Raw genomic sequence first — 144,179 nt, forward strand, 5'->3', positions numbered from 1 at the left:
AGCCTCTGTGTACACATTTGCCAAACTATGCAATACAGTCTGAACTACCGAAATGAGTGGCTTACCCAACACAGGATATGTTAGACGACTAGGAGGTTGACGCTGTCGATCTGATCGCCTGGGCCATATTTCAGCCTCAACTGAGTTATAGGGTGAGCTGACATTTGCAGGACCTGTGGATGACTCAGATTGAACGACCAGATGATCCTCAGCATCAGGTTCTGGAACTTCAGGTAAGTGTTCGTCAGGTACTTCTCCCTCCATGTGTACTTTCACAGGCTCAGCTACATGTGGTTCAGAAAGTTCCTCTGTCTCAATCTGTTCCATAGGTAGCTTGTCTTCATAGTGAGACAGTAATGAATCAGTTGTTAAACAGGATTCTTCATTTTCAGATGGACTAGCAGTCTCAAGGTCTGTGCTCTGAATTAGAGGCACAGAATGCTCTGGTGCGTCAGCATCACTTTGAGCCAAAGGTGAAATGGGCTGCAAAGTAATGGATTCCGGTGATGACTTGAATTTTCTCACCTTCACACTGAATCTGGTTGGGAATGGGATGGAAACTTCTGGCACATATGGCTCAGCATCCTCATCCTCCTCAATCGCATCAGGAACATCTGGATGGCAACCATCCTGGCTGCGAGTCTTTCGTTGTGAGGCAGGCATGGAGATGGAAGGGTCTTCTGTGGAGCAAACTGGCAGGAAACCACAAGGAAGCAACAGGTCTCTATGTAAAGTACGAGTTGGTCCCTCTTTGTGTTCAGGTTGTACAGTGTAAACTGGTACATTTTCAGCTCTGTCAACAACTTTGTACACCCCTTGTTCCCATCTATCTGCCAGCTTGTGCTTACCCCTCAGACGGATGTTGCGAACCAGTACTCGATCTCCTATCTCCAAACTGCATGGTGTAATTTTCTGATCAAAACGGATCTTGTTCTTTGCAGCTGACTTGAGGGCATTCTCAGAAGCTAGTTTGTAGCTTTCTTTCAGGCTGGATTGCAGATTCTTAACATACTCTGAATGAGAGATGGATGATTGTTCTCTGACGGGTAAACCAAAAGCCAAATCCACAGGAAGACGAGGACAACGACCAAACATGAGTTCATAAGGTGTGAACCCAGTTACCTCATTTCTTGTACAGTTATATGCATGTACTAAAGGTTTGACATATTCTCGCCATTTTGACTTTTGTTTCATTTCCAGGGTTCCAAGCATATTGAGCAGAGTGCGGTTGAAGCGCTCAACTGGATTCCCTCGTGGATGGTACGGGGTAGTTCGGCTTTTCTTCATGCCTACAACTTCACAGAGCTCTTTAATGAGCTTGGACTCGAAATCTGTACCCTGGTCTGAATGTATACGCTCTGGAATTCCATAATAAACCATAAATTCATTCCAGAGGTACTTTGCAACCGTCTTTGCCTTCTGGTTGGGGGTAGGAATGGCAACTGCAAATTTGGTAAAATGATCAGTGAGAACAAGAATGTCCTTAGTATTACTGCTGTCAGGTTCAATGGTTAAAAAGTCCATACATAGCAGTTCAAGTGGTCGGCTTGTTTGAATATTTATTAATGGAGCTGCTCTTTCTATTTGAGCTTTACGCCTTATGCAACGACCACAGGTTTTGACAAAAGTCTCCACCTCTAGTGTCATTTTGGGCCAAAAGAAGCGTTGGCGCACCAGATCAATTGTTCTTTCGATGCCCATATGCCCCATATCATGGTGCAAGCTCTTTAAAACAGTTTGTCGTAACTTGGGCGGTAGGATTAGCTGGTAGATAAGTTTATCTCCATCATGTCTTCTCCGATATAAGATTCCATCCACCAACTCTAACCTGTTCCACTCTCTCAGGAGCAAAGGAAGGTCAGGTAGTTCCTCTCGAACCGATGGAAGGACCTTCTCACCAGTCTCCAGCTGATGAATGACCTCATGAATAGCAGGGTCAGCATGTTGCTCTTCTTGGAGATCGACCTGAGATAGAGAGGGGATTAGAGGCAAGCCATGCAACTCTTCATTGCTGAACCCATCAGGGATGGAGTTAACAGAGACAGATAGAGACTCAACCAGTGCGACAGATCGACTTAGTTCAGTTTGGTTCTGTGTTCGGATTATACAACTCTGACAGATGGCATCCACAATTTCAGGGGAAATGTCATGCGTTTTTCCACCATTATCCAACTGACTAGTCAGATGCTGGATGAGCTCCCTCTCTCTGCAGTGTTGATCACTTGAAGTATCTTCATATGAACGTCGGGACAGAGCATCAGCATCAAAGTTCTGTTTTCCAGCACGGTACTGTAGTTTGAATGAGTAAGTAGACAGTGCTGCTAACCACCGGTGACCTGTAGCATCCAGCTTAGCTGAAGAAAGAACATAGGTGAGAGGGTTGCTATCTGTGACAACTGTAAAGTTAGCCCCGTAGAGATAATCATGGAACTTCTCAGTAACACTCCACTTCAGGGCCAAAAACTCCAGTTTGTGAGCAGGATATTTTGACTCACTAACAGACAGGCCTCGACTAGCATAAGCAATAACGCGCAGCTTGCCCTCCTGCTCTTGGTACAATACTGCTCCCAACCCATTTGTACTGGCATCAGTATGTAAAATGTATGGCAGTTGTGGATTTGCAAACCCAAGAACAGGTGCTGTAGTCAATTTGGAAATGACTGTTTCAAAGGCAATCTGCTGATGGCTAGTCCATTTATCTCCAAAGGATTGCTTTGGATCCGAGTACTTTCCTTCTGGATTCCTCAGCTTTGCAGGACTGCAGGCAGGAGGATAACCACGGGTTAACTCATTAAGTGGTTTGACAATAGCAGCATAGTCTTTGATAAATCTTCTGTAATATCCAGCAAAACCCAGAAAAGATCGCAACTCTTTAAGGTTGCGGGGGACTGGCCAGGATTTTAAAGAATCAATCTTTTCTGGATCAGTTTCAACTCCTTTTTCAGAAACAATGTGTCCCAAATAACGCACGGAAGACTGAAAGAACTTACATTTCTCTGGAGAGAGCTTTAGTCCAAACTGCTTCAGCCGGGAGAGCACACGCAGCAGCCGTTCCTCATGTTCTTCCAGGGTGGCAGAAAAGATGATGATGTCATCAAGGAAGACAAGGACTTCTTTAAGATGCAGATCTCCCATGCACCTCTCCATTAGCCGCTGAAATGTGCTAGGAGCATTTGTAATTCCTTGCGGCATCCTATTCCACTCCCAAAATCCAAGGGGAGTTACAAAAGCTGTTTTAGCCTTATCTTCTTCCGCCATCTCTATTTGATAATAGCCAGATTTTAAATCCAACACAGTAAACCATTTGGACCCTGTCAAAGCACAAAAAGATTCTTCCAAATTAGGAAGGGCATATGCATCTTTGATAGTTTGAAGATTCAGTTTCCTGTAATCTATGCATAGCCGGACGGAACCATTACGTTTCCGAACAACAACTATTGGAGAGGAAAATGGTGATTTAGACTCTCTTATGATGCCAGCTTCGAGCAGGTCTTTAAGATGTTCACGGACTGCCTCCAGATCTTGGGGATGGATTGGCCTTGCTCTGTGCTTAAAAGGCGTTTCATCACCAAGTTTAATGGCATGTTTAACTGCATCTGTACAGCCAAAATCCATATCATGATGAGAGAATACCTCAGGCATGCTGTTCATTTTGTTGATAATATGTTCCTTCCACTCAGGTGGAATGGGAGAGTCTCCAAAGTTAAACTCCAAAGTGGTTTGTTGTAAGGTTTGAGATGTGATTTGTTGTGACAAAACAGTAGGTGCTGACCCAATGTCTGCAATAATGGTTAATGGTGATATGGACACCTCTTGCTCCGATTCATTCTTCATGATCACTGGGACTTTATATGATGGATGTTGTGGCAGTGTAATCAGACAACTCTGAACACATAAACCCCCTGGTAAAGGTGAGCTAGGGTGTTCAACAATGGCCCATTTATCTGCAGATGGAGGGGTGTTTTTAACAGAACCCTCCAAGACAATGGTTTGTCCGGGTGAAATGAGGACTGGAGTGGTGCTTAACAGCCTGACAGTCCCTGCATTTCCTGATTGATTTTGCTGGTGCCTTAACTTTAGCAGTTTCAGGACCGCTCGATATCCTTGGGCCATGGGTTGAAAATGTACATGGTCACTGCTAAGATATTGTTCATACAGTATTTCCAGTGTGTTCATGCCAATAAGTACATTAGATGGCCTATCAGGACTAGTATCTGGGACTATAAGAGCGAGAGTTGGTACCTCTGCTTTTACTCCTATGAAGTCTTCAGGGAATGTGATGACCAGCTCCACGTACCCCAGATACGGAACAGACTGTCCAGCAGCACCTTCAACCTGTAACAAATTATCCAGGGGCATTACAGGTTGGTTGCTTAGATTATCATTATAGAAAGAAACCGGAATAGTTGTCACCTGTGAACCAGTGTCTAAAAGGCAGTTACACACATGACCAGAAATGTCAACAACAGCAGCACACTTTGATCCAATCAAACCTTTGGGTAGCTGAGTGGGTAATTTTTTAGCTTGGGATTGCAGTTTTGCACATTTAACAGTCTTTTTTTTAATAAAGGGACTGGTTTGGCTGGGACTGGTTCCGGTTTGTCCCACAACAGGAACCATGCCTAGTTTAACTTCTGACAGACATTCTGCTGTCGCTGAGCAAATTGTTTCCTTTTCCTGGCAACAAGAGCAGGATTTGGTTCATTATTACATTGTGGCTTAATATGACCATTTTCACCACACCTGAAACAATAACCAGGTTTAACATGAACTGGTGGGGACTGTTGAGATGTCACTGTGTTGCCCCCTCTTACACCTTGCTTACTGTATGTTACCTTAGGTTGGGATGTGGTCCTGGGCTTGGTGGTGGTGGCTGTTAGCTTAGCCAGCTGCCTCTGTACATCTGCCAGTTGTTCTGCCAGCTGCTGAGTCAATTTGGTTAAAGCAGCAACTGCACCACCATCATCTGTGTCAACACAAGCTAATTGTGCATGACTGACTACCTTTTGTTTAGTGGACCCCAGATGTTGTCTCATCCGGGAAGTTTTAGCTGCCTCCCTGTCCTCTTCAGTACGTAAAAGTAGTAACAGCTCAGAGAAACTAGGTGGAACCAATTTCTTCTGTTTTAATTGGAGTTCAGCAATTAAAGTATTGTCCCAACAACCCCTACAGAACTGACTTATGAGATGCCGGTTTACATCCTTGGCTAACACACCACCTCGTTTCAGGGCTAAGTTTAATGCTACCTGCAGCCGCTGGAGATATGAAGATGGCCTCTCCCCTGCATCTTGAAAAGTGTCCATGAATTTTGCAAAGAGTTCCTCTCCATCCTGAACCGTGCCATATGCTGAGTCCAATATGTTCAGATACACAGTAGGTGGAGTATCTGAACTTAAATGCTTCAGCATATCAGCGGCTGGGGGAAGTAAACTCTCCACAATCCTCCTTGACCGCTGAAGCTCAGAAACTGATGGGTCTTTTAACAGCAGATCCACTCCTGAATGCCAGGTCTCGTAATCCGCCTCATGTGCTGGTCTAGGCAGCCGTCCAGAAAACACTCTGAGCCTCTGTAGATGGTAAGCGCTTTCCTCAGCCTTCATAATGTGTTCCACCACGTAGCGCTGGACTTCAGGTGGTTGGAGGTCATCATCATGAAGAGAAGCTCTCCGTCGTGAGGTAGGTTGCTGTTCACTTCTCCGTCTGGAAACTGTAGGATTGGTGGCGGTTGACAATGTTGGCCCTTCCTTCACGGCTGGGTCCGCAGATGCTGCCATAGCCTCAGACTTTCCATCAGGATCCTCCATCTTGTCAGCTGAGTGAAGTTCAGCCACTGATTGTCCAATCTGAGTCATCGTGGACTTCAACACCTCTGCAAAATCCATGCCAGTCAGTTTAGCAACTTTCTGTAACTCAAATAAGTACGAATGGGTTTTGCTCTGTGCAACATGTTCTGCATACACTATAGCTAACTCGGAAATGAAGAATGTGTCTAACTTTTCAGATGATTTAAATGAATATGGTAGAATAGAACGTAATTCAGTTACTGCTGCACCACTACTAAATTCAACCACAAGCTGGCCCTCAAACTGAGAATCAGCTTCAGCAATGATTTCAGTTTTTGTTATCTTACCATATTGTTTCAAGAAGTCAAACACTTCCTCCTTACCATAATCATCTGAAATGCCCTCAATCAAAACACAATTGGGAATTTTTACATCAAGTTTTTGAAATTCATCCATATTGTTGATGACAGGAAGAAAAAAACAGAAAAATAAATAAATTTGTGTTTACAAAATGCCAACAACCTCCTGGCTAGCTCGCCAAGTTATGTAACCTGTGTTACATTCTAGGATTTGAAATAATCCAAATTATTTCTTAAAAAACTAACTAGGTTCGTCTGCTGGAGGTGGCGGCAAATTGTAAAACACAGAGACAAGTAGATGGTGAAAAAAATCAGCGAAGTGTATTTATATTTACAATATATACAAAGTGTTTCACAACTGTGAAGTCCGGTTCCTTAAAACAAGGAAGTCTCTTTCGGTGATGAAAGAGAAAACAAAATAGTCCTTTAGTTCCCGCTGTGGATGGTTGGTTGAATTTCCAACCAGTTTGGAGACGGTTCCTCAGAGATTGGGTGGATTTCTGGTTCCGCTATGGTTAGCTCGCCAGTCCGGTCAGTGTACATAAACCAGACAGTTCTTAATGTGTCCCAGATCCTCCAGTTTACTCCGAGCGGGGTGGGATCTGGAACACACCTGGCCAGTTCCTCATCGACAGACAGACAGAGATCGTTTCAACGTACAGATGAGTGACCATATGTCTGCACGTCAGAGTCCGACAGCGTCTCCTACCTAAGGTGCGATTCAGCACCAATATAAGCCGTAGCTGTCAATTTAGGATGCTGACGTGCAGCTGTCACATGACATTCAAACATCGCGAGACCAATAATGATCTCGCCTGCTTGGTATTGAATAAATTAAGGAACGGGGGCTTTTAATTAAATCTTTAAATAAAAATAAATAAAATTAGATCTAATCAAAATAGAAAAATAAAAAAAACCCAAATCCAACAGAAAAATTATCCTGGTTACACGTGTATTTACAATTTTACAAGATTTACTATTAGCTGTAATTACCACTTGTAGTCACCAGAGGGCATATTCCCGCCTCTCAAATGCGGTTGTAGCCATAGAAATGTTGCAGCGCTGTAGTTAGCTCGTTCAGTAGCAGCGAGTTAAATGGGTCCCTATTAGATGAATTACCACAGATGTTTATCCTGGGATCATTTCGATGTTTTATGTTTTCTTTTGCGTGTGAATTACAGGCAGCTCCTCAAGAGTTGAAGACAGCACCGCGGAGAATCAGAGCGGAGCTAGCGATGCTAACCGATTAGCATGATTTACTAGTGAATCTGATTTTATCTTATACCAAAGTTGTTTTGGAAAGTTTTTAAAGTTTACTACAGCAGTTTTTTCTTCTATTCTTAAACTTTATTAAGCCATAAATAATCTGTTTAAATATGTGACATACATTAAGAAATCTTTTGGAGGTAAACTTTTAAAATAGGCTGGGAAAGAGTGAGAAGCGTGACAAGTTTGGTCTCTTAACACGAAAAATGTGGAAGAAATAATTAAGACTCAACTGCAAATCTTTTCGCTGTAGTTACAGTCTTTGTCCACCAGATGGCAGTATGTTCCGCGCTCTGCATTAAAAATAATGTAAATCTCAATTAATACTTTGGTTACCTTTTGCGTCCACCAGATGGCAGCATGTACCCTGCTCTGCTTTAGTTACTTGTTATTTTACTCATTTATTAGTCAAAACATGGTAATAATTTCCGTGTTATGATTCTGCCCTCTACCATCTCAACTATAAAAATGTTTTAAATATTTATGATTTCTTAATTACCCCTGTAGTTACCCTTAAAGGGAACCAAAGGACAGAAATCGTTCTGGTCTGCCTTAAAAACAATTACAATCCTAGTTACCGCTGGAGTTACCTTCTATGTCCACCAGATGGCATAAATCGCCATGATCTGCTTTAAAAGCTATATTTCTTGCCATAGACTCTGTCTCTCTACTGCCCTCGTATGGTCACAAACGAATTACACACTGAAATCCTTCAGTCTAGTTTAACTAATGCTGAATTAGATTAATAATCAAATTGAGTATTAGTGAACAGAATGATTGATGCTCTGTGGAGCTGATTCTAATTCACACTTACAAAGTTTGCATTCACTTTAACAGCATTGATTTTAAAATAGACAAATAAAATCATTTAGGAAAAAGCTGAATCTACTACTAGCTGATCTAGTAAAGAAAAACCTTAATTTAAAATTTTTTGTCTTCACTAACATTTCAGAATGATAAATGTTTTGTAATCTCAACGATCACAACCTTTAGGATGGGAATTGAACTGCTAACCACTAGCTTTCAATGCAACTAAAATAATTTTAAAGATTCTTTCTGTATAAAAATCAAGTTATCTTCACAATATAATTGTCTTTGCACAATTCCTAAGGCTACAGAAAGAAAATCATAACTGATATCACAAATTTCAGCAACAGTTTTGCAACAAACAGTTGAGTTTGTAAACATATTTCATCTTTACAATCTTTTCCATGTTGACTTTTAGATGCGACCTAAACACACCTGCATCCAATGAACGACTCGCTGCCTCTACCAAACTTGATGACTTCCTGCTGAAAAGTCAAATCAACCAAAAACTGGAGACTCATGATATTTCAAAGGTAAAATTAACCAAATATTACATTTTTAAATCCCTGCAATGATGTACTGAAGACTTAAAACTTGCCAAACTTGAGGCTCGGGGGCCAAATCTGGCCCGCCAGTGCTTTTTATGTGGCCTAAACTCTTGAGAGACGCATAAAAAAAAACCTTTAAAAAAAGAAAAAGAAAAAAGAACAGTTGTGCTAAAATATTTTCAATCAAAACAAAATGGATTTGATCTTTATGGAACCAAATTACATCAATTTGAAAAGATATTCCATTTTATTCATTTGAAGAAGTTTAATTTGATTGTGCAGCTTTTTATTAATACTTTAATGCAGGGCAGGTTCAAAGCTTTTTGGGGCCCTGAGTAAATTCCAATTAGACCCCCCATATTAACATGTCAACACCAGATACTTCATCATTAATCACTAATCACTAATTAGCATAATTTGTAATTACTTACATGACACTGTGATATAAAGTTTACTACCTTACAGGAACAAACAACCAGATGCTCTAAATAATTATGTTATTTTGTGTTTCATATAAATTTAACTATTTAAAAGTAAAATCTGCAGACACTGAATTTACAGTAAACAAGTTAGCAAGTTTATGTAAACGACTTTGTTTTTAATATTTGGAACAGATGTGGGAAATGGTGAAAATGTGCAATCTTTAAGGTAGAAAATAATAAACAAATGAATAAGTGATGCTCTTGGGAGCCCCCTGGTGGTGTGGAGGCATATTTTAGCTATTTACAAATGGGGTTTTATCAAAGTTTTCTGGCCATTTGAGGACATTAATGATTTTAATCCGAACCAAAATCAAAATGAATTTGAAACTGCTGTTTTATGTTGATTTATGTTTGAACATCACATCCATTAAGATTTTAATCACAAATTTTGTGATAAACTGAACTGAAAATCTTTACGTTCCGTTTTTAAGTTCTGAAGAGATGAGTCAAGATTTAAAAATTGATAGAAAGGTTTTTCTCTTGGTAAATTCATAATCGGTATCCAAGCAGAGGTCCTGATGTTCTCCAGTCTGCAGTTTGGGTCGTTCCACTTTGTAAGCCCGCAGCATGACGGTTATGAATCTGCGACTCAAAAACTTGTTTGTTAAATTGTTGAGCTCACAGTTTTGTCCCTGACAGCAGATCAGCCGCAGCCAAAAACAACAAGCGAGTCGAGTTTTCTTTGAAGAGAGAAACCAGAGATGGGACTAACGGTAAGGCTTCCTGCAGAGCCGGGTTATTTCCCAGCAGCTTCGCCACCGTGTTTTCCACAAGACCAAAGCTTTGGCAGTAACTAATTTCCCACAAGATCATTAAGCGCTGTGAAAAGCATCAGCTTCAGAAAGAAATGTATTAATCCTGCTGACAGTCTCCAAACTTTCACAAAACTTTCAGGAAAACTAATAAGATTTATTCTGCCGGAAATCAAACACCACAGAATCAATGATTTATATTTTATTAGACTGGAAACTTTAATTCAGCCTCATGACGGTCCAGATCGTTTTTCAGTTCAGTTTCATCCTCAACTTCTGTTCATAAACAATCAAATAATGTCAGAATTATAACCTTTAAATGTCAACAAATTGTTCAGCATCTGAACTCTAAAAAGTTATTTTACTTTACACTCTTGTTGTCAAAGAAGCGGACTGTTCATTAGCTTTTCAGTTTTAGCTAGAATGTTTTCTATTTGGTTTAAGAATATTAGAGCTCTGGCTCCTTAAGCCGGAGGTCAAAGTTCATTGCATATTTCTGAGAAAACTTCTTCCTTTATTGATGTAACATTAGCTGTGCAGCACAGCTGACTGAAAGAGGAACATAGAAAAGCAACACTTCAGCAACAAAACAAACATTTAAATACAGTTTTTGATCCATTTATTGATTTTTTTAACATGCGGCCGTTTACAAAGATAACTGCTGCTGTTAACACTGAAGCTAATATTAGCAATTAGCATCATTAGCAACCTGTGATCTTCTGGTGTGAAAACAATGCAGGTTAATTGTAGTTCTACTGGTTGTTACCTTTAGATAGAAATAGATTCTTGTCTGAATTTCTGTATTTTGCTTAGAACGTTCTTCCATCCACCTGCTGCCTCTTAGTCATGCAAAGAGCCTTTTTCTTCTGATGTTGTTTTTGTGGCGCAGCATGAACTCTTCTTTCTCCATTTTCTTGAAGGTGATTTGAGAAAACGAGGAGTGGCACAAAACGCTGCGCCAAAGCCGTTCATAGGAAATGATTTGAGAGCTCAGAAAGGAGATGTTTTCAAGAGGTGACTGGGTTTAAGCCGTCATCACATCCTTTAAAGTGTGTGTGTGTTGTTGGAAAGTAGGGATGCTAATCAGTCCCAGATGGCGAGCAGAATCCCATTCTGCCTGTGTGTGTGTGTTGTAGGGGTAAAAACAGTCTGGGCTGGCTCACTCCGTCCCAGGATCTGGAGATGGCGGGTGAAACTCACTCCCAGTGAATGTGAGGAGGGCCGAGGCGTTGCGTGAGAACGATCCTGTTTGCACCAGTGTGTACTTCGCTGACAGACCCGGCTGCCAAACAGTTCTGCTCTCAGACTCAAAGTGAGTCATGCCTTCGAGGTCAAACGGGACTAATTGCCGTGATGTACCCGAATGTTGTTTTTCTTTCAGCTTTGACACAGTAGCTAAAAGTTTAATGTGACGAGTCTGTTGTTTTTAACCAGGATGGGAAGACATCAGCAAAGAGTTTAAGGAACAACTGCTGCTGCCGTCAATCTGACAAAAGTTAAAAACCCTGAGAAGACCAGAAAAACTCTAAAAAAGACTGAAAAAGCTGCTTCTTAAGGAGAAAACCTCTTTAAATTTCCATCTAACAGCACTTATAACTGTTTATTTGATACATGTATCAATATTACATTATTTACCTTCTTTTCCCATTGAATAAATTAACAATTATACATTTAAAACCTGAGGAGTTTGATTTATTTTCAATCAGCATTAACAAATAAACCCACCAAACACAAAAGGTAAGCAACAAAAATATAAACAATGAGAAATATATGAATCTGAAGTATAACGATCTTATAATTCGACAGATTCTTTTGAAGCAGTTAGTGAAAAGATCAGATTTTTTGTGTTACATTTTCTTTAAGATGATCGGTTTTTGATCTGCTTCTGCTGTCTGTTAGCATGGATAGCATGTTAACATGAGCAGCATGCAGGCTGGAACAGACACTTTTTAAAAATAAAACTTAATCAAGAAAATGGTTCTTGATTAAGTAAAATACATACAGTACATTGACATGCTTTCTTTTACAGAACTATACATGCTAATCGTTAGCCACTCCAATGCTAACTTTATTTTAACAAAAGCTAGCATCGGCTAGCTTTTGGAGTGGCTAGTCTATCATTAATCAGATCAGTAGCTGGATAGAGGCGCAGCTGGTTGTGTCATTTTCTTAATTTTGTCCCTATTTGCTCTCCATACAAGATTACAATGAAATGGCTGACAAAGAAGACAGTTAAGGTGTTACAGTGGTCTAGTCCAAGGGTTTGCAACCTGTAGTTCTGGAAACAAATGTAGCTTCCACAACGGCTCCTAATAAATTTAATAAAGAATTAAAGTTTTTACATATAAACATAATAAATGGATGGTTGAGGGTAAGTAAATATTTATGCAGATTTATTTCTCATAATTAGGTTGGAAATTATGTGAGGTTTTATTTCATTTTTTCTTTTACATAATTTTCCACAAATATCAATATCCCACAGAAAAAAAATTATCCATCATTTTGTTGAAACTTTATATTCATATTTAAACAAATAAAATTGTGGTTATTTGTTGTGAAACATTTGTGGGTCTAATTAGTGTTTTATTTCGCTTCACTGAATTAAAAACATGCTTCTTGTATTATAAGGGTTGCTTACCTCTGGTCTAGTCAAAGTCCAGGCCTCTACATTAAGGAAGCTTTGCTTTAAAGAGGAGTGGTCCAGAAGTTTCTCCAGTAATTAGAGAAACAGAAACCTATTCCTGGAAGTTGTCGGCGGTTCTCAGTGAACTCAGTTGATCATGATTCATTTATAAAATGATCTAATATTTTCCCAGCTCTCTGGCTTCAGTGACGCCATCTTGTTTTTGACTACAGTGTTTAATCCGATGAGTCAGAAGTTATGAAAACCAAGACGGATTCACACCAAAACTCCCAAAACAACGACATGTTGGAAGCAGAACTTCCCAAAAACTAAAGTCACTGCGGTTCATTTGGTTCCTCCTGATGGGTTCAAGATTCATAACTTTCTGGAAATGTTTCCAGAAAATATGACTGAAACAATAAATTATGATTAATTGATTACTGAAATAATCATCAACTCATCAAATAATCAATAACTGGAGTTTACAGACTCATAAAAAGGACATTTGCTGAAAAGAAAAAGCACATTCTGAGCAGTAATGAAGCCAAAACTGTTCAAAAAATATTTACGTTTTGCATTTAAGGTTAAATATGTTCTACAAAAAACTGAAGTAGTAGAATAGTTGTTTCAAATTATATTTAAAAAATCTTTTATTAATCATTACTAGAACAGAAATGCTGAGCTTTTCACATGTAAGCCTACACGATAAATTTTGCTGAACAATAAATTGTCTCAGAAATTATTGCAATAAATAATAATATTGTTTTAAAGATTAATAAACTTTAATTTTGAAAAGACAACTTAAGCCTGGAACTGGAATAAAACAACCAAAAATAATAAATAAAATATGTTTTAATGTTTCCATAAACAACATTTTCCTTAAAAAATATTAATCATCAAAATGGAAATGATCAAACTCATTTAATTTATCATTCAGTTAATTGATTAATTGCTTATTGAGACAAGATTACTCACATGTTGATGTTAGAAGTTTTTATTTAGCTGTGTTGTTGCACTGCAGGCAATAAAATGCTTATTTGCATTTTTAATATTTCTAATCTTGTATAAAATTGCTTAAATGAAAAATCTGCAGAATTTGCCCATTACATAACCAGTAAGACCAGTAGGAACCAGAACAGCCCTGCAGTTTCTCTCTTTCATCTGAGCATCTTTGGTCTGTTCTCTCTAAACTCTGACGCTCGTCTGGTTTTGTTTCGAAATGGAAACAATGAAAACGCTGCGGCTCTGATGCAGGCGGGGGTTTGATATCCCAGGAATGAAGTGGGAGGATAAACTATGTAATATTCCCCATAAATGATTTATTTTTCGGTTTCTGGGTTTGATTGGGAAAGAAGAAGCTGAGATGTTTTCACACCAGGAGGAGATAAGATGGTTTGGTTTATCTCTGTCTGACTCTGAGCTGTGAATTTTCTCATATTTCTGTTTCCGGAATATCGTTCTCCGCATCAGGAATTCCAGAAGTGCATCAGAAACCAGGATCACCAAACAAAGATGTTTTCCCACAGAGCACAAGAACAGCTCTGCGCTGGTTGATGGAAACTTTCACGCTGACACATTTACTTCCAGCTGGGAGGCTGGTTCAGTTTGGTAACATTTTGATCCAGCAGCATCGGAACATTTCAAGCATCTGAGCTTTTCTGACTTATTTTGTCCCAAGAATCTCCAAACTGCAGTTTCTCCATCTATTTTATGACATGATTTATTTGTTTTTTTTATGCTCATTTTCTGTGTGGCACCCACAAATAATGACCTAAGTCGTGTTTTGCTGAATAAAAACTTTTTCAAAGTGGTGAAGAAGGATTTGGAGCTCAAGAAAGTTCTGGGTTTGAATCTCTTGGGGATTTTCTGTCATATCCTGGGATTATTTTGGTTGTGTTTCTATTATGCTAAACCCAGATCTCATTATTTATTGTATCTAACGTTCCTGTCTTTGCTGTTCCTCTCCTTCTCTCCCTCAGCCTGCCTGCCTGGTCTCCTCTCTCAGCTGCTCCCATTTCTCCCAGTTTTAAACTTTCATTAACTGGCTGATGAATCCAATTTCTCCCTGCTTCCCTTTTTGTTTCTTCTCACTTTTTGTAAGTTTGTTTAATTTTCATTGTACCAGTCTATGTCAGCTACTGGATTTCTTAGCTTAAACACTCTAAAGCAGGGGTGTCAAACTCCAGTCCTGAAGGGCTGCTGTCCTGCAGTTTTTAGATGTGCCACAGGTACAAAACACCTGAATCAAATGGCTTAAATACCTTCTTCTTGTATAGGTAAGTTCTCCAGAGCCTTGCTAATGACCTAATTGTTCTATTCAGGTGTGGTGCAGCAGAGGCACATCTAAAAGTTGCAGGACACCGGCCCTCCAGGACTGGAGTTTGACACCTGTGCTCTAAAGGATACATTAATCTATAGAACATCCACAAATAATAGTTTCAGTTTGAAAAAGCTTTTCTAAAATCAATTCAGAAGGAAGAATAACTTACATTTTCCAGGCAATATCAATATGATCACACATGATAAATGATTAGATTTATTATCAATTCCTGTAGATCATATTATGTTGTTTTTTAGTAAAGTCAAATGCAACATAAAATATCTGCTCTTGACCAAAAACATAGGGTTTTGGAGTGACCTAGTCAAAGTCTGAACTTTGATCAAGCAATATTTACTCAGGTTTTCTTTGTCAGACATTAAAATTCATTTGATCTGAAGCGTTTAAATGTGACATAAAAACAAGAATTATTGACTCTTCCTTAGCGATGAGTTTTCACAGAGTTTTATAAGTATTTTTATGTTTTTGCGGAGATGTTTGCTAAACTGTAAAACTCCTGCATCACTCCGCCAGTCGTTTACAATCTGCAAAAGATTAAAATTCTCATAGATATTGTCATACCATCAGTATCAGCTGCTGCGGCTGGAATCTGCTCATCAAATCCAGATGTTTTTACATGTTTCACAATAAAACGCACAACATGTTGACACAGACGTCTGCTAGCAGGAGGAATATGGTTCCATTGCTAACATGTAAAAGTTTTAGTCATAAATTATAAGCTATAATCCTATATAAATGTTGTGGCTTTAGTAGGATTTGTGTCCTGTTGTTATTTTTGTCAGATTATGCAAACAGTTTTATTCAAACTATCCTCTTTGATCAGGTGCGTAGCTATGAAATAGTGGAAGTAAGTAACAAGAATTTGCTAAATTAAAATCATATCCAGCCTGATTCATTGGATTTTTAAAAAAAAACTTGTCTGTGAAACGACATTCTGATCTTGTATTTGGAACGAAAACTTTCCGTTTTGGTGCAAATTCATCCTGAACTGAAGAGGAAGTGGTTCTGAGCCGAACAGTGGAAACCTGAAAGCTTCCCTCTCCATTTCAGAACCATTTGACTATCTTCTGATTTGGATTTGCATCCAACAGACTTCAAAGGCTCATCCAAATTCACATGCAACTGTTTTTTGTCTGATAACTCGAAAAGTTGAACAGCGGTTGCTCAGACCAGTACCTGCACAGAACATTGCGTCATAAACTGAACTGTAGCTTCAAGGCTAATAACCATCTGCCACCCAGTTAAGGGAAGCCAGAGGGGCCAAAAAGATGCAACTTTACTTCTCTTTGATGCATTATATACAGAAATATCTAACACATATATAAAGCATCATACAAGAAAAAGTGAAGGGGAAAAAAATCACAAATTTTCATATTCAACATCCTGCTGCCCAAAGATCCTCGAATGTTTCGTTTTATTTTAAAGCATCGACTGAAGAAACTACCCCCAGCTGAAGTTCGTTTACATATTCTGTCTGCATATTTCTGAGATGTGTGATAACGGAAAGTATTAGCCATATTGAACTAATAAAGATTTTGTGTCTTTTTTTAACCACATTTCAAGTTAATAACCGTCTTTCGCTAGTTTAGTAGCAGAGTTAATGCTAATGCCTGAGAGTGCCGATAAATGGTAAACCTCAGGTTTGGTTCACACCAAATGCAGAATAAATGCTAAAGTCAAACTTGCTAGCAAGTTAACATGTTAATTTGTAGGAATACATTTTAAAGGGTTTATTAGTTTTTTGGTTTCCATCTTGACAAACCAGATAGAAAAAATAAGTTAGACTTTAACGAAGTAAATTCTAATAATTTGTAGGTTTAACCCATTTATGTGTTTTTTGTCTAGTGTTAAGTTCCTAAATAATTCAAGAATAATTCATCCCTAAAGTTTGGTTCTTAAAAAGATTCCTTTGCCAGATGTTGGGATATTACAGACTCACAGTCTTTACTTTTGAACAATGTACATTTTTTAATTCTTGAACAAATCTCTAGTAAGTAATCCGTTTAGTTGAACTCTTCTTGTTTTTAGCAGTTTCCAAAAATATCCTAAAACTGATATAAACAACCTGCAACATGCAATTAATTGAGTTTTATTGTAGAAAATACGGAAAATGGGTACTTATTTCCTGACATTTCCTAATTTAATTTAAATGACCTTTGTAATAACATTAAGGCCAAAGTAGGAACTACATTTCCTATTTGTGTAAGAACATAAATAATGCTCTCTTTGTTTGTCGCTCAGGAATAAAGTCCAGTCCGACTTGAAACTGAACATCCAAACTCGGCAACATCTGCTGTTAATTTACCAACAGCATTTCTGAACCAGTGGATCAACCAGAGCTTCATCCTGCTGGGTTTTCTGTTCACCGGGACAGGACCAGGACCGGCCCGCTGCTTCAACAGACCACAACCCATAATCACATCCCGATTCACCAACTTTATTCCTAGAAGTTAATTTGAGACGCTGCGAGTCTGGAAAGTTGCTCCACATTTCCATCGTTTGTTTTATAAACCGAACACAAAGCAGCAGAGATGAGTTGGCAGTTCAGAAAAAACAAACTTTGGTTTAAAAAAATGTTTTATATGCCACCAGCCTGAGGTTTACTGTTAATATGGAGCAGATCTTCAGCTTTTTGCAGGCTGCATAAAAACAGCCGACGATATGTGAAAGTAAATTCAGTAAATGTGAAGCGGACCCAGGAGGGTTAATCGACTCTCCCACTTTAAAGCAATGGATTTTATTCAAGGTCAATGTTCTGTTCTTGAATTGAGTTATTTGACTTAAATTCCTTTGCATTCAAGCAGCTGGACGTCTACAACCAGGATCGTCCACTGCTGGCTATAAGGAAGTAGAGTTATTGGAAAAATTAACCAAAACGTACAGAAGGAACTCAGGAGGAAGAGGAATTATGGGTGTGAACAGCAGATTTTTGGATTCATAGAAACAGGCTGACTTGGAAATGCTGGGGAGGTGATTACTGGCTCCTCAAAGTCTAATCCATAGGATGAATGAATACAAAATGACTGATAGAAGAAGAAAAACTACAGCTAAACACGAATCAACAGTAAGAAAACATAACTGAAGATCAAAAACAAAGGCACAAATAACCATCAAGAAGAAGACCTTCTGGCCAAACAAACTCTCTAAAGCTGTTCCAGCCACTCAAACCAGATTGGATGCAGCTGAATAATCAACAATGACATTTTTCCTGGAATAACTGGATTACCTTTTCTTGAATTTGATGAGGATTGGCAAAAAGCCACTGATATGAAGCCTCACCAGCTTTACGTTGGAGATAATTAACAAGTTGTACCCAGACCTACTGGAGCTTTTACTGCCATGTAAATGCCACCTCTGCATGTTGCAATAAAATGCTGCGGTGGTCTGCGGTGGCACAGTGGAAAGTTAACATTTTGTGTGCTGCCAGTGTTTGAAATAGTGCAGTTTAGTCATGTATCTGAGTGGCTAATGATGGGAAACAAAGGCTGCTGGCTTCTCAGACAGCTCCGCTCTCCGTACAGTTAATCCCGGCAACAAGAAACAGGCAGATTCCCTAATCCAGGGACAAGCTCGGATCAGAGAAAAACCTCAGTCTCTCTGTCAGCCAAAGACTTTACTTATTCATTTAAGAATTTTTATTTGCTCTAATTACAGGAAAAGACTGTTTAAAAGCTTGAGCTGTCCAGATCAATCAGTTTTGTCAGGATGTGTGACCAGGGTTTCTTTCAGCGCAGCAGCAAAACTGAAACTGGAACGGTGAAAGTTACTTCTTCTTCGTTTGAAGAAATTTACGTTATTACTAAACAGATCTTTGAATCTTAAAGTTTCAGTTCCTGCTTAAAGTTTCCGTGTCAGCAGACTTGAGCCACCAGTGACCAGTGAAGCTCCTTTAAAGACATCAGCAATTCTCTGTGAACATTAAAAGACAGGTCTAAATATACAAGAAATGATGAACATATTCAGAAAAGTATTAACTTATTCATAATAATTTGACTGGACAATGGTGTGGTTGGTAGCACTGTTCTCCCCAGGTAAGAGAGAACCCAAATGTACCAAGTTGATTCTGTCTTGGTACTCTGGCTTCCCCAACAGTCCAAAAACATGAGCAGTAGGTTCTTTGGTCTCTCTACGTTGTGTTTGGTTGTTTATCTAGTTATGAACTGGCGACCTGTCCAGGGTGTATCCTGCCTCTCGTCCAGTGACTACTGAGGATAGCCATTAATCCTGACCCTTACAAGGGCAAGCAGCTACAGACTATCGATTTAGTTCAAATGTTGAAAACTAGAAAAGAGCAGTGTGCTATCAATAGCTTCTGTGGTTTGTGTAGGATATGCATCAATAGGCTCTGTGGTCGGGTTTAGACCAGAAGCGGTTTGGTAAAAACCAGCCACTCGTTCTACACTTCGCCTCAATTAGAGGGTCTGGACCCTTGGCTATTGAGAGATGATTGCTTCCTGAAGTCATGTATTTTGAAGTTTTAAACTTTACTCAATCGTTAATATTTGTCTGTGATGAATTAAGAACAGAGGAAACCTGGTGCCTTACCCAGAGAGCAGAATCCAGGAAACCCTCCTGGAGCCTTGGATGTCCTGGTGTCCTTATTGGGGAGCTCCTGCTCCCCTAACTGTGGATCCTTTGACCTGATTGGGCCAGCCTGAAGAAGTTAGAGGAAATACCCTCTGGATAGACCCACAACCTGCAGGGAAGGAGCTGGAGGAGGTTTCAACAACCAGGTCCTGACATGACTCTTCCTCCAGTTCAAGTTCTTCCTGGTTCCTGTCATCACCTCTGTTTTCACCTGCTTCATCGCTTCTCCCACCTGTTCCTTCTCTTTCTTTTCCTCTTTACCCTTGTAGTGTTTCTTTGATCCCCTGGTTAATGACTATATGTTTGTACCTTGCTTAGTCATTAATGTTATAGGGCCATCAACTCCCAAAGCACAAATTATCTCAAGGCTGTTTCTGTGTCAGCGCCTTTCATTGCATCTCTTCGTATTCTGTAGCGAAGCAGACATCACACCACAACGGTCTGCCACGGACTGCCTTTGGTTTCTGGATCAACAGCTGGCAGCTGTGCTTGGTCAGTCTGAGTCCACTGACTGGACGTTATCGCAGCTCTCTTCTCTCATCTTATTGATTTTTGCACATATTTGCCGTCTTTGTTTGCACAAGCTTTTCTGTCAGGACTGTTTGCATCATGATATGTGATCATTCTTCTTTTACAGTCTTGAATGCCTGCAACATGACACCACCTGAGTCATCACTACAGGGTGTCTTGAACTAAAAACAAGCAAAAACTACTTCACACATGTCAGATATGAGGACCAGTAAATACCAAGGTTCTTGTTTTTCACCCTGAGAGTCCCGAGATGTGAGTCTGTCTGCCTTTCGGTTTTGTAAATTTAGTCTTTGGCGTGCCGAAGCAGGTTTTTCTCCACAAAAACAGTGATATATCACACCAACTTTGGCTGCGTTGAATAAAAGGAACGTCACAGGAATCCTTCACATTTATAGCTTTGTAGAAGCCAGCGCACCTCAGTGTGACAGAGCGTAGGAGGATACAGTGAGTGACTGCCAAATGACCCAAACATTAAATAAATATGAGCAGGCACCTCGTGATTGCAAACCTCGAGCCAGCGCAGGAAGAGTTCAGCCACAGGGGAAGAAGTTCAGTCGTCACCTGCTGATTGTCCCGAGAAAGAATGACTCATTTACAGTAGTTGAAGCCAACTAGTTCTTTTTAAGGCATAAAGTCAAACTGATTGTAGAAAACTCCACACACCTCAGACAGTAAAGACTTCAGTAGCTGCATTAGACTAATTAATCTTTAAGAAGATTGTAATGTAAAAGATGTAGGGTAAAAAAAACTTTTGTTTGGAAACTGAATGCTCCCAATGCTAACTTGTAACAACCAATCAAAGCCAGGAAGCGGGCCTTAGCGCTGTCAATCATGCTCACCTTGCTCTCTGGTACAATGTAGCATCTCCCTGTCAGCAGAGCCTGTCGTGAATGCTAAGTCAAGGTAGCATGGCTACCGATGATGGCAAGTAAGTTACTTATCCACCAATAACACATGTAGCAACATGTTCACAAGGTTGATTGACAGCTCTAAGACCTTCCTCCTGGCTCTGACTGGTTGTTTTTGACCAGAGTGGTGCATTTCTTCAGATTGCAATAGCAGCCCAGGGAGAAAGACTTTTTCTCAGATTATCTGTTTCATATTATATACTATCACAACATGGTGATAGTTTTAACAAATATGTAAAAAACTATATATATATATATATATATATATATATATATATATATATATATATATATATATATATATATATATATATATATATATATATATATATACACACACACACACACACACACACACACACACACACACACACACACACAGCTGGCTTAAGTGTGGCTTAAGTGTGATAACAACCAAAAGTAAGAACGATTTGTACTACATATGAGCTGTAACTATTTATTTACATATCAAATAAGGTTATTATTATTATTATTATTATTATTATGAAAGTATAGATTTTCGAAGTTGAACAGTTGTCCAAGTGTGGTGGTTACAAGACTCTTCTTAAGGTCGTCCACGGAGCTTGCTCCTGTGTAGTCCCTGTGCGGCTGTGGTCGGTCTACCTTAAATATTTCAGCTCTGATGTTGCAGTGACACACATTACGCCGCTGCTCGGCTCCGTCAAATCACAACGGGGGCGCCGCCGCCGCAGTCAGAGCTCGTCTCTATGAAACCCTCCGAGGGAACCCCTTAAACTGATCAAAGTTTGGACTTTTTTTCGGATGGTACCGGAGTGGAAACGCTCGAACAACCCAAGCATGACAAGTTGGGACGTTTTGCTACCTCTTGAAATGTCTTCTTAGCGAGAAAAGTCCGGAAAAGTCTCCGTCGTCCGTAACAAACAATCCGAGCTGCACCAGGGTATTCGTGGCCGTCGAGTTTTCCCCCTTCTTTTTCGCTGTTATTATCGGTTTCATTTTGATTTTTTTCGGGGAATGTACCTTTTCCGAACCAGTCTATACGTGTTAAAGTGTTTTTAAAGTCGGGATAGCTCTACTTTTTTCTTATTTGGACTTTGTTGCGTTGCCTCACCATGTTGCCGAGCACGGCGCAGTACGCGATGAAGAAACGGAAGAAGCCGGTGCAGAAAACGTAAGTTGACAAAAGAAAAACTTCGCTAAATTGTTTTTTATTAACAACTGATTACGCTCTAATAATAGTCATTTAAGAATATTTTCCCAGCTTTTATGCCTTTTTGGGCTGCCAAGGAAATGAATCTGATTGTTTTAATAACAACATTGCTCTAAAATCTGTGTTTATATGATTTTGGATTTTCAAAACAAGAAGGTGCAGCTGTGTAAACACATCCAGACCAGTCAGTACATTGCAGCCTGTTTTTACAGAGTTATACAGCTGTAATAAACCTGGCTGTACCCTGTGTGTCGTGACATTGGGAAATATTCCAACCATCATTTTGATCCATTTATCTCCGCATGGCTGGGTTCCGCATTTTAGGGGGAAACCTTCTTGGTTTTTTTTAGTTATGAAAGCAAACATGTTTGTGTTTTTCTCTGGATTTCCCCTCTGAGGACTCTCTGAAGGGTCCTTGAGGCGAACCTTGAATATTTCAGGTGAGTTTTGTCCGAATTAAGTAACTGGATCTCTTTAACAACCAGACGCCCACATTCACATACATCTCCTTCCTCTGCTGCAGTATTGTCAACAGATTTTCTCATTGGGTTAATGTGAACTCTGTCGACCCTGTATTAATTTCAGTAAACCCATAAACACTTAAAGTAATCTTCTGTTGAATATAAGGAGCCATTATTGAAAACCAGTTGGTGGTGACCCTCTGTTTAGTTGTTGCTCTAACCTCTGGATTTGGATTTGCCTCCCATGCTGCTTCAATAAGCCAATATGGCCGCTGCTTCTCCTTATGTAAACAGATTTGACTTGTTTTTCTGCCAAACACACCACAGCCAGGTAACATGCCAGTGTCTGATATAAACCACGTCGGAGGAATCTGTACGATGTTTCCTGCTGTGTTTGTGTTTGGCCTGTTTGGTTGAAGCAGAAATGTGCTGTTGCTGCAAAACAAGCCCACATTATCACCTCTCCACCACCATGCTTCCCAGTTGGTTTGAGGTGGTTGTGTTGATATATTATGGCCTAGCATCTTTACTTTGGTACAGTGGTCAAAACGTAACCAAAGGGAAACTGGTGCAGCTTTGGATACATTGATTATTCAGTGCTTTAGTTTCTGTGCTTCTGCTCTAAAGTGTCTTAAGACGTTCTAGGTTTGCACCAGAAGGAATCAATTTGTTGCAGCATCTCAGAGATTTCTGAAAAATCTCAAACTGTTTCTCTGTTTGATTATTCGTTCGGAGAGGATTTAATTTTGCTTTTTTCAGGACAGCTAATCCAAATCTTTTATTTCTGATCCGTCTTTTTGGTTTGAATAATTTGGTTTTGATCTACAAGGATTTAAGTATAGTAAAATTATAAAAACACAAATGTTAGTGTGTAATGAACTCGCAGATTACAGTGGACCCTCAGCGAATAAATTAGACCTCGTAATTGCCTGCTTTTATAGTTCAAACAGCAAATATACACAACTTTGCATTAATACGCATCTTGGCGCTATCCCAGAAGCTAACATCTATGGTCTTCCTTACCTCTTGTAGCCAATCATCACCAAGAATATGAATGATGCTCCTGGATTATATAGTATGCTAGTAGCATTGAGTCTCTTAGAATATTTCAGAAAAAATTTGCAAATTTTGTGAATACTGAACCGCGAAGGGACGTAGGTCCACTGTAGTCAAATGTGGATCTGAAAATAACAAAACTAAGTCAACAAAATATTATAATAGTAATATTTTTAACCAGACGATGAATTAAATCAACCAAACTTTAATCCTTAAAGTTGATTTGCCGCCTTAAAGATAAAAAAAACCAAACACTTTCTTACATGAATTTGAACCCAGGCTGTTGTGTTGTGTTTTAATAAAAGGGAAATTGTGTATTTTTATTGCTAAGTATTCATCACTTTAAAGTTTTTCCCTATTAGTAAACAAAATGCTGCAAAGCAACATATCGTCGTCGGTAACCATGGTCCTAATCGGTCTGTATGAACCAAAATGAGGGATCGTTGTGCAGAAATAAAACCACATCAGCCTCTCAGAGTGTAATAAAAGTCATTTTTAGCCGTCCTCCAGCCGCTCCAGGCTGCTTTAACCCTTTTCTGTTTCCTTCTCTCTCATCGAACAAGTTTATAGTTCAACTTCTCAACAAAAGCAGAGCAAACGCGAGCCGCTCCGAACAGTCTGAGCGCAGATCTGTGGCAGAACCCCATCCAGAACCGCGGTTTCAGTGTGTGTGTGGCGCTACCTGCATTAATCATAATCAGGACGTGCAGCGAGAGCGCTCTCACGCAATGTTTCCACGAGGGAGGAGGGAGAGCAGGAGGATGGCGTAATCTGAGACTCGCTCACTATTTTTTCTCCTCCTCCTCTGACTGCCACAACATACTTTTTTTCCTGCCTTTCCTTATGTCTTTGTGTGTTTTGTTGAGGAGGGGAGGGGGGTGTTTTTTTCCTCCCTCCCTCGACTCAAATTAACATAGTTTTGTGTCACGCAAACGTTACATAAGTCTGCCATGTTCGGGGTTTTAGGAAAAGTGGCTCCCAGGGAGTTTATCTTTCTTTATTTGTAGGGAAATGGAGCTGGTTGGGCGAGTTCTGTGCTCACTCGCTCTAACTTGAGGGGAGAGCAGAAAAGTTTCCATTTGTGGTGATTTCTGTGCGAGTAAATACACCAGCATCATGAAGCAGAAAGGTGAAGCCTGGACAGACACCTGGATGCAGGGGGAGGCTCCAGATGTGGCAGACGGTGTGAAAGTTCATCCCTAACGTGTTGGAGGCTGAGGTCACGGCTCTACAGGCTGCTCGGCTTCCTCCCACACACTCATCACAGCAGCTGAATACTTCTGAGGTTGCTCATTCACTTCCTCTCTGACAGCGGACTTTTCTGTCCTTTACAGAGATGAAACGCTTGGTTTGTCATTTAGATCCACTCCAATCGATCTGGAGGAGAAAGAAGCTGCTGAAGTGTTTCTGCCATGATTTTAAACACGATAAGGTTGCATTAACCGCATTTATTGGTTGTGGTCACGTGTGTGTGTGTGTGTCTGTGTGTGTGTGTGTGTGAAGGCTTTCCACAAATTTTTAACTCTTTTTCTTTGAGCCTATTGTTGAGGTCGGACACTGATGTTGGATGAGCAGAGACTCTGGGACTTTCTGAATGCTGTGTGTGTGCAGGTAAAACAGAGGTGTGTGTGTGTGTGATGTTGGATGAGAAGGTCAGGCTGAGTTTGGAACAGGAAGAGGTTGTCGCTAGAAGAGGTCAAAGTTCGATAATACAAGTTTATATCGCTAATATGGGTAATAAATGGACAGTTTATACAAAGCAACAAGAGCAGGACATTGAATGAATTTGTTCACTTTACTGAGTTGAAAAGTTTGATGTTTCTTGAAGTTGCTTCGGCTACAGATGGGTTTCCATCCAGGTGTTTTCTCTGCAACACTTTAACGAGTGTGCTCTTTATGTCAAAGGTGAGATCAGTGATTCTGCTCCAGACGAGATTTTATTGGCTTGGAAAGACTCCAAAAGAGACTCTGGGACTTTCTGAATGCTGTGTGCGTGCAGGTAAAACAGAGGTGTGTGTGTGTGTTTGTTTCGGTTTTAGGGGATCCAGTGAGGTGAGAGCCCAGTACCTGTGCAGGTGTTTACATTGTTAGCTTAGCACATGATCCAGAATGGTTCTGATTGTTATGCGGATGTGTCATGTGACGTCTGTTGGTTTTTATTGTCTGTGAACAAATGTGGCTTACCCAGATCAACCACAGAGCTCAGCCACATTAAAATCAGCCTCTTTACTAATACGTATCATTCTGCAAACACATAGGAGACTCTGCAAAGCAACACAATTAGTCATAAAAACAGGATTCAGGTTGGAGGAGGAAGCAGGTTGTTTGCTTTTATTGCAGCACTTCTCTCAGATGATAAGGTCTGAAAACCTCTTGGTTTACATTTCTAATAAACGTCCTGAGCTGTCCCACTTTTGGCCGCCGATTGGAGCGGGTTCTTGTGCAGCCTGGCGGTCAGATGCTGGTGTTTGGTTTGGGTTTGTGGTGAGGTCACGCTGCAGTGAGTGTAACGTGTTAAGTGAAGGGACAGCTGCAGCAGACGCAGCGTCTCCCTCTGTCTCTCATGACTGACATGTGATGGAAATCAGGCCTTGAGCATTCTGACCAAACACAAGCAGAAAGGACTCTTTGTGTTTAAGAGCTGATGCTATAAAAAAGGAAGGATGTGTGGAGGATTTGAACAGAGATTTTAAAGACGCTTTGACCTTTTCTGAGTTCACTTTGCTTTTAAAGGAGCAGCCAGTAAAGCAGAAACTATTTGGATGCTTTTAGACTGAAAAACCAATAAATTCCTCACATTGTCTCCATGTTTTTCTGTAAAAAGATGCATTATATCATCAACAGACTGTTGGTGCGCGACTAAAGCCAATATGTGTGATTGTTGCTGTTATTTGTGATACTCTGAGTGTTGGGTTGCAGGTATTTTATTGGCTCAGGTGTCGTGTTTCTGATATGAGCTCAAATGATCCTCCTGTTGTTTCTGGATCACAACTGCAGCAGAGAACACCGTGTTTAGTTTCTATTGTTCTGAAAAGGTGCTGCTGCCCCGTCACGGACAAAGTGCCTTTGTGAAAGCGCAGGAGAGAGTTTCTTCAAGTCTAAAACACACTCGCACACACACTCCCGTATAATGCAAAGCGTTTTCTTCAGCTCACACGCCCCTTCCAGGACAGATCTGCTCGATAAGACGAAGAGCAACAACACTGGCTGCTCATTGTTCTTACAGGGAACGCCGTCAGGAATGCAGCGATAGTCATCTCGCTTTGATTTCAGATATGTCGTGCACCACAGTTTTATTTGAAACAGATGTCTTATTAACAAGACAGGAAAGGACACTTTTTAGACATTTATTTTACACAAATACACATTTTAGTGCTGCGCATTAAACAGTGTGTGTGACACATTGTGATTTATCTATTCTGGAGGAGAAATGTTGAGTTAAAGACCTAACAAACCGGTAACTGTGTGGTAGATGACAGCTAGTGACAAAAACACTCCATTTCTGCTCAGGTTCTGACCAACATTGTCACTCAACATCCCTATTTCCTCAGAGTAGGTTTAAGAAAGCAACAGTGGATGGCAGCAGCTGAAAGTCTCACATTTTATCAGTCATAAATATTTTGTGCTTGTAAATCAGACGATGCCTTTGTGAATGGAGTTTTGTGACCTTGTAAATTAAATGGCGGAGGATTTTATCTTTTCATAGATAAGAATTTGTGTGTAATCAAGATTTGTATTTGTGAAATTTTTTTCTTGTAGATTTTTATAGATGCAAAGTAATAAATTACATATAAACATTTGATATGAAAGTTCTGTTTTGTAAAGAAAGCAACCTGTTTTCAGTTTGCAGCATCGGCCCGGCTTGGTTTGTGGTTTTTCATTGTTCATATATTATACTGCTTGTTTTATTTCATAAAGTTTTACCTCCCAAAGCGCTGCGTCACTCTAAAAGAAAACATTTTAAATTCTACTCTGCTTTAGAAAACAACTGAAGGCCCGTCTGGGACTGATTTATGTTAATGTTGTCAGGATTTGTGGGTTTTCTGGCACTAAAATCTGAAATATGTCTTTAACGTTCACACACATTGGTCTGGGCTCACTGGGCTCCTGGTTTTTCATGTTATTTTGAAAAATACTGGCTTGAGACATACCAGTATAACAATATCCAACTCACTGCCCTGCCCTGATTCTCACAGGTTGATAAAATCAATGAATAAGATCGATTTAAGTATCGACCAATACCGATGTCAATGCCGATATTTGTTGCATCTTTTATTTTGACAGAATCAGATGATCATGGATGATAAAATGCACTCTCACTGGGAGCCATCTTAAAACTAGTTGATGAGCTTAACCAACTGGAAGCAGAGAATTCCCATGTTTTGTCAGCCAGCGAATGCACCGTCGGTAGGTGGCCAGTTTGCTCTAGTAACAGCAGGTCTCTGGATCAAACGGTGAAGTCAGAAGAAGCTTACTCATGTGAAAACACGATTTATAAACGTTGGCAACCGGTTGAGAAACTCTGAGTAACAGTAAGACTCAGATCTCCTGTCTGAGATTTAAGACGTTTCAAAACGTCTCCATGGCGATCATTTCATCTGTTTTTTTAAAAATATTTAAAACAATGGTTGATTTTATTACTGCAGCGCTCTCTCTCATCACTTTTTCTCTTAATGTGAATATTTAATGTCAGAAAACCTTGTTCAGTTACACTGTAGTATTTACAACGTCCCACAAAACACAGTTTACTGTCAAAAGAAAGAATTGCAGTAATAAATATATTTACTCATTTATTTTCAGGTTCGGTTTTAGAGAGAAGCTTGTTTTAGCATAGTGACAAATATTACTCTGAAATTACTTGGATATTTCTGGTATTTCCCCCCAGTTTTTAAGATAATTTTTTTTAATGTATGTTTATTTCTTTGTTTTTAATTACATTTTTTTCTATTTTTAATTTATTTTTAACGCGTCCTGTTCCCAGGCAAAACCCAATAGATTTCCTCCCACAGGTGGAGCGTTGCAGTTTTATCTCTTCACTTGTTTTATTCATTATTATTCTTCAGAGCAGCTGGAAGCGGCTTAAATGAAAACCAGCAGGTCAGAGTTTTACTATAAGTAAAAAGTTGACTTTAATCAAGGTTTGTTTATCATCACTGATTGCTTTGTCAGATATTTGGCTCTTCTTATTTAGCTTTTTTCTTCTTCTTTTTGATGAGTTTTGTGGGGGTTTTTTGTCAACTAAAATAGCTGAATCTGTTTGTTTTGAATAGAATCTGAAGCATAAAAGCTAACAGGTTCGTGGACTTTGGGTTCCTCCCACTAGCATCTTGCTGAACTGGTTGCTCTGCTGCAGCCTCAGCTGACCTTTGACCCCCATCAGAGTATTCTCCTCTGAAGCTGATTTACCTATGTGTGAGGCCCACCTGCAGCTGTGAAGTCAAGGGTCGCATACGACCCAGCCGAAGCCTGAGGGAAATCTGTTTTATCGTTTTTTTTGTCTTTAAAGAAAAGCATATGTTTTATGGTTGCCATGGAGATTTAAAGAGGCAGTTCATAATGAGCAGATAATGCTCAGCTTTTGGATCTGCTCTCCGTCAGGAGGTGGTAAACAAGTCCTGGAAAACAGCTGACCTCATTCCCGCTCACCTGGTTCCCATGGTAACCGGGGCTGAAGCAGCCTCCTTGCGGAGAGCTGAGGCGGTGTGATTTTAAACTGATAAGGGCAGCAAGAGGGCCGGGCCTGTTGTTTTGTGGGAATATTGTGATAATGATTTTATTTATTTGTTGTTATTATTATAAACACTCCTACTTATTTGTTCATATTTATTGATGCTTTATTGAACAAAATCGGAGAAAGTAGTAAAACTAACAAATCTGACATTAATTAATTATGAGAATGAATCAAAATTCTCACCATGAATTGAAATTTATCACGATAAATGATGAACAATGCCCCCAGTTCTCCTCTGTATGGTTTTGCACACAGAGATGTTTGCATGTTTTCCATCCTGCAGCGAAGCGAGAATTGGAAGCAGCTGTGGCTCTCTGACGCACGCAGACGTCCGCTTCAGTTGCACCTTCAGCGCTCGCTCTGGTCTTCACGACCTTTCTCAGTCAAAGCTGACCTCCGGCTCCCAGCGGAGAGCCGCTCTGCTCTGATGTGGGAACCGGGCGGACTCTCACTGCTGTTGGTCTCTCTGTCCGCAGGCCCAAGCCGCCTCCGCCCGACGGCAGCAAGTCCAACCCGTCCAAACGCCACCGGGACCGCCTCAACGGAGAGCTGGACAAGCTCACCAGCCTGCTGCCGTTCCCGGAGGAGGTGCGGGCGCGGCTCGACAAGTTGTCGGTGCTGCGGCTCAGCGTCGGCTACCTCAAGGTCAAGAGCTTCTTTAATGGTGAGTGTCGGGTCAGCAGAATGCAGCCTGAGATACAGTGGATGATCTAGTCAAAGCCCAGATCTAAATGAGAATCTGTGTCATGACTTACATCAGATCTGGCAGACGGTTATGTTGGTGTTTATTTTAAAAACTGCCTGCAGTACACTGTAAAAACACAACATCTCATGTCACCAAATATTTCTGTCTGGTTTCTTCTGCAAACATCTTGGTGCACTTTGAAAAAGACAAAACTAACTTACAAGTAACTTTTCAGTTACATAAAAGCTTGTTTTTAGTAAATCATTCCTTAATATTGATGAAAAAGTACTTTGTATAAGTGAAATAACTTTTTCATCAATGTTAAGGAATTATCGACAAACTCATATTTCTTCCAAAAAAGTATCTTTTAAGTTCAATTGTACTAAAACATTTCCTCCAGAAACTGGACAGAAATACTTGGTTAGATTTTGTGTTTTTTGCTGTGTAGAAGAAACTGAGCCCAGATCTTTTCCAAGAAAGTTTGAGCTGGTTTCTTGAAAAAGAGGTAAAGCAGAGGAAGGGTTTGTTTTGTTAGAGAAGCAGAGGAAGAACGATACTTTCTAACTCCTTTTGAAAAGACAAATGTGTCCTCCGGGGCTCAGCTGATTATTTATTTGAAAGTAAAACCTCCTCTATTTCTGTCATCATCGCGTGTCGTCCAAAGATCATGGAGGGTTTGGCTGCTGAGCTTCCAGGAAACTTCCTGACTTTGTTCTACTGCTCACATCACATCCAGGCGAAGCCGGAGCGGAGCTGAATCTGGCCCCTCATTGTACATTTAAATCTGGCCTCCTCAACAGCGGCAGGTGTGAAGTGGAGGCAGCCTGCCGTCCACCTGCCGTCTGAAACGTGGATAAAACCAGCCGGTTGCAGATATTTGTGCTGCAGAGAAGCAGATGGTGATTGGAGGAGGGGAAGCATGACCACATCAACGGGAGTTTTTTTTTCTTCACTCTGAAGACTGGCACCCATCCTCTGCAAAACAGAACCTTTTGGGTCTTGGTTCTCTCCTCGCGACCTGTTGCCATTTTAAACGCACAGCAAACCCTGTTGCCTCGGGATTATCAATTATTGGCAGCGCAGGGTGTCTGGTTACCGTCAGGCCGACGCCGCGCTTCATGCAGTACTCTGGGCCGCTGCAGTCACGGCTCTGTCTGGATGTGAGTGGGGCTAGCTGGATATGTGGAGGTGTAATGACAATAATTTTCTGCCATAAATTATTATTCTGCAGGTTCATTCCCTCTCCTGTAATTTTGATGCCAAGCCATGTCCACATGGGAGCTTTTAAGACCCGCAAAGAGTCAAATAAAAGCCGACATTAAAGGCAGGAAACGATTCAAGGTGGACCAGATGAAAGGACAAGGTCAGATTTAACTGAAAACAATAAAACATCAGACTTTAAACAGCTGAAAGTCACTTCATAAAATTAAGTATATAAAGCTCTGATAGAGTTCAGGATTTCTTCCTGTAACTCACCTGATTCAGATTCTTCTGATTTGACTGGATGCGACTCCTCCACAGATTTAACATCATGTACGGTTTTATTATCCTTAAAGAGATGCTTGTCTAATCTTTTATCAGAAACAAACATTATAATTCAACTAGAAAATTCCTGCAGAAATTTGAAGGGGCATGCCAAAGTGTGCCCGTCGGCTTTGATGCAGGGTTATGATGCTAAAAATTTGCATTAATGCTAAAGAAAGTTGCAATGTAGTCAATTACCTGTGGAGAGGCAGAGGCATGTTGACTAAGCTATACTTGTACCATTCATTATGTTAAAATTAATGCATAAGCTAAAGTTTGCCAATATGCTAATGTTAGCCTAAATGCTGGCAGTAGCATGTGGAGCAACAGGACCATGTTGTTTTCATTTTACGTGCTCCATTCAGTATACTAAGCATGTCTAATTAATGAGAAATTAGCTAAAAGCTAATGCACTGCCTTGCTGTGCAAGGCAGTTCACTATCCTGAGGAAAAAAAACATTAAAAAGGCAAATATTATTCCACCGCCACAGGCGGTGCACAAACCTGAGAGGAATATGCAGACTTTTATTTTGAAACTTTAAGTAAGCTTCATTTTAACTACCACGCCAATTCAATGTGTAACTGTAGTTTGTTTAAACCAGTCACATAAAGCCCAAAAGAGCAATTACCTGATGTGAAAAATGTCAAGGCTTTTATTTTGAAATTTTCAGTAAGCTTCATTTTAAATAGTCGCACTAATCCAATGTGTAACAGTGGTTTGGTTAATTCAGCTATATAATTCCCCAGACAGCAAGTAGATCTGAATGCCAGCTCATCCCTAATTTGTAGTATCTGAGAGTTCCACCATGTTGTAGTTCTGACCTTCAGTCATTGTAGTTCCAAAGAGCAGCTCAACTATCGTGTGAATGAGACACAAAGAGAGAAACAGAATTCTAACTGTTTGAAGCAGTTAGTTTATCTGAACAAAGCAGTCCGAACATCTCCTTCCTGTTCAGGATCTGCAAGAGTGATCCGAAAACCGTTTGAAGCATATAGTCAAGGGCGGTGAAATGCTAATGTTAATGAACTGCCTTGCTGCGCAAGGTTGGAAGGCAAGGTTTGCAAAAGATTTGGAAAGTTACAGAAGAAAAACTACAAGTTCCACACAGTTGAATCAAAAACCAGATTCTAGAATATTAATTTTAGAAAGTCATTAATTTCTGTAAATGTGACCTGTAAGATCTAGAAAGTAACCTTTAGGTTTTGGAAAGTAACTTGTAAATTCTGAAAAAAGATCAGAATAATTAAAATGTTTCAGAAAAAGTAACTTGTAAGTTCTTCAAAGTGACATTTAACTTCTGGAAAAGTCACCTGCAGGATGGAGACGGTAACCTGTCAGATCCAGAATATAATCTGTAAATTCTGGAAAAGTTCCAGAACGTATAATGAGCATTGAAGACGTTCCCATGTCTTCCTGGCTGCCAGTCCCTCCCCTCCTGTTTCTTGATGCTTGTCAGGACCCCACTTAGCGGTGAGGGACCAGGACAGTAACTAAGCAGGAAGTGCTTTGATCCTCCGGAGGGTAAACTCAACCTTGGCGTCAGGGGAACGTTGCATATTTTCCACCCACTGTTTCAGCACTTAGAGCAGTAAATTGGCCGCCATGTTTAATGCCGCATGTCGACGGCGTGACCTTCACATGCGTCTCATTGGTGAGGCTGTCTGAAGGCGAAACCTGGGTTGTGTGAAGGCTCATGGGAAGGCCAGCGTCCGCTCCAGAAAGAGGAGCTCTCTGTCCGTCCTTCGTGTCCTCCATGTCTCCGACTTGTCCCCGAGCGTGGGGCGGAGCTGCAGGTTGGGGACGAGGGCTGCTGGGAAACACCAGAGGGTTTGATCTCACATCCAAAGCTCACAACGCAGCCATTGTTCCAGTTTCTGAGGCAGACCTCCTTCATGTTCAGACAGAGCTCTGTTTCATCCTCACTGTCTCCGTCTGTCTTCTCTCTTTGTGTCTTCTTTCTGGTGACCGCAAAGACTAATTTGAACAACTTCACTACTAGAAACAGCCTGATAGATGACCTACACACCAGGAGACCTGCTGTAGGACACACTGTTCATGTGTTATCTAAACACACACACACCACGCCCTGGGAAGGATTACTAAACAAGGACAACAGCAGGGGCCCCAAAGGGTCCAACTGTAACTGACCCTTGTACTCAAAGAGTACACAAAGAGTCGCAACACAGCAGCAAAAACCGAGAAAGCGATGAAAATCACTAAAGGACAATCAGAAATTAATCAAGAATGTTTCAAACGTTTGCAGAAAAGAGTCAGAAACGGATTTAAATGTGCCAGAAAGACATAAAAATATTTAAACAAAACAAGGAGGCGAACATCTAGAAAGAGACGAAAATATTCCAACACACTCACCAAACCTGTTCCAGAGATGTGCATAAACCGCTAAAGGATAGAAACATTTCACAACACCTACAGCACAATCAGAGAAAAGTCAAATACGACCCACATCTCAACAGAACAGAGGAGAAAGAGGGAACGGAAAGAGATGAAGTTAGAAAGACATCGATGACAAATGATCCAAAACAAACCAGAAAAACGGAGAATAAAACTCAACAGCAATAATGTAAAATATGGTTAATTAAAACTGGAAACAGCTAAAAAAAATACTAAAATACGCACACAATTTCTGAAAATCAAACAAAGCGACAAAAAGGAAATTTAGCTCATAACTAATCAAAGAAACTTGGTTTATAAATCTTCTGGCAGAAAATAAAATGACCAGAAACGGAAAAAGATGCCTAAACGTCTCAAATGATGCATAAAGCAAAGAGACAAGTATGTTCCACGAAAACAGGACGTCCCCATTAACTTATTTCACACAAGTTAATGTGAAATATTAAAAAAATATGCAAAGAAGCTTAAAGACAAAGAAGTCAACAAAAATGTTCTTCTATTAGCACTGTTTCTGTTGTCACTGATTACACTTTAAATCCAGCAAGCGATGCCAAACCTTTGTTGTGAAAAGTAAAGAAAGGAAAATGAAAGAAATTCTCGTCACTTAATACAGCAATGCTGGTTTTTAGAATATCGTCTATTTATTATGTTATTACAGAGATAAAAACAATTAATGTCTTCAGAAGTAAATCTTTTTAGTTTTAGTTAAAAAGACAAAATGTGGTCATTGAATTCTACAAACTTTTTTGGCCTTAATGGGAAAAAGTTTGGACTCCACTAAGTGAGTGAGTGAGGAGGATGTGGGATGGCAAAAAAAACAAAACCCAGAGCGGAAAACTGTCCACAGACTGACCAGAATACCAGAAATATGAATAATATAAACCAGAAGATGTAAAAACATCCTCAGCAGGACGGCCATTAAACTGATCAGATGGCTGAAGCAGAACAACTCAGATCAACACGTCCTGCAGATTCATGAGCAGGATGACGGGAGCGCGTGGAGACGAGCAGATCGGGTCGGATCGGGTCGGCTCTGAAGTGTTGGTTGCGGCGCTGAGGATGTTTATGGCTGCCTAGAGTTGTAATTTGTGGTCTTTTAATAGCTCAGCTGAACTTCCCTCCTTCACTGCGCATTAGGAAACCCACACTCTCAGTTCTGTGTGCACACATTTATTTTCTCTTTGTTGTGCGTTGATTTTCTCCCTCTGAACGTACACACGCCCTTCCTCGTTCTCTCTCATAAGGTTTCCAGATGGAGGCTGGCTCTTTGTTGTCATGATTTCCTTCTCACTGATAAAAACATTCAACTTTCTCAAAAGCTCCTGTGTGTGAACACAGTGTCCCTGCTGTGCTTCCACTTCTGCTTTTCCCTGCTCTTTGACTGACAGGCTATCATGAGGTGTCAACAGACGCAAACAGCCCGGTTTGGAGCAGCCGTTGCATAAACACCAACCATTTTCAGCGCAGCAGCTGCTTCGGCTCTCTGCCTGCTTTAGCACCATTCGGTCGGGACCCGTCTACGTCCTGGAGAGAAATGAGCCACACTGAAGTGATTCTGGTCTCAGGATTCATGCCGGTTATAGAAGTCCAGGAATATTAGGAGGTCAGCTGAGTGGCTTCCCTGCTGGTAAACTGCTGAGTTACTGGACGGCTGCCACGGCCGTCACATGTCTGCTTGTTTCTCATACAGTAATTAAAGCAGCTGCACGCTGTGAGGGGGATACAGTCTGGACTCTGGTGGATTTTTACAGCTCACAAGGGTTAGCAGGAAGAATCGAGGCCGGTTTGTTCACGATTAAAACAGGAATTAGGACGGGGGCGTAAATGGCAACGCATTTATTAGCCAGAAAACAAATTAAATCATCTCTGACAAACTGAAATGCGAAAATGTGAAGTAGCTGTCACAGTGAACAGGTCTGACTTGATTCAGGAATCGTTCAGAGCTTCGTTTCTTCATGTAGATGTTTGATCTTCTCTGTTGTGATCTGTGTTTCTACAGAAAACCAAACATCCTTCCTTCCAGGTTCCTGAACGCTCTTTGAAACCAAAACGCATTTCCAAATGCTGTCAACAGGTGTTAAGTTGGAGATACTAACCAACCAGACAGCGTTTATAAACTGACATTACCTGTATTTATAGATTTAGCTGTTGCAGCATCTTTGGGCCAGAATATCAAAAGTTCAATACAGTACTCTCTGGATTTGATTGGCATTATTAAAAACAGCCAATAGTCCAACTTTTTACTCATTTCTGCATTGATTATTGAGTATGGGACCAGCTGCTGTTGACGTATTGCTGATTTTTCAAACCTCAGCCTTCCTTTTGTGTAATATATAATTTTTTTATTTATTTTTTTCCATAATGCTAGATGGATCATTTAGTTATTCTCCAAATCATAACTTTCAGATTTGAGGTCTGATCTGCTTCCTTGTTTTAAAGCCAACCCTTTATAAAAATGCTGCCATGCTCTTACAAAACAAATTGAAATAAATGAGGAATGACTCCAGACTTTTACAGTCTCTCACCAAAATATCAACAAAAGCAATTCTTAGAGATTTCTATTCTCTCTATCAATTTGTTTTCTCAGTTTCGTCATTCATTTGTTTACTGCTGAAGGAACTTCAGCCAGTGTGGCCTATTGTTCAGCGCAGAGGAAGAGGATTAAGAAAAGAAAGACAGAACTGGTTTTTGCTGGAGTCTGTACACCAATATTTGTATTGGCAGAGGAGACAAAGTCCAATAAGAAGACCTTTAAACAACTGCAGCAAACTGGTTCTGTCAACAGAATAAAACAGGGGTAGGGAGGAGAGGTAGAGGTGCTTTATTCCTGTGGTAATGTGAGTGATGGAGGTGTGTGTGTGTGTGTGTGTGCAGAGAAGTGGGTGATGGCATCGGACCTGCAGATCCTCGGCTTGGAGGAGCGCAGCCAAAGCATGGCAGCCGGGCGTCTTGTAGAAACCTGCAGAGGCATGTGAGGAAGAGCAGCAGAAACACGCAGGCATGCAGCTGCAGCCAGCACTGATTTAAAATCTGCTTATTGGCTCTTTAGTCTCCAGATCATTTCATACAACACGGTTTTTTGTCATTTCCATTGAGAATCAACTGGAGGAGCTCATTGTATGAATCAGTCAAAACTTTTAGTAAAAAGTGAGATAAGGGTTTGTTTTTAGCTCCAGATATGCAGCCTGTTAAAGAAAGCAGCTTGTGGTGTCAGAAAACACAGCTCTGCTTGTTTATAAAGGGATTGTCTGACTCACAGGAAGTTGACTGTTGAGATAAGCATCCTCCTGATTAACCTTTTACACCAGTAAAACTGGTGCAAACATCTTTTACGCTGAGAGTTTGGTTAAAAAAAAAGGAAAATATTTTATTCAACCTCTGGTTTTAGTCGTCTCTTTCACAAGCAACACCTTAACGTCATCTTCCTAAGGAAGTGTGGTTATTTGACTCCAATAAGCATCTAGCAGCAGGGGGTCACTGTCGGCCATGTTGGTTTGATCTAGGTCATTTCTCTCATCAGAATCTAATTGACCTGAGTCAGTTGGATTGTCGTTGTCACATCCAGTTAAAGGATTCCCTAAATAAGCCCTTCAGATTGCATCAAGTCGTTCGCTGTAATCCCTGTTGATTCCATCGACCTGTTCACTTCACAGCAATCTCTCCTGAACGACCATGATGCAACAGTACATGGAGCTGCAGCAATCCCTCCATCTGTGGTGAAACGGGCAGTTGATTCCATAGATTTGTTGCAGCCATCTCTCCTCCTGAGCATTGCATGATGCAGCAGTGGATGGTTGATTGCAAGGAGTCGTGATCTTTGCAGCAATCTCCCTTTTAGATTTAAATTACACATGAGTATGTAAAAGTACACTGATGCACAACATGGAAAAGAATTGCTTTGTTTCCAGAATCAGAGAGATATTAAAAAATATGTCAAATTTTGCATAAATTGCTGAAAAGACAGAATAAACTTTGAGTTTTCCATGACTGTCAACACAGTTGATAAAAACCCTTTTCTGCTTAATTTATCAGATGCTTTAACTATTTGCTACTTTCTCTTAAAAAAACAAAGAAACTAAAGTTTCCTTTGTTATGGTCGATGTACAATTGGGTTTTTCTCTGACAATATTTGAAAGTAATCTACTGACTGCACGGTAAAAGCCCACAAGTCTGTCTCAGAATGTCTCAAGCGCTAACTCTGACTGTGATACTCTCTGCTTCCTGAGAAATTTCACAACCTGCTCATCATGTAATTGCTCCAGCAGTTCCTGGAGCTGCGCAGGAAGTGACATGACGTGGCCAGAAAGCTGAACATTCAGCTCCGAACGCCTCGTGCGTTTTTACTTCTGTTCAGGTGAAAGTTTCCCTGTACAAACGGTTTAATTCAGAGCAAACACAGATCAATAGTCACTCTGACTCCACCTCTTGTTTTACGAGCCGCGTTTGTGTCTCGCTGCCAGACAAGAAACAGCTCTGTCTCCTCTCTGTCTCTGTGTCCAATAACTGACAGCTGAGCTTTAAGTAGCTAATTACTATGAGACACAGTGGCAAGGCTGCAGCCGGCCTTATCTGACTTTTTGTCTCCACCGATGCAAATAAATGATTTGCATTTTCATTTTGCTGCACTGTTCTCACCAACTTTGTGGAGAAACGTTCTGAATCCTCTGGACGCTCCACTCTGACGCTCAGGATCAGATTTGTTGTTAGATTCAGTTTGGAGGTGTTTGTTTGAAACCGACAGTTTTTCGGTTGTCACTGAAAGTCAAAACCGCAGAGCAGCTTTCACCCAGAGCTTGGTTAAGCGGAAGCCCTGCGCTGGTGGAGAACGGCAGCAGACACAGATTTCCCCGCAACGCGGTGCGTGTGGACTGGGACGGATCCGGAGCGCCGGCGGCGGCTCGCCTCATCACAGGGAAACCTGTAAAACATGTCGATTCATCTCAGGAAGTGAGGGTGGGAGGAAGCGCCTGGGGCGAAGCTGGTACTGTCAGCTGGAGCCAAACCCGGGCTTGGACTGAACCAGAACCGAACCAAAGACTTTATCTGCAGCTGGCTGTCCTTCGTCCTCTCCTCTGTGTTTTTCTCCTCTTATCAGCTGCCGGCGTTGTGCAAGTTAACCCTCAACAAGAACTGGTCCTAAATTCAGATCCACAGATTAAAACTTGATCTTTCATCGCTGCAGTTCTCCCTCTGACTGACACTAAACGTGTTCACTTTGTTGTGTTTAAAGCACTCCAATTCAATAAAATCCACATTTTAATTTATTTTTTATTAGAATCATAAACATCACAAACACTTCAGACATCCCAGGACTTGATGTTCTTCCCTTCGTCACATTTACACCTTCAGAAATGTTTTTATTTATGTTCCAGCATAAACAGCAAAATAGGAAACAATTTAGTTGTTTTTTTTTTTAATAGAAAATGTGGATGCTCTCTGCTGGCTTTCAGGCAGGCTGCAGGGTGGCTCAGACCAAGCTTTAACTTTAACTAGGCCATTCTAGAAGCTTTAGTAATTTCAGAACCAGTTATGATGTGTGTTTGGGATCTTTGTCCTAAACTCTCCACGGTTTTCACATTTCAACTGTCCAGCTGCTGATTTGAGGTGAATGTCCACAGCATGCTGCTGCCACTACCATGCTTTATAGTAGTGACTTCTCACACTGGCTCCTCCAAACTGTTTAATCTTTGTTTTTGTCTCGCCATCAAGCATTTTGGGTTGATAATAGTCATATTTAACATATTGTTATTTTTCTGACGAGTAAAATTTTTACATCTTTACTAGGTTCTGTCAAACAGATACTGACCATTAATAAGAGAAATTTCCAGCCGAATTATATTTAAATCATGGTCACTAAACATCTCAGCAGAAATGAACCCGATCGTATTCAGAGACTAATTTGTGATCAGATGTTTCTAAGGTTTTACTTTGATCCAGAATTAAAAGCTGCATCTCATCCTGCTAATCTGAGGTTTGCTTTCACCTCCTTGGTAAAATCTCAAGTTTATTTAAATGTTAACATTTCTAAATATTGACTTGAATCTTTCACTATCTGTGAAAAGGTTTTGAGATGAAAAGCTGTTGCTCAGAAATGTCCAGTCAGGATGCAGAAGACCAAGCTGCTTCCTGACTCCACTTCCCCTTCCATCCACCCAGATGTGTCAAAGAGAGCCTTTCTTTTCATTAGATAATCTGGAGACGGATGTGTTTTATGTAACTGAGTCCGGCCAAAGGTAACTCTGAGACATTTTCCAGTAATGGACGACAGATTAGATTACAGTAGGTCTTTTTCGCAGCTAAACTGGCTGAAATGAGGGAAAAACTTCAGTCACGGTTTTCATGCTTATGAAAAATAGAAGCGTAGACTGAAGCGCAAGCTTCTGAGTTTCAGTGCATGTTTTCTCCTGTCGCCTCTTTTCTTGATTGAAAGCCGACCTGCGCAGGTCAACCATGCACCTGCTGCAGAGTCCCACTCCCAGCATACACAGCGGCAAATGGGACAGACTGACTGGGATCTCCCAGCAGCTGCTGAGGTTCTGGGAAAGCAGCTCTGCTGTTGTAATGACAGGGAATCCAGTTTGGTCGGATTTTTATGGTGGAAAATTACTGGCAGCGCGACTGCCGCGCCTCTCTCTTCATGAATGAGAGTTTATATAGGCAGCTGGGCTAGTGTGTGTGGATCGCTAAAGACACGAGAAGCTGCCAGAAAACACACAGCGCTTTCACACACTCAGCTTATCTCCAGTCGCTGATTCACACCAGAGTCTTCAGGGTGATTAACAGCCTTTGGAGCTTCCTGCTGAAGCATCGCTCAGTCTGAGGTTCAAAGGCTGCTACATTAACGTCAGGCTAACCCTGTGAGCCTGAGCAAGAGATCCTTCTGCTGGTTTGGACTCAGTTTTACTCAGGAGTGTGTTTGTTCAGCGAAAAGGCCTGAATAGGAAAACCTCTGAGAAGCATGTTGAGTTTTAGAGGCTTTCAACAGGATGTCAGTAAGAACTGTAACTACCAATTGTTTGTTAGCAATTATTCAGATTTTTCATTTAACCACATAAGATTATTTTATACAGTGTTAGGGACACTTACAAAACTTCAAATAAGCGAATAAATTCTTTATTTTAAATTTAAAAATACACTTTTTTTACATTCTTTTAGTGAACAATTGATCATTAGTAGCAAAGGATACATCTGCAGCTAAAACAAATCTAAAATAAAAACATAGATCGAGCCTTTCTGAGGCTTGAGGTTTTGATATTTATTGTAATAAATATTAATACCATGTAGATCTGATCTGCTGATTATTTGCAGGATTAATTGACTAATGACTGGATAGCAAAAGGTGGAGCTGAAATCTGCAGAAGTCAAAACTGACACTTGAGTTCTGGGTAGAACATATTTACAGATAAAATATTGTTTTTTTATCTTAAAGGCAAAATATAAATATTTTTTTACCAGTTTTTTTTTAAATTACTGCTCAGGGAGTGGTGTTCTTTCAGAAAACACCCTTTTTGAGTCTCTATACGTTTCAGCCTCTGTGTCGTACAGGTTTTGTTTTGACATTTGTGTGGCAGTGAGTCTGTGGAGGAGCAGAAGTTTTGACCGACTGAACCAGAAACTTGCGTCTCTGCGTTCTGCGGCCCCAGCGCCTCCTTGTTTACATACCGCGCTCCTGCAGATGAAAGAGTAGCCGGCGCCTCCTTCCATCTGGTTCAGACATGTCGGCAAACCGGCCGTCCTCGCCGCCGGCTCCAAACACCAAAACAAAGCCTGTGCTTGGGTAACCACTGCGTTTTAACCTTTTAATGTCTACCGTCCACCGTGCAGGCTCCAGAGCTGTGGATGTAAACGTAGCTGCAGTGGTTCCCCATCCCCCTGCGGCTGCTCACACACTAATGTGTTTCCTATTGAGGCTGCATGGAGCGGCAGCTGCAGCAATCAGCAGCCATGTGTGCCGCAGTCCTCCAAAATATTTTTAGTCTCACAGCGTTTATTTTTAGGGCCAACAAATTGGGATCTGCAAATAACACTTGTTGGAGCGGAAGGTGGGACATTCCTGATCAGGAGTCCCGTTTAGAGGGATGGAATAAAACGGGATCCTTTTAAGGCTGGTTTTGGTTTTAAAGCTGGATTTAGCTCTAATTTAATCACGTCTGTTAATCCAAACACAGGAATGATGCTTTTAAGAACCAAATAAAGTGTGAAAAACAATCTCAAAATGCTATTTTTTCTTGCAATATCCAGACTTTGCTTCTGGGAAACATTTCTTTCTTAATATTTTAAATCATGTTATGTTCTGTGGTCCTTAAATCTGATAAAAACATACTTTCCACTGCGGCCGTCTGCCGTCACCGCTCCAATCTGCTGATGGAAAACCAGCATTTTCCATCAGTAGGCTAATGGTCACGCTCGCTACTGTGGCAACAGCTTGGCGCTCCAGTTGCTCTTTTAGACCAGTTTATGTCGACTAACTTTTCATTTTAAAGCAAAACAAGTCTATTTAGGAGAAGAAAATGGCTTCCTTCTGTACTGATCACATTAAAATGCAAAGATTAGGTACAATGAAATAAATGTGATTGTTTTGGGTCTGGTTGTGTCTACCATTAGCTAACAAGTTAAAAGGTTTTTTTAATTAGAAAATCCATCATATTTCTGTAAAGCGTGAATATTTCGGTTCTTTTCTAGTTTTGAAGCCAGTAGTTGGACTCCGCCTGCCGACCATCCGTGGTCAGTGGGTTTTGTGTTTAAACGCTTGTGCAGGTCAGAGAGCGTCTGCATGTATTTTATTTATATCAGATTTAACCTGAATCCAGGCCAAAGGGTTGAAGTCGTCCTAACCAGCGAGGAGAAAGCAGAAATGAGGCCAGGACGGCGTTGAGGCAGAACGAGGCTTCCTGACTCTATCAGGTTACTGGAGTTCATGTAAACTCACTCCCTGACGACCTGAACAACCTGATTTCTGCTGTGTGAAATGTGAGCCGCGCTCGTCTCTAATGATGCTTTTTGTTTTCTTTCTCTTTCATGGCTGATGATCCTCTTCCTCCTCCTGCAGGTAAGACATCTCACTGTTTAACCCTCGGCTGGCTCTTAGTGTTTGTCGTCGTTGTAGTAAGACTGCAGTCATGCACGTGTGCAGATTGTCCCCACCCTTCCTGTTTCTGTAGCAACATGAGGGGAGCTGCTTCATCTCCTGCTCTGCTCTGAATTTGTCTGCTAATTTCACCAGAAAACAGAATTAGTCCAAGCAGTGAACCCTGTGGTTCTCCAACCTGTTATATCGAGAAACTGAAATATTGGATCCTTATGATTTGACCAAACCTGGAGCTGCTTTGCGTATCTCTGTAAACAAATATTATACAAATAAAGAAGAAAAGATCAATTAGTAAAATAATAAACCAAACTTGATATAGTATCATTTAAATCAGGCTAAATTTAGTTAAGGAGCAGAAAACGTATAATGATTTTTCTGCTGTTTTTGCATCTAATTTCTGAACATCTGAAATGTACATATGCACATTATCACTTTAATTATTAATGATATTTCAGTAATATAAAAAATACATATTCTAATATTTAAAAATATATATAATTTTAAATACAAAAACATGTTTTAATATTTTGTTCATGTAATTTTCACATTACATGAGAAACATATTTATATATTTAATAACTGCATATATTTCAATGTTTTGACAATAAAGTTTTTAAATATATATATTAAAATATTTTACTATATTTTTAATTTTATGTATTTTAACAATTTAACTTTATTTAATAAGCATATTTATAAAATATGTTTGAATATTGGAATATTTCAATATTATTTTTAATATAATTTCTTTCATTTTAATGTTTTAATACTTGTTCTTAAATATATTTTAATATTAATAATATTTTATATAATTTTAATAACATGCATCTTTAAAATATAAATGAAAATTTTCTATTTATATTTTTATATTATTTTTAATAATTCTATATTTATTTATTAATGTAATAATAACCCAACCTTTAGCCCTTGTTCTTGCTGCAGGATGATGATAAATCATATGAGTGTTACAGAAGCAGCAGACCTGCTGCAGACGTTTGTTGTCGTGTTTATCAGTCACTGAGTTCCTGATGAATCATCTGGGTATTTTAATGGCAGGCGGCCATTTGCATAGAACTCTCACATTTCCCCGTTCAGGAGGTTTAACTTCCTTTAAGCTGTGAACTGTCAGCGAACGTCCGCCGTCCCTCTCTGGTAGGAAGCAGGCAGCGTTAGTGGAAATGATGAACCATCGGCTGCCTTCATGGAGATTGTGTTTCACCACAGTGGCAGCTTCGGCACCACCACTTCCGCCTCGTGGCGCCCACAGCTGGTGAGAAGCAACAGGCTCGTTTCAGGATTTTAAAGCTGCAGGCTGCTGCTGGTGGTGAACCGACGATGATGAACAGTTCGACTCAAACCATCTTCACACTGGTGGGAGCTAAATTAATCACATTTTCTTCATATTTGTGAAGCGGTGTTCAAACGATGAGTGTGCAACCTGCGGCCACGTCTCAATCACACCGTTGGGGATGTCAGTTTCTACGCCCACCGAGCTGAGGGAGGAAGCTTCTGAGGTCGACTGGGATTTCCTCTGATTCAATAGATTTGAGAGCGACACCGCAGCGCTGAGCAGAACAGAGCAGAATGGCCCGGCGGTACTGGGAAATGTCACTTCCACCTGAACTTATCCCACATGCAAAGCAGTATCTGAGAGCCAAGAGTCAGGGCGTCAGGAATCCATCCAGGGCTGATTTCTGCTGTGAGCCAACACCTGGAGGCAGCGTCTCTCCTCCGCTACTGTCACTTTAATCTCACTCACATCGGTTTGGTTAAATAAAGCCTCAAATCACAGCAAACCTCATCTCAAACCACTTTACTGGAGGAAAAAAGCCACACCTCTAGGTGTATTCTGTATTTGCTTGCGGCTTTAAAATCACTTCTGCGGGGTAAAAAGCCTGATTTTTACTAGACTTGTAGAATCAAGCAGTCAACACTGTAGGGCCTGTCTGACAGCATGAAGTAGGCTGCAAGAGAACAGATAAGAAACAAAGTGGAGGCGCCATTACTCTTCATCCAGTCATGTAATCACAATCATACCGTCACAAAAATGTTCATAGTGCCATCATTTATTATCTAATTTCTATAAAATGTGGCTTACATTAAAGCTTTGATATGTAAAATTTATATTCTTTATAAATATAAATCTATAAATAGTTTGGTTTTTGTCAAGATGTAAAAGAGGACAGGACAAATTTCCATTTTGTATTAGACAATTTAATTTTAATTAATTGGAGCTGTAGGAGTCATAGTGCAGAGATTACATTAGCATCAACACCAATGGATGGATCAAGCATATTCTAAGCTCCGGAGGCCTCGGTTAAGGTCCGAGGTGATGATTCAACAGCTAAAAAGAGACTGGGCAAAAATGGCCTCCCTAGAAGAGTTCCAAGAGCAGAACCATTTCTGACCCAGAAGAACACACAGGTCCGTCCCACATTTACCCAAAAACATTTTGATGATCCCCGAGACTTCTGGGAAACTGTCTATGGACTGAGTTTTGTTACATTTGGCATGAAACTAACATTTCAGAAACAGTTGATCACACAGAGTCATGCCGCTGCATGTTTATCCTGGTAGACTGAGAGGGACCGATTCCTCGTTATTCAACAGAACCCAGTCCACTCCGTTCAGGAGCCGCATCTGCTAGCATCACTAGAACCGACATTACTCCTCTACTAGTACTGAACAACATGGTTTTTTATTAGATAGATCTCTGAAGTGATAGTTGTCTCTATGTGTAGCTTGAGTTGCTGTTAGCTAACCATCCCAAGGCCTGATGTTTCCATGGAAACCGCTGTGAGCGAGTTGGACAGTGATCACTGATAATGATCAGTCCACATTAATGAAAAGCAGTTTATCAGAGGCCTGCTCTGCTGTAAGCGTGTTAGAGAGGGACACTGACGCAGACGAGCAGAGAGTCTGCAGCTCCAACATGATCAGACACAGCCGATCAAACTGATAGAGTCTCCATGGAAACTAGAAACAGATCAGCTCCTCCTGCGTTTCGCACTGGGGTTGGCTTTCATGTCTGCTGTAGTCGTTTAACACACAGGAACATGTTCAACACATTGATTTGAATGTGATCTGGTGGATTTATAGATCTGTAGATTACTGGCTGCTACTATTGTTTTACTGACTTGCTTAATTCTGATCTAGTGAATAGTTTAACTTTTGGTTAACTTCCCAGAAGGTTGACTGGTTTTAACTGGCTGAGCAGCAAATGGACTCAGGAATGTGCTGACTAGGTGTTTGGTTTTTGTTTTCCTGACAGGAAGTCATTAACTGGTTGTGTTGCAAATAAACATTCTTCTTCTTCACTTACTGTGTTTAGTATTTCAGCTCACTAGTCTTCCTAGTTATTCCAGTAAAGAGGATAGGCTGTGATTGGGTTCACTCATCTCTTGGATTACTGGCAGCTTTGTTGTTGTATTCATGGAAAATGTGTGTTTGTAGAGTGTATGATAAATAAAATGCAGTTTGGAAAGCTGAAAACCTCGCTCTCTGTTCAGTTGAAGTGAACTCTGGTGCGGTTTGAATGTAGATGTGAATGCCAAGTGGACCAGAGACTGCTTCAAATACAGGAAGTGGACTACCTTGCATGGCATTCTGGGTAAATACAAGCAAAACAAATGAAAGAATCATGAACTAGCAGCAGAAATGTCTCGTAAATAACCGATGCAACTTTATTTGTGTTTACATTTCACGAAAAAGGAAGTTGCATTCATTGTCTTCTTTTGTGTCGTTTACTCCAGTGGTTCTCGGTGCAGCGCCCCCACAGGTGAGGAGGGGAACAGGTTGCTGAAAGGGTTTGGTTGGTTTGACTCAGAGCAGAGAGAAAGAGAACCACAGCAGCTGAAAATGTAACAAATTTAATTTTGGTCCCAATCGAACCGAGTCTAGTCTTTAAAGTAGACTAACTTTCTGCACAAATTACACACACTTCATACATCTGCCAGTAAAAAGTATTTAAATGTAGTTTTACTGAAAACTGCCCAAACCACTCAAGTGTCAGACTGACTGCAGAGTTTTCAGATCAGTCAGACCGGCTGAAAGTGAGACCCACAGCAGACCTTGAAGCTGGACATACGGCAGCCCTCACAGCTACCTCCAGCTCCTGCTCATTAGTTATAAAACTCTCTTCAGAGTGCGTGCGTGTGCGCGTGTGTGTGTCTGAGGGGCTGTGTTTCCTGTCCTCAATGAGTCCATGGCACGACAGCGATAAGAGCGCCGGAGCTACATTATGTTTCCAACTCCATTACAGATTAGTCCAGATTGCACCCCTCCTCCTCTCCAAAGCCTCCTCATCCTCCCATCCTTTATTCCTCCTTTCTCTCCTCCTCCAATCAGCATTATAATATTCAGCAGCTCCAAACTGGAGAACATGTAATCATGCAAACCAGTGGAGAGCCAGACATCAGACTTTTTGGCAGCTGCTCACATTTGCTCTAGCTGTGCGTGTGTGTGTGTGCTCCCAAAATAATGATGCTGAATGTTTTCTCTCTCTCTCTCTCCCTCTCTCTCTCGTCATCCTCTCCTCCGACGGTCTCCTTCCTCTCCATTTTCAGCTCAGGATGTCGGGGTTGAAAGTTCGCACGCGAAGCTGTGTGTGTGTGTGTGTGTGTGTGTGTGTGTGTGTGTGTGTGTGTGTGTGTGTGTGTGTGTGTGTGTGTGTGTGTGTGTGTGTGTGTGTGTGTGTGTGTGTGTGTGTGTGTGTGTGTGTGTGTGTGTGTGTGTGTGTGTGTGTGTGTGTGTAGATGTTGAAAGTGAGCAGTAACTACGGTAAATTATCCGAATTTCCTACAGTTGTGTTGAAGTGAACAAAGAGCCTTCCTGAACATCAGACATAGCTCTTTCTTTTTCTCTTTCTTTTTTCCCCTCTTTCTTCTTTACATTGTTGCTTTTATTATTTTATTATAACTTTTTCTCGTCATTGCATTTTTGTTCCTGTCTCCCTTCCTTCTTTAGTTTCTTCATTCCTTGCAATCTTTCTTCATCCCTCTTCTCCCTCCTTACTCTTCTTTCTTTCAGTCCCTCCATCTTTCCTTCTTCACTTACTTTTATTTACCCTCCCTTCCTTTGTTTCTTGCTTCCTTCCTTCTTTCTTTCCTTTGACTCTTCCATCTTGGTTTCTGAGATCCGATGCTTCACACCAGTCAGAGATAATAAAACAAAATCATAAATCATATTTTCTCAAATTCTTCAGTTGTTTGTTTGACTTGAAAGACAACAGGATATTTCTAGTCAAGACTATTAAAAGTTGTTCCTCTAAGATTTTAAACTCAATGACAGAGATAGAATAAAGGTTAGCATCAGCAAAGCTTCTGATTTCATTCAAAAGCTGAGCTGCCAAACTGGAGCCTGGCCCCTGAGGGCGGGACACACCTGCAGCGTGAAGCTAATCTTTTGACAGCAGCCAGGAATTTTAATTCCTTGTTGGAGAGACACTGAGTGATGAAATCCACTCTGTGAAGGAGTCCAGACCTGGAGCTGCCCGCTGACAGACGGGTACGATCTGTACGGCTGACCCGACAGTCACATTGACGAGTGTATACATTCAAACTTACTGCTGCAGGTCTGGTGTCAGGGGTCAGGTGTGGGTGGGACTGTGTTGTCAGAAAACAAAGCGAGCCGGATTATTCCAGTAAACAGCGTCCGAGATCCACCTGCCACCTGTTTGTAGATTAACCCTCCACTGAGTGTGTTTGGTAAGATATTAATAATCAATATTATACAGAAGAACGTATTCACAAATTATTAGTAGTATTATTTATCCTAAAAGGAAATTAAATGTTGTCACAAGTGTCTTTAGTTTGCTACATGAAACTGTAGAGTTTCATGAAACTCTACATGAAACTGTAGAGTTTCATGTAGCAAACAAAAGAGAACCTGTCATCATACAACTGGATGTCATCTGCATAGAGTTGATCAGAAATAGACTGAATAAATCTAGCTAATTAAAATTGGGCCCAGAACTGAGCCCTGTGGAGCCCCTCAGGTCAGCAGAGAACCTGTCTGTCCTGATTCAAAATCTCCTATCAGATCTGAGTCCAGTCCAATGCCCAAAAATACTGAGCTGCAGACGGCTGCTTTCAGCTGCAGTACAGGATTTCTCCCTCTGCCTCTGACCCTGTTGTTGTTCTCCAGAGCATATATTTAGTCGCCTGAAGTCGGGACCAACGCAGAACAAACGCTACCCTGTCATTTAGTGTCGGGCCTCCAGGTTTGTAGCCATATAATTCAGCGAGTGGTTAAGATTTTCAGGCAGAAGAGTCAGGTTAAAACTTTAAGTTCTGCTGTTTGTAATTGTTTTTTCTCTTCCTGAGAGGGAAAATGAAAAACCTGCAGCATCAGCAGCTGATCTCTGTTGGTGCCTGTTCTTCTGGGTTCTTTCTAGTAATAAGTACCATGTTTATGTGGGGTATTTATCGTCACAGGTGGGTGTGGAGCTTTACCTCGGATCAGCAGCTAAACGGGAAATCCATGCATGTGGAGAAATGTAAGAAGTATCTGACCATTTAATGGCTTCTGGTGGTGCAGATCACAGTAGCTGTCACTGATCAAAGGGACGAGAGCAAAACAGGAAGTCACACAGCAGATTTACAACCAGAGACCAACTCACAATCTGAAACCTGCCGGCGTTCATGTCCAGACCTGCGCGCCCCGCTCATGTGAGAGCGAAAGGCATGGAGCGAGCGCCGGTGATCCTGATCTCCTGTCATACCCCCAGCCCCCACAGCCTCCGTCATCCTGCAGCCCAAAGAGAGGCAGAACAATGGCTCTTTTCAGCGCTCCGGTTTCAAAGTCAAAGAGAAACCACAAAGTGCAGGAGATCCCGAGCTGGAAGACGGAGGGATGGAGAAGAGGGAGAGGCGAGGAGGCCTGTAGTCAGGGTCAACAAGTGCAAGAAGCGAGATGAAGAGCTAAAGCTGGAAAGTCTGAGAACCTGAAGAGGTTTCTCTGAAACTGAAAGAAAAGATGAAGACGCTTTGTCCAGAAATGTGTCCTAGTTTCTGAAAAACAGAAAGTTTTGTTTGCTGAAAACATTCAAAAAGCATAAACTCTTGTTTAGGTTTTCCTTCTAGACCAGGAGTCTGCAGCCTGCGGCTCTTTGGACCTTGCTAAATTGCTCTTAATAACTCTGGTTAAAATGAAAAAGAACCAGTTATTTTAACTTTTCAAAGTTTTCTGCAATATTTGCATTGGATTTCCACAAAGAATAACACTAAAAGTACCAAAAATATGCATTTAGGTCTTTTTTCTCTGGTATTAGTGGAATGCTTGTTTGGGGAAAAAAACATCCTCTTTAATTTTCATCTTCATTTTAAATCCTAAAAATAGAAATGAAATGCTGGAGACATTTCCTAAAGCAAGCTTTTGTCTGAGGAGTTGTCTTTGTGACATTAGCGGCTGTAAGTGAGTTTTTATTGAGCCGTCCTGAGAGCAAAATGGCTGTTTAGTCTTAAAAGGTTGCAGACCTCTGGTCTGCAGTTTTCTCCAATGTTCCTGAATTCTCTTTAGTTCTGTCATAACCGTGTGGAGCCAACAAAACTGGAGGATCAGTTCTTGTTTTTGTCAGAGTTTAGGACCAGACGGGTCTTTTTGATCAGCCAAATGAGTCTGGAGAGGAGCCGTACGCAGCGCTGCGGGGCCTCCTCTTCATCACAGAGCCGTAGAGGAGGAGGAGGAGGATTTGGTTTCTCATGTTTGATGACGGCGCTGGAGGTCAGCTGGTTCTGGTTAAATGGCGGCTCTGGAGCGTGAAGTCAGTTCTCCTTCTACTCCATCAGAAGGAGAACTGGACTTTCCAAAAAGCACCTATCCTATGTTGTTTCATTGTCCTCACTTTTTACTTCTACCTCCACTCTTCTCCTCCATCAGTCTTTTCATTCCTGGTATTTTATCCTCACCTGGTCTCCTTTTTGTTTGACCGAGTTTCTGATAATTACTCGCACCTTTTTTCTCTCCTCTGGATCAGTCTCTATTCTTCTCGTCGGGCCTAAAATAGCTCAGTGTTGTTGTAATAACACAGAACCACTAAACCAAATGGCCTCCAGCTATGACTGTGTTGAGGCGCAGCGCTCTGAGCATGCCCAGACCAAAACCACTGTGAGGCAACAGCGAAACCCAAGACATGGAGAAAACAACACGTCGTCGCTCTCGCGCACCACATCCAGCTGCTCCTCGTTTGTTTGCATCTTCTCATTATTTTTCAGACTTCTTCTTTCACTGAATGTGCTCGGTCGTGTTGGGTTTCTGTTTGAAATGCGTCTCTCTTTGATTTCTGGAAGTTTTTGGTGTGTCATCAGGCGTTCCTTTGCTCTGAGCTCATTTTTGTGACATTGCAGCGAATAACTCATGCGGTTTTGTCTCCTGTGCATCACCACTAATCAGCCAAACTCTGAAAAGTGTGTTTGGATAACGATTTCTATTTAAAACAAAATACTGAGTTTATTTTATTTAAGGGTGGAGGACACGTGAGCGGTGTTAAAGTTCTCTCAGCAGTGACCTAGATTTGCGTATCACTGTTAAATTAATGAAATGAAATCCAGTAGTAAACAATAGAGCAGAGGTCCGAGTACACAGCCTTGAGGTATCCCAGGTAAACCAGGGCTATAGAAAAGTGAGTACTACAAGTATTTTCCAATGCTTTTATTGTGGAGTGACTTTCTTAAGGTGGTGGTTTCTTGATAGTCATTTTTCTTTTTCTCTATTCTGCAGTTGAAACATGAAAGGTGTCGAAACGAACCATTTTAAAAATGAACAAACCAGGTACTGTTCAGATAATAATCTAAAAGAGCGATTACTTAGTAATTGTGATAGTGATTACTTAGTACTAGAGCAACAACCTGTTAATATTCTAATTCAGAAAACCCTTGTTCTTTTTTTATACATTTCGTTGCAGTTTTCTAATATTGAAATTAGTCTAGTTTTTTCTGTCTGTCTTCTATGAATTCAGTCCTTTAAAAGTGCCAGATAATCATGTTTCTGTCATTACATTTCGTTCATTTTATCATTAAATATATAATTGTTTTTCATCAGAAATTTCAATGGTTGGTATGACCTAATTAGCAGTGATTGAAGCCAAGAAGCGTCTGTTTCTAGACGTTTGTAGGCATGCTGGTGAAAATCATCCATAAAGTAAGTTTTCAGCTCTATAAAATCAGTTCTGAGTAAATAAACACATAATTCAGGCCTGAACACATCCAGTCATGTAACAGCGCCGCAGCAGTGGGAAGACGGCCTGAGGACCGTTGAGGGGAAACGGCATCAAATCGGTTGTTGCTCTTGAGTCTTGGCATAAATGGAGTTTAATGGCGTGCGGAGCGCGTCCTGGGAGCAGTAAAGCATTTGAAAGGAAACTCCCTCTGAGCCGAGTCAGAGAGGAGGAGCACGAGATTAAAGAGAAGTGTGTTTTTATGTGATCTTGTATGTTGTCACTCCAGAGGAAGCCGGCGTGTTGCCAATCAGTCATGATTAGGTTTGGGAGACCTCTCTAGCTCTGGGTGTGAGCTGGTTTTGGAGGGTGGTCGCTCGACGCTCATCATGTGTGAAAAGACGGAGCTAAGCTCTGGGAATGTGCAGCTCCATTAAGCAGAGTAAATGAAACATGCAGCAGCGTAAATCATCACAAGGAGCGTCACTTTTTCTGTCGTCCTAACAGGCCCACTTGTCTCTAATGAGTTTCTGTCTCGGTTCCTGCGGCTGCCTTGGTATTCAGCTCTGGCTGTGTCAGGCTTTAGAAAGTGTCCCTCTTCATATTTTGCTTTTCTTAATCAGAGAGTTGTGTAAGCGCACATGAATGTGGATTCCTTGGTATAAAATGTTAAAGTTGGCTTCTGCAACAGGAAACTCCTGTTACAAGATTTAAAGGGGGATTCTGGGACGCTTCCCTCCTTTGTACTGTGGTTGGTTTTAGAGCAGCCCATCTGGTTGGTTGTTCCTGCCTTTGTAGCTGGACACTACCACATTTTCTGGGATTACTGGATCTCTTTACAAGGGAAAGGTTTGGGAACTGATTCCAGTTTTCTCTCTTCATACAATAGATTCTCCATCTAAACTCAGCTGAGCTAGACGCCTGGAAGAAGAAGAAAATACAAACTTCTCACATCTTTTGTCTTTCTGCTTTCTCTGTCTCTTTGGAGGCAAAACTTTGATTTGGCCCAAGCCATTTCAATTTTTTTTAATTTTTAGGATTTTAGAATATTTAAGTGTTTAAAGTTTATAAAGTTATCATTAATACCCACTGATATGTAGGACTGTGTGCGTTTACTGCAAAAACACCAAATCGTGCCAAATGTTTCTGTCCAGTTTCTATACAAATATCTTATTACACTTGAAATAAGACGAAACTAATTTAAGTAACTTTTCAGACAGATATATGAACTCGTTTTAAGGCAATAATTTCTTAATATTAACTTTAAAAAATAATTTATCCACTGGCAGATTATTTCACTTTGTCTGTTTTCAATAAAATAATCTGCCAGTCGAACTAGTATTTTTATAATCAATATTAAGTTATTATTGACTTGAAAGAAGCACATTTTCTGCTTTTTTTTATCCCTTTTTAGAGTCAGAAACCTGTTTGATGTTGGATACAATAAGAGAAACCAAACTGCTGAGTCGTGTTAAAACCACAGACTCAGAGAATGCTGACTCACCGGTTGCCATGGGGATTCCCCCCATTTTCTACAAGCCACAGCTCCAGTGTTTTATCAGAGGACCAGGAAGCAACAGGCCTGAATTAAAACCTCAAACAGAGTTGCTTTGTATAAATGACTAGTCTGATTTTAAATGTTCCCAAACAGAAGAAGCAGAACCTCTAATATAACTTCAGAGGTAGATGTTTCTGTTTTACTTCATGCTCCACTGTTGAAAGAAAAAGTCAGAGCTGCTGTTTTCCCTTCACTGAGGCCAAAATAAGAAGTTTAAATTAAAATGTTTCTGCTTATTTCAGAGTGGAAACCAACCTGTTGTATAAAGTTTAACGTTCTGAGTTATTTAAGCTTTAAACCATGAGGTTACAGAAATAAGTGACCGACTTATGGAGTTAAATTAGCCTATTTGCTCATTTTTTCTGGAAAACTGAACTTCAAATTATTTGTGGAAAATTTGTCTATTTGTTTATTTTCCATGTAATGCAACTCCAAATTTGTCTATTCACAGATATTTTTTAGGGCACGTCTAAAATATTCAAAAGAAAAATCAGTTTTGGAAGCGACTCAACACGCTGTTATTGTCTGGTGGTTTGCAAAACAGCCAATCCAAGAGTGGCTTTCATTTTCTTTTTTGCTGATTGGCTGAACCCCCCAGGGCTTCTGTACGTATTAATGCATATTAAGTTGCATTTGGTGTTAATAGGCAGCTGTAAGGCTTGAAGTCGTGGTAGATTGATTTGGTACCTAACCCCGGTTAATCCCAGCGGTCCTTATGTGTGGTGTTTTATTCCCAGTTGAATCCTATTTTGATGGATTCATTATGGAAGCTGAAGAACAGGAAGAGGAACGGCTCCAGATGTAATAATGTAAATAAATGTGCTTCCATTGTTTAAGTTTGGCAAAATCATCAACTCAAAGAGTTTATTTGCCGTATATGTCAGTGTCTCTTCTTTTGGATCTGTCTGTTAAAAGCGTCTGTGTCTGGATTTTTAAAAAGCCACATTTTTGTGCTTTGAGTCACAAAGGCCTCGGTGTGAAGCGTTTCCTCCTCCAGAGTTTGAGCTTGTCAGACCTAATCACTGTGAGGATGTGCTGGTTTTCTGGCTGATCTCTGTTGCTTTTTAAAGGACTTATAATCTCCGGGTTTCCATCCGCTTCCTCCAAATTACATATTTAATTCCTTCAGGATTGTTTTCATCGGCGACAATCTGCCTCCCGATCGATGGGGTGTCTCTGTGAGCCTCGCAGGCCTCCGTCCACCACTTCACACGCAGCCGTTCTTCCCTCAAAAAGTCCCCTTCCCTGCTGAGTTCAGATCAGCGAGTCCAACGGGTAATTTTGTGGCTCCGCCTGTTCTCCTCGTTTGGCCCCTGGAGGAGCAGCGTTGGATTTCAGAGCTCTCACTCTGCAGCTGCAGCTTTTCCTTCTCTTCAGTTTCAGACTCCAGCTCTCCGTCTGCTTCCCTCCTCCATCATCCACATGAGCTGCTTTCCGTCTCCCAGCCCACCTGTTTCCTCTCTGAGGGATATTTTAAGCCATTATTTTCTCCACTGTTATTGAGTCGCTTTGTCTGAGTGATAAGAGGAGGAAAAGGAAGAGATGCAGGAAGCATCAAGCCGCTCCGCCCTGATAGAAACATGCAGACAGATAAAAGCTCTTCCCTCTGCTCCATCACCTGAAGTGAGTTCAGCATTAAAGATGTTTGTTTTGTTCTCCTGCAGCCGTCATGAAAGCCGGCCCAAACGGCTCCGGCTGGAGCAGCGAGCGGGAGCTGCTGTTTGGAGGAAAAGTCCAGAGCGCCGCGCCGCCGTTGCTCTCCGCCGCTTTCTCCACGGTGACCACCTCCATCGACGGAGTCAGCTTCTCGGAGGGAGACCTGCTGCTGCAGGTTTGGCTTTGCTTCAGAGCTGCAGCTCAAACGGGATTGGTTCAGAAAGCAACCATGCCTCCTCTGTGTCTGCAGGCACTGAACGGCTTCGTGTTGGTGGTGACGGCTGAGGGTTACGTCTTCTACACGTCGCCCACCATCCAGGAATTCCTGGGCTTCCACCAGGTACAACTCAGCAGCTACCGCAAATATGCACCAACCACGTGTGTGTCACCCTGGTGTGTCCCTCAGGTTCTGCTAAATCATGAACTTTTTCAGTGTTTTCAAATAACAGGAACAAAAATCAATCAAAACTGTTCATAATATTCACAAAACTTACAATAAAACCTCAAAAAGGAGCAGATTTGACTGGCAGATGCTCCAGACCTCAGCTCTCTCCTCAGCTGCACAGAACTTAAATTAGACAATAAAGTCTTTGTGTGTTGATTTGGCTTCATGGTTCATGTATTTGCAGATTTTTATTTAATTTTTGCTGCTATTTTAACTTAACCAACAGTCTCCTCCCACAGGAACGATTTGTGGAGAAAGTATGTTCAGCATTTCTCAGTTAACAGATAACTCCAAAATATTTGCAATTTTCCAATTTGCTGATTTTCTGTGAAATTTAACTACAAATTATTTAGGGAATATAATTTGTGAAAGAATTTGCACATTTTGCAAATTTTTTGTGGAAATTTCACAAATTTGCTCTTTTTTTTAAACCTAACTCCAAATTATTCTAGGAAAATTGACTAATTTTCAGATTTTTTTGCATAACCCCAAATTATTTACAACAAATTTGCCCATTTGCAGATTATTTTTATAATACATAACTCAAAATGTTCAGTAAAAATTCACAATTTTTTTCTGTGAAACTCCAAATTACTGTTGGAAAATAGTAGGAGGCCGAGCACAGACCCTGGAGGAATGCTGTTCCTCACAGCAACATCTCAGGTCATCAGGAAGACATCGGTCAGTCGGCCCTGATCACCACACATCCTCCACCGTGCTCATCAGCTCACAGGAGAAGCTTTCTCACATGTTCACCGTTAATTTCACCCACCTGGAGAAGCTCAGTGTTTGGCTCAGTTAAAGTCCAAGTGGAGCGTAGCAAAGTCCACATATTATTAATTATTATTTCCCTCAGGTAAATAAATGCTCAGATTAAAGTTTATACAACTTTTAGGCTGTTTTGTTCCCATCAGGACTCTAAAAACAAGTGTTTTCTCAACTTTTAGTTGTGTGGCAGATGAAGCCTCAGCTGGACGACACGTTGACTGACACACACACACACACACACACACACACACACACACACACACACACACACACACACACACACACACACACTTGCACTAAATCACATGAGAGTGCGTGAGAACTGAACCTCTTTGTCGGCTCTGAACTCTTGACTCGTAAACACATCCGTTTGTACCGGGGGTTATACATGTCTGCAATCTGAGGCTGGGGGTGGGGGACAAAAACTGTTCCCGGGGGGAAAACGTGTGGGTCACACACAACACGGTGTGTGTTTCCAGCTGATCCAGGAAGTCTGCAGCAGCTGCTGGAGCGAGCCAGCTGCTTTAGTGATTAGTTTCAGCTCTTCTGGAGCTGATCTGAGATCTGCTGAGGAGGAGATGAAAGCAGGAACTAACCTCTGTGTTATAGATGTTTAGCACACAGGCACCAGGGGGCGCCTGACTCACAGAAACATTTGACTGATTTGTGTCGTTGTTGTTCAGTCCGACGTCGTCCATCAGAGCGTGTTTGAGCTGATCCACGCGGACGACCGTGCGCTCTTCAGACGCCAGCTTCACTTCTCCTTCAACCCCGACGTAGACGGCTCCGAGAGTCCCAGTAAGTCTGACACAGGAATACGCACCTGAACGCCACACACACACACACACACACCATTCATCCTCACTCTGCGGTTCAGTGTTTCCTTTTACATCCACAGGACTTAATTAATGACTTTGCACTGATTATTCATCTTTATTTTTGGTTTGTTGTTTTCTTTGCTGGTTTTCAGTTGTTCTATTGTCTGTTCTTCAGCTTCGGATCTGTTTTGTTTAGTTTAAATGTTTTTCTTTTTTTTCTGTTTTCTCTCTGCTCTTCCAACCAGCCTTGTTTTGTTTGTTTTTCTACGTTTGCTTTGCTTGTAATTTGCTTGTTTTACATAAATTTCACTCTCATTCATGGTTATGATTCAGAGTTTTCTCTCTGTGGGTTGGAGATGCATTTCAGAACCAGTTTGTTTTCTTTTCTGCATCTCTTTCTTTCCTTTTTTTATGGAAGCAGGTTTTGTTTGACTTTTTTTTTTATATTTTGGTTACTTCAGTTTTGTTTACTTTGGTTTTGCTTCTTTTTATTTCTCGTTTTAAATGATTTTTGCTTCTTTAGCTGTAGTCCTTCTTGTTGTTGCTCACTTTGCTGTTTGGCTTCTCTTCTTTCTTTTTGTTGTTTTATGGGTTTTATTGTTCTTGCAGAAAAACGTCAGTTTTTTTTTAAAGAACTAAATCTAGTTTGAAGCTTTCTGACTGTGTTGTCTGCTCCCTCGCCCGTCCAGGTGGGCAGAACAGCGCTGACATTAGCTCCAACGTGGTGGCCTACGACCTCCAGAACATCCCTCCTGAGAACTCGTCCTTCCTGGAGAGAAACTTCTGCTGTCGTTTCCGCTGCCTGCTGGACAACTCGTCTGGTTTCCTAGTAAGATGTTGCTCCTGTTCTTCCTGAAGCCGCCATGCAGATCGTCGCTCTGAGCTGGCGTTTCTTCCTCCTCAGGCTCTAAACTTCCGCGGCCGGCTGAAGTTACTCCACGGGCAGAACCGAGCATCGGAGAACGGGTCGCTGGTTCCTCCTCAGCTGGCTCTGTTCGCCATCGCCACGCCGCTGCAGCAGCCGTCCATCCTGGAGATCCGCACTAAGACACTCATCTTCCAGACCAAACATAAGCTGGACTTCACGCCCATCGGCATCGACGGCAGGTGAGTTAAACCGCCGACCAGCCGTCAGGACGACGAGCCGCTGCTGCAGGAAGCTGACGTGTGTTTGTGTCTGCAGAGGGAAGATTGTTCTGGGCTACAACGAGGTGGAGATCAGCATGAAGGGTTCAGGCTACAGCTTCATCCACGCCGCCGACATGATGTACTGCGCCGACAAGCATCTACGAAGTAAATGGAACTACAAACTACTAAATGTTCCAGAATAATTCAGATAAATTTATTCATATTGATACATTATCATACACTTTTGTTGTTTTAATAAACATTGATAAATCTTGATCGAATTTTATGAATATGGAAACATTTTGATAATATTTGATAAAATTTTTTTATAAATATTGACTATTTGGATTTAAAAATGGTGATTATTTATCATTTTCATAAATATTCATACATGTCAATAAATAAGGCTGAATGTTTGTCCACTTTATTGATAACTGGTACATGTCAGTTGATGTATCCTGATGAATTTGATCCGTTGTAAATAAATGCTGGTGATGTAAATTGTGTTTCTTGTCTGCAGTGATTAGAACTGGAGAAACCGGCTTCACCTTCTTCAGACTGCTGGCCAAAGATCGGCGCTGGGTCTGGGTCCAGGCCAACGCCCGGTTGGTCTATAAGGACGGGCGGCCAGAGTTCATCGTGGCGCGGCAGCGAGCGTTGACGTGAGTCCTTCTGGTCCGGACCGGAGACTCTGACTTTTCCTTGGCTCTGCTCCTGACCTAGCTGCTTTTGCCGCTCTGCAGGAACGAGGAGGGGCAGGAGCAGCTGCGCCTGCGCCAGCTGCAGCTGCCCTTCAACTTCGCCACCGGCGAGGGGCAGCTGTATGACCTGCCGCTGAGCCTGGACGTCCCAGGCCTCTGCTCTGCGCCCAAGCTCCGGAAGACGGAGGGAGAACCAAGCAACTCCAACTCCCTGCTGGGCTGCCTGCTGAGCCAGGACCGTGCGGCCTACTGCAAGCACGAGAGCCCCAACGGCATGAGCTCGCTGAGTGACGTGGCGTTCCAGGACACCCACGCCACCGTGAGCATCCCCCGAGAGCTGGAGGCGGAGCCGGCGCCTGGCATGCCTCTGCTTCGCATGGACCCCACCATCCAGGACATGGTGGAGACGCTGGAGTCGCTGTTCGGCGAAGCAGACCTGATCGAGGCGGTGGATGTCGGGCCGGAGGAGCTGCAGAGCTGGGAGAACTCGCTGATGAACTTCACCTCCAGCAACCAGGTGTTCAAGGACGACCTGAACGATATTCTGAGCAGCGACATCCTGAACTACGTGGCAGAGCAGCTGCAGAGCGAGGGCGGCCTGGCCTTCCCCGACCTGCTGGACAAGATCCAGAACCACAACCCAGAGCTGGCCGGGCAGCAGGACTTCAGCTGGCCCGTCCAGAACCAGATCCAGAACCATATCCAGCCACCTCTCTCTGGGTCGGCCAAGCTCAGCCACCTGGACTTCCCTCCCATGGCTTCTGCTGAGCTCAACGGCCTGCAGGTTCCGGTTCCGTCTTCCCTTCAACTGGGCAGCTCCACAAACATGACCTTTAACCCTTCGTGTCGTCAGCACAGAGTTTTTAAAAGCAGTTCTACAGACCTAATGGACCCGGACCAGAACGTGGGCGGAATCGTCAACCCGGTGTTTATCTTTAAAGGCTCCCAGTGGGGCGAGTCCAACCCAGCCCAGAACTTTGTAGAACCATACACCCCGAATATTTCAAGTGGCGCCGGCGTCCAGCAGCCGCTGTCTGGGTTCCAGCCCAACCTCACCATCCAGAACGCCTTAAGAACCCCCGAGCCCGGCCCGTTGCCCGACCAGCTGGACTGCATGTTCAGAACCACCACCACCGCCGCCGCGCCACTTCCCAACGGCGTCCATCACGGCCAGGCCAGAACCGACCAGGAGTCCTTCCACATGCAGGCCAAGGCCGCCTGCTATTACAAGGCGATGCCTGCAGGCGGCGCTGTGGTGGCGGCGCTGCCATCGCATAAAGAGGCAGCGCTGACCTACCAGGTTAAGTCCAACGGCCGGACGATGCAGCAACACTTTCTACACTTCAGTGAAAACACACAGGTTGACTCCTTCTCCTTCATACTTTGACTAGGACAGCAAGCACGAAAATATGAGAATTGATGAATAAAAAAAAATACTGGCTGTTTATATAGCAGCACTGATCTGAAGTATGGAAGCTCAAAAGGGACAAAATTAAGTAATTCATGAAGTCATTCATTAAATTATTTTATACAGAAATTTCATTAAATGGTTAAAATTCAAACCTCTAACAGCTGATGCTGAAAATTAATTTATTATTTATTTATTTAATGGTTCCACCATGAATTTATCTGATCAAAGTCGGGGGCGGGGCTTATAGTGGCGCTTTCCCATTAGGCCTTTGGAGAGACTTTACAGTTATTAGGACACAACGATTTATGATTAATTATTAATTTAATGATCAGTTCAACTCTAAGAAATTTCCTTTTAAGATTTTTAGTTTTGAAAATAATGTTTGAGTTTTTTAAAAATGAGAAGAGAAACTAAAACATGTAAAACTTCAGCAGTTAGGATTGTGAATTAAAATAACAGTTCTTAAAAACAGCTCTTAAAAACATTCCTATTTCTAATATTCTTATTTATGACACCAGTAACATAAAGTAGTGTTTTTTAATCAATAAATTGCATTCAGTATCTGCATTTAATCATATTTTCAAATTAATTAAAATGTATTGATGCTCATTCATGTAGAATAATAGTAAATAGTAAAGACATAAGACAAATTGGACAGTTTGATGTTTTTTTAAAAATCATTTATATGAATTTATCATAACAATAAATGGAAATGTATCTACTATGAAACTTACAAAACCAGTTTCTAGACAGAAACTTATTTTGCTCCCCCTGGTGGTCAACATCTGCTAAGATTTTTACATTAAATCTGGACTAAATCTTTCAGCTTTATTACCCAAATAATTCTGTCAAATTTGGAAAATACAAAGTTTACCACAGGTTTCCTGAACCGACGGCTTAGTTTTGTAAACTTCAGATCGTTCCAGGTCTCTGAGTTGATATATTTTTTTCTCCTCAGATGGACAACCGTCCCATCGTTGGGAACGGAGGATTCCCCTTCACCTCGCTGCCCAACGGGAAAACCTTCCTGACAGAGAACAAATAGGACCGCCGGGACGCCTGGACTCCAACTCGGACTGAAAGTCAGACTTATCCGTGGAAAACCGTAAAGACTGGAGCGACTAACGAGGGTTAGACTGAAGAACAGGCGAAGGACAAGTTCAGCTTTGGTTCAGGTTTGGTGTTGTTGGCTCAAGAAGACAATCAGGACGATTTATCACAGCTGGAGAAATATTTCCTCTTTTATTAAACTATTTGGATGATCAGCATCTATTTTTTGTAATACTTCCTCATATAGGTATCAAGAGTCTTCAAATTAACCCATAAAAAAGGAAGAGAAATATTTTGAGTAATTTTTCCTTCACATTTAACGGTGAGAAGCAACAAAACGTCGTGTGGAGCGTTCATAAAGCATTAAAAACATTCATTGCACACAGCGCTAAAATTTTGAAAGTGAATTTAAGTAAAACGGGACAGAATGCAAGCTGTTTGGTTCACCACAAGGGGGCAGCAGTTAAAAACCTGAGTGACTCCAAATCTAAATCGACGCCTAGAGGCCACATGTGGTACTGCACTCCACAGCTCCCCACCCATTTGTTTCCCATTTTATCTCCGTTTAAAAAAAAAGAAAACAACGAGAACACTGAACCAGCCGCGTGTTTTTCCCGCTGTCGTGTTCAGCGCACAAATGTTCCGCTCCGACCCGAACGTCGAGCCGGGTCGACGAGTCACTGTTTGGTTGTTGGTTGCTCTTTTAATCCGTCTCCATTGAGTTCATTTCAACTGCCCCACAGCGGGGAAGATTTGCTTTGCAAGCAGACAGGGTATAATATAAAAACCATGAACATAAACGCACAACTGAGTGACGTCATCATCCTACTACGAGCCTGGAAGTCGAGTCCATTCGGTGAAAACTGCTGCTTGTTTGTATATTTTAAAACTTTGTCTCTGAGCCAGATGTTTCTCTTCTCTTCCTTTCGTTTTAGTTTATTTTATTTTTTTCTTCTGATGTTTTGCTCTTTTCTTGTCAGGGGGGTAAAATACAGACGGTGCCTTAAACTGATGGAGCTTTAAAAAGAAAAAAAGATTTTTAAAAAAAGGGAAAATATTTAAAAATTGACCAAATTTACTTTATTAGTTTAAAGCCAAACTTTGAGATTTGTTTCACTTTAAGGTGTTTGATTTGCCAAAGCACAGAAACATTTAGGATTAGATTCCTGGAGCCACTTTATAAAACTAAATGGGCACAAATTAAAACTTAAGCACTTCATTTTTAAATGGTCACTCTCGCTGCGCTCTGTTTGCACTAGATTTAAAGATAAAAGTTTATTTTAGCTTACATGCTCCTCTGTGTCTCCACATCCTTCAACCCGTCCAGCAGCAAAACACAGAAGTAAGACAGTGTAAGGCAGCTAATGTATATATAAAATAAGGAAAATAAATGGAAAATCTCCTTCATAGATGCCTTTTAATTGACCTGGTTTTAACAGTTCAGCCTAAACTGAGCCAACTTTAGTAGCGCTTCTTCCAGAATAAGAAAAAACAAATCGCTTTCACCAGATTTTAGAGGAAACAGACTTGAATTGAACCAAACTTTTGAAACCAAAGCCATCTTAGAAGCTTTACTCCTGAGGATACCAAAGGGAATGTAACATGATTAACATTTTCCGGAACGTTCAGGTCAACGTCCAGGCTTAAATGAAACAGTTTTTTAAACATTTTTAACCTCAAACGCGCGCTCAGGTCTCACCGCGAGGTTTATCCACTCTGCTCCAGGTTTCCTGTTGGTTTAAATGTTTTGCACAAGTCAGACATGGAACTCTGGGAAATGTAGTTGTCCAGCATTCAGAGCTTCTGGAAATGAATGAAACTCCCTGAGCGTTTCCTCATGGAGCTGAACGTTTGTTCAGATTCAGTTAGAAATCCAAACTCAGCATGAAGCGCTTCATCCTCAGTCAGTGCCTTTGTTTCACAAAGTATTCTATGTATAAAGATATAAATATATATTGTTACTCGCTCTTACACTATAAAAAGTCTTTCATATTTGACCTATATGCTTCGGACCTAAGGAAGCCTCCATTATGCAGTATCCATCTGTTTGTACATACATTCATATGTGTAATCTTTCATATATCCTGTATCGTAATAATGTATTGCCTTTATTTGACCCACGCCTCTGTTATTTTGTACATTTTCTGCACAGCTCATGCGTAACCTTCTGCTCCCGTGTATTTTTGTCTACTCTGCTTCGTTGTGTCTCAATATTTGACCTTTAAATCTGTATCTGAGTGTTTGAGTCAGACTGTAAATCTCCACCATATTAAAGGTGATCTGATCACTGCAGATCGTCTCAGGGTTTTATTTCATTACAAAACGACCCGAACCGGAACTGGATCAGATCTGGATCTCTTGAAACTGGAGCAGAAATGAGCTGCAGTCCAGATCCGGCTGTACGGAGCTCCGCTCAGCGCATTTAGGACTGATCAGGAGGGATCACACAACTACTGTTAATCTTATTTAAAATTTGGTTTGAATGTGCAAATGTGGTTACACAGGTACCAATCCAGTGTACATCTTGTACACTGGATTGGTCAAAAGTCAACACAACTCCAAAGTGATTTAAACTTTTGTTTTGCAGGTTTACATACTTTATTGATTATTTTTAATCAAACTAGTTACTGGAATATTATTCCTTATCCAGCTCAACGTTTGCTCTGATTTCTCCAGCTTCGTTATCTAAAAATTATTATTATTTTTTTTTTATCTAAAATGTACATAAACCAGTTGAGTGTGATGGTCCTCTGTGTCCACCAGGTGGCAGTGTAACCACTTTAAGGCAGTTGTGGCATCAGTGTTGCTCCCAGTTCAGCCTTTAATGGTTTCCAGTTATTTCCAGCTGCACCAGTCATGAAGCTGCCTCCACGGTGCATCACTGCAGGAACATTTGTGTTATTTTGGTATCTGGTAATTTAGAAAGTTATTTTTTATTTTGTGAACTACAGAAGAAGAATAGTTTTCATAAATAAAGGTAGTACAATGACAGCTTGAGGCCTCGAGGTGTCAAATAAAAATAGCACCACAGTTGTTAAACACAGTTTTAGTGTCCTGTGTTTATGTCGGATCTGTACTTACCAAAAAAGTTTATACCTTATAACAGCATAGTTTTCATTAAAATCTACGTCTGTAACCAATTACTATTTTAGTGGTTGATTATTCTGACGATAAAAAGTTGCCACTTCTGCATTTTTTCTATAATATTAGAAGTAAATTAAACAATTTAACTTTTTTAAACAAAATATTCATTTTATTGTCTAAAACCCATAAGGCAGCGCTCCCGAATGCTTTCGGAACCAAAGTTTGCTTCTTAAAGGTTCTGTAAAGCCGATCAACCTGAACAGAACTTAAACAAAACGTTTCATGGAGATTTTCAAAAATGTTATGCAGTTTACCTCCAGGGAACTGTTTGAGAACGTTTTCCGCAAGGATTCGGAAGGCTCCTGTGGTTGCAAATGACTTTAATCAAATAAAACTTTGTGTAAACTTTTATTTTAAAGTTATCTAACTTCCAGTCTAAAACCAGAAATCTGCTGACTGAATGAAACTTAAATATTTCTGTCATTTTTCAAAGTTTAATTCAACATAATTATTACTCTGACGTCACGCGCGCGCTCCCGAGGTCTTATCAGATCACTGGAAGCCTCTCCGGCCGCAGAGCAGCAGAGATCCTGGAGGAGGAGGGAGAGGAGGAAGAATCGCAGATGGAGGCAGGAGTCTGAACTCCACCGGGATGAGTTCACCCTGTTCCGGGATGCTTTAAGGCGCCGTCTGGATCTGACGCACACCAACAAAACTGCGCCAGAAACCTTCCTGACTGCGCGCAAACAGAGAGAACCACCTGCGCTCCGGTGGGACTCCCGGTTTTGTGCAGTAATCGCCGCCGCAGTCGGACTTTTGGCGCTGTTTCTGACGGTACTGGTGCGGAATGAGTGAAACCAGCGCAGTGGAAACTGAGAAACGTCGCTGCAGCGCCGGCGGATTGTTTGGGACGGATCCCGCTTCACCGACTCTGAACTGATCCTGAATGAACGCAAACATGTACGCTGGAAGGAAGCGCAGAAAACCGGCGCAAAGAGGGTGAGTTCTAAAAGTGCGCACATGAAGGAAGGCTGTCGCTAAATGTGGACATGTAAAACATATTAGTTACACTTTAAGTCGTCCCCGTTTAGCAGCGGCAGACAGTTTGTAAACATGGGATTATCGCTCTGTAATGGATTTATGGAGCCGCACAGCGCCCCCTGTGGGCTGCAGTGGAAGCGCCACTCCGGTCAGACAGTTAATTATCTCGTCATTAATTATCAGATTATCCAGGAGCGGATCTAGAGATATTAGAGCCCCGGGGCGCAGGAGGCCCCACAGCGTTACTGTGACTCTTTCTGTTGTACGTTCTGATTATTTTGTGATCGCTGCTACAGAAATTAAGATTTTTTAACTGGATGCGTGTATTTATTACCTCTTTTTGTATATATTTGTGTTATTATGGTTTTGTAAATATTTTTCCTCCTTAGATATGACAATTGTGAGATTTCTTCAATCATCTATGTGATTATTTTCTAGACTCTTTTGCCTTCTCTGACCATTTTGTGTTTTTTTTCTAACTAAATATATCTGTTCTTTATTTAAACCTGTTTGTCATTTTGTGAATGCTCTGTCATTATATAATATGTTTTTGTCTCTTCTTGATATTTTGCTGTTTTTTGTTGTTTGGATTCATTTTTGTCTAATCCTTTTGTCCATTTGCTGATTAGTTTTTGCTTCTTGTGGATCATTTTTCTTTTGTAATATTTTTGATTTTTGTTCCTCATTTTGCAGCATAATGACCTCTGACCATAATATCAGAGGTCTTTTCTATTTTTAAATCACAGATCATTTCATAGCTTTCCCTCTTTTTTTTTTACTGACGCATCCATGCCCCTTTACTCTGAAATCCCAAAATAAACTCCAGTCCAGCAACATTCATCAGAAGTCACCACATATTTTGACCTTCATGCAAAATGGTTGGTGTGCAGGATTTCGTTTTTTCCTGATGCTGGTATTTCCTGACCTCCAGAGTTAAACCCGTTCCCACTGAGGGAACCAAAACCAACCCATCCAAGCGGCACCGCGACCGGCTGAACTCAGAACTGGACCGACTGGCCAGCCTTCTGCCCTTCCCAGAGGAGGTAATCTCCAGCCTGGACAAGCTGTCCATCCTGAGGCTCAGCGTCAGCTACCTGCGCACCAAGAGCTTCTTCTCAGGTGAGGAACATGCAGAGACACACTTGAGCGAAGCTGGTCGAGACGAGACAGAGGCTCGGGTTTCAGAAACGGACCGCCTTGGTTCTGGTCAGTGATAATGAATCGAGTCTCCAGCTGCTTACTTCTGTTTTTAGCTACTTTAGCTTAGATTTGGCTCCACTGTGAGTCTTAAAGTGTTGATATTAAAAATTCATCCAACATGAGCTAAAAGAACAGTCGGTTCTACGCACACACACACACACATACATGCATACATTGGAGGCTGATTTTTGATAAGTTTATTGCAATAAACGATAATGTTGTTTTGAAACCTTTTTCAAATAATATAATTTTTATGTTGTCAAAGATCAATAAACTCTAATCAATTCTAATAAACATTTAACAATGAAACTAGGAGGCACTTTAAATATCCAAAATAAGCAACAAAAACAACAAATAAAATTAAGTGAATTCCTCTTTTCTTTTTATTAAAGAAAAGAAAAAAACAATAAATCATTAAAAGGGAAATTATTGAGCTTGTTTAAATTTATCATGTGATTAACTGATTTATTAATTATTGCGACACACACCTGCAGGATAAAACTAGTTTTAATTTTTTTATATCTATACGTTGATTAACTTTCTAAGCCTGAAAATTAATATAAATTTTTTAAGAAAATGTTTTATTGTCTCAAACCAAACATGTTCTGTGGCCGACAATTCTTCATTGACCACAGAATTAGACAGCAGCTGCGTTTCCATTACAAATGTGTGCAAAACATTGTCAATGTTCAGCTAAAATGAAACCCCCCCACAATTTTGCAATAAGAAATGCAACTAAAATCACATGAATAAGTTTGTTCTCGTAATAAATCATTAAAACACGCTGCACCATGATATTGCAGCTACTTCCTGTTTTCTTCTTGCACCAGTGGCAACTTAAGGTTGTTGATCATGTGACTTGTGACACAAAAAAGTCTTTTCAGTGTAGTTTTACTAAATAAACCAAAACCAAAAGTTCCTCATTTAAGCAGCAAAATGAGTGTTTCAATAAGCAAATTTATGTTTGAAATGTCAAATTGTAAACTCTGCTGTAAACTTTGTAAGAGGCTTTAGGTCAATCTAAAAAGGTTAAACCTTTTAGATTAATCACATGAGTTAAAGTCTTAGCGTTGACAGACCTAGTTAAATGTTTTCAGGTAGAAAATTCTTCCAAAAACCACCAGATCTTCCAGCGTTCTCAACCAGAACGGCTCTTCATGTGGGGAACATTTTAATAGAGGGTTTATATTGAACACACATCCAGCCCTCCATGTCAGAATTAGGTCAGAGCCTCCATCTCCATCTAAGTGGCTGAACTCTGCTTGACCTCCTTCCATCCAGACAGCAGAGAAAACCACCAGGACTTTGCCTCTTCTCGCCCGTGGCCAGGAGCCGACCCCGTCCTGAAGGCTGAGCCGGGCAGTAATGTAGGTCTGGGGAGACGGACCCATTACTGCGGGCGCTGAGGAGATGAAAGAACAGAAACACGGGGGGATAATCCACTCAGGGGAGGCTTATGGGCCTTTAAAGGGAGGGGGGCACGGCGTGAACAAAGTACAGTCCGCTCTCCGCCGGCATCCTGCAGGAAAACTGCAGTGTAGAGACAAGAACCTGGGAAGATCAGAGGAGTTTTCTCAAGAGGTCACAGTCAGAAAGTTAGAGAATCTGTTATGTAAAATTCATATTTTGTACATTTTTGTACTTCATTTTGGGTTTCTGCTGCTTCTAAAATCAGTCTGAGCTCTTAAAAACAGCCACCCAGCTGTTTTTAGGCAATCAGTTCATGTTTTTTGGTGACTGGAAAATGAGCTGTTTCAAAACCCTCCTGATTGTTGAGTCACATTCCTTGGAAACTGTGACGTTACCTAGCAACCCCATCCAAACCCAGCCTGTTACCTAGCAACCCCAACATCTTTATTTATCTGGTTTTAGTGCTGTATGCTCTGTACAATTGCTGCTGGATAAGACAAGTGTTTTGTTGCCGACTAACCATCCAGGAACCACCTGCTGCATTCTCATTAGTTGTCCAGGAGACTCTACTAATGCTTTTCAAAGATGTACGGTTGTATAATTGTGCTTTTGTTGCCAGTCATTTTTACTTGTGAGTGTGAACGTTGAATTGGGGGTGATGAGAAGAACCTTTGGATGAATCGACACTAACACTGTTTTCACACCTGATAATCTGGTAGACTGTTAGATTTGGGACCAAAACTACAACACATGTTCCATTTCCAGCTGCTGTGGTTCTGTTTCTCTCTGTACATTAAACCAACCAAACCCTCTGAACAACCTGTTCACCTCCTAACCAGAAACGTACTTATGAGTTTTAACTAAATGTTGTTTGTCCTGTATGTGTGAGTCCTGTATGAGCAACATCACATTAAATGTCAAAAATCAGGGAGACAGAAACAGCGAGCCGTTTTAGTTGCTCTTTTCTGAATAATTCATTCCGGTCTGCAGCGCCATTAGAGTGTAGCGTAGCATGGGGGTTATTCAGGTTATGGTGTGTGTCATCGTCCCCTCAAAACAGCTGCTGATGAACTGTCGCTCAGATTAGGTTCAGCTGCAGAAAGCAGATCTCTGTTCTGTCCATCCGTGACGTTCTGTCTTCACCAGGCTGGTGTGTTTCTGCTCGCCGCCGTCTGTTGTGACGTTTTTAACGGATGTTTTCATGCTCGTCGCTCTCCGTTGTGCCAACACACGTCCCCTCCCATTCGCCATCGCCCGCCTCAGGCGGTTTTTCTTCCCCCGTTTCCGTTCCTGACGTCAGGCGACTAAAAAGCCGTTCTGCCTCCTCCAGCTCTGAATTATTGACAGTCCAGATGAAATGCTGCTATCGTAGCAAGACTGAGCCGCATCCATGGTGATGTTTTCTGTTGGAAATAAAAAGATCAGCTTCAAAGGTTTTAACCTCTGTGGTGAATCTGGATCAGGTTCAGGAGAAGGCTTGACCCCTGACCTCTGGATTCTCAAAGACTTCCCCTTCTATTAATGTCTGAACCTGCTGCTTCAGAAGGCATACTGAGTGTATTAAAGGTCAAAGGGGACAAATTAGCCACTTCAGTTGTTTTAAAACATGCCATCTTCTCTGAATATTCAGCTTTACCTTTCACTTCCAATTAGGCATTAAAAACAATAAAAAGTTAAAGATTTTACTGTCTTATGATTAGATATTGGAGTCAAGAAACCTTAATAGAACAAAACCTGAACATTTGTATGTAACACTTTGCTTAATTCAAAACCAAATATGATTTTTGTTTATTTGTTTGTTTCTATTTCTGAACCAATGACGCAAAAACCTGTGAAAAAGTCGCTGAACAGAACTTCCTTCTTCACCAAATGTAATAAAAATCAAAATTTAGAACAAAAAAAATGAGAAAATTACCAGCAGATGATATTTTTATTCTTTAAAGTTGTCAATTTTTATTACTTGCTGTATTGATCACATATTTTATATACATAAGTTGACAGTGAATTAAGAAATACTGCCATATGCAGGTAGGAGTTAGAATCACAATAATTAAACGTTTTTGACCATTTTTGCAGAAAATTATCAATAAACTGGAGAAATTTCCACAATTTCAGAACAGCAAAACACCGGATGAACTGGATAGTGACATATACCTCTGGGAAACAAAATCCTGTAGCTTTCAACACGGTAACTTGGTGGTGGCAGCATCATACTGCGGGCCAGTCTATCAGGAAGCATATAAGATGCTAAAGTATTTAGGGTCATGGAGGAATATGGCTGCTCAGGTGAAACAAGAAGGATCTGATGGAAGGGAACCAGAAGATGTTGGTTTACTTTGATTATTGTGTGAAACATGAGGCTGTGGATGGAAGCAGCTGAAAGTCTTATTTTTCTACAAGCTCCTTGAAGAACTCATGGTATAATTTTAGTTATTTACTTGGTGAGTTTTAATTATAGATTCCTAAAACCCCAAAGGATCCTTTGGTGCAGTGTCTCTAACTCGTTCCTGTCTCCTCCCACAGAGGCGTTGAAGCACCAACCTCCCAATGGCATCAGCAAGAACAGCGATGGAGACGGCGGCGGCATGACGCCGGGAGCCGCAGAGGGCGGCATATCAGAGGGCGAGCTTCTGCTTCAGGTGGGTTCCTCTGTTACCCTCAGGGTCTCAACAGCATGTTGGTGAAGCTTTGCTGCTTGTTTTGGGTCTGATGGAGGAGCAGCGGCTCTGCACAGAAGGGCAGGAACACAAATTTTTGTTTGTATTTTGTTTTTTTATAATGCCCTCCTGAGTGAAACCAGTGGCGGCCATCTTGCTTTACAGCTGCATCTATTTATTTGGACTTTGAATTCAGCTCAACTCTGTCGCAAAATGTGAGGGCCAGGATAAGATTTTATGTTTTACAAAAAGTCTTAATGTTACAAGAAATCTTCCCAAGAAGAAAAAGCGGAAAAATCGGGAAAATGGAAATATTTTTTTGGTTTGTTTTTATTGTTTTGCTGTCACATTGGATCAGAACTGGAGAAGTTTTATTTTTTCCATTGCTACAAATTGTACAAATTTTCACTTGAATTTGACTAAAGCCAGAAGCCAGGTGTGAATTTTATTATAAAAGAATATAAATCAGATTTCTGACCCTCTTCGCTCCAACCTGTGAATTATTCAGCAGCCTGAGTCTGATGCTCAAACCAAGAGTTGGAAAAAAAGATGGAAATGAGAAGCGGGGGGAATGTGTCGGATCGGATGAGGAGCTGGTTCTGCTGATGGTTGTAAACATGATCTTCATCAGTGAGACGGATGTGGATTCAGTGTCATCACCTCCTCACTGAACCCTGAGGCTCCTTGAAGATGGCGATGGAGGTGTTAGTCATCCATCGGTGACCTCCTCCTCCTGCTCCTGACCTGACCTCCGCTCCGATGCTTCCTCCTCCCTGTCAGCCTGGGGTTGAAGTCTCATCTCCTCTGTTGCAGTTTCCTTTGTCTTTTATCCTGTTTTATCCGCTGCTGGCCCATTTCTTCTCTCTTATCTGAAGGCTTTTTTTTATCCAACTGGAGTCTGATTTGAGTCAAAAAAGCTCAGGGTGAAACAGAGGTTGCAAACAGATTACGCTTATGCCTTTTCCATCCAATGAAAACAAAACATTGGAGTAAGCTGATCTAAAGATGGGATTATTCCACATCCAGAGTACCAGATTCATGTTTCCCTTCATGTGTTTCACCTAATTTGGACTCTGACACCGCGCTGAACAGAATCACGGCATGATGAAGGAGCAGATGCTGTTCTCTCTGCAGGCTCTGAACGGCTTCGTGTTGGTGGTCACGTCTGAAGGAAACATCTTCTTCTGCTCTCACACCATCCAGGATTACCTCGGCTTCCATCAGGTATTCACCCATCACACCTAGACTCTGGTAGTCAAACCGCTAATATTGTTTTTTTTTTTTTTTTTGTCTGAAAAGTCGCCGAATATAGCAACAAAGTTTCTAAAATGGCAACAGTTGGACGACTGTTGTTGATCACAGTTGTGCAGATGTGACCTGACAGTGATTGATTATCTGACCTCTGTAGAAGAAGATAACATTGGTTTCACATCTGAGTATCAGTTGATCACTGATCTCCCAAAATGAAGGAAATCTGGGCCAATTTATCAGCTGGGTGATATAATGATGCACTCTTTATTCAAGAACAAATGGACAGAATCTCAAAATACTCCAAATACTCCTAAAAACTGCCTGTTTTAGTAGTTTAATATGCATTTACAGTAGTTCAACCGCAGAACTATTTTTATCTCCACTCTTGGGGGTTCAGCCAATCAGCATCAAGGAAAACGAATGGCACTCTGGGATTGGCTGATTCTCAAATTGGTCAGCCAATAATGTGTGAAGAAGCATTGTGTGTTGGTGTTTCATCATCACAAGCTGTTTTCTTGGGAATATTTTAGATATGTGATATGGAAAATGTACAAAAATAAACATTTTCCAAAAATAATTTAGAGCTAAGTCTGAATACTGAAACGCTGATCTGTGGGTGTGGCAGTGATTTATTTCCATATGTTTCACAAGGCAGTGTCATATTATCTTAGCCATGATGCTCAATGGCTGGACACCTTGTTGTTTTTTCATCCAAAAACTTGTTCTATTATAAAGAACAAGTTTTTTATAATAGAAAAACTTGTTCTTGGACTTGCACTCGTAAAGTTAAGAACTGTTAAGGATGGAATTGGTTGCATCATGCTGCGGGGGTATTTTGCTGCAAGAGGGACTGGTGCACTTATCTCAGTAGGTGGCAGCATGAAGATCATTATGTATAAATATTAAAGCAAAATCTCAAGATTTTAGCCAAGAAAATTGGGTTCTGGGACGTTGAGGGTCTTCTAATGTTCCTCAGCCTGACATTATATTAGTTGCAACATGGTTTACAGTCTGAGGTGTTTTTTTAGTGGCCTTTCTGGTTTAGCAGATCTGTCAAGTGGAACTGGCCAAAATCCAGGCGGACTAAGATGAACAGGAAGAAAGCCCAAAACATTTGACCTAAGTAGACATTAAAGGTAATTCTCCCAAATACTAAGAAGTTCATAAATTCCTGATTTGATAAAAGTCTCTTCAGTCTGATGCTATGGTTCTGTGTCTTTTTATACAGTGTGTGTAAATCTTTGGTTTTAAATCCACAGTAGTGAATGTATGTCCCTGAGTGGGCAGAGGAGCAGACCAAACGCACATATGGGCCATAAGGTGTAATCCAGTTAGCGTCACAACAAAGCGCTGCTTCCTTCAGCCTAATCTTATTTCAGACAACATGCTTACAAATTTAACCTGGATCCGCCGGCCCGTCTCACACCATCACAACCAGCGCCAGCATCTAACCCTGGACTGGAAGCTGTGGTTTATGTTCACACTCTGGATAGGAGCGTACAGTCGGGTCGTACGTTTAGCATCAGGTGTGATCATCACCTTTCACCTCTGGTTTTTCACCCGCCCGCCTGAGACCCGTCTCCCCCTGTTGACCAAACTACCCCAACCTGATGCAGGACGAACCCAGACTAATGAGAGTGAGCACTGTTCTGACTGGAGCTTAAAGTTAGTTATTGGATCATGTGCTGAAGGCTTGTCAGACACTTTATCTGCTTTAACAGTGTAGATTAATATAATGGGATCATCTTAGGTAAAGAATGCATCCATTCTTTACCTCAGACTTGGAGAAATTATACTAAACCATTTAGTCTTTCTTCAGATGGAAGAATAACAAGAACTCAGTTCATCTCATTGGGTTCTTTGTGCTGATCTGAGTGAACCGGACACCAATCCAGGGTCCAGATATGGCCAACAGGAATGTTTAAGAAGCATTTCACACAACACTTCTGTCTGTCAGAATTCCTTCTGTTGACCTGGCCGTGACTCCTCCCCACCGGGAGGGTTGGTCCGCTCACGTCCAAAGCTGGGTCATGCTGGTTCTGGACGGTCCCAGCAGGTTTCTGGTTTCGGTTCAGCCATCTGAACTAAATAATAAGCGACACTTGATTTCTTTTGGCTTCACTTCAAGGCTGTCGGACTCCAACGCTCTCCTGTCTTGAAATGTCTGGTGGAGCATATAGGAGTTAGAATGTGGAGTTCATCTCAACACCTTGTGTTTCTGGAAGACCAGCAGAGGGATTATTAAAGGGCAACAGAAGAAAATGTTTAGGGTTGAAGAAGTAAGATTCTTAATGAAAACATCTGCGAAGAGTCAAACAGAAAACCAATCCTCTGTCTCTAGACAGAGGTTTGGTAGAGATCTGAACTGGTCTGGTATAGATACTTGTTGTTCTTTTTCCCTAGCAGCTGATTTAAAGTACAGTTAAAGGATGTGGACAAAGTTGTTGCTGATTGTACATTTAAAAGCCTCGCTATGAAACCACCAACTATTATGAGCCCAAATTAGACACTAACCGATCAGAACTCAATTGAAAGATGTTGAAGAACCTTCAGTAGGCTACCTTTAATTTAAGGGTTTCAGTGAATATATGTAGATATTTGAACCTCCTCAGAACTATTTTAGTGTAAATCTGGAGATCTGTTGTCCTGAAGGCTGTGTTGTTTTCCCGTCAGACTGATGTGATGCACCAGAGTGTGTTTGAGCTGATCCACACTGAAGACCAGCAGGAGTTCAAGAGGAACTTGCACTGGGCCCTGAACCCCCCGGTCAGCCTGGAGCCCCCCACTGATCCAGCAGGTCTGTTTCCCCACTCACAGGGGCGGATCTAGAAAGATATTTATGGGGTGGCAAGAGGGTGGCAGGGATTTTTTCAGGGGTGGCAGCATATGCCAGTATGTGTATATATACACATACTATACATATATATATATATAGAACATCTCACTCTCACGTTTAGCTTACACAGACCTAATATTGGACTTAATTTACTTGATTTACTTGTTGCAAAATGTTTTAACTTGCATTCATGTACCACTGAGGATTAAATATAATTTCTTAATATAGTATAGTTAATTATTTTTATGTCTTTCATACTCCTACTAATTGACATGTATTACTGGATTGGACAGCGCCTATTAGTCGCTATGTGATTCATTGAGTTATGTCCTGAAAACCATTTTATCCCAATGCAGGACGAGCAGAAATCTGTCACAAAAATATTCGTAGCGCCATCATTCGTTATCAGATATATCTATTAAATACAACTTAAAAGAAAGAGGAGAAAAGTGATATTTGATAAATTGTCTGTGATACAAATCTATAAACAATTTTGTTTCTGTTAGTTCTGTCAAGATGCAAGAAGGATCAAATTTATCTTACACTGGTCAGTCGTTTTATTTTAAATATGCTGCAGGAGTCGTAGTTTGATGATTAGTTCAGTTTTTGTTGCTTGTTTAACTTTTAGGAATTGCAGCGGCTGCAGACAGAGCGCCACAATAAAGGTACAATAAAGCTGATAAACATGTGAAGAACCAAACACCACTTCTATTCTCCTTTTTCTCGCTCTGTGTGTCGGCTTTACACGACCCATTTCAATGGCAACTGACAGACAACAGCTCAACAAGCAGATAGAGCAGAGATTACCGATCAGGGGAATCAACACCAAAAAACAAACATTTCCCACACAAAAAAGAAGCAAAAACACCAAAACAGAACATCCAGTCTGTTGCATTATGCTGTCAGACTTAATGTCTATATTGTGATTATTAATAAGATTTCGCCTGAGCACAGCGGCGGTTGATTAGCTGATTTAATAAACAGCTGCTCTACTGATTACTTGGTGGCGGGTTGTTTAGTGCTAACGGAACCAAAACACACCGAACTGCGCAGCACATGCTAAGGTTATCAAAGTCAATAGAAGGTTAGCAACAGTTAGGCTAGCATAACTGACCCACTGCTCACTTGTTCAATGTTTTCTTTAACCTTCCTATGGTGTTAGGGTCCCTACGGACCCGTTTTGAGTTTTAGCATGCATAAAAGTACTTCATACATTTGTTTTTTGTGTTGAAACTTTTTGACTTTGTCAGGGACTTCCATTTAAACAAAGTAAAATAATTATTTTTTTTTTACTAAATTATAAAGTGCTCTGGTGAAAAAAATGACTTTTGTGGTGTTCGGGTCATTTGTGACCCGGTTAAAATTTTCGATTATAAAACAATAAAAAAATGCCAAAAATTAAATCATAAACACACAATCAACCAACAGCCTCTTCCTCCAACCACTTGAAGTTCATTTAGGGGCTTTTCTCTTAGCCTTTTTGCAAGAACAAACAAAGGGAGACATTTCCAGGCTTGTCAAGCCATTTGAGTGTAGACTTGCAGAGTACACATCTCTAATTCACAGGATGCAACAATGAGGAGAAGATTCACTGTAAATGAAGCTTTGGATCACATATTTGCTGCAAATGAGGCAGAGGACACATAGGATTTTAGCGATGGAGATAAGCAGGCCTCTGAGAACGAAGACCAATTCCAGTTGGAGTACCAATTGGAAGAAACAGACACAACTGATCAGTCTGAAGAGGAGGTCACTGGTGCTGAAGCTGCTCCTGCTGAATCCTTCCAATCCAAACGTGGCAACATCCGTTGGAGCACAGTTCCTCCTGATGTGCATGGAAGGACAGCTGCTGCAAACATCATCAAAATGACCCCTGGGGTCACGAGGTTTGCTGTGACAAGAGTAAGTGACATCAAGACGTGCTTTGATCTTTTTTTTGCCATTGTCACTAAAAAAAGTCATAATTGCTATGACAAACCTTGAGGGGAAAAAAGTCCATGGCAACACTTGGAAAGACATTGATGAGACGTACCTGGATGCCTACATTGGTGTTCTCCTCCTTGCTGGAGTTTACAGATCCAGTAATGAGGCAACTGAGAGTCTCTGGGATGCATCAACGGGCAGAAATATTTTCCGGGCAACAATGTCTCTTCGGACCTTTCAGATGATCTCAAGAGTCCTCAGATTTGACAATTGAGACACCAGAGCAAAATCTGACAAGCTTGATAATATTAAAATTAAAATCTTTTTTTTGTTGAACATTTAAGAAATGTGTTTTAATATCTCTCAGTTACACTCAGGTAACAGAACAACTGATTATTTTGTTGCCTTCTTCTCTTAAGGTTCATTTGACCACTTTTTAGACATTGAAAACGAGGGGTATTTTGTTAAAAAAAAGGCCCAGGGGGCCACAAAAAAATATTAAAACCAATCTTTTCATGGATAAGGTAGCCCAACCAGCTAAACAAGAGTTAAGAAAAACATTGGATGATAAAAGATTGTTTTTAGGGCATTTTATGGCTGATTTAATACACGGGTCCAAAATGACCCGCTAACACTACAGATGGCAGGAGAAAGCTAACACCAGAGGACGGTTAAGTTAAAACGTTTTCCTCACCTGTTATATCTGAAGCCCTTGTTATCCAATTCATAGGGTTGAATTAACCGCTAAATATTGCGTCCATTTTTCAGATTCTTTGCGTGACTATCGTATTTTCTGACCACCCATAATGTTGAATCAATGGACAGCAATGGCCATGTGTTGCGCATGATAAGTCACATAATGTCCAGTCCATCAATGCTGCTGCCTCGCGCTCTGTCTTTCTCTCGCACTTCCCACTACTCAGTAGTAGGTGTCAGGTTACGTTGTGTTGCATTCAATGTTGTCGGAAAAAAGAGATTTGTGCGCTTAATGTCCGATTCATAGTCGCCAGCTGGGGTGGCAACAGAGGTGGCAAGGCTCTCATTTGCCACCCCATGCCACCCCAATAGATCCACCCCTGCTCACTCACCATCATTCCCACAAATATTCTGCTTTCTGTGCAAATGGGCTGAACTAAAACCTAAAGAGGAGTCAGACGTGAGGTCAGGAAGCAGCAAGGAGAGGTGACCTTTGAGAAGTCACATCAGCAGCAGCAGCAGCATGCTCTCAGATGCTCTTACTGTACACTAGAGTTTAAAAGCTGTCATTCTGCATTAGCTTCACACAACAGCAGCAGATGTAGGTCAGCCTGTCCTCCCATAAACTGCCACTTCTTCAACACTTTTTAACCAAACTGTATCTGCTCAGGTGAAGAGCTGACGTCTTCCTGCCCGGTGAGCTACAACCCTGACCAGCTTCCACCGGAAAACTCCTCCTTCCTGGAGCGAGCATTCGTCTGCCGCTTCCGCTGCCTGCTGGATAACTCCTCTGGCTTCCTGGTAAGTCGGAAAGAAGATGTTAAACATCCAGAGCTGAATGGGTGGGAATAGAAATGGAAGCCATTGTTTGTTCCAATAATCCACCTTAAGGAAACCTTGGAGAGTTCTGGGGAAAAGGCTTTATCCTCTCACCTGCTCTGGGAGGAAGGAAAACAGAGAAACCTGCTCTGTTAGAGCCACAGCTGCTCCAGGGGATCAGAAGGTAGAAGCCAGTTGCTCTTGACCTTCTGGTACCGAGAGTGAAGACGTGGTGGTCCTGCCCCCAAAGAAGGACTTTAGCTTCTCTGTAATCCCTCCTGCTATTCGGAGCTGGATTCCTGAACCAACAGCTGCAGCTTCTTATACCCACCATGGTCAATTAGTTTGAGGTCATTCAACGGTTCCTACACACTCTGGAGGAGTGTAGAAACTCAGGAATCAAGTCTGCAGAAGGATGGAAACATAGATTTGAATTCATAGATTGATTTATTATAGTGACTGTGGATCAGTGGGCTTCTGAAGCTCTAGCAGTAATAAGATGTGGATGTGGATGGTGAAGTTGAGCTAATCTTACCAATGAATGTGGTTTATTCATGATTTAGCGAGCAGGACAACGGCTCCACCTGTTTGCTACCCTTTTCCAGTCTTCTAGTTGCTCTGCTGACTTCTGCTCGACTTAATTTACACAGATTGCTTCTTAAACGTGGTGTAATAATGAATATTTACAATTTGCTTTGAGATTTTAGACTTAACACTGTGTATAACTGGAGCGAAACCATTTCCGCTAGTATGTTTTCACTCTACATAAAGTGGTTTAAGTAAATATGACTGATTGTGCTCGACGGGCTGAGATAAAACAGCTCTTACTCATCTGATGTGAAGGAGTTCTGCTCTGCTCTCATTTGGATTTATGGATTATTGATGATGATGATGATGATGATGATGGTGATGGTGATGATGAGATAGTGATATGATGAAATGACTTCCTTGCAGCCGCTGAGCATCCAGGGCAGACTGAAGTTCCTCCACGGTCAGAGTCGGCAGAGTGGAAGCAGCCCTCCTCAGCTCGCCCTGTTTGCCGTGGCAACGCCGCTGCAGCCTCCCGCCATCCTGGAGATCCGGACCAAGAACATGATCTTCAGAACCAAACACAAACTCGACTTTACGCCGATGGCCTGCGACGCAAAGTACGTCCTGCTGTAACCTGAAGGTCTGCCCTCTGGTTGTTCTGAGTATAACGGTGTGTTCTGGTTTCTTGGTCGTTTAGAGGGAAAATCGTTCTAGGTTACACCGAGGCTGAGCTGAGAGTGCGAGGATCCGGCTACCAGTTCATCCACGCCGCTGACATGCTGTACTGCGCTGAAAACCACATTAGAAGTAAGTCCCAGCTGCTGCCGCTTGATGAAAGGTTGCTGGTGCAAATGACTGGAACTCACTTCACTGAAGTCCCGGATGACCTGGTTAGTCAATGCATGGCAGTGGCACTGTTATACATGCAATCAGGCCGAGAAAACCTGCACACATGTTCCAAAACATTCATCCCAGAGATCCCACTACTGGGAATGTTGCCAGTCATGTAGTTTCCTCTTCAGATGTGCCGCGGCTCAATGATTCTTGGGATGAAAGAAGTTTGTTTCTGCTGGTTTTTATACCAGACAAATATTTTTACTGCCTACAGACAACATCACAGCATGGTGGGAGTCATGCAGCAGAAGGAAATCTTTAGTATTTATCCCTGTAATCTCCCAGAACATGAGTCAAAACAAGGTCACAGATCTAATCACCGTTAACAAATAATCCCCATTTTTCAGCTTTACTTCAAACCAGGCTGATGCTCTCTCAGCATCCACATTTGAAGCCATGAGATTCTACTTGTCAGTGGATGTTAAATGTTGGATTATTAGAGGAAGTGAACTATAATGTTAGCGCCAAGCAGACCGGAGACCACTTCAAAAGCAGGAGGCGGACTAAACGCAGGGCATTCTGGGTAAATACAACCAAAATAAATGGGCTTGAAGTCTTTTGCCGAAGATAAACACTAAAATTTGACGCTACTCCATTTTAGTTCACATTTTGTGAAGTTGTGTTCAGTGTCTTCTTCAGAGGATTTTTTTGTCATTTCTTTTAGTGGTTCTTGGTGCAGCGCCCCCACAGGCGAGAGGGTGAACTGATCTGTTTGACACTGCAGAATGAAAGTGAACTGCAGCAGCTGAAAATGTAACAAATGCTGTAACTTTGACCCCCAGTTGAACAGAGTCTACTGAACTACCAGGTGTGAAAACACCCTCAGACTCTCTGATGGTTCAGAAGGAATTTTGTCGCTTCGGTTCATTCAGTTGATGACCCAGTTTAGACCAAAATACAAGAATACCTTCATGGCTGCTGTGGCTCAGTGTTTGACAATTATGACCATTATGACCAAATATTGGCTTCATCTACTCAGATGGGCCATTGAATATCTGAGGTGGTTAGAGTTTTATTTAAAGAACTGAGTGCCAGTAAGGCATCCACTGACTCACCAGTGAAGGTTGAGCTGGTTCTCCACCTTCTGGGGACCCCTTTGACCTCTTTGACCTCTCTGACCCCTTTGACCCAGCTGTCATTGTGGCTGTGGAAAAGTCTCTGCTCTGCTCATTACCCTGGCAGCTGCTGGTGGTTGAGACTGTAATGCATGCAGCGCTTAGTGTTTGAACTGATGAGGCTCCCTGCTGTGTCTTTACTTGTGGTTGAATAAACGCACACATCCGAACGCAGCTGCACCATCACAACTGGCTGAACAACCGAATCGCAGATTAAAGAATCACTGTTCATAACTTTTACTTAAAGTTAAAAGTTCGATAGCTCATATACATCATGAGCTTCTACACGTTCTCTGATGTGCTTTCAGTGATAAAGACGGGTGAGAGTGGGCTGACCGTCTTCAGGCTGCTCACCAAAGACAACCGATGGAAGTGGGTCCAGGCCAATGCCCGACTCGTCTACAAGAACGGGAAGCCGGACTACATCATCGCCACCCAGAGGCCTTTGGCGTTAGTGCTTCTTTGAGATTTTGTTGCTTCTATTGTGAGTTTTCCTTCACTGATATGTTTGTTTCTTCAACCACAGGGAGGAGGAAGGAGGAGAACACTTGAGGAAGCGATCTATGCACCTTCCCTTCACCTTTGCCACCGGAGAGGCTCTCCTGTACCAGACCAGCCACCCGCTGCACGGCTTCCCTGACTCCTCCCACGGCAAAGCCAGAGGCAGCAAGTCCAATAAGGGCAAAGTGGACAAGAGTTCCTCGGATGAACTGAAGCCCAACTCACTGCTGGGGGCGCTGATGAGTCAGGATGAGTCTGTGTATGTCTGCCAGCCGGATGCAGAGTCTCGGACATTGTACCATGGCAGCAGGCCTGCTGAGTCTGATAGTTTGTTGAGCACCACCAACTGGAATATTGTCTCCAGCCGGGAGATGGGGACATGCAACGGAGATAGTTTGGACCCCCTTCTGTCAACGTTGGACTCTCTGTCACTAGACGGAGGGGAAACTTGCTCAAACAGTGAGCTCTTCAGTGCTCTGGAGAGTCTGGGCCTAAATGCTGATGACCTGGAGCTGCTCCTGCTGGATGAGCGGATGATGCAGGTAGAGCTGGATCCCAACCACGTTCCTACTCTGACCGACCTTCTCACCAATAACGAGATCCTCACTTACGTCCATGACACTCTGCAGAGTGAGATGGAGAACGAAGTCCCGTCTTCAGACCCTGACTCCGCCCCCCAGCAGCCATGTTTGATACCTGAAGTCCCTTTGGACCCGCCCACCTTCAGGCAGCCCATCGTCCAGCTGTCGCAGCAGATGCAGCAGCACATCCAGGCTGCCTCACATCCTGCGGTGGTCGAGAATCCAGCTGGTTTATCTGACAGTCTCTGGGTGGACCACCATCTCCAGACCACACTTAGTGGTCCACAGCTGGACGCTGAGCATCTAAACCCACATCTGGAGTCACCATGGCAACTGCAGATAAACCCTGAGAACACAGCCTCATCGAGCTTCCTGAATGGATCTTACCAGAACCAGAACATGACTTTCCCCTTGAGCCTGGACGTTAGCCTCCCAGATTACACCTTAGATTCATGCACCACCCTGCTGAACGGCGAGGCAACGCTGGACGTTCATCAGCATCAGGGTGGGATGACCACAGCGGCCACACCTGCACATCTAGGTCAGCAGAAACAGAACCCAGCTTCCTGTTTGTCCCACGGAACGGCGCATGTGGAGCAGCAGCGGCGCAGCCTGAACTGCAGCGTGTTCGGCCCCGCAGCAGACAGGAAGGTGAGAGGATGCTAACATGATGTTTCACTTCCTGTTAGCCGTCAGAGTCCAACACCATCCATCCATCCATCCATCCATCCATCCATCCATCCATCCATCCATCCATCCATCCATCCATCCATCCATCCATCCATCCATCCATCCATCCATCCATCCATCCATCCATCCATCCATCCATCCATCCATCCATCCATCCATCCTGTTTTTAATAGCTTGACATTTTCTTTATACTGTGTAATAATCTGTGCTGTGTTCGTTGCCTCTTGGTCTGAACTCCCATGAAAAAGAGGTTTTTAATCTCAATGTATTTTTATTCTGGTAAACCAAAGGTTCAATTTGTCCATCCATTTATCTGTCCATCCTTCGTATTCCATGGTTCTTGCCCCATGAAGCTGTGGTTCTTCTTCTTTGCTCTGAAATGTAACTGAACATCAACACACCAAGAGCTGCTGGATCTGCATCCCTGCAGCTCTGCGCTGCTCCCTTTCCTTGTCAGGAAAATGGATTATTTGATTTCCGAGTTGGCTCTGGAGGCCCGGGGCCGATGCGGAGCTCAGAGTAAACCGCCATGATGCAAGTGGACATGTCGTGTAAATAAGATGAGAAGATAGGGCGGGCCAGCACTGAGTCAGTTTAAATTCAGGAGCCTCACATTTTAGAGGAAGCTCCAGTTTGCTTTGTACTGACTGTTCAGTGGAAGCACAGTATGTGCACTTGGTGAATAATCTTGACTTCTGCTGGATTTATCCAAATCTGACTGCGCTGATTGGATGCAGTGCTGCCCTGCAGGATTCTCGTCTCATTGGGCTGAAATGTGTGTGGGCAGCACCATGCATACACAGGACGGCTGGCAGGAAACACTGAAGGTTTCAGTCTTGATTAAATGTAATATAAAGTTCCTACACATTTATTTCTACCTTCCTTTGGTTCTGGTTCTGGTGGACACTAAGTGAACGAGTCTGTAAAGACCCGAGGCGTTTACATGGGTCAAACCAAACTAAGAACTCTGAAATGGCTTTAATCCTGCATATGATTTCTGGATTTGAATTAGTTGCTCTTTGCATGGTGAAGTTTGAACAAATAAGATTCCAATGACTCTGATTTAAACATAGATTATATTTTAGTTTAGTGAGGACTATAAAGATTCATACATTGTAAACACAAATCACAAATCAAATCAACTACAAAAAGGACAGCAGCTGGACTTCCAGAGTGTTCTTATATAAGTTTATAATATTAAGGATATAAAACAGTAAAAGCTCCAAACCCTGTGGTTTATCTTACAGCAGGCAGTCACACTTAGCTCAGCTGCAAATCCACAAACAGGAAGAGGAAAACATGAAGCTGGTGTGATATAAAGTCATTCATGATGTTCCAGTTTTGTGAGCCGTCCTGGATCAGCTGGGCCTCCCTGTTACCATTCACTGTGTCGTGTCTTTCCAAGCATGACAGCAGCGTTTGAACAGAAAAAACAAACTGCCAGATCGGGATAAAGATGGAATGAGTTATGAGTGAGGACAGGAGAGAAAAGTGAGTACAATAATGAATAGAATAAGGCCGGGAAGAGCCGCGGCCGGCCCCCAGAGACGGCCGAGCCCAGCAGGCATCCCTCCATCCCCGCCCTATTCAGCCTCCTCTGTTATTCTTCGGGGTCAGTGGCTGTCGCTGAAAGAAAAATACTGGCATGGGGGCCAGTCAGGCATGAGCGCTGCTGACCTACAATTTATCTGTCATCATTACCTAATGCTGCAAACACAGGACGGGGTGGGGGGAAGCAGCCGTGCAGAGAGACACGACTCGCAGCGCTGAGACTGTCTGTACAAACTGTCTGTACACAGAGATACGTTATCTCTTATTTAACTAGACCAGAGTGTCTCATATTGTCTAGTTGGGCTCTTGGTCTGTACCATCTCATTGCTACTGGCCTCCATGTTATGATCTCCTTATAGTTGAAGATGGCATCTGTTCATCCATCCATTATCTGATGAGCAGAGGAGAGTTGGGATAAATGAAGCAGTGAATCTAGAGTTTTGCCCTGTTCTTCATTAGAGTAGACTGGAGCAGGGCCCCCTCTGCTACAAACAAAACCTGTCTGTGTCTCCATCCCAAATCCTGAACTCTTCATCTTGAAGAAGAGAGAAGCTGGGGATCATGGCATCAAGCCAGCAGAAGGTGGGATCCAGGATTTATCACACTCAGGTTAGAGATGCCAACAAAACATCGTCTGCAAAAAGCAAATATGAGACCCTGAGGTTCCTAAACCAAACCATGGTACCCTTAGCATCGGTAGGCATCTGCTTCCACCTAGCGCTTTGAAACTTTGAAAACATTTAGCTTCCCCTAAATTACTTTTTATGGATAAATTCTAAATCGCTAATTTACTTGGCTGTTTTTAAAACTTTCAGTTGAATAAACTTCAACATTTTTGTTAAAGTTTTGATTGTGAACTGTTAAGAATTCTTCAAGTAGTTTAACTAAAATGTAGGAACGTTTAGTGATTTCTTTAGATTCTGTCTGTGAACACCTCCAGTTTGACCAGAACATTGGATGGTTCTGGTGTCGTCTAACCTGCAATGATTGAGCTATAATTGTCCAACAATGTCCAGAGGCTTGAGAATCTCTTAGCATCCTGCAGATCAGCTGTGATCTAATATATATTTTAGTTTCATGTAACCGATTGTGTGAATCATCATCTCAGACCATCCAGTTTTGTTTTTAACTCTTTGTTCAATCTCAGATGATAAACAGAAGGAAGCGGACCGTTTAAGAAAACGATAAGGAATTAAATTAAACCATCTGAAGCAATGTGTGGTTTGTTTCCAGGTGGAGAACGGCTGCCTACTCAACGTCGCCAACGTAGGCTACGTCCGGACATGTCTAATTCCTGGAAGAAACGGAGTGGAGGCTGTGACAGGCCCTGACGAAGTCTCCAACTTACAGGACCCCCAGAAGTCTGGATTCTTCCTCTGACTGGACAAAGCAGGGCAGAGGTGGGACAGATCTCAGCGTTTTAGGGAATGATCAGGAACTTTGGACCAGATCATTTTCACAACCATTGTTCTGATGTCTCATCTCAACATAAAACTGCTGGAGTAAGGAGAAAAGTCCAGGAAAAGACCTCTTTCACTGAAACTGTCCTGCTCATTGAAGCAAGGCTGGATTGTCCAACCTGGACTTCCTGAGTGAGGGGACATCCTGATTCAGATGTCCTCCACTCAGAGGAACTGCTGGGAAGGTCTGAGGTTTTCTCTCCTCATTACTGCTGCTTCTATTCCACCTTTTAAGATTAATATCCTCTTATGCAAACAGATGTTAGTTTAATAAGAGCGCGGTCTGAGATAATCTGCAAAGCTCAGAGTCAAAGAGCATTTAAATCGTCTAAACAAGAAGCTTTAGTCAAGAGTTTAATGTCGTCACGTGGTGAAAACACGGACAGGAGATAAACGGCAGGAGTCTAGTTTTCTATCAGAAGAAAACTAGACCCCTGTTGGAGATTTTAAAACAATCTGCAGTATCTTAAATAAAAGTATATCTAGTAATTTGAAGAACATTAGGTGTGGTGTTGGGTGGTTAAATTAAGAAGAGATTTAAGCAGAAGGCTAATGAGATCACTTAGATATTCTATAGAGACGCAGTCAGAGAGGACTGGATTGGTTGGAGAAAATCGAAAAGCATTTTTTTGTTTGGTTTCCAAACTGGAGGTGCGAGCAGAGCTCCAGTTAATGCCTTGTCCTGGAAACAAACACCTGCTGAGTGGAAGAAAACCCAACTGCACTCACAGCCTCGGCAGACATGAGGACCTAACTGTAAATACGTTTTTGCTTTGTTTGTTTTCATGAGTATTGAATTTTCAACAGATAGCACTTAAAACACTGACCGTGTCTACGGGTTCTGTTCAGTCAGGGTTAGAAAGTAATTACACCCGCATTTAACTTTAGGGTATGTTGATTTGATTCATTGAGGTTTGAGGGTTGAAGGTACTACCACAGTACTGGTTGAGGTGTAGACTTTAACTAGGCCATTTTAACACCTTGATTCTTTTTCAGCTGTTCTGTTGTAGATTAGCACCAGTCTTTGTGTTCACTGTTACGTTGATGACCCAGTTTGGTCGGCATTGGACAGATGTCCTCACATTTGAATTCGGAAAAGCATATCCTGAAAACTAAAACAGGGTGTACTTTTTTAAAAAATTGACTTTGTTTAAAACCAAGATGTTTCTGTGTTACATTCTGGTGCTACTTTATCAGCGGTTAAAGCTGGAGGCTCGAACCAAACCCTGAACCAAGACAACGCCATCAGAACTCCTCTTCTCGTACATAAAGAGTCTCTGTTGGTTATCGTTTCCAATCCAAGTGAATCTGAAGGTACCAAACAGCCACAAGGAGGCGGTTCACACCTGGGGTTAAACTAGGTCACCACTTGACTCCCAAGTTGCTTCTTGTCATCAGATCTTAATGTCCGGTCAAACACGCAGATCTACTCCAACATTTACTGGTCTGAAAGATGCACAAACCATCTGCACCTTTTATGCTGAAAGTTTCTGGGATGTGCCTTGGTTTTCTGGCACAGAATCTACTTTTAGGCATTTTCAACTTGGTTAAGATCAGAATTTTAGCTAGACATTTCCAGAAGGATAACATTGGCATTAAACCAGTCTGGACCAGTCTGAGTCGGTCTGGACATGTTTGGGATCATAAACCAGTAGGAACACCAAACCTTGTACTGTCCAGGTCTTGATTTGAAGAGTACTGAAAGAATTCAGTGGTTCATAAGTTTGAGTCTAAATGGCTCTCGTATGCAATCCAACTTCCTCTGAACAAACCTCTTATTGTGACCAAACAGTTGAATCTTTTTCCTTGTCTGAGCGTAGACCTTTGTCTCGATGGCTTCTTGCTTCTCCATGTGGGCAGCAGGAACGCTGTCTTGGTTGGCACCCTTTCAGTCCATATCTGTAGTGTGTTTCTGCAAAGATCTACCACTCTACAACACATTTGGTTCATATTCCTCTAAAACCCAAGAGCTGACGCCCTTTTTCCATTACACAACTCTGAAAAATTGTGTAGCAGCAAGATTACCAATACCCTATTTTCCTCTGCGCCCCTTGTTTGCCATTGTGCTTTTTGCTTTTGTCTTCAGTTGGACTGGACCTCAGGTGACATCATACCTAACAAGCCAGGTATTACCCAGTGCCCAACTGAAACCAGGTTTGGCATTCAGGAACCTCAAACATGCAACACTGGTTCCAAATCACTTTCGGGAGCCAGAAAGGACTCCGAATATCGCTGGTGGATAAAACCTTGGTGTTCCTGCGGTTTCTAGTTCTTGGCAGCCCTGGTTGTTCCTGGGCATCCTGACCAATTCCCTTTGCTGCCACCACCGTACGCTCCTTTCATTGGACAGGGACAGTTTGTTACTGGTTTCAGATCTTTGCACCGGAACAACTTGTAATTATTTGGGTTCAAACTACCATTCAGACCCTAAAACTGACAGCAGCACCAGGTGTGAAGAACCTAACGCTCCAGAAGAGCTGCTGCCATGTTTTCTTCCTCCCACTGTGACAGACCAGACACGCTGCCGTGACCTGGCCGTCTTCTTTCTGACTCAGAAGCTGTTTCTGTACCGAGACGGGTCGGCGTTTAGCATTTAGCTCCAAGTTAGAAACCAAAACTCAGTTAGAAACTGAACAGGGAGTAGATCCGGTGTTGAATGTTCTCAGAGTTTTTATCTAACAGGAAGTAGGTGCTTCAGGGCAACCAGCAGACGACAATCAATACGACAACAAAAGGCATTTACTGATCTGCCTCGTTTGGTTTTATTGTTTTTATACTTTAGTCATTTTTCTTATAAAGCGGATTATTTAAGAGCACTTATGAGATCAAATGCTGTATGAAGACAAATTATAAAGCAAAGCATTGTTTTCAAAGAAGCTAATACGGTATGGTTGTGTATGTGTGTGTTAAGTGTTTGGAGAGGTGTTTAAAATCACTGTGCTTACAAACTCTCCCCAGCACTGAAGGGACTAAAAAAGCATTTTATTCTGTAGAAATATTGTTATAGTGTTCTGGTTTTATGTTTTGGGGAGTTTGTCACTTTAGCTGAAACAAAAATGGTGCCATAAGAGTGAGCCGAAGCTTGCTTAGTTCAGTGTTTCACAATAAAAAGGGCACAAGAGCAGCATTTTCTGTGTTAAAATGTGTTTTCTGATGTTGTTCAAACCCACTTTATCCGGCTGTTAATGAAACCAAACTTTCCTCACACCGTTTTGTCCATGTTAGCCCATTTATTTTGCAACTTTTCTTCACTAAAGCTCGTAGCTGTTTGTCAGACTTTTGTGAAAAAGAAAAAAATGCAGTTTTTCTCTGAGATGAGTGTCGAAATGTGCTCTGAGATGCTGGAAATAAAGAATTATGTGCAATCACACTCATTAGTGTCCTTTTTGCAAACAACTGCTGCTTTTTTAAGGATGTGCTGTTTCCTCACCTGTCCACCAGGTGTCAGTGTAGCTCCCAACCCCAGCTGAAACTCGCCCCTGGAAAAAAAAGTGTTTCAGTGCAACAAACAAAGCAAAGGAAACAAAGCATGGTGAGAAATTAAGAAAATAATAAATCTTTCTTCATATTTTCCTTCCAGTCAAAACTTTCCTGTAATCCGTTGAAGTATTTGTTTGGATTTTTGTTGCTTTTCACAAATTTTTAGTCCACTGCCTGACTGTTATCTCAGATAAGCCATGCAACAGTGAAATGAGAATCCTTAAGGCACAAAGAGGCTCCTAAATTTAAGGAGTGAGTCAGCGTTGTGTCTGCACAGAAACAATGACGAAGAAAAGACTTCAGACGGTTCCAGAAAAACAGTTTGTTTTGACCTGATTAACCCCAGAATAAATCACAAAATAGCTTTCCTTAAGATCACCCATCTGTCCGCCCATCTTACAATCAGGTTCTGTGCTTCAAACTCTGGCCTTTAAGCCAACAGTGCTGGCCATTGATATAACGTAATGGCCAGCAACTTTTTGTTTTTGTTTACGTCTGGTATGTTTAAAAAAATCCCTCAGAGTCTGAAAACTGAAGTGAAGCGCAGCAGCAACAACAGCCTGAGGAGGCTTTTAGCTGCTGTTGCTTCAGCAAACACAATGTCTGCCCTTCTTTCCTTCGGCTTTTTGCACCGCGGATGTGTGAATGCACACACAGCCGAAAGCAAACAAACACACACCGATTCCCAAGGCAGTCCACCAGAGACCAACATGGCCGCCGGGAGACACTCAGAGCCGTAAATATTTCTACCAAAATGGGTTCAGTTCCTTTGGAGTACAGAAACCATACAAACCAAGAGGTTAAAGGTTAACAACGCACTGCACAGCAACGGCTTTAGGAGAATAATTTTGACATTTTCACAGATTTAAACCTTTCAATGAACTTCCCTTAAATTCTTGTTTTAATTACAACAAAAGAAGACATAAAAATCAAAGTGTAAACTATTATTTGTGATAAAGATCTGAGTTAGTCAGAGATAAAGCTTGGTCTGGGAGTGGAAAGCAGTCTGCTGCGTCCCTGAATGTTTCATGAGAGTTTGTCTTCTCCTGCAGTTCTGTGCAGGTTAACTTTACCCGCTTGTGACGTGATCAATCATCCAAGGAAGATGTTGTGTGTCCCAGTTTAGTTCCAGCCTCCTCCCAGGGAGAGGAAGAGAGAGATCCCAGACAGGAACAGGCGATGAAACGCAGAGGTGTCGATGCTGGAGCAGAAACAGAGATGATCGCTTCAACTCGTCCTGTTGGTGCTGAAGCTGCTGAATCTGTAACCAAATAAACCTCATCGGAGTGTTTAACACCTCGGTCTGCTTTCAGAGTCGCTGCTGCTGCAAAGAAAAGATCTGAAATATTTAACAAGCTTCTTTAACCACTCGGGCCTTCTGCCTGATGGAAATATGGCCGCTGCTGCTCCTGTGGAGGCGCTGACCTGCTTTCGGGACGACGCTCAGTTAAAACCTGCTGTTCTTTTTCTTTCAGCATCAAATAATGTAATGGGGAAAGTTTCTCTCTTCCAGTGAGTTTCCTCCTGAAATGCTGGCCCTGCAGCTCTGATCGATGGGACACGGATTGATCTCCGTTTCTTTCTCTTGGTGTTGTGCGGCTCTGCAGCAGGACTCGCTCCTCTCCCTGTGTGCAGCCAGCCTGCTCCCGTCGGGCTGTCAGAGCGCGTTAGCTCCACCTCAACAACCACCAAGGTAAAACACCCGGCTGCACAGCATGAGGGGTCGATGAATAATGAACAGCGGCTTCATTTGGGCTCCTGTCGGCCTCCGCCACGGAGCAAACGTGGAGTTTAAGGAGAAACGACACAAGGAGTCGAGGTTAGCGGTAAAATGTCCACGTCTGTGCAGAAATACCCCGACACGTAATGTGTTTGTTTAAAAGCCTGCAGCCTGAGGGGCTCTGACACAGAAACGTCCAGACGAGAGAAACAAAGCCTGGAACACGACTGAGGGTGAGGAAGAAACATCCAGGCTGCTTCAGAAGATCCCAGACCTGATTCTATATCTGTGAAAAATGATGATGAAGGAGTTTATTAACACTCTGTTAAACAGGCGATGTTTATGAACGCTCTTTACAGCACTGATAACTGTTAAACAAAACTCTGTTACCATTTGTAAACATCAGGAAAATAAAAGGTCAAAGGTCATTTAGCCAAAAACAGCTTATAGATTCAGCTGAGAAGAGCAATTATAAAAACAAACTTTCTAAAACTTACTTTGATTCCAGTTTCTCTTTGTTCTTTTCCCAAAACATGCAAGTTTTGTTTCTTCAAATGTATTTTTACAACTTTCATGTTACTTTTCTATATTTCCCAGAACTATAGTTATATTTCTGAAGCAACAACTTTTAGTTCTGGGACTTTCAGGTAACTTTGCTGGAAGTTACTATCTAGTTTTCTTGATCTTAAAGTTTATTTTTGCTGAACTTACTTGTTTTTTTTAACTTACAACACTTTCTTTGCAGATTAAATTTGACTTACAGGAATACTAAAATGAGATGACAATTAACTCCCAGACTGTTTCAAAATGGAATCATAAATAATTTAAAGGTTTCATTCCCAGAATTCACAGTTTTCTTTGTGAAATTACAGATTACCTCTCTTAGATTTAAAGGTTTCTTTCTTTCTTAAACTTTCTGGTTATTTTCTCCTACATTCTGGAGCTCACAGGTTACCTTTGAGGAACTTGTATGTTCCTGTTATATTTCACTATTTTCTTGAACTTATAAGTTAATTTTGTTGAATTCAACTACAATCATTCCTCCTGAATCTTATCGATTCAGATGGATCCCAGCAGTTATCTGTGCTGTCTGCCATTTTATGGATAAACTGAAAACTTTAAGCTTCAGAGACATGTCTAATATGTAATTTAGCATCTTTATTTTGCTAATATTCTGACTTTATTCTCATAAATCTCACATCGTTTGGTGGATCTGATCTGCTCCATTCGACTCCTTAACTCCATCTGAGATCCATCAGCTCTGCTTTCAGTGTTTCCACAAAAACTGCTGCAGCTGGACTCAACATGCAGCGTCTGAAAGGTCGCAGAGGACCTGTGTGTGTGCGTGTGTGTGAGTGAGTGTGTGCAGCTGCGACGCTCTGCCTTCGCCTCTGCTGACCTTTACTGAGTGTCGCTGCTGGACCTGCCGCCTCAGCGTGGAGCTTGGGTCGCGTCACGGATCGCATGTTTGACTGACGGCCTGCTCTCTCACACACGCACACACACACGCACACACTCATGCCTCTGTGTTGATGATCTGTCAGCTGTGGATCAGACCCGGTTGCAGTTTGTGCAGCTGGGCCAACAGGTGCTGAAACAAGCGGCTGTAATGCGGCTCTGTGTTTGTTGTGCCGACTCAACATGACGAGGCTGAATTATTCACAGGTTCTCCTGGAAGCTGCAGAAGCTCCGCCCGACATAAAAGCTCTGGCGTCTCAGGGGCTGATCTCATGCTTGGCTGCAGAAAATACAGAGTGTGTGTTCAAGAGTGAGTACGCGTGTGTGCGTGTGTGTGTGTGTGTGTGTGTGTGTGTGTGTGTGTGTGTGTGTGTGTGTGTGTGTGTGTGTGTGTGTGTGTGTGTGTGTGTGCGTGCGTGTGTGTGTGTGTGTCGTCTGCAGTGGAGAGCAGAAACACAACCTTGACCTAGATAACAAACCTGAGGAGAAAAGAAGAGGGAGAAGAGCGAGGAGGAAGCTGGTCTGGAGGTCACGACCTCCTGCTGCTGGTCTGATGGATCCACACTGACACACAGACCACCGGAGACTTGGTGTGTGTTTCTAACACACACACACTTCATCAGCCAGTTTTCTTATCAACTCAAACTCACACAGGAGCCTCTCGCAGGGCTTCGGGATTAAACCAGTAATCTTTTGCTCATCTGTCATTTTCTTCCAGTCCTTCCAGTCTGGGTCCAGACTTCCTGCTGGTTGATGATGGTCGGATCTGAAGTGAGTTAAAATGGGAGGAAACCAGAAGATCCCAGTGGAGCTGGTGATGATGAAGATGATGGAGTGATGATGGTTATTCTGATAAGTGGGTTCACACCCACTGAGGGGTCTCTGCTAACGTGTGAGCTACTGGGAACCAGTTCACGATGGTTCCTCTGTATGGATAATGAGGTTTTATTTAGTCCAAAGCTTTTATTTTCTTGGACCAAACTTTTAGTTTTTATTGTCATTTTAATTGCTTTATTTTCTGGGACTGAATTTATTTATTTTAAAAGGTTATTTTATTTTATTTTATTGGTTCTCTTATGTTGATTTTAATTTATTCAGGAAACTCTTATTTTCCAGGTTTTTATTTACGTACTTTTATTTTCTTCAATCAAATTAAAATTATTCAAACACCTTTTAATATTCTTGTTTGAAATGTATTCCTTTCTGTTTTCTCAGGTGTTTTTGGAGTGTTGGTCATGTTGTTTCTGATTCTAGTTTTCTGACATGCGTGTCTTTATTTGATTCAGGCAAACAGTGAGCGGACCAGCTACATCCTTAGGAATTTACAGTAATAATAAACCAGATGTGTGTGTGAAGTGTGTGTTTTCTGTCGGGTTTCAGTCCTGACTGAGGCCTCTGACGGCGGCATGGGCAATCTGTCCCCCCGCTCCACCTCGGCTGCCAGGACGGATCCACGGTCGGGTGTGAACGGCCATCACTGCTGCCGCCTCCCACTTTCACACGAACTGTATGAGTTTTCACACACTGCTGGTCAGTAGCGGGTCCGTCAGCAGATTGCAGCTGATTTGGGAGGACAGATGTTGGATTGGCAGCTGCTGGACTCTTTGAGGTAAATGAGGTTTGACTCATCAGATAAACTTATCTAGAAACAAATCTGTGTTGTTCTGGATGCTGAAACATCCTTAAACATTTGGAAAAGATTTGCTTATTTTGGCTTGGTTTGAAGAAGTGTCCTCTTGTTTTCTAGCGGCCTCTGTCGCCCCCTTCTGGTCACTAAGGCAAACTGCAGTTTGAATTCAACACCTTTGAACATGGCGACCTGATCCTGGTTGTTTTCATTTCACAAATTTTAATTGAATATCTGTTTATTCTCTTGTTTTCTTCATATTTACCATCAAAGAAAACTGGAAAGATCTGAAAATGATGGGGAAAAAATAGAATGCAAGGAAAATCTTGTTTGCATGTTGCTCTCATCCACAATGCATTATAATAATTTTGGCTAAATATTAAAAAGAACAAGCTATTGTTTCTAAACTTAAATATAATAAAAATATGAAATATATTTTTTAACAGTTTTAAAGTTTATCTCTACAATATTACCATTGAAAAACTGTTTCTGTCACTAGATCATAATCAGTTTTTTTCTGTTCTACATAAAAAGATCCATCTTGTTTTTGCTAAATTGTGTGTTTATCTTTATTTTCAAACCTAAAAATATAGATAAAATAGTGGATATTTTAAAAATGACAATAAACTTTCCATTCTGTATATTTATCTAAAATTATAAGTTGCATTTAATCAGAAAATAGTGTCACATTTGTGGCTTTAAAGTTTTATTTGGCTGACCTGAGAGTAAAAATAAAAGAGTAAAAATATTTTTTGATTCTTTGACCAACAGATCTGCAACATTTTCAGTCTCTTAACTACCAATCATCCATCCAGTGTCATGGTTTCGCTCCATTAATGGGACTATTGGGAGAAAATTGTCACTTTCAACACCTTGGCAGCAGAATATCAGGATGAAAAAGTTGTGTCTTTAAGAATCTGGGCGATAAATCCAGTTAAGATCTGAAACATGAGTGATGATCTGCTGTTTTAAACCCTAATAAACCCGATCAGTCAGTGAACATGGCAGGATTTTCCAGTTTTCTGATAATCTCAGCAGAAGTGGAAAGTAATCCTGCAGTGCAGGGATTAGTGTCTTCATGGAGTCTGAAGCAGCTTTCATGTGCTTCAGTAACTCCATCTTACCTTAATCCTGCTGCTGTCTCATGATCTGACAGCTGCTGACACACCAGCCTGTAAACATCTGGACACATCTGGACTGTAAACACAGATTTGGACCAGCAGTGACGGCATGGGGAATGGAAACACTCTGCAGAAGTTTATGGATCATCAGCCAGACGCAGCGGTGAAACCGAACCCTGCAGACACCCAACACCTGAGAGAGGAAACTCCACAGTGGGTCTGCTGTCTGAGTGAGCGACCTGGAGGGCTTCAGGCTGGAGTTCTGCTCTACATCAACCAGAACCGGTTGCCTAGCAACGGAGGTAAGACAAAATCCCAAAGGTGATGGCTGGGACCGCACAGTTTTTAATCTGTATTCTGACAAACTATATGTTAAAAAAGTTTGTCAGGGTCATCAAATGCAGAGACAGCTTTATTATTATTATTATTATTATTATTATTATTATTATTATTATTATTATTATTATTATTATTATTATTATTATTATGATGATGATGATGATGATGATGATTATAAATCTATTAAAATGTAATTTTATTAATTAATTCTGTCACAAACTGACCATTGAGGACATCAGATCTTGATGTGACCCACATGAACTTGAGTTTTACTGGAACCAGTCAGTCCAGTCACTTCACACTCCAGGGTTACCTGTGGAGTACCACCAGGCTCTGTGCTTGGTCCAATTCCATTGAATTAACACACACATATGTATAGTAAAGACTGATTACAGGCCAGGACTCCAATTTTTGGGGGTACCATTAGATTTAAAAATAACAATAATAATTTTATATTTATTTACAAATATTCTACTCTATATAAGAATCATAAGTCCATATCAGGTGAGTTGAAAAAACTGAATTAAATTTAAGGAATTTGCAGTTACATTCAGCTCAAACACCAGAAAAACACCTTTAAACTTTACGAAATATATTTAATATTCTATTTAGGGCCTAAACTGATAGACTGATCCATTATGGATTATTGGTGATGGACGTCCTCATCCACCTCTAGAGGTTTCACACCATTTGAAAAACCTTCAAATTTTACACTTATCTTCTCACTAAAATGCGTCCCTGTATGTTTTTCAGACTTATTGCAGTGACCTCTGACCTCTGCCACTGCTTCTAATGTTGTGGGATTAAGGAGCTTCAGGCCAAATCTCCCAGTATCTTCAGAGCCAGAAGTGTCAGAAAAAGTCTTGACAGTATCACTGTGTATTATCCACTCAGCTGTGAAGTCTGGATATCATGACTGTGTCCTGAAACAGACGTGATGTAACATGTAATTCACTCTGTGGGAAAGATTTTAAGTTCATCCAAGTTCATCTTCAAATGGAAACAACATTTTGTTTGGTGTTCAGGCGCTTCGGTTGGTTAAATGTTGAAAAGCATCAGATATATTCCTTTTTCAAAGGCGCCATTATTTAAAGGAACCTAAGGCGGCTTATTGGAGCTGATTGAAGAAAAGACTCCATGTTTGGTTATTTTAGACCCACATCAGGCCTTTAATGTGGTTACTTAAACTCCTGTATTAAATATCCAGACTTTGTTTTGGAGTCATTACACTCCAAAAACAAGACGAGTTCTGGTGTCCCTCAAGGATGAGTCCTCGGCTCCCCTTTTTTCTAAATTTACATTCTGACTTTAAACTGTGTGTGTGTGATGATATTTACAGTTTGTCTTTCTAAATCAAACACTAAGTGGCGCAAAATTTCAGTATTTGTGCTAGTTTTACAGATTTATTGTCAGTGACTTTGGTTAAAGTTTTGTTTTGCCTTTGTCCTGCAGCCTTGTCTTCTCTTTTAAGGCAATTTAAAAAAAAAAAAAAGTGTTATAATGCACATATCAAGTGGAAACATTCATAATCAAGACTGCAGAACAATTGTTTAAATTGCAGAAGTTTCAATAAGATGTTTAAAACTCTTTTAGAAATTTGTTGCAAAGACTTGACAAATTATTGAAAAAAACAAAAATCCATCACTTTTGCAACTTTGAAGATTTATTGATTGAAATTTGAGATCTTTCTCTCTTTAAACATCATTAGACTTCTCTAATCTTTCTGTAACTAAACAATGTTGAAGAGAAATAAAGCAGGACATAAACACGCAATCAATGAAATCTGTCCAGAGCTTTTAATTCTCAACTCCTGTCCCAGTTTCCTTCAATCTCTTAAAGCTCTCCTCTCTAACCCCTCCCACATTGCGCCTGGAGCGCCGGCTGACTGCTTGCCTGGTGAATAATTGACGAGCTCTCCCTCCTCTTTTCCATCCTCTGCCTTTGTCGCGTCGCTCGTCGGGTTCTCCGGGCCGTGACAGGCCGCCCTCCCCCGCCTCCATCACGTTCAATTTCCACCTGCTGCTGGCCGGATGGTGACAAACGCACTGGGAGCAGCTGCTGGTAAGACCCGAGGATTGTTTTATTGTTTCTGGGGAACAGAGGCTGGAAAACAGACGCATCAGGATCTTTTTTAATGTTTTATCTTTAATTGTTGATAAATTCTGGGTGTGAATTGTCAGATCTGTAAGAACTGCATCTAAATTAAACAATTTCTTGTCTTCCCTAAAGTTTTCTAAGAAAATTTTAACCTGTAGATAAATAATCAGAATCGTAGCTCAGAAAGTCATTTTTCTTGTTTTTCTAATCTTTTCCATCAATTTATTCTTTTATAATTCTGTCGGGTTTCTGTCATAACTCTGAGACTCATCTGAACACTTCTATCAAATGTTTTTACCTCGTAATTCAGTAAAATCAGAGTGAAGCTGTAGATGGATTAGATGGTTGAAGCTGATCATTTTCTAGTTAGATAACTTGTTGCTTCCTGCAGATAAACTCAAATGATACAGAATGTTTTCACTCTGTCTCCATTTTAATGAGGTAAAAGAACAACCATGTCGTCATCATCTGGTTTGAAATAACGTCTCATATTACAGATAGACCTTGATTTTCACATTTCTCTCCAATTGTATTAAGATCCAGACAGTTCGCTGGCTGTTTCATTGAATTTTTATTGTTCTGAAAGATTTTTGCTCAGTCTACAGATAGATCATCATCATAAGAAATCACTATATCATCTGCAAATCGACAAACTTTCTATCTAAAATGCTGCTTAGAATCACTGACTGCAGAAACTCGGTTTGTTTTTGACTGCAAAGATTTCTTTGTTTGGATTAAGTCACTTTGATCTATTCTAGACATCCTTTTGACAACAGAAGGGCACGGCTACACAACATTTTAAATTGTCAACAGGACTTAGTTGTGATGAAGTTGCTTCTTTAATCTGTTTTCTGTCCTAAAGTTTTGTGTCTGTTGTTTCAGAGATCTCTCTGGAGTCATGAGGGAGTTCCTGTTTGTCCTCCTGCTGGCCGCCGAGTCGTCCTGCATGTTTCTGAACTGGACGTGTGATCAAAGCTGCGTTTGCCATGGAGACCTTAAGTTCACCACCTGCTCACATGACGACCTCACCCAGCTTCCCGTCAAGGTCCCGCCCTCCACCGAACTGCTGGACCTGTCCAACAACCTCATCTCCGTCGTCCAAAAACACGTCTTCAGCAGCAACCGCAAGCTGAGGGTTCTGCTGCTGCAGAACAACAACATCAGCCTGGTGGAGGATGGCGGCTTCGCCCAGCTGGAGTTCCTGCAGAAGCTGGACCTGAGCTGGAACCGGATCTCTGTTCTCACCGAGGGATTCTCCGTCGGCCTGGCCTTCCTGCGGGAGCTCCAGTTGTCCCACAACCAGCTGACCGGCCTGGACAGTCGGAGTTTCCTCCACCTGGACAGCTTACAGAGGTTAAACTTGACCAACAACAGCATCCAGAGCATGGAGGTGAGGTCGTTCTCCTCCATGAGCAGCCTGCGCCAGCTTCACCTGCAGGACAACCAGCTGACGTCTCTGCTGAGCGGCACCTTCTCCATGCTGCGCTCCCTGGAGGTCCTCAACCTCGCCGGCAACCAGATCCATGAGATGGAGTTATTGGTGTTCAACCCGCTCACCAGCATGACCTTATTGAACCTGGCCGACAACCAGCTGTCCACCGTCTGCTTCAAGACCTTCCTGAGCATCCACACCTACAGCACCCACATCCTGCTGCAGGGAAACCCCTGGAACTGCGACTGCGAGCTGCAGAGGGTTTTCAGGAAGCTGCGCAGCATCCAGAGGATCTTCCTGGACGACTACTACAACCTGACCTGCAGGGAGCCGCCCGTCCTGCACAACCACCGGCTGATGGAGGTGGACACTGAGCTGTGCATTGCTGAGACGGTCACCGTGCTCATTATCACAATCACCGTGGTGATAACCGTGCTGGCCGCCATGCTTATGGGCGAGAGGAAGAAGAAGAAGAGGAGGAAGGGGCTGCACTGGACGCAGCAGGGGGAATTCTCGGATGACTCGGATTTCTGAAGCAACGTGATTTATTTTATTTATTTCCCATTGCTGGATGTTCATTTACACCTAAAGTGAAACTCAACGGTGTTTCTTTTGCCTTGAACTCTTGCTAGTGGCGGTTCTTACATGGGCAAGCACCTCCCTCGGCGGTCTTTTTAGAAGACCGCCGAGGGACCCCGAGGGACCCCCCAAGAATTTAGGAAATCTAAATTCTTGGGCGGTCAAAAGGAAGTGCAATCCTGCAGAGAGCCTCTAAAATAATCTCCATATCCAGACAGATTGAACACGCATGACAGGAATAAAAGAAAACTTTCAAAAAAGAACTGATAAGATTGGACGATATGGACTTATTTTGTGATATTATTGTGATAACGATAAAAATTATGATTAAAAAAACCACTAATTATCTTCACAGGGTATTGTTCTCGAAAACATTTAGCATTTTAATAGGCTTATTCAGGGCACAACTTACTTAAAAAGTGTGATTTATATCACTAGGATTCACTCAGTAACTGTAATTAATCATACTTGAATTGACTCATATTTATCGATATTCCTGTTGAACAAAACGTGGAGGAAATAGCAAAAATAACATTTTTAATATGGTCAGTTTTTTTATTTAACATTGCATTTATCATGACAATGACAATCAAAATTCTTATCATGATAAGAAATTTTTACAATAAATGATAAACAATAAACAATACAATAAATGCCCACCCCTACAGAAAGGTTTATTGTTCTTTTAGCTGGTGCCTGCAACATCTCCCCCACACAGACCTACTCCAGTGCCACCCTGGGCAACTGCCCTTATGTTTCATACATCAAAAACCAACTCTGACAAAAAAAAAAAAAAAAAGCCTGGTTTTTAACATTTTCAGTTGTTTTCACAAATAAAATCCTAGAAAATAATGAATTCAATTTGTAATCTTCTACCTTTAAAGAGCCTGGTCAACAGTTTTTTGTCCTGGATTTTGCTCCATACATACAAAGTTTTGAGCAGAACAAACATGGTCTTTTGCATTTCAACAATTATTTTCTTCTCGACCAGAATTATGGAGTTTGTCACTTATCGTTTCCAAATCGGCAGTTTCTCCTCTGTTTATTAATTTCTGGACTTCTGAAAACAATAGCGCTGGATTATATTTAAAGGTATCAAAGTAGTGAATATTTAAGTACTCCACAATTTGTGGTTCCACCGTGAAAACTTTCCAAGTTGTATGAGTGGTTTCTGGTTCCCTCTGCTGATGAAGAGGACTCACTGCAACTAGAAATCATCTGACGTCAGGAGGTCATTCGCTTTAAGCAGCAGGGTGTGGTTTGCGGGTTTTCTGCCGGCTCATTACGCCCTCCAGGAACATTTCCTTTTCACAGAAATCAGGAATGGCCACAGACTTGTTTCCACACCTTTGCTTGGAGTCTAAACCATGCTCTTATGTAGGAGTTAAATACAAATTAAGTTGGGAAATATATGCAAAATTTCTTGAAATAGATCTGTTCACACACTTACAAAAATCTATTATTAAGAAACTCACTTTTAGTGATTTAGTAACTTAAAGATTTCGGTGATTGTCGTCTGTAAAGTAATATGTAGAAAGAAAACTGGATTTTAAGATTAAGTTAAACTGAATTTGTGTTTTTCTTACACAGTGAAACTAATTTACGGTGTAAATTGCTTGTATTCTCGGAGATACTGACAATAAAAATCCGTTTTGTCTCATTGTGACTCTGAAGCTGTCTGTGTGTATTTTGCTTACCAACATTAAATATTCTCTCCCATTGAACCCAGGAGTCTAAAAGCTCAGATATTTACGTAATTTGTCTCTAAAGTTAGTCACAGGAACGCTTTCAGACGTAAATACAAAGGTTAATGGAAGTTTCCCTTTAATTGAGACAGCATTGCTGGTTTTAGGCGTGTCGGTCCGAAATTTAAAGCAACAGAAATGAGTTATTGAGACAACCGGATGTAGCTAATTTAAAAGCGGAGATGTGTAATGTTATTACTTTTATTCTTAATTTGTCAGCAGTAGATTTAATAATAATTGTCTTAGCTTATTTGAACGCATTAGTTATGCAATATGCAGCTTTAAATGTTGATCATTTCAAATTTAAATAATAGCCAGTTTTATTTTGAAGGGATTTTACCGGAAATTCTAAGTGCTAGTGGCTAGCTTTGTAGCTGACGTCTGTTTCGGGACAGGTGGACTCTCCGGTTTGACGAGCCGCTGTTGTTCTCACAACAAAAGGGATCCGAACCGGAAAAACGCTTTAATTTCTCTACGGAACGCAAACATGGACACATCACCGTGAATTTAAACAGTTTGCACTAATTTTTAGTGTTAATTTTAGCGGCTTTTGTGTGAAAACGATGTCCCAGGGAAAACAGAGAAATTCAGGAAAATACTGCGCAGTCACAGTTTAATGGGAGCGGTGACCTGAGCAGGTAAGGAAATCATGAGACTGTCCTTAATTTGTTATTGGGTACGAATTTAAATGTTTAAACTAGACTTATAAGAGGAGAAAAACTAACATTAAGAGTCACTTCCTGTTTAACCGCCTTATGTATTACTAACCGATCTTTTGTGAGGATTTGTCCGCAAATTCGTAGTTTTTTCATTGATTTGAATCGCAACATGTTGGAAATAATTGTTGTTTTGCATAAAATGTCAGGTACTTCCGCATATGACCATCAGTGACAGACAGGCGATCCTCGGCACAACACAATGGGTCTGAACATCTGGTTCGAGGGCTTTCAAAGGATCCTACCTATTTGAATTTTGTAGGTCCAAATTCAGATCAAAGATCAGAAAACTGACACGGAGTTAGTTTCATGTTTATTTTATTGTTGAGTTGATCTGTGAACCAGAAGAACTTTTTATTTTGATTTTTTTTAACATCCAAATTACATCAGAATCAAATCATTGCCCTAAGAGGATGCATTAAATCTGTTAGTAAAACTATGACCATCTTCAACGAGAAATATTTAAAGAATCTGCTCCACAAGTTTTGCAGATTTTCACCTGTTCTGCCTGGAGGCGGTGGCCAGGCTTCATGTTTGACTAAATGAAGAACGTGAGCACTATTTAAAATTCTGATGATTCTCAAGAGACGGTTATATTTATAATCATATTGTTTTATGTCTGAGCTCATATTGATGTTGATGAATGATTTATCAGCGAGACAGCAGATTATCTCCAGAAGGCTTTTAGTTTTCTTGTTGAGTTTCTGCTGGATCTCTATCTCTTCATCATTTGGTTTGTAAATACCAAACGTCCAGCCGTTTCTCATTCTCTCCCTCATTTTCTTATCTTCCAGATATGCCAGCTGACGACAAGGTTGCTATCCTGACGGACGATGAGGAGGATCAGAAGAGGAAGTATGTGTTGGCAGAGCCGTTTAACACCCTGTCCATGGCGCAGCAGGAAGGCGTGTCCACGCCGGCGCCGTCCGAGCCACTGCCGGCGCCTCAGCCCGACCCAGTGGACTGCTGCGAGAGGATGTGCCTCCGCATCAACAGCCACCTGCTCATTTCTAAAGTCTTCTACTTCTTCTTCTACGCTGCCTATGGCTCGCTGCACCCCCTGCTGGCAGTCTACTACAAACAGCTCGGCATGTCGGCCAGTCGAAGCGGCCTGCTTGTTGGCATCCGGTACTTTATAGAGTTCTGCAGCGCCCCCTTCTGGGGTGTAGTGGCGGACCGCTTTAAGAAAGGGAAGGTGGTGCTGCTGTTCTCTGTCATGTGTTGGTTGGTCTTTAACTGTGGCATTGGGTTTGTCCAACCAGCGGAGATGAAGTGTGTTTCTATGGTGACGGTTCCCCCACCGACCACCACTGTTCCTCCTGAGAATATCACCAACCCGAGCAACTCCACCAACCACACCAGAAGCCGGCGGAGCATCATGGACTACCCCATGGTTCCTGAAGTCTTGCACAGTTCCTTCAGTATTCCCTACAGGCAACAACGAAGCATCAACAACTCGACGTCCATCAACGCCACTGAGGTTGCACCCAACACCACCTTACAGACCACCACTGCTCCCCCGACTACAACCAGCAAGAAGGACTATCAGATCATCTACAACCAGGACCAGGTGGAGAACATCTTCCTGCTGATCCTGCTTGTCATCATCGTGGGCGAGTTCTTCAGCGCGCCCGCCGTGACCATCGTGGACACCGTCACCCTGCAGTACCTGGGGAAGGCCCGCGACCGGTATGGCTTGCAGAGGATGTGGGGGTCCCTGGGCTGGGGCCTGGCCATGCTGGCGGTGGGCATCTGGATCGACCACACGCACATCACCGTCCTGATCGACGGCATCGGCTGCATCCTGCCGGAGTACCGCCTACACAACTACCGCCTCGCCTTTATCGTCTTCGGCGTGCTGATGGGCGTGGCCTTTGTCGTGGCAACTCAGTTCTACTTTGAGAAGGGCGAGGAGTACCGGCAGGAGCTGCCGGAGGTGGTGGAGGACTCGGCGAGTGGCCAGGCCTCACCAGACTCCGGCTCGTCAGACCCGATTCCAGCGGTGTCCGAGGCCACCCAGGAGTTCCACTATGGCGACCTGCTGAGGCTGCTGTGCACAGTGCGCTACAGCTCCGTCCTCTTTGTCGCCTGGTTCATGGGCTTCGGCTACGGCTTTGTCTTCAGCTTCCTGTACTGGCACCTGGAGGACCTGAATGGGACCACCACGCTGTTTGGGGTCTGCTCCATCCTCAGCCACATCTCCGAACTCGGAGCTTACTTCACCAGCCACAAGTTCATTGAGCTTGTTGGTCATGTCAGGTAAGAAACGCTCAACTTTACACAGTTTTAACTCAATCTGTGTCAGATTGACGTTTTTTATGCAACAGAGTCTGAAAATCCAACACTTTAGTCGACAAATCTACGCCATCTGGAATCACATCCCTCTGTTAATGACCAAAAATCCCAACAATGATGATTTCCTGAAATGATTAATGAAATAGTAGTCAAAAATGTGGTATCCGATTAATCGTTAACAGGAGCATACAGACTCAACAAAAGACCAAATGCTGAAAGAACAACAAACACAGAGCAGTAATTAAGATAAAACTGTACAAAAATATGTAAATTTTGTATTTAAGATGAAAACAACCTTTGTAAATCTGTTCTACCCTAAAGTGACAGTTTTAACTTCTCCAGGTTCATATTTATCACCACTCATCTGGATAGTCGTACATTTGAGTGTGTGAAGACAGCAAAGCAAAATATTTACTTTTATTTAAAGTGAGTTTTGTTATTTTCTTTGGGAAGAAAAAGGTAATTTATGCTGGATGATCTGGAGGGAAACGATGCCTCTTGGCTGGTTGAATTTCACAGACCTGTTCTCCAAACACTGGATGATTTTTAGATTTTTCTTCAGATTAGTTTACCTGCTGCTTCTGGAAAAGCATGTTTTGTTCTGGTTGGTGGTAATGAACACGTCTGCCTGATATTCAGTCCTGATGTGGAGAGATTCCCCTTAGTCAGTGAGCCGTTGGCGGCGGCGGCTCCAGCAGCACCAGAACGCGGTTTTGTTCTGTAGCCGGGCGCAGAGACAAAGCTGCCATTGATGCTCCGGCTTTCCGTCCAGCAGAGACATCTGAGAGCGACGGGTTGGATTTCAGACTGCAGCTCTCAGAACCGGGCCGTGGTTCTGCTCTGCTCTCTGGACCGAGTTTATAATAAGATGTTGAAATGATGAGGAAGTAACCTAATAAAACCCAGAAGCTCTGCTGAGCGACGCTGAAGAGACTCAGGTTAATCAATAACTGAAGGAAGCGGCAGCAGCACATGACTTGTTCCATGTTTGTTTTCAAGCTGCACATTTCTGTGTAATTAATGTCACATTTCTCTCATTTAGTTATGATTTTATTGTTTGTTTATTTTAGTAATCAATTATTCTGATGATAAATCAATTAATAGGATAACAAATTTACACTTTCTACAGATTTTACCAGTGAAATCGTCTTTTATACAGTATAAAAAAGGCAAATCCTTTTTTTGGGGGGAAAATAAACATTTAATTGCCTAAAATGCAATGACATGGCTTTCCTTTAGTGTTAGCTTGATCATTTGTAGATTATTTTTTGCAATAATTGATTAATAATTGAATAGGAAAAACATTGTTTTTTGTTTTTTTTACAGAAATTAAACTTATGACACTACGTGTTTTTTTTTTTTTTTATCTTAAATGTAAATATATATGTGTTGGCTTTATTAATGCTCTGAGTATCTCATCTAATAATCCAGTAACAATTTATCGATTACAAAATTAGTTGACGATTGTTTTAGCAGTCGATTAATCACAATTAATCTGATAAATCATTTCATTCCTAGTGTTCAGTTTGTCGGCAGCAGTTGTTGGATTGTATTTGTGAAAGTTCACCTGTGGAACCGGCTGCAGCTTCAGTACTGCCTGAGACGTTACCACGACAACAAAGTTTGTCCAAACACGATTTCTGAGATTGTACTTCAAAAGCGTGTCTCTGATTCAACAGCTCCTCTGAGTGGGAATCTGAAACCAACACGAGGTTCAGTCAGAGCCGGTTAGATGAAGCAAAGCTGCTGTTAGCAGAGTTTCCGGACGCAGTTAGAAACAGAAACTTCACCTCAGTTTCCTCCCTGCACCTCCTCCGGCCTCCATGAGCAGAAACGATGGAGCCGGACTGAAAAGGTCACGTCAGGAGCAGGAAACACGTTTCTACTCCTCCTCACTTCACAGCTTCAGTTCAAAGTGAAATATTAATAAAACATTTCTATAGAAGCAGTCAGCATGTGGTGACAGTGGGGTGAAACATGAAACATGAATCAGAACCAGGCTCATCCATTCAACACACAGCTGCTCCTAAGAGGAATTAGCATTTCTCTGTAAAAACACCAAATTTTACCTCATTTTTTTGGTCTTGTTTCTAGTGCAAATATCTTAGTACAGCTGAAAAATTAAAACTAGCTGACAAGTAACTTTTCTGCAAGATATAGGAGCTTGTTTTAAGTCAGCAATTCCCTAATACATATTTAAAAAATTACTAGTTCAACTGACAGATTATTTATATTTCAGTGTTATAGTGAAATAATCTGCTAGAGGAAATGGTGCTTTTTAAAATTATTATTAAGGAGTAATTTACAAAAATCATGTTTTTGCTGAAACAAGTTGTATTGCCGCAGAATCTAGACCAGACACACTTGGTAATGTTTTGCAGTGTTCAGATGAACTGTTTGAGTCATTTTTAATTTCTGATTATGAATAAATTGCAGAAAAATTACAAAAAATTTTCACTTAGCTAGACTTTTTTTTTACTTTCACAGCTCAATCGGAAGTTTTGTTTTTGTAGTGTAATCGGCTTGAGAATGTAGTTGTAATTGTTGATGTTTTTACTTTCCTGTCAGTGAAAAGCTCATCTTGACCTCGGTGGGGCTCAGATCAGAGTTTATTGTTGCGATAAAACAAACACTGGGATCTTATCCAGAGTGTCTGTCAGCTGTTGACTCTGAATCAGATCCGCTTGTTTGCCGTCTGTCCCATGTTACCTGGTTTTACAGCCGTGTGTTTGATAGAACTGTGGTTTGTTCATGAAGGTCTTGATTGAAATAGAAAGCGTCATGTGCTGCTGCTTATGAAGACGTCTGTCATCTGTGTGTGTGTGTTTGCAATAAAACTTCCATGAACAAACCGTGAAATAATCCCATCATGAGCTGCAGGATGTGATGGGTGTGAACCAGTGAGCGGGTCTGTGAGTCACTGTCTGTCTGTCTGTCTGTCTCCCTCCCTCAGGGTTCTGTACATCGGCCTGGCCTGCAACACGGCGCGCTACCTGTACATCTCCTACCTGGAAAACGCCTGGATCGTCCTGCCCATGGAGGTCCTGCAGGGTGAGTCGGGGCGGGATCAGCCTGTGTTTACCCAACAGGACGTTGATCGGGCGGTGACTTGATCAACAGCAGTGAAGCAGGATCTTGTCAGGAAGCAGAAAGCAGACACGCCTCATGAGAGCAGACGCTGAGGCAACATTAGTTTACACAAGAGGCCAGTTAAAATTGGACCTGCTGCAAAATTCACTTTTTGAATGTTTTTATACTTTTATTTGGGTTTTGTTGACTTACCATCCAGAAACCACTGTTTGCATTCTTATTGGTTGTGCAGAAGGCTTTACTGATGCTTTTCAAAGACGAACAGTTCTATAATTGTGCATCTACTTGCAGCCATTTTCATGTGAGAGTGTAAACGTAGAGTTGGGGACGTGGCCAGCAGCAGCTCATTTAGGTTTAAAGAGACAGAACCCTACAACAGCTAAAATCTGATTTTCTAAGAATGATTTTGTGCTAAAAAAAATGTAATGAACATATTTTCTGTCCTAACCTGTTTAAGGAAGCAGAGTAGGTCAGCTTTAAAGTTTGAAGTTGATAGACGTATTGAAGGGAGCTGAAAGCTGTTCCCTGCGGGACGCCACAGGAAGCGACCGAGTGGCGTTCATGTGAGCAACCTGCTCTTAAAGGGTCGCCGTCTCTTTGTGGTGACATGAAGCAGCCCGTTCTAACTGTAAACAGGAAGTGACGCTCACGAGTAACTGAAAAGTTTAACCCAGGGGTGTTCAACGTTCATTTGTGGCCCTTGAGACTATTTTGTATGGCCCTTCATCACAATTCACGAATATCCTAAATTTAGATTGTCAGTTCAGGCAGTAGATGCAGATTTAAAAACGATGTCGGGTGCAATTTTCATTGCCTTTGGAAACAATAGGAGACAATTTGAAATCTTAAAATGGAAAGTGCAACACAAAGTTTCCATCCAGGTTTTTACTTTTAATTTGATTTAATTTCTTAGGAAAAGCACCATGAACATAAAGTGATGATTATTGAAAATTCAGGCTTTGTTTAACAAACTATTCATATATAATCAGTAATCAACTAGAAAAATTTAGACTTTTGTTTGTTGTTGTTTTAATCCTGCAAAACCATTTAATGTTTTAAATCTGCAGTAATTTATAGATATAGCTTATCTGACCACTATGAAAACATAAAATAGTTTTTCGCAATTGTAATTAAGAAAGATGCTAAAAAGTTCTGGTGTGATCAGTACTGGTCCTTGAGCCCGTTTAGTGACCGTCCCGTCCATCTGCTGTTTTTCCAGGAGTGACCCACGCCTCGGTCTGGGCCGCCTGCATCTCCTTCCTGAGCGCCGCCGTCCCCCCGGCGCTCAGGACGTCGGCTCAGGGGATCCTGCAGGGCCTCCATCTGGGCCTGGGCCGGGGCTGCGGCGCCATGGTGGGCGGCGTGTTTGTCAGCTACTTTGGTAAGAGACTCTGACCGCGTGGAAGTGACCGATCATAGATGTGATGGATTTAACTGTTGATTTGCTTCCTGCAGGCGCCGCTGCCACGTTCAGAGGAATCGGCATGGCCTCCCTGGTCATCCTCCTTGTCTTCTCCTTCATCCAGTGTCTGACTGGAGAGATCGAAGAAAAAGGTGAGAGAAGAAATGACATGTTTAGACAAAAAAACACAGTTTATTGCTGTAAAGTCAGGGTCTGTACAGGTGGTTAAAATCCTTGAAAACGCTTCAATTTCAAGTAGAAATTCAAACTGCACAGATTGGCTCTTCTGTGAAAGTGAAATCTAATGTCTGATTGATAACCTACATTTGGAAAACATTTATAGATACTTAATATAATAAAATGACACATTTTTATTATTGTCTGAAGTTAAATCAGATGAAACTTTTCTTATTTTTGGTCAGTTAAAATCACCAAAATTATTTGTATTTGATAAATGACAGAAAATATGGAAAGAGAAAATATTTTTTTTTATTTCTCAACAGAATATACAGAATAATATAATATTACCACAAAATATTAAGAATCGTAATAAATTAGGTCATATTATGGTGAAAACTCTTTATTGGGTTTATTTTTTGTTTTTATAGTGTGGTGCTGGAAAAGTTTGAAAACTTACCTTGAAAATGCTTGAAACATGTTTGAATTTTACTGTAAAAAAATGTAGAAACTGTAAAATATAACAAACATGATGCAGGCAAAATGAAAGTACAGCAAACATGTTTGGAAAGGTTAAAGGACAAAGCATCCTTTTGTAAAAAAAAAAAAAAAAAAAAGTGCTTTCTACAAACCGTGTTTGCATAAAACTGATTTTAAGTGAATCAGAAGCGATTTTAAGATGTTTTTCTGTTAATATTTTCACAACATAACTGTAAACATGCTGCTTTTTTTTTTTTTTTTTCTTTTTCAGAGGACAGGATTCTGGCAGAGAACATCCCGGTTCCCTCCAGCCCGGTCCCCATCGCCACCATCGACCTGGTCCAGAGCCAGAGTGCCCCCGGCAGCCCGGTGGCACCTCGGCCGGTCGCCACGGCGCCCGTCAGGAAAACCAAACACCAGGAGGATCAGGAGGACGTGACCAGACCAGCCTGGGTGCTCTCCGGCGCCCCCTGGGTCACTATCGCCTTCGCACTGGTCCAGATCAGAGAGATGATGAACATGAAGAAGAGTGCCCCCCCTGCAGAAAATCAGCCACTGCAGGTGAACACCAACACAGTGTTCAGCACATCAGCCAGACACCAGAGTGTATTCACTATAAAACTGAAGCCAGACAAGAGAAAGACGCCAGTTAAACTTCATATAGAGCAATAATATTTAATAAACTACATGCAGTGGTAGTTAGGGTGATGTCTGTATGTCTGTCCAAATGATGAACAATAAAGTCTTTTAATTAAAGACCTAAAACCTTCTGTTACCTCCAGCTGCATGTTTGTTTCATTCACTGATGCTAATTTCATTTATTTGAGGATTAAGTGAACATAAAGAGCTAAAGTTTGTAAATCAGACTTTAGCTAAAATTTGAAGATTGTTTTTAGTTCTCAACATAATAGAAACGGAACATAAAGTTTCTTCTATTTAGTTTCTACATTTATTCATGAAACTCCTGACATCTTGAATGTTTTATTTCAGTCTTTCCTTCTTGTTCTGTGAATTATCCTGTTTTTAACTTTTTGTTTTCCACTAAACCTTCATCTCTGTTATCTACTAACGCATCTGTTGCTACAGAAACGTTTTCACCTTTTAATCACATTACCACCACAAACTTCAGGGTATTTCATAAGTAACAGACCAACAGGAAATGATTTACAACCAGAAATATGAAAAGTGTGGTGTACATTTGTATTCTGCCCTCATTAACCAGCTCCTTCCCCAAATATAAAACAAACCGACTTCAAAACGGGATGTTCACACATCCTTAAAGTCTTCAATTTATGTATTTAAAATCAAGGCCTTAAAAAAAAATTTAAGTTGGCCTTAAATACATTAGGTCTTAAATCGGGTGTATTCTATGGAAAAAAAAAAATTCTGCTCTGACATTCCTGTCAGGTAAAAATAGTCATACACCTTCATTGTGTTCTGTGATTCAATGCTGTTCAGGCTACTGCAAACTAGCTGCTAATATAGCCTACCTAACTTGCTAGTTACTAGCTACTAATATGAGAATGTATTAGCAGCTTCGTTGCAGTTAGCTAGCTAGTAAGGACATATCGGGGTATATTAGCTGCTAGTTTTCTGTTTTGCAAATCTGGTAGAAATAAACCTTAAATTGTTTCTAATACCAGAAAGTTTTGATTCAGGAAGCTGAATGTGACTCTGAGAACCTGATAAAACCCAGAAGTTTGTGGTGTTATGTTAACTTCTGTAGCAGCAGAGCTAACGTAGCCACTGTGTGACTGTTTCCATGTTGACGTTTGTCTGCTTCATGGTTTAATTTTCACTAACCAGACTCTTCCTCCTCTCATCGGCCGCCTGCTCAAACTGCAGAAAGGTGAGGCGTGTTGGTGGAAAACTACCGTGTGCAGGGTGGTGGCGGGCTGACGTGTGTGTGTGTGTGTGTGTGGGCGGGTCCCTGCATGCAAACGTCTAACACGTCTGATCGATGATGTCATGTCTGGGGTACACCTTCAAGCTTTATTGCCTGCTGACGTCAGAATTGGTTAGCGTGTTGCTTTTAGATATTTTTCTTGCTAGCTGGTTCTAGAAACATTCTGTCTGCTCAGGCAGGCAGTCGGTCTGTCGCTTGTCGTTCTGTATGTGAAGCATCTTCTGAATATCAAAAACGCTGAGTCAGCACTAAGTTCACGTGAAACGGAGCAAAACCAGGCAAACAAGACCTGGAGCGCTGGGTGAGGTCATGACGAGGATACGGAGACGAAAGTTAAAAGGACAACAATGAGCTCTTAAAAAATAAAACAGAACTAATTATGTAATAGCAGAAAATAACTGAAGGGAGTGCGGCTCATGAGAAAACATAAAAACACTAAATTGCAAACAGGAACTGATCACCGAGGAGCTTTTTGTTGCTTTAAGTCGCCTCCGCCAGCGAACAAGAGGAGGATTTAAACTGGTTCAGAAGAAACAAGCTATTTAAACTAAACATATTTTACAAAACAGGAACCGTCTTAAAGAAAAAACATGAACCAGACTAGAGCTGAAACGATTAATCACAATTAATTGATTACTGAAACAATCTACTAATTTAATAATCGATTAATCGTTAACTGGAGATTTAAAAAAATCCTAGTTACTGTACTCAAAGCTGCAATTAAGCCCAACTGGACAAAAATAATAAACATATAGCATTTAATATGAAAAACATTTTCATCAATAAATCTGTTCAACACAGAAATCTTCAAGTGTTATAGTGCTACATCTGAGAAATTGAATTATTTGCATCTTTTAATGTAATTAGAATATAAAAAAGGCTTCAAATGAAAAATATGCAGAATGTGAACATCTATTATTCAATTAATCACCAGAATAATCGATTGTCAGAATAATTAATTAAAATAATTGTTCCAACCTTTAATATTTATTTTATAAGTATGTTGAGAACAAAGACGAACCAAAGTTAAATTTGTTGTTTTGAACAGAAAACTGGTTCTGATTCTCTAGAGGTGACACATCCTCCTTCAAGGCAGAAATTCCAGTTCCATGATGCTGCCACCACCGTGCTTCTCTGTGGTTATACCCCCCTCTAGTGGTTTGAACCAAGCAGCCTTATTGAAGTCATAACAGTAAAGTTATGATACACATCCATCCGTTTTCTAACACCCTTGTCCCTACTGGGGTCGGAGGTTCTGGTGTCTATCTCCAGCTAACGTTCCAGGCGAGAGGCGGGTTCACCCTGGACAGGTCGCCAGTCTGTTGCAGGGCAACACAGAGACACACAGGACACACAACCATGCACACACACACACACACACACACACACACTCACACCTAGGGGTAATTTGGAGAGGCCAATTAGCCTGACAGTCATGTTTTTGAACTGTGGGAGGAAGCTGGAGTACCCAGAGAGAACCCACCAGGGAGAACATGCAAACTCTATGCAGAAAGACCGGGGCTGGGAATCGAACCCAAAACCTTCTTGCAAGGCAACACCAACTGCGCCACTGTGCAGCCCCACACTTCAGATTTGTTTTTGCTTTTTTTTCTGAAGTTTAGATGTTTTTCTACCGAACAGTGAAAGTTGTAAACACACGGTTAAAAAAGGGAAGAAAAATCACATTTTATTTGATTTCTTGGCTCATTTTCTCCAGGTTTGTCCAAACCTGAACATGACTGACTGTGTTTTAGTTAAAGAAACAAAGAAGGTAAAAACCCAAAACCGTCCCAATAACAGCTTTTTTTGTCTTAAAATGTTCTATAAGGTTACTAAATTAATATAGAATAACAAAAAAATAGAAATAAGCGCAATGAAAAAAGTGATGGAAAATAAAAAAAATTCTAAGTGGAAAAAAAATTAAATTATAAATTAATAAATTTGCGAAATGAATAAAAAGGCTAATAATTACAAGATTGGAAATTAGATGGACAAATAATAGTGGTAAGTTTATTGGTTTTTGAGAGGGCAAACTTGTATTACTATATTACGATATCATTTATCGTAATAATTTTTGGGATCATCTATCATCACTCGGTATTATTGGTAGGTAATAATAATCCAATAATTGGTGAATCTGCAGCATGTTTGGGTCTGAATGGCTGGAATGAATCAGACAACCTGATTGTAATGAACGGAGCTGAAACGCCCCTCAGATCCTCATCATCATCATGTGATGAAGGCCTGTTGGGGCAGATTGAGTGACGGTTTGGTGCTGGATTATTTACCCGGTCTGAGTTGGATTGTGCCGTGTTCTTCCAGGTAGACGGGTTTAAGTAGCTGCTGGTTTGTTTGGGTTTTTTTTTCTTGTTTTTGCTCTGGCGCCCCCTGCAGGAAGCGCCCACCTTCCAGCCACCGTCATCCTGTTTTCCTCTCGTTGCCAGGCTCCTAGCGGCCCGGCAGCGGCCGAGTACGAGGCGGTGGCTACGTCCCAGGGAGAGCAGAGCCAGGAGCCGGACTCCACCCGCCTGGATCCTCCTGAATGAAGTGTTAAACCTCATCACCAGACTTTAAACACTGTATTTATATATTTATGTAAAATCTCTCGCTCCAGGAAATGCCTGGAAATGTAAGTTATTGGAGGTTTTTCTCTTTTCGTTCAGTTTTTCCAGCAGTAACTTGAAGCGGAGGTGCTTGTTGTGGTTTAAACTCCTGCAGGCGAATAAATCCAACGCACTTTCTCCTCCCTGTGCACTGTATTTACTGCCGCTGGACTGTGAAGAAAATGTGCTTCTCCCTAGAAGATGTTTCAGTAAATTCATCTGGGTCGTATTCAACGTTTAAAAGAAGTGATGAAAAGAGAATTAACGGTTTTGTTTTTCTGCAAACTGGCTGCTTAAAACACCAAACTGGTTTCAACCTACTGGTTCTATAAATCTGTTCTTCATCATGGATTCTAACTTAATACTTTATATGGCTTTGTTCTTTTTTGATAATAAATAATGTGAGAACTGACCTTTAACCACTGATGAAACATTAATTTAATTCAGTTTGGCTGCAGGCCTGAAAATAATCTTTAAAAATTAGCAGAAATGTTAAAAAGTTACAGTTGTTTTAAGGTTTGATGTCTTGATAGAAGAAAAACGAGATCAAAAATAGTTGATGCTTGCCAGTAGTCACCATCTTATCTGCAGTAGTCACGTTTATCAGTGTGCAGAACAACTTCATGTTCCTAACATGTCAGCAGATTGATAATTTATGGTTATAGATTATCGTTAATCTGTTAATTTGCATCATTTCGTATAAATGAACCGACAGGAACATAAATCTGACCAGGATGTTTCAGCCTGTGGTGATGTTACACTTTACTGAGTTAAAATGAAAAACACTTTGTGCTTTTTCTAACCTGGGGTTCTGTGAGTAGCTATGAGTCGTCACTATTTTACCTGCTGCAGACTCAGATTTTATCAGTTCATTCCTGATTTAAATTGCCCTAAAGGAGGAGGAAGACTGCTGGCTGCTTTTAACCTCATTAATTAATTCAGATCAAATTGAAAAATGTTTAAACATATTGTTTGGACCGAAGCTGTGCTGAATCCATCCTCACTGTGATCCTTACAGGTATTTTCTGGCATATTTCCTCATTATAAATGAAGTAAACTGTGGATGGAAAACAAAAGAGGTTAATTAATTTTGTTTTTTGGAGGAAAGGTGCCTGAGCTTAGTTTTTATAGGACAAATTAATAACAGTTTAGTGAAAAATAAGTCAAATTATGCGGCAAAACATTAAAAACTTTTATTAAATATGAGCAGAAATGCCTCTAAAATCAGATTTTTATGCATCTAGACCTGCAAAAAAATCAGCTAATCAGAGTTTTTCAGAGTTCATCACTTCTTTTAACACTTTTTTTTTTGCCTTTGTAGACAAAGACTGATGTTTATTTTCTGCATGTTTGTATATAAAAGCACACCGGAGGAGATGTGAAGAAGAAGTGCCTCTTTTTTATTTAAGCTTCTTACTGTAAGTCAGGAGAAGCAGAGACCTTTACTGTTTCACTCCCACTGAGACCTGCGTCTTTAACGCAGACGCCTTCCAATATTCTCATCCTGCAGACAAACGCAGCTTCCTGTTTGATTTTCATGCCAAATGATTCCCAGTATTCAGCGTTTATGTGGAGGAAAGCCTTAAGATGAAGACTGTTTACTTTCTTGGTGTACAGAGGAATAAAAAATGTTTTAAAACTCTGGTTTTGACTCAGTTTTTTTTCTGTTACTCTTGTTTGCGGAATTGTTTTTAATCCATGCATGATGTGTAGCTTTTTCAGAGACATATTTTTTCAAATCCTCATCAAAAATAAACTTTTTGCATCCGCAAGGGTCCAATACATGCACTCCGACGAAATAGTTGGTACACAACAAGCTTTCTGCAGTCCAAAATAATCTGCTGCTGAAAACTTTTTAAATTTTCCTTTTCGGATAAAAATTGCAGAAGATTTCAGGGAAAATTTCCAGATATCAGGCAATAAGCAGGCCAGTAGTTAGAAATTCAAGTGTAACTAAAACACAAATGCCTTTTCCTGTTTTTTCATTTTAGTTTTTGGGGAACGTTCACAGATTCAACCAGAAAAATGAAAAAAAAAAATTCTGCGTGGTTTCTGTGGCAGGGAAAATAAGTATCAAACACATCCAAGTTGTCAGAAAACATGTTTCTTGCTGATTTCCTAATTTTATCCGCACAAGTAAAACTAAATTATTCCTCAAATAAGTTTCAGAAAAGGCTGAAATTAGCCACTAGTCAAAGCTAATTAACACCAGCTGCTTCAGAAACTGATTCCTTCTCCAGAACCCATCAGGCTCCAATCAGAGGTGAGAAAGGTAATTAAATCTTAAATCTGTCATAATCAGATTAGCAGATACAGATTTAAAGATATTTGAAATAAAATAAACTTATTTGATGTTTATTGGCGGTTGGCAAATGTTTTCCGTGTCTGACTGAAAGAGGGGTGGCTTTGTCCTTTTTGTATTAAATCTTGTGAGCAACTCTGTTCTTTGCAGGGTGTCGTAATTTCAGAAAATAAAGACCTGTGACAGAAGGGGTCTCACCTCTGACACACTGCCAAGACAGTATGCTTTACTGTAAACAAAGTCACGCTGATGTCCGTACTCAAGGGAAAACTACCTGAAACTACCAACAGCTGGAGTTCCTAGAAAGCAGCAGACATTTGGATCTATGCCTGGTAAAACGATCCAAACATTGATGGCGGATGGCAAATATGGTTCACTGTAATTACTAAAGAAGGACCAAATGTATACTTCCTTAAAAGGCCAAAGCTGTCAAACGATTGGCCTTTTCAAAGACAAACTTATAAAAGACAAGTTTGTCTTATAAATCCGTCTTATAAATCCGCCAAATGCTTCCACACATTTGGCGGATGTAGTTTCGGTGTGCCGCCACTTGATGGCAGTAGCGTTCTGGAGGCGTCACTGCAGGCCTAAATGGACCCAGTCAGCCTCCCTGTGTGTGTGTGTGGAGGGTTATTGAGGTCTTGGTGTGCCTGCTGCTGATGGGTGTGTGTGGGAGGACAGTAATAGGCTTCCTCAAAAACTAGACTATGTGCTGTCATAAAAAAAATACAAAAATCAAACCTTCTTGGCACGCTCAGGCTGTCTGATATCCGTGGAGGGAAGCCTTCAGCCCGCTGCTGCTGCTCTGCTCCGCGGTAATGAACACAGCAATGGTGTTGGGTTTCAATCGGAGGTCTTCCTCATGACAATGCCACACGTTTTAATTCAGGCGACCCGGAAGATCTCTGACATGTGAGGGAGTTACCTCAACATGCTTCCAGTTTGTTAGCGACTGATGCTTCATCTCAACCAACCTGCTGTTTTCACCTTTTTTGTCCAGATGTGTGAAAGGAGAATCCATTTCCATCTACCTGCTCCTCTCTTATTAAAGCGAAGGGAGATTATTCCTGCCCAGATACAACCTGAGGCTATTTATAGTGGTACTCCATCATGGAGGGTGGGGGTGTTGAGCAGCGGTGGCGGCAGCTCCTGCTGTCCCCCAAGACCCCCTTTAGACGCAATAAAGAATTTCTTTTCTATCACAAAAAGCTTTTTGTGGCATCAAGGTTTTCTGTTTGTCGATCAAACATGAGTTTTAAAGTTTTACCAGATCTTACTGGAGGACTTCAAGGACTCCCTGTTGTCACCCAAACACTTCAAACCTGAAAACTCTTAATGTTTTCCTGAATATTAGGCTTTAATTTCTCCATCCTGCTGCCACTGCTGCCTTCTGTTTGGCTCTTGAAAGCAAAATATTCTTGTAACCCATAATTTTGGTCAAAGTTTGCTGTAAATTTAAGGTTTTCAGAGGCTTGAGACAAATAACTGATGATCGTCGCTTTATGTCTTGCTTCACAGTCTTGGTAAAAAGAAAGTACAGCCCTTGTTAAGTCTGTTAGAACGTCATAAAATAGATCTGCTCTTTATCGTCTTAATGTATGTGGATCTAACCGTGACTGTACAGAAACTGTAACATTTAGCAGAACTACCTTTTAGTACCAAGATCCCTTGGTTGAATCTGTTTCGTTCAGTTCTTTTTAGTTTGCAGACATTTATTTTCAGTTTCCGAAGACTTTGACTAGACTATTTTGTCTTTTTTAGCTGTTCTTTTGTTTTGAGCACTTGTTTTTGGAATCAAAACAAACAAAACTGAAATTATTATTTATGGACCTAAAAAGGAACGATTTAGAGTCAGCGCACAGCTTCAGTTATTACAGATGGAAACTAGAGATCAGGTTGAACTCTGACCTGAATCTTCAGAGTCACATAAAGTGTGACTCAAACTTTTGCCTAAAAGTTTGATGAAGGGAAAAAATGCAAAGAATATACAATATGTACAAAATTTAAGACTTCTGATTAACGTATTTAAGGCCAACTGACATTGCTGTAATGAATTTAAGACTTTTTAATGATTCACACATCTACATATTCAGGGGGCAGAAGGTTATATAATAATATATGAACCAACACAGGTTCATAGGTGACCCTGATTTAACAGTCAGTCAGGATCCAATCCCCAGAAATCCTCCTGCAGAGCTGAAACTCTGTCATACGGTTTGCCTGGAATGCAGAGGGAGACTTTACTGACCCCAGCATGAGTATCACTACATAAACCCATCAGATCATTAAATCTACTGACTTACTGCAGGTCAGAAAAGAAAGCATTCACATTGTTCGTGACGCTGCTGAAGCCGCAGACCACCGTCACGTCTTGTTTTGACTCCCAGGGGGCTTCACTGTGCTGCGTGAGGCGTTTGCTGGTAACAGAAACCTGCAGACCACTGAGATAAATGACTAAACCAAGCAGGGCAGGAGAGCAGACAGCCGAGCGGGGCCCCTCCCTCAGCCCGGACCCCCCAGCAGAGTCATGCTTGAGTCAGACTGAAGACCACAGCGAGTCATGTTATTGGCAGGAAGCTGCAGACTGAACATCACATGGCTGCACGCCTCTTGTTCTCGTCTTGGATGGAGAAATTGGAGCCTTTTTTTAGAACAGACACTCTCCTTTTAGTTTCCATGAATTTCCCAAGTGGTGCCGCCGTTCTGCACTGTTTATATCACAGCTTTTAATCAGAACAACACAATCCCTGTTCTGTTTCAGCAACTATTCACAGAAGATTCAATTATCACCAGTTTAAAAAAACAAATCAGCTCCAGGTTGGCGAGTTTATAGTTTTTTATTTAAGTTGTTTTTCGTGTTTAAATAAATGTTTTGCCTCTACAGTGATGCATGTGTTTGTGCATCAGGCTGCAGTTTCTGCAGAAAGCTAACATGTATGAGAGCAGACAGCTGTCATGGTCGCTCTGCCATCACCCCGCTGGCTCGGTTCGCACGACCTTAACTGTTCATGGAGGACGTAGAGGACGCCGTGGCGCTACCTGGAAATCCTCTGGCACATTTTCACCAACACTTTCTGTCATTCTAGAATCTATTAAAGCAGCTGTGCTGCTTTAAAATTATTTCCCCTTATTTTTGGCTCTTTTTAAAAAAATAAAAATCACACGATGCTCCTTAAATAATCCCCTTTTAATGTGAATCAGGATCTTTAATCCGGAGTTCCTCAGGGAGTTGCTCCCGGTCCCGCTCCGGTTTTCGTCTTCCAGGTTTCCCTCTGCTTGTTCTGCTGCGTCCCACTGTGCAGCATTTGGCATGTATTTAAAAAAACAACGTCTTAAGCACATTACAAGCACCCCATTCTGTTTGTTTAATCACATTTGGCTATGACATGCATCATTATCAAGGGGAGCAAATTAACATTTTCATCCACTGGTCACAATAGCTGCTGTTTCTTCAGGATTTTTGACGTTCGTCTGTAACTGAAAACAACTGAAATGTGTTTCAGTTTGTGAAGCTTGTTGTTTCGGATTAGAGGGCAGACACAGGGCTTATCGGGGACATGAATTTTTAATCACAACAAATCAATAAAGCGCTGCCTCGCTGTAGAGCAGCTCTACAGAAAGGTTAACGACAGATTAGGATGAGTGAAGTTTCACTAACGGGGCTAATTAACATGAAAACCTCTCATGTCTTCCAGATGATTCAACATCTGGAGCAGAAGCTGCTGCCAGGCAGAGGACAGTTAGCACGTTTCCATGGAAGTGAGTTTTTATTCTTTCTGTAGATGAAACTCTATTAGTTTCTGTGAAATCTGAAGTCTTTAAGAAGCTCACCGCTGGGTGTTCATGTGTCAGATGAGCAGGATTCACACCAGGCATCACTTTTTCATGGTCGACTGGTTAATTGTTTTCATCCAGTCAGTGTATTACTTGCATGGAAAACAACCAATCACAACCAACAAGTGAAAATTCTCCAGGAAGTAACAGAAATCCCAAAACAAGAACTGTCAGATTTAGGAAAAACACAAGAAACTAGGACACACTTCCTGTATCTATCCGGTGATCTCATTATTAGTTTAGTCGGAATAATCATAAATGAAGTGAGAAACTGATCAGAGTTATTGACCTGCAGTCAGAGCTGACCTGGAGTCTGTTAGTGACTGCTGAAGAGCTCCTTCAGTCAGGGACGAGAGTGATGATGATCCTCTGTAGAGACTTCCTGAGGCAGAGCAAGTTGCCATGCTTCAGAGCGATGTGCAGTTATGGAAAATATCCAAATAGTTCTGCCTCAGATATTACTGATAAGGCTGAATCAAGATTTTTATGCTGATTTTTGACCCGATTCTTTCCTTCCGACAATCAGACTCTCTGATTATTGTGTTGCTCTAAAGATAACCTCAGGTGAAATTCCTGTGGCGTGTTCAGGGTGATCTGGTTCACTCTGCTGATCTGATCTAAAACCGGATATTCAGCATGTTGGATTATATCTCAGTGTGTGTGACGTTTAGCCAAAAACTATCGCTGTTGCTTCTTTCTTGTCGGCCATATTTGTTTATTTTGAACTTACGTTTGATCTCGAGAAATTTGGCGAGATTTCACCTGACATTTAAATATTTAGAGTAAAATCTTTCTGGAGTAAAGAAGCGGTATGCTGCACATTTTGGTATCGATCTGATACCAAGTAAATATAGGACCAGTATCATCGATATCGATGCTGATCAGTTGAAAATCAGTTAATTTTAAAATGTTGCCGTGTGAACCAGGCAGCAGCTTTTAGCTATAACAGATAAATGATTTAAGTTCAGCATGAATAGCTTACATGTAAATAAATTAATTTTATACTTTATATCAGGGTTGAAATTATTAATTGGATTAGTAAGATAATCGTCAACAAACTTAGTTACTCACTGATCGTTAACTGGAGTATGCACACTAAAAAACAGCATTTTAGAACAAAAGCTGTACAAAACTCTGAACTTTTCATCTGTTGATTTCAGTATTTTTTAGCTGCAGATTCATCCTTTGCGACAAATGATCAAGTGTTCACTAAAGGATTGTTGTTGCTGCGTTTTAAGCAATAAAATATTTATTTTCTCATTTATAAACAAATTAAATTGTTTATTTGCATCTTTTCTTTTATTTCTAATATTGTAGAAAGACTTAAGTGGTTAAATCACAGTGTTTTTTATCCAATTAATCGCTTACTAAAATAATAATTAGTTACAGCTTTACATTTTTTTTTTTTTAAAACACCACTTGCTGGAAGATGTGAGTCTCATTATCAGTTCCTGCTGGAATGGCTGAAACAAACTGGAGCCTCAGTTTATTATTACAGTTAATTAAACTTTTCGTGGTTCTTGGCAGTAAGTAAAAGTTTCCACCCTTAAAGTTTCCAGGCTGGTTGACTGTTGAGACGGCGTCACTCCCACGCCTCCCCTGCAGCTGATAAACAGCCCTGATGTGTTCAGAAGGATGCACGCTTTACAGCCGTGACCTTTGACCTTCTCTCAACGCACACCTCCACACTGAACCCTGCGCAGCCAGGCGGCATTGCTGCCACCCAGCAACACGGCCTGTACTTGAAAGGAGACGCTGCTGCGACGCCAGCGTCGCAGCGGCACAAAGTTTAGCTCCTCGCTTCACACTTTCCATTTCTTCCTCACTGCAGCGATAATTAATGGAAAGATAGAAGATAAAAATATTATTGTTCCATCTGCTGTGAAATATAACATCCATGTTTCTGCATCTTTTTATGTAGTCTGGAAGTGAGCTTCCTATTAACCGTAATCAGGATAAATCTGGAACCTTTTAACATTGATATGAAAACTGAAGATTTTTCTATTTCTGCACTTTGACAATAATTTGATGAAGAATTTTCCAAATAGAAAAACACAAAATCTAAGTAAATATTTTTGGTCTAGTTTTAAGTGCAAATATGTTTGGACACTTCAATTAAGAATATATAGGAGTTATTTTAAGAAAAATAATTTCATAATATTGACTTTTTCTTAAAAAGTACTAGTTCCACTGACAGATTTTCAAACTCACTGCATGGAAATAAACACTTTTTCATCAATATTAAGGATTTATTGACTTAAAACAATCTCCTATATCTTGCTGTAAATTTACTTGTAAGTTTGTTTTGTCTTACTTAAAGTGTGTAAAGCTGAAACTAAGCTGAAAATATTTGGTAATATTTGATGTTTTGCAGTGTTCAGATCAGCTGTGGTTGAGGTGCAGCTTCAAAAGAGGCATTTCATTAAAATTGATTATCATTTTGACCAAATGAATTGCTGAAAAATTACAAAATGTTCAAACTTGTGCAGCACTTTTTGTTTTTTTTCTTCTTTGAAGTTTTGTTGTAGAAAAAAAGTCTACTACTTTTTTCCACAACAAAAAGTTGTAGAAAACATTTTTCTACAACTTTTGATAGAGTTCAAGTTTCACAAGCTTCAAAGTGAAACTTGAAAAATGTTAATTTGATGAAAACACTCATCCTTTTAAGGTATTTTTTAAAGTAGTAGAGATGTCGAGCAGCACTCAGCTGGAACAGGAGCACAGTGACTCGTTTTGTCCTGACCGGGATCAATCACTCCATAGATGACGCCCACCAAGCCATGCCTCTCTGTGGGCGGCCCGGTCCGGCCCGGTTCGGCCCAGTTCAGCCCCACTGGGCCCTCCTCCAGCCCCCGCAGCCTTCACAGCAGGTTGCTGCACTCTGAACACTTTCTAGTTCAGTGGAAGGTCATGAAATGGAGCAAAGAGAGAGATACTTCCCTTTTACAGCCAATAGGAGATCAGTTAGAGGAGGAGGCTTGTTCTGATTGGACGGTTTAAAAGCTCAGTGTACGGGTTGCAGTTTTTACCCAAAATATGAAGAACATAACATGATATTCAAGCAGGACTGCAGCCGTGGTAAATGTGAAACCACGACAATCTGTTTCCCATCCGTCCAGTCATTCAGAAATAAACACTGGTGCACAAAAAATATAAATATATCTGACTTTCTTTAAATCCTTGGTTCTGTTTTTTGGCAGAGAAGGTTAAAAATCAAACAGTCAGCTTAATTAAACTGCAAAAATACAAACTACTGGTAAGTAAGATCAGATATTTTCCTCTAGTTTTAGTGCAAATATATTATTACACTTAAAATAAGACAAAACTAACTAACTAAAGAAACTTTTCAGAAACATATTGGAGATTCTTGTAAGTCAATAATTTCTTAATATCGATGAAAAAAAATACTGGTTCCACAGGCAGAATGTTTCCTTGTTTTATATTTATTGTTTGTATTGATTTATATTGACAACATTTATGTAAAGTTATTTTAGCCTTGTCTTTATTGCAGTTGCTTGTTTTTAGCTGGACAAATTGATCATTGTTTAGGAACAACAGATGAAAAGTTATGGTGCATTTACAGTAATGCTAATGTTCATTATCTCCTCCAAGTGAATTAAAAATATATTTATGTTATATTAAGATATTTTCCCATAAGTGAAATAATCTGTCAGAGGGACTGATAGTATTTAATATCAAACTTAAGGAGTCATAGACTTAAAACAAGCTCATATTTCATACTGAAAAGTTACTTGTAGGTTAGTTTTGTCTTGTTTCAGGCGTACTTAGATATTTGCACTGGATATTAGATGAAAGACACTAGAAGATTTAATGTTTTCAAAGTAAATGTTTCTTTCTTAACGCCTGCAGCGTGTTTATCTTTTAAAAGAGTTATCTAAATATTCAAATCAATGTTTCCCCCTCTGATTAATCTGTTTTCTAATATGAAATGTCTCAAACAGACATCAGTAACTGGTACATTCAGCATATCTGGACATTAACAACCAGCCGGGCCTTTAGATGTTTTTATTTTTGTTCTCCTGATGTGAGCTTCATCTGCAGCAGGAACCCGGCGGCGTTCCCATTCCGGTTGCATTCATCCTGCAGCGCCGCAGAACAAATGCATATTTACTCATCAGTCAGGACGTCCCCATCTCCATTTGCATCTCCGTATCTCTCTTTATGTTTCCTTTCAGTAAAAAACTTGGCTTCACTTCCCAGACCACAGATTCAACCAGGAAGTAATAAAAGTCACATCGCTGCCTAGGAAACGGGGAACGTCCAGAGTCTCTGTAGGTGAATTATGAAGTTTATTTTGCTTCAGACTCATCAATAAATGAAACCAGACCTGAGAGGCTACTGGCAGGAAGAGGATGTTTTTATCACATACTTCCTCTCCCTGGTTCATTTGAAACATAAAAAACATAATTACATGTTCATTGAAACCTGACCATGAATGAGAGCTCACGAGCTACTTTATCAAAACAAATGTGTGCAAAAACACGATTTCTCATTTGCAGAGTTTCTATTAAATAAGAAACAAATAAAATCGCACCTGAATAAGTTTGTTCATAAAACATCATCCTCTTAAACAATTATTTTTTCATCGTTTTAGTTAAGTTTCAGTTTTTTTCCATTTACATTGGCTCTGATTGTAAGTTAAAGTTGGTTTTACATTTTTTACCAAACTTGTGAAACTATTGGTGTATTTAACTTATCTGTACTGGTGCAGAGTTATCAAATAAATTAGCAATTAAACTTTAAGTCAATTCAGCTCCGGTTTTTTCATATAAGATCGTATCGGTCGATACTAAACCTCAGATATCTGAAACTGGAGAGTGCGGCTGAGAAGGTTCCTTTCTGGACCCTTTGCCATGGCAACCCGATCTCAGACGATTTAGACGGCAACATTCCCAGCTAGCGGTGTTTTTTTTATTTTGACAGCCGAGTGAGCATCCTCATCCTCGTCAGCCTGTGAACTGGTTTGTCAGTTCCCGACGCATCTCGTAGGTTTTGTTCTGTAATCATCAGGAGCGAGAAGATTACACTCTGCTGGAGATCTGGTTTAGTCACACCGCTGTCGTCTTAATGAGCTGCTCATGACCGCCTGCAGATCCTCATCTCCAGACTCAAACACAAAGATTTCTCTTCATCCAACACTCTATATTTCTATATTTGGACTCCAGCTCTAAACAGAACTGATATTTGTCTTTATTTAACAAATTCCTTCCATGAATGTGAGATTTTTTCCACACCACTGACTGTAATCAGCGGTTTGGCTGAATTTATCAACATGAAATGTGGTTAAAAACTGCTGAGCTGGTTTTCCATTTTTACCCTCAAGGGTCGGTCCAGTTCTACGCTGCTGTTTCAGAAACGGATGCAGATAATCAACTGATCATTAAATGTCCATTAATTGGATTAAAATTAGTTCTAACTGATCAACTAGTAATGTCCACTTAGACTTTTGCGTTCAGTGCTGTACTTTGGCTGCCGTCCATATAGTGCGCCTCTGGTCATCCTTAAGCGGAACCAGTTGATACAGAAATTAAGATGGCGGCCATACCAGAACAGGAGACAGATGCATGTGGGTCTCATTAAATGTGTTTAATACGCTTCTGTTTCAACTCCTTCAGTTTCACCTTTTATTTTTATATTCAGCATGTTGTTATATTTTATAAATATGTTTATGTGTAATAACGTGAGAAAACCACAGTTATCTGTTTATTCAGTTAGTATTTATGACGGAGTATTAAATACTGACTAAACTACGAGAATAAAATCAAAATTGCAAGGATAAAGTTGAAATAATGAGATATTATGACTTTATTCTGGAATTATTTCAGCTATTGTCGTAATATGACCATACACAAGTAATACTTTGATTTCATTCTTGTATTTTTTTGATATTATGACTATGATCTTGTGTTTTTCTTTTTTTCTTCATATGGCCCTGATACGCCGTATTTAAAACAGCTGACACAAAAAATTTAAATTTAATGGTGTTTTTTTTTTTATTTAACTTAGAATATTAGGAAAAATTAAGCATTTTTTTGTGGAAAAATGGTCAGCCCTTTTGAAAATGGCTGCTTATCAATTAATCGACCAGCTCAATCGACTTTAGACCGACTGATTAATCGATATTGAGTTGATCAGGTCCGTGCGGCCGGTGAGGAAACAGTCTGATGTGTAATTAGAGGCGGATGAGTCTCTGTCTGCTCGCGGCGTTGGACGCTGCTGTCTCCGTTGTCAGCTCGTCTTAATGCCACCAAGACAAATCCCCAGCCAGCACTCTTTGTGCCGCGATTAAAGCAACGCCGGTTGTGATGCTGCAGGACGTGGGCAGGGTGATGTGGGTACTTGTGCGTGAGGAGCCCTAAAGTTGCAGAGGTTTTTTTTTTTTCTAATTGAGTCAGGGACTTATGCTGGCAAAGGTAGGCGTGTGAGTGGGGGAGAGGGAGACTAATCCCAAGCTGCTGTTGTTTTTCGTGCCTGCTGGCTTCAGATCAAAAACTTTAACAGCAATAATCATGCAAAATGTGTGGCTTCACTTCAAAGCCTGCCGCAACTTTGCTCACACCCTTGCAGCGCGCATTGTTTCATCATTTCTATCAGTTTTCCCTTCTTCTCCATCCGTTTACTCCTCAGCTTTTGTGGCGTCTCTTTGAAGGCGATCTGATACGCGGCCCTAACCTTTCTGCAGCCGCTCAGACTGATCACACCTGCAGATACGGCCTGTAGGTTTCCCTTTGCCTGCAATGTGGTGGCGAAGGCAGCGCAGCCTCCGCCTCAGTCTGACGTCAGCAGGGTGAGGGTCGCTGCGTGGCCAGAAGGGCAACCCCCCGCGGCAGCGTCAGCGCGGCGGCTGCACGGTTTACCGCTGCAGCAGCTTAAAAAGATCAGAAACTCCAAATGGCTCTTGGTTTACACAGCTTCAGATGCAGTTTGATTTAAACATTTCAGCTTCAAAATGCTTTGAGTCAGCTGAGTTCAATGAAACTTTATGAACTTGTGGCATTGACTTGGAGTTTTTACCACTGATGATCCGGTAGACTCAGATCTCTTTCTCACTGCACAGTCAAACGATCCAAACTAATCAGAAAGCCTGTTCCCCTCCTCGCCTGTGGGGGCGCTGTACTAAGAACTACTTGAGGAAATTACATGAAAACCTCTGAAGACACTGAGCGCAACATCCTTCTTCACCAAATTTAAACAAAAATGGAGTGGTGTCAGATTTTAGCGCTTATTTCTTTGGTAAAAGACCACGAGTCAGTTCTGCCGCTAGCGATAGGCTAACGCATTTGTTTTGATTGTATTTACCCAGAATGCCTTGTGCTGTAATCTATTTCCTGGTTTTGGAGCGGCCACTGGTCCACTTGGTGTTCAAAATTCATTCAAACTGAGCCAGAGTTTTAACCAAACAGACTGTGGTTTTTAAGCGGAACGGAGTTCACACCTGTTAGCCTCCGCTTTCACACGTCCCCAAACGAACCGGACTTTCTGGACTAAAGGTGACTGAACAAAGCTGGTGGGAATGCACCTTTATATTCTTGCGTTTTTTTACTCTGATACTCTGTGTCAAATATTTAACTGTCAAAATGGATTCCAGGATGTTGATTCAACAAGTTGTCAGACAACAGAACAATGCAGCTCCGTTGAATGAAGCCGACATGCAAAAAGGCTTTTTAATATTTCAGTGTTTGATATTCACTGTGACGTTCTGAAGCAGTTTAACCTTTCAGCTGCAGTGTGATCTTTTTACCCACAAACACCTTCTGCCACCAACTGAGCCCACTTTAGAGGATGAGTCACTTATGAAGTGTCAGATTTTGATCAACCAAAGAAGCTTCAGTTTTAACATGTTAGCGTTGATTTTAAAAAGGAGTTCATATGTGAGGATCTGTTCACTGGTTCGGGACAGGAGGGATAGAAAACCTCAGGCTGCATCATCGCTTCATCCTCAGTGTCTGATGAGTCAAACTTCAATGGGGGTTCTGTTAAAAAATGTCACCATCTTAAGTATCACAGTTTGTGAAAGTGGATGAGTTGTACCTGGGGTCAACCATTAGGCGTTTAAAGGGGCGGTGTTGCGTATTTTCCTGGCCATGTTATGTCACAATCGAGATGTTACCTTCAACTGTTATAAAAATACGACTCAGAGTGACTTGGCAATTTAACGCTCTGAAATTGGGCCACTGTCTCTTTAAGAAGCTCCTGTTTTGTCCAACACAACAATGTTTCTGCATTAAGCCTTTAACGTCATCAAGCAACACATCTGCCTAAAACATGGCAGATCTTTGAGTACTGACTTTGAGCTACGGAGTACCACAGGGCTCCGTTCTTGACCCATGTTTCTTCACATACTATATTTTGGTTTATATACTTTGAAGTTCTTCTGTTACTAAAGAAAATGGCCGTTGATTCAGAATGTATTTGCAATCTAGAGCTCAGAAAGATCTTGTTGTTTCTGAAGCAGAGAAGAAGTAAAGTTTGTGGCTATAAAAATGTAAAACAGGTACTTTGGCGTGACGTTTTCAGAGCGTCTTCTTCTCGGAGGTGATTGCAAGCTAAAGTAGTCAGAGACGCAGGCGAAGGCAGCAGATTTCCACGCTGGCACATTTGTAGGCAGGAGGCCCTTATAGCTGTTTCTGCTCTTCACACTCTGCAGTAAAGTTTCACACACATAAACACACTGCAGGAACACTGCAGTCTCTATCTGTATGTCACATAACCCCCGCCTACGCTCACTACACCCACACACATCCTTGCCCAAAACGCCCACAACAGTGTAATGTGTGCAGAGACACACACGCACACACACACGCACACGCGCACACACACACACATCACCCCTATACACACTCCCTGCCCACGCAGGCACACACGTGTTCAGTCAGACATAAGCCGCTCATACCATCCCACATTTTCTCAACAGACACAAAGTAAGACTGTGAGCAAACACACCGGCTCCGGCGCTGCACGTCAAACACACTCTGAGAATACACTCCGATTATTAGAGAGGGAACCTGCTCCGCTGCTCCAACCTTCCTGATTTCACAATGTCCTTCTTCTTTTCATTTTTTTTAAATCTGTGTTCCTGGTGAGGTCACATCCACGCCTGTCTGCCACCCAAAACAGCAACACAGCAGGGTGGAGACCAGACGAGAGGCGTTTGTTTTCCTTCTTTCTTTTTTTTAATTATTCCACTGCTTTTTTCATCACACTTCTTGTATTCCTTTCAAATGAAAGGGGACACTCCATGACAGGCACAACACCGCCTGGAGACTGAATCACATCCCTCTGTTGTTCCTCCTCTGTTTCCTTTCTTTCTTTTTAAATCTGTCCTCCGAAAAAGAGGAACTTGGATGAAAGGAGTTGCTTTTTCTGAGCGCAAAGTGTTGAGGATGTGGGTTGGTGGAGAGGGGAGGAGACCGAGGGGAGCAGAGCGGCGTGGGCGCTCTGACAGGGTGAGGGGCTGACAGGCCCAGGCGTGGGCGTGTCATTGAAATGTGTTTCTACTCCGGGGGGGAGAAGAAGAAGAAGACGATGGCAGAGGAATGGAAAAGGAAGAAAGTTGCAGGGAAAGAGAGGCTGCAGAAATTAAACGAACAGGCGTCTCGTGAAAAGTGAAATATGAAGAGGCTCCCTGCCAAATGAAATACATCCTCTGTTCACGGGTTTGGGGAGAGGAGGGGTGGACTAAAAAAAAGAGAAAAAAAAAAAAGAAAGTGACGCCTACTCTCAGAGGAAGATTGACAGGACGACATGAAAGCAGATTGCTGCTGTCATGTGGAAACTGCAGCTCCTGCTCTCACATTTTTAACGGTTTTCGACTAAAACTGGAGGATGGAAACGGTTTTAAAGCCAATCAGTTGAGCTAATTTCAATTAAAGCGGCTTCCCGGCTGACATGTAGTGCCGTCAGACTAATAACTATTCCATGTTTCTGGGCTTTAATTTGATGGATTGCAAGTGGAACAGATGTTCAGACAGTTAACTCGGGTCAGACGCAGCTTTTTCCCTTTTATTGCTGAAAGTCCTGTGTCAGCAGTCAGAGGTTTGCTTTGATAATATGAAATAAAGGAAAGCTGCACACAGGGGCTACAATCCATTGTTTTTTTCCTTAAATGAAAAAAATGGTAAACTTGCAACATTTTAATAAATTAATGAATGAATCCATTTTTTGTATATCTGGGCAATTTTAAAGTAAAGATAATTGAACCGTTTCCAGACAGAGCGTAAAGATGCTAACTTTTAGCATCTTTAGCAACTAACATTTAACTAGCTGCGATATTCTGCAGTCAAACTGCATCTTATCTGCTCTACAAAAACATCTGCACATAGATGAATGTTCTGTAAATGTGAAGCTACATAAAAATCCATGAATATGAGAACATTGAACCACAAATAGACGATAAATACATACATTTCAGTCATTCAGTGAAATTTTATGCTAAAAATGTCAAAACGTTCTCATTTTTAGTAGGTTAGTTGTACACTACAAAAACACAAAATCTTTTGGTCGAGTTTTTAGTGCAAATATTAAGTAATTATTGACTTAAAACAAGTTCCTATATCACTAAAAATTTAGTTGTAAGATATTTTTGTCTTATTTCAACTGAACTAAGATACTTGCTCTGGAAACTAGACCAAAAATACTTGATAAGATTTTGTTTTTGCAGTGTAGTAGGTCTTTATTGGATGCAGTGTTTGTTTTTAAGTGTAACAGTAACAGAGCAGAACTTCACTGAATGCATTAACACTTCTGAATAGAAATTATTGCATATTTTCTCTTGGAGTTGATGATGCTGATATTTCTAATTATTCAATTAATTTTATAGTAAAATTAAACCCAAAACGTTTTATTAATTTAATTTAATCATTACCTTCTTAAGTACTACACAGTTGGCACAAACAAAACGTTTTGAAATGAAGGAAAATCATGTTTTATTGACTGCAGATCAATAATACAGTCAGACTGAAGGATTATGGGATTCTGATCTGAGCCGTTTCCTCCTAATTATGGTCAGATGGAGCCTGGCTGCATGAGGGCAGAAATCACAGCAATATCGATCCAACGCTGAGTCAGAAAGAGACCAACGCTCTCGCCAAAATGTCAGGCTGAGTTTTAAGGAATGAAGTGAACATTCAAGGGCAAAATAAACAAACTTTCAGCCTGATAAATGCAATTTTCTTAAGCTGAGGCTCCTGATCTTCATGTCACTGAAGAGAGGCTGGCTGGTACGGTGAGGGGAAACTGGGACTTGTGGGAACAGGCAGGCTGGGTGTCAGCTACCTCCCAGTGTGGGCGGACATCCCGCTTCCTGTCGGCGTTTTTATCTGCTTTATTTGCGTCTTGTTGTCGAATATTGAGCTCAGTTTGTGTAGGTGAACGGAGGAGAGAGGGTAAAGATTTCCTGTTCCTGCTCTCTTTGGAGTTTGATCCTTGAACGCCGTTAGAAGGTCATATCTGCATAACACACACACACACACACACACACACACGCACACACACACATGTGTGTGCACACACCGAATATCCAGACGTGGATTTCGAGGCTGAAGGTGGGCGGACTGGAATCCTACCTGCCTACCTGGAAAACGCTTCACCAGGTTTAACTTCCTTTATTTGCTTCAGTCTGAACTTTCAGTCTCATCAACTCAGTTTTAGTTCCTGGAAATAAAAGAAAAATAATAATTTCTAACCAAAACAAACATAAAAATCACCCTGCAGAGACCACAAACACACTTTACACACATTTACCAGAATATTAACAAGATATGAGTTAATAATTCCTCAATTTTGATGGAAAAGTAGGAGTTTCACTGACAGATTATTTCACTAATAACATGGGAAAATGTCTTGTTAGTGAAATAATCAGCCAGTGGAACTAGTACATTTTAACATCAATATTAAGGAATTATTGACTTAAAACAAGCTCCTATATTGCTTAAAAGGAAGTATTTGCACTAGAAACTAGACCAAAACACTTTGTGAAATTTGTGGTGTTCTTCACGTGGATGCCAAGTTTTTTATGATTTCTAACAGTAATTTTCATGAAGTTGTCTAAAACCAGATTTCATCGTGTGAATTTCAGGCGGCTCTGTTAATGTTGTGACTTTTATCTTCTTCCTGAAACTAAACTGGTTTGATTCAGGCAGTTAAAATGTGCCACAGAATATTTTCAGGATTCTACGCTTTTGCTTTGATATTTGTTTTACTTTCCTTCTGAAATTAATTAGAGGATGTGAAACGTACGCACAGAGAAACACACATACACACCTCAAACCAAAGCACACACACTTCCCAAATACTGGTTTTCTCCTCTCCTGGGCTTTTTGAAAGCACATAAAAGGAGCTGAGGAGTGTGTGTGTAAATTGCGGGTCTTTGTGGTGTTTTCTGCTGCGTTCAGGGGGTAATGGCGCTGGAGGTGGGTGGGTAGGGAGGAAGGGGGCTTTGAGGGTGGGAGGTTGTTCCCCTAGGGGTTCGCGCCGGTGGCGGCTGGCCTAATTCCCCAAAATAACTGGCTGCTGGGGAACGAGGCAGCGTGGAAGTGATGGTGGATGGGTTGGAGTCGCTGCTCTGTAGTCTAGCTGAACGTTTTCTAGAGCAACAAGTTTTCTTTGCTCAGACGGAGTTTGAGCTTCAGCTCCAGACGTATCGACTCGATTAGCGTCTAATCTCTGGTATTCATGAGCTCTGTGTTAGCCGTGACCTTTGACCCACTTTTTAACCTTAAAGTGATGCTTCAGGCATTAGCAGAAATAATAACTGTCAACTTGATGCATCTGTAATAGAGGTTTCTACAGATTTGGTTTCAGCACAAAAGTTTGTAGTTTTTAAGATTTTAATTCTTCAAAAACTAAACTACAAAGTGGGAATGAAAAACTGGAATTGCTGTTGCTTGGTTTCTCAATCTCAATATTTCATAAATTGGGAATATATGTTTTTGTTTTTAGCTTTTTGCTATCAGCATAGCAGCTCCTCAATCACTTCACATGAGTTAGCAAAGTTAAGTTGGCCTGCTAATCACTCTGTTGCATAAAGCTGCTGCTTAGCAACAAAACTGAAAAGTTGGGTCGATTTACCAATATCGTATATATCTTATATATCCTAGCAGTCTTACTGTTTATAAGCAACCATTTTTATTCTCAGTTAAACCAATTGTTAACCTGCTGCTTCACATTTCCATGTTTTTCAAATGAGAAGTTGAAATATACTTTTAGGATTTTTGCACCGGCAGTTGGAAATGTAAATGACGTCATGGTTGGTTGAATGTTGTTCGCCCGGAGCCCCAAACCTGCGAGGACTGCCGCTGTCAGTAAACGCTGTGAGGAACCGTTTCCCTTCAGTCCATCCCAGATTAATGCTGGGATTTTCCCAGGTGGAAGGATTATGTAACATCCATTATCACAAGTCTTTGTTTTCTACAAACCACAGGATTTAAGTTAATTTAGCCTCATATTTGGATAAAGAGGTTTTATTATTCAGCAGTAAGAAAAACTGTAAATTACACGTGTTTGTTGAGTGTTGGAGCCGTTTCTGAACAACTACTGACAACTACCAGATTATCATTTCTACAGATTACCCAGATTCAAACTATTCTCTCAGATTAACAGGAAATGGTCTGGATTACATCAGAATATTATGTGGAAATATTGAAGCATCTCAAGACAGACAGGAAGCTGAAACTCGACCACAACGTTGTCTTTGTACGTTGTTTTTGTTCGATTGTTTGGAAAAGGATCTGCAAATCATATTAGATCCAAAATTTAAGTATTTTTGCATGATTTACCTTTTTAAAAGAAAAATACTAAGTATGTAGATGTTTTTTTAGGTCAATTTATTTAAAAATCCAAATATTACGTTTATAAGATTTGGGTCAGCTTTTAAGAAAACACCTGACGTATTTACCCAAGCTTGTTAAATTAATTGAAACTAAAATGAATGTTAGATGTGTTCATTAAAACACAAATAGTTTGTGTTGCGTCTGGAATTAACTTGTTGGAAATAATTAAAAATGAAAATTCAATCCAATCAACCAGCTGGGCTGAGAGGCGACTTTGCATCATTCTTGAATTACTGCCAACACTTTAGACCAAGGAAAATTTTGAAAATTTCTGATTTGAATGAGTTTTTTATTCTAATTGTGATTCAATGAATAATATAGCAGCCCCAGGAATCATTACACAGGAAACGTTCAGTCTGATTTGTTAGTCAGGCATGAAAATTGCCTTTCTTGTTATCCAGTGAAAGTAAATATCAACTTGCAACTATATTATTTTTGAAATGAAATTATTAATTTCATTCAATTGTTGCAAAAATCCAAACGCTTTTCGTTTTCTGCTGTAAAAATGTTCTTTTTAAAAAGTTTTTCCACCTTTTCTATCTACATCACAGACAGGAAGTTGTGACTTTTCCATCAGCATTTTTTTCACTTTCAACTGAGCATGAAAAAAACCCCAACAAAAACACAGCAATCCACCCGTTAACCTGTTCGTGAGAAGACAGGAGAAAAGTGTGAACACTCCCTGCTCCAACAATAAAAGTGCTGCAGAAACAACACAAAGCAGTGAGTAATAATAATAATCATCATAGTTTCTGCCTGCAGCTGGATGTTTGCATCACCTGGACGTGTTTACAGTGAGATAATTCTGATTTTTGGTCGTGGGTTTTGTGCGTAACAACCATGTTTGCCTCTCCGCCGCCTCATGCTGGCCTGGATTGTTTTTGATTAGCAAAGAGCGGCTCAGTCACTCTGGGGAAACTCTCGATCAGATCAGCGGAGCTGCGACGCTCACGCAGCGCTCTGAGCTTCCTGCTACCCACTTCCCTGTGTTGGAAACCATTTGCATGTCCTGTCACTTGAAATTGTGAAATCTGAGTGGAGCATTTGCATACGGGCGTGTTTCACTGACGCACATGTGTGGGGCTAACGCGTGACCCAATGGGGCTCCTTCAGTTGGCATTTTACCAAAATATAATCATTCAAAAGGTCATTCTTCTGACCTTACGGTGGACTGAAAGCAGCTGGAGTGTTTCCAGGAGCATCACAAACAGAAGGAAACTTTCCACCTCACACATTTAAAAAGTTCTGCTTGTTGCTGCCAGAAAGCAGCCTCACTCCAAATGTCAGTAAATCTTCTCTAGATGACTCTCTGATCGTCTCTTCTTACTCTGGAATGTCCCTCAAAACTCCTCAGGTAAACGAATCTCTCCTCTGGGCTGCTGTCTTGATGCTTGACGCAAAATACTGACAGACAGTCATGGGAAAATAAATTACTTCATCTTAGCATGAATATGCAGAAGAACCCCAAACAAACCCAACCTATGTAGCATTAAATCATGGGCAAAACAAGAAAATAATGACATATTATTTAAATTCTTCTGCTTTTTTATTTGCAAAAATATAATGAAATAAATGTAAAATTCTAGGAACACATATTCAGCTCCTCAACAGAGTATTAAGGCCACAGTAGTCAAAAAATTATCATAATAGTCATAATATGATGATGAATAAGCCTGTATGACAACAAACTTCCAATAATAGGAAAATAAAGTCATAATAATGTTGAAACAATGAGAGAATATAGTCATAATATAAAAATAAATTCCTCATTTTACAATAAAGTCTTAATATTACAAAAATAAACACGTCCGATTTTATTTTGGAAATGTACTATTTAGTTATTTTATTTATTTATTTTATTTTTTTTTTTCATTTTTTAACAAGGTACTAATATTCCTCTGTACCGCTCCACCGTGTGCCAAAAAGGAAAAGCTCAACATTGTCATGCAGTGACATTCTCTGAACACCAGGTGGTGCTTAATAATTTATAGCATATTCAACAAATTTCATAGTTGTTGCGGAGGGTGTAATTATTTAATCATACGGCTTTCCATACACATGATGATTAGCTCCCCGAATCCATCAGAACCAGAATTTAGTTTCACAGACTGCAGCGTCGTCAGACTCTTGTGTCCATTGTTGCATTGCTTCGGTGTGGAGGACTTTAGTAACTGACACACATGTGAGCTCCCTCTTTTGGATGGAAGTTGTGATAACATGGGACTAACGTCTACAACCGCACACCTGCTGACCAGTCTTCAAATACAATTATTATAATTTACAAATTTTTCCTGCACTTTTACAGAACTATACAATTACATGACCAATTGACTTTCCATAAATCCATTTTTCATTGCTGTAAATCATTGGGGATCTAAATTGGAGCATTTTTTAAAATACCATTGTTCTTCATTAACACTCTAACCAATAATTAAATTATTAAACCGTATTCATACACTCTAAAAAAATAAACACAAAATTTATTTCTTTTCTATGGATGTTTACATTAAATTGCAAAAATACCCACAAATACAATAAATTATAAAAACGATAAAAAAAAATTATTCTAAGGTAAAAAGCAAAAAGAAAAACTCCAAATAAAAAGTAACTTTTATTTATTTTTTCACAACTTGTTTCATAACTGAGTGTTTGTGTTTCTCTGCCACTCCAGCTGCCTAAACATTACTGCTGATTTATCATTTAAAATGTATAAATCAATAACAAATATATGTACACATATATATTTTTTACTAAACAGGTGTTTAATAAAAATTTCTCTGGATCAATTTACAGTGTTTATTTTTCAAGTGTTGCAACATTAAAGGCACTAAAAGTACTCCATATAGTGTGTGCTTACACTGTGGCACAAAGCAGCATGTTTCACTGGGGAGAGGTTTCATTTCCTTTCCCATTTCTTATTAAATCTAAAACTTTTTATTAGTACAGAAGTTCATATCTTATGTCCGCCCACGTCTGAGCTGCATTGGTCCAGAGACTCTTCATTTGGACCAATCAAAGCCCAGAGAACGGATGAAAATCCCAAACCTCAGCCTCAATCGAGACAATTCAGCTGCAACTCAACACAGAAAGATATTTTACATTAAAATGGGCTCAATAGATCATTTGAACTTTTTTTATAAGAGGTCATACATGTGATTTCATCAGCTAAGTCTCATAATGTTGTTGCCGTCAGAGAGTGAGAGAAACGAATCTGACAGAAATGAAGAACTGAAACGATGCGGAGCCGATTCAGTCAAAGTTTGAGGCTGTTACTTTAGAAAACGCTGAGGGACAAAACGAGAAATTAATCAAATTGATAGATGGAAATAAAATCCCAAGGTCAGAAATGTAAATTAGAGCAAAGGCTTTGTGTTTCCAGTGGGTTTCCAGGATAAAATAAAAAGCTATGAACTGATTTTTGTGATTTTTCCAGATGTAGAAACAATAAAACATCTGCAAATGTCTGAAACCCAAGAGTTTAAAGTCAGGAGTCCTGACCAGGAGCTTTGAATTTATGATAAAAATATATTTTCACATTCAAAATCCAGCAACCAACAAGCTGAACAACCCTGAGCTCAGCATCCAAAATTGCTGCCATGCTAATATAATGAACTCTTCCTCAGAGGAAAGTGAAGTAGGTCAGAGTTCATAGGAAGACAGGGTGGAGGTTCACCTTCCAGCAGGTCAGCCAAACATATCAAACATATCACACTCATGTTAGAATGGCCTAGTCAAAGTCCAGACCTAAATCTGACAGAGTATCTGTGGGAAGATTTGTCCTGTGTGTCTCTGTTTTGCCCTGCGACAGACTGGCGACCTGTCCAGGGTGACCCCACCTCTCACCCGGAACGTTAGCTGGAGAGGCACCAGCAACCCTCCCGACCCCACTGAGGGACAAGGGTGTAAGAAAATGGATGGATGGATGGATGGGACAAATTGAGTTTCCAGATGTCTAACGCTAGTATTGACTCATGGGGATAAATACAAATGCACGCCACACTTTTCAGATTTTTATTCCTTCCATTCAATATTAAACGGCTTTATGTTGATCCATCACATAAAAACCTCTGTAATTATTAAATACAAATTATAGCTGCAGAGTGTGCAGAAGAAACAACAAGAGATGTCAATAAATATTTAACACAAAAACATGTCCGATTTAAATATAATTAATGCTGTAAAATAACAATGTAAATATCAACAGAGGCCCCAGATTGAGAATATTGAATATTTCTCTGATGATCAGCTCAGACAATATTTACTGCTGATGAAACTGTCTCCTCTCTGCTCTTCGTCAGGGAGCGTCTCTGCGTGTCTCTGTGGGTGTCGAACCTGCCTGTGTTTGGTATTCCGTGCAGAAAGCCTCCCACGCCCCGTGTGTCCACCCACGCGCGGATTTGCGTCACGCAGGGAGCAGCGTGGGCGAGAGAGAGAGAGAGACCGAGAGAGAGAGGAGAAGCAGGCTCTGTGGCGACCGCGCGGAATATCCCACTTTGTTCAGCTGCTGCGTGAAGCTGCACGCGGTTAGGATGGTTCACAGGAAGATTTAACAAAATAAAAGCACGGAGCAGTCGGGAATAAAATGATGACGTTTTGTGCTAAAAAAAGAAAAAGTTCTATTCAATACTGGAAAGTGGAACAAAATTTGGATACATCCACTACTCGTTGTTATGATGGGAGATTTTCAGATAAATTTCTAGGTTTTACTATTTATTTTTACAGTTACTATCCAGCAGCTTTTTTTCTTTTGTTGCTTTTAGCTTCAGATGATCAAAAACTGGGGCCACAAACATCCAGAGATGGCTAAAACCATTCATCAAAACATGTCTTCCAAGAAAAAGTTATTCTTAATGTGTTCCAGTTAACAGTTTTTCCTGTTTTTCTCCTTTTTGTTGAGAAGCAAAGCAAGAAAAAAAAAAAAACGATTTTTTTTTTTTAATAAAAAAAAAAAAGAATTATTTTGTTTGGGCTCTACAAAGATAAATGTTCTCTAGAGCCGCCTTTTCTGGTATAAGCAGCTCTGTTATCGATCTTATTTGTTCTTTTTAGACTTTTATTTTTTGGTTGAGCTGTTGGATGTTTGGACAACTATTCCCTCTGGTTTTGAAAGCTGCACAGCTGTAAAGATTTCCTTTCCTACTTTTTTTTCGGACAGTTGTGACGTGTAACCATGGCAACAACACGTTTTTGTTTTTGTCTTACAAACCAAATTCAAATATTTTTCTGCCATTTTTTTGTCTTCTGTCAGAGGCCTTTTTGTTTTTGTTGGATGACTCACTGCTACTGGAGATCTATCCTGCCCACAGCATCAAAATCTATGATATATTATATTTGTAAATATTTGGGTGATATGAGTTATGACAACATCTGATATTCCTTTAGTATAAATAATATGTAATTGAACTGAACTCCACAAAAATGTTAGCTGTTTGGTTTTTATTTTGTGTTCACATATTAATTAATTTTCTGTTGAACTGGTAAACATGAGTAGGTGCATGATCTTGATCCAATTTGATCAAAGTTAATTTTATATAGGACACCTTCTGAATTTTATGAAATTTTCAAGTTTCTTATCAGTTTCTAAATCCAACATGGCTGCTGAACATTAAAACGATTGAAACTGCAGCAAAATGATTTTTATTTGCTTTTCTAGCAGTTTCCTGACTGACTGACTAATGTTGCTCTGTGAGTATTTAGTGTTTGCATTCATAAAACACTGAGAAATAAAAATTTTATTGGCTTGTAATGTTAATACTAAATAGCAGTAGGTCTGGATGGATTGTTTATTATTTAAAAATGCATCATCAGTAAAGCAATCTGATGCATTCTGCCCTAATAATCTGGATTATACATTTCCAGACTGTGGCGCTCTTATTTTGTAGGCTTAGGCGGAAGTGTCTGCGCGCGCCTCTGTGTGTGGTTTGACCTTTGAGAAGAGTGCAGGGGAGTGGAGAGACGCTGGGAGAGGACTCTCACACACTCATCACACACTCCCCACGCACACACGCAACACACACTCTGAGGGAAGAGACGCACAAAGCTCCGCAGCTCCGCGCTGACATTCTGCGCTCTTTTCTCTTCTCTCTCGGCTCCAGAGGAAGGAAAAAGTTTTCACGCAGAGAGGAGAGGACACGCAGAAACACGCACAGCCGCTGCCTCGGTGCTGGTTCTGCTGCGTCCTGGAAGTTGAAGGTTCCCCCGGTCTGCGCGCTCCGCTGCTCCTGCGGGATCACATTCTGTGGGATTCCTCGTTTCTTTTTGCTGCGCGCGAAGCGACGGGGTGTTGTTGTGTTTGGTGAAAACTGAAGAGGAGGAAGAAGAGGAATACAGGAAAGAAATAGGATCCGGACCAGGGTGCGCCAAAGGGGCCAAACACTCACCAGGTAGGAAGACTTCATCCACCATGACGCTTCCTCCTCATTCTGCTGCACATGATGATGAACATATGATCAAGTTCTGCTGCAAAGATGAAAATGCTCCGGAGAACTGCAGCCATGTAAAGGAAATGAAGTTAAATGTAAACATGTTTGCAGATCAGAGTATAAGTCAGTTTGAATCAGATAAACATTGGTTAAAGCTTTGAGCACCAACATAAATCATTCACTTTCTGCCTCCTCGATGTTTTATCTCTACATAACTGGACTCTAAATGTCTCAGTTTATTGACATATTTGATGTTTTCTGTGTTGTTGGTTTATTTTTAGCTGCTACAGACACAAACAGTGAGTATTTAAGGATCACGTCACACCCTCATAGAGGCACAAGCTCAAAACTTCAGACTGGTTTTATTTAGAAAGCACTTTAAAGGTTAGCCAATAACAAAACTAACAACTTTGTGCATAAATGCAAAAGTTAAATAAACTACGCAGAAGATTAATGCATTAACTCACTATAAAAAGACTTATATTTTGAAAAGTGTAAGATAAACCTGTCAGTTATCTGCATACAAATGAAATGTTATGTTTCCGGGAAAATGGCGCCCAGTTACAGCAATAAAAAGAAGGGGACCAAGTTCGGTGCCTTGTGGTATCCCGGGGAAGTTCAGAAAGAGCTTGCAGCCAGTGGAGAGAAATTTACTCGTTTAAGTGTTAAAAATCAAACTTCAACATCAGGCGCCCGTTCCAAAAGGAATTGTTTTATAGAAACGGAGAAAGAATCAAGTTTATTTCCGACAATCGTCACCGAATTTGACTTTTGCTTTTGGTTTATTGTTCAAATTCAGAGTTGAAAGTTCAACACAGTTTCCTCCTTTTGTCATCCAGTGACTCCATTCCTGAGTTAATTTAGTAAAATCCATTTCCTGATGCCAGAAGGGCAACCCTAAACACCCACCTGCAGAGGGTAAACCGGGCCGTCATCTGCATAAAAATAATAGGAAATTAATGTTTCTGGAAAAAAAACATCAAGTAGAGAAAAAACGAGGGTGAGAATGGAGCTTTGTGGTACACCCCATGGAAAACACAGTTTAAATCCCACAGCACCAGCAGCACACATTCACCATGGTCCATTTGTGAAAAGGTGCTATGAAAGTGTCATGGTGAGATTCCAAGAACGCCTTCTGGTTGAGAAATATCAGAGTTTATTTCCGGAATGAGAGCGAAGTCAGAGGAATCCTCTCTCCAGGAGGGAGCCCCACCTGTGTGTGTCAGAGCTCACCTGACTTCACCGCTCTGTCTGCCAGAGCTCCTGTTATTTCAGAGGAAGACGGTCGGCTCACCTGCTGCTCACCCAGAGGTCAGCCTTCACTCTGCTGATAAATTTAGCTCCAGAGTTTTGGTCGGAAATAGAAGGAAAACAGTCAGAATCAACACAACATGAAACAAACAAAGCCTGGATTCTTCCTGAGCCTGGATGTTTCCTCAATGAAACTTTACATATTCAGATGACACGTTTCACACCGGCTCACTGAAAACATCTCATATTAGACACAAGAGGCAGAGGAAATGCAGCATTTTTGGGCAAAATTCACGAGTAATCACTAACATAACCCAGAACATGCAAAACAATCGTGATGCGGTTAACATCTGTGAAATAAATCGCCTTAAGCTTTTAGAGTCCAAAAAATGTTTATCTGCAGTGAGTGACTCCTAAACCGGCGGAGGAGGACGAGAGCGCCTTAAGAAGCTCCACTAGCCCACGTGTTTTTATCATCAATGCTAATGTTCTTTAAGTGACATTTCACGTTCCTTTTATTTTCCACCTCTTCTTTATCAAATCTGCTCACGTCCTGCATGTCCTCGTTTTGTTTTCCAGACTCAAAGCTTCGTTTAATGTTTGATCTGATGGGGAGGGGGGGGAAACTCAAACCTGCTGTTTTTCATTTCATGGTTCATAACAAATGTTTTTCAGCTAAACGCACAATGAAATGATCGTGGAAGTTTTTTGCTACTGACGGAATAACCGGTGAGTAATGCGGCTGTCAGGAAGGAAAAAGTTGAAAATCACTGATTGGTTAAAAATCAGTGCTTCTGATTGTAAAAGATCGTTTTGGAAAGTCTGGATGTTTCAGGCCAGAGGCAAACGTGTCACTGAAGGAGACGATGATGTTAGACGGTTGGACATGTGTGACCAGCCTGCAGATCTTATGCTGCTGCTGCAAACTGTTTGCAGCATCAGGAAGAAGGCAAATCAGACCTGGAGGTCAACCAGGGGCGGTGCAAAGAGGGGGCTACAGGGGGGCCACGGTCAGCTCTTAAAGTCCATTTATGCATTATATTTAAATTTTTATGGACATTTAAGAGCAAACTAGATATTATTATTGAATAAAATTTAAGTAAATACAATGTTTGACAAACTCAAAGCATTAATAAAGGAAAAATAGTTTCTAAATTTATTTTACAAATCTAGGGTTTTCAACTTTCATACATTGGCCATAATTTTTATTTAAAAATGACTTAAATAATATTATTACAAATATTGCTTTTGTAGGGTATTTGGTGTACTTAGACAAATGTTTATAATTTGCCCTTTTAAAAATTATTCTGATCAAATACATATTATAAACAAATATTATGCTGTTATTACAAATCTAGAGTTTTAGTTTATCATAAATTCTTTAATTTGAATTAACCATGTGTATATTTTAAATGGTGGCTCTGATGAAATAAATATTGAGAGAGGAAAATAAACACCATCTATACTAATGTTACAAATCTAGTTTTTCATTTTGCATAAACATTTTCACAAACTTTTATTATTTGGCCTTATGCTACGTTTTTAATAATAAATATAATGCTGTTATTACAAATCTAGGGTTTAAATTATTCCTAAACATTTTATTGTTTAGCTTAATCTTATTTTTAAATTATATTGTAAATATATAAATCAGTGCTCTATTTAAGGGATAAATATGTGTAACGTATATATCTGAGGTTAAATTTAAATCTTAGAAGCCGTTCAGGAGCGGATTGTTTGGCTCTGGAGCTGAGGGGGGTGTACTTTCTTTATAATGACAGAATGAGGACAGCGCAGTGAAAGTCCTGATATCCGGCTGAGCCGTTTGGTTCTGGTGTGAAACCAGGACCGTCTGTTCGCCCCATCTGGCCACCAGCTACTATTTATTTCAGGGTGAGGTTGCAGCAGATCTTCGACTCCGGGAACCTTTTGAGTCCATTTGAACAAAAGCGACTCAGATCCTCCGTTACATCAGCTTGCACACGTGTTTGCTTTAGGTTTTCCAGAAGCTTTTCAGTTTGTGCTGCAGATAAGGAACTCGCTCTGACTTCACGTTTCTTCCTCACGCCTTTGTGCTGCTGGTCGATGTCCATACAGGTCCGAGCTGCAGAGACTTACTGGGAAACTCACTGCTGAGTCACTGCCAACTAATAAATGTAGAGATTAGTGTTTACGTCTGATTAAACCTTC

General features: G+C 41.0%; 5 protein-coding genes across 11 annotated transcripts in view; all 5 read left to right on the plus strand.

The window, feature by feature from the left end:
• The first annotated feature begins 21,660 nt into the window (after window positions 1-21,660).
• On the plus strand, window positions 21,661-64,115 carry LOC103457584 (aryl hydrocarbon receptor-like). 3 transcript variants are annotated; one of them, XM_081597909.1, is made up of 11 exons: window positions 21,661-22,137; window positions 29,901-30,088; window positions 55,511-55,677; window positions 55,753-55,842; window positions 57,399-57,513; window positions 58,223-58,362; window positions 58,438-58,640; window positions 58,717-58,826; window positions 59,182-59,323; window positions 59,405-60,662; window positions 61,732-64,115. In XM_081597909.1, the coding sequence occupies exons 1-11, from the start codon at window positions 22,079-22,081 to the stop codon at window positions 61,816-61,818; spliced, it is 2,559 nt and encodes an 852-aa protein (XP_081454035.1). In that variant the 5' UTR covers window positions 21,661-22,078; the 3' UTR covers window positions 61,819-64,115. The 3 variants fall into 3 exon arrangements, with proteins under 3 accessions (XP_081454035.1, XP_081454029.1, XP_081454043.1); XM_081597903.1 differs by having other exon boundaries at window positions 21,662-22,137; window positions 59,405-60,722; XM_081597917.1 differs by lacking the exons at window positions 21,661-22,137; window positions 29,901-30,088 and adding an exon at window positions 42,986-43,095 and having other exon boundaries at window positions 59,405-60,722.
• A 1,342-nt stretch (window positions 64,116-65,457) lies between these two features.
• LOC103457262 (aryl hydrocarbon receptor-like) lies at window positions 65,458-89,433 on the plus strand. The gene is made up of 11 exons (XM_008397274.3): window positions 65,458-65,906; window positions 66,880-67,067; window positions 71,082-71,197; window positions 72,350-72,439; window positions 75,140-75,263; window positions 78,592-78,722; window positions 79,695-79,888; window positions 79,969-80,078; window positions 81,589-81,730; window positions 81,807-83,013; window positions 85,837-89,433. Exons 1-11 carry the CDS (start codon window positions 65,854-65,856, stop codon window positions 85,981-85,983), a joined length of 2,502 nt encoding a protein of 833 aa, XP_008395496.1. The 5' UTR covers window positions 65,458-65,853; the 3' UTR covers window positions 85,984-89,433.
• A 77-nt stretch (window positions 89,434-89,510) lies between these two features.
• On the plus strand, window positions 89,511-101,589 carry LOC103457242 (uncharacterized). Of its 3 annotated transcripts, XM_081597934.1 has the most exons (5): window positions 89,511-93,311; window positions 93,440-94,330; window positions 95,505-95,771; window positions 97,788-97,869; window positions 98,788-101,589. In XM_081597934.1, the coding sequence occupies exon 5, from the start codon at window positions 98,804-98,806 to the stop codon at window positions 99,869-99,871; it is 1,068 nt and encodes a 355-aa protein (XP_081454060.1). In that variant the 5' UTR covers window positions 89,511-93,311; window positions 93,440-94,330; window positions 95,505-95,771; window positions 97,788-97,869; window positions 98,788-98,803; the 3' UTR covers window positions 99,872-101,589. The 3 variants fall into 3 exon arrangements, with proteins under 3 accessions (XP_081454060.1, XP_081454066.1, XP_008395468.2); XM_081597940.1 differs by lacking the exons at window positions 89,511-93,311; window positions 93,440-94,330 and having other exon boundaries at window positions 95,008-95,771; XM_008397246.3 differs by lacking the exons at window positions 89,511-93,311; window positions 93,440-94,330; window positions 95,505-95,771 and having other exon boundaries at window positions 96,202-97,869.
• Window positions 101,590-102,021: 432 nt separating this feature from the next.
• Window positions 102,022-115,974, plus strand: LOC103457218 (major facilitator superfamily domain-containing protein 6-A). Of its 3 annotated transcripts, XM_008397201.3 has the most exons (8): window positions 102,022-102,299; window positions 103,172-104,636; window positions 107,626-107,723; window positions 108,982-109,143; window positions 109,218-109,316; window positions 110,093-110,382; window positions 111,628-111,670; window positions 114,172-114,307. In XM_008397201.3, exons 2-8 carry the CDS (start codon window positions 103,174-103,176, stop codon window positions 114,177-114,179), a joined length of 2,163 nt encoding a protein of 720 aa, XP_008395423.2. In that variant the 5' UTR covers window positions 102,022-102,299; window positions 103,172-103,173; the 3' UTR covers window positions 114,180-114,307. The 3 variants fall into 3 exon arrangements, with proteins under 3 accessions (XP_008395423.2, XP_008395413.2, XP_008395408.2); XM_008397191.3 differs by lacking the exon at window positions 111,628-111,670 and having other exon boundaries at window positions 114,172-115,974; XM_008397186.3 differs by lacking the exons at window positions 111,628-111,670; window positions 114,172-114,307 and having other exon boundaries at window positions 110,093-110,596.
• Window positions 115,975-140,249: 24,275 nt separating this feature from the next.
• nab1b (NGFI-A binding protein 1b (EGR1 binding protein 1)) overlaps window positions 140,250-144,179 on the plus strand; it is a 14,101-nt gene continuing 10,171 nt past the window's right edge. The window contains exon 1 of the mRNA XM_008397177.3: window positions 140,250-140,699. The gene's annotated coding sequence lies outside the window, so the exon portion shown is untranslated. The remainder of the gene's footprint in view (window positions 140,700-144,179) is intronic.

This window comes from Poecilia reticulata, chromosome 2 (genome assembly GCF_904066995.2).
Source record: "Poecilia reticulata chromosome 2, P_reticulata-male-v2, whole genome shotgun sequence".
Taxonomy (NCBI): Eukaryota; Metazoa; Chordata; class Actinopteri; order Cyprinodontiformes; family Poeciliidae; genus Poecilia; species Poecilia reticulata.

Excerpts from the sequence above, each read along its gene's own strand:
- LOC103457584 (XM_081597903.1), top strand. The coding sequence starts at position 22,079 with ATGTTGCCGAGCACGGCGCAGTACGCGATGAAGAAACGGAAGAAGCCG. Across the intron at positions 55,678-55,752 it reads AGGGAGACCTGCTGCTGCAG|GCACTGAACGGCTTCGTGTT; the intron begins GTTTGGCTTTGC and ends CTGTGTCTGCAG. Across the intron at positions 58,827-59,181 it reads CGCCGACAAGCATCTACGAA|TGATTAGAACTGGAGAAACC; the intron begins GTAAATGGAACT and ends TCTTGTCTGCAG.
- LOC103457262 (XM_008397274.3), top strand. The coding sequence starts at position 65,854 with ATGAACGCAAACATGTACGCTGGAAGGAAGCGCAGAAAACCGGCGCAA. Across the intron at positions 67,068-71,081 it reads CACCAAGAGCTTCTTCTCAG|AGGCGTTGAAGCACCAACCT; the intron begins GTGAGGAACATG and ends CTCCTCCCACAG. Across the intron at positions 83,014-85,836 it reads GCCCCGCAGCAGACAGGAAG|GTGGAGAACGGCTGCCTACT; the intron begins GTGAGAGGATGC and ends GTTTGTTTCCAG.
- LOC103457242 (XM_081597934.1), top strand. The coding sequence starts at position 98,804 with ATGAGGGAGTTCCTGTTTGTCCTCCTGCTGGCCGCCGAGTCGTCCTGC.
- LOC103457218 (XM_008397186.3), top strand. The coding sequence starts at position 103,174 with ATGCCAGCTGACGACAAGGTTGCTATCCTGACGGACGATGAGGAGGAT. Across the intron at positions 104,637-107,625 it reads GAGCTTGTTGGTCATGTCAG|GGTTCTGTACATCGGCCTGG; the intron begins GTAAGAAACGCT and ends TCCCTCCCTCAG. Across the intron at positions 107,724-108,981 it reads GCCCATGGAGGTCCTGCAGG|GAGTGACCCACGCCTCGGTC; the intron begins GTGAGTCGGGGC and ends CTGTTTTTCCAG.